The 141173-nt window shown below is 33.9% G+C and overlaps 17 protein-coding genes and 1 pseudogene across 31 annotated transcripts; 11 read left to right on the top strand and 7 right to left on the bottom strand.

The window, feature by feature from the left end:
- Positions 1-1929: 1929 nt before the first annotated feature.
- LOC129299096 (glutamate receptor 2.7-like) lies at positions 1930-5728 on the bottom strand. 2 transcript variants are annotated; one of them, XM_054937540.1, is made up of 5 exons: positions 5410-5728; positions 3557-4893; positions 3158-3470; positions 2664-3070; positions 1930-2552 (listed from the first exon to the last, which is right to left on the bottom strand). In XM_054937540.1, exons 1-5 carry the CDS (start codon positions 5657-5659, stop codon positions 2055-2057), a joined length of 2805 nt encoding a protein of 934 aa, XP_054793515.1. In that variant the 5' UTR covers positions 5660-5728; the 3' UTR covers positions 1930-2054. The 2 variants fall into 2 exon arrangements, with proteins under 2 accessions (XP_054793515.1, XP_054793523.1); XM_054937548.1 differs by having other exon boundaries at positions 3557-4831.
- Positions 5729-11362: 5634 nt separating this feature from the next.
- LOC129302122 (glutamate receptor 2.7-like) lies at positions 11363-15046 on the bottom strand (annotated as a pseudogene).
- Positions 15047-25381: 10335 nt separating this feature from the next.
- Positions 25382-26844, top strand: LOC129303789 (protein GLUTAMINE DUMPER 5-like). The gene has a single exon (XM_054943308.1). It carries the CDS (start codon positions 25854-25856, stop codon positions 26337-26339), a length of 486 nt encoding a protein of 161 aa, XP_054799283.1. The 5' UTR covers positions 25382-25853; the 3' UTR covers positions 26340-26844.
- Positions 26845-35360: 8516 nt separating this feature from the next.
- On the bottom strand, positions 35361-38200 carry LOC129302507 (peroxidase 46-like). Of its 2 annotated transcripts, XM_054941450.1 has the most exons (6): positions 37742-38200; positions 37526-37663; positions 36898-37145; positions 36419-36598; positions 36154-36319; positions 35361-36021 (listed from the first exon to the last, which is right to left on the bottom strand). In XM_054941450.1, the coding sequence occupies exons 3-6, from the start codon at positions 37114-37116 to the stop codon at positions 35606-35608; spliced, it is 981 nt and encodes a 326-aa protein (XP_054797425.1). In that variant the 5' UTR covers positions 37117-37145; positions 37526-37663; positions 37742-38200; the 3' UTR covers positions 35361-35605. The 2 variants fall into 2 exon arrangements, with proteins under 2 accessions (XP_054797425.1, XP_054797424.1); XM_054941449.1 differs by lacking the exon at positions 37742-38200 and having other exon boundaries at positions 35362-36021; positions 36898-37731.
- Positions 38201-38342: 142 nt separating this feature from the next.
- LOC129302506 (protein TIC 55, chloroplastic) lies at positions 38343-40664 on the top strand. The gene is made up of 3 exons (XM_054941448.1): positions 38343-39061; positions 39260-39362; positions 39458-40664. The coding sequence occupies exons 1-3, from the start codon at positions 38643-38645 to the stop codon at positions 40574-40576; spliced, it is 1641 nt and encodes a 546-aa protein (XP_054797423.1). The 5' UTR covers positions 38343-38642; the 3' UTR covers positions 40577-40664.
- Positions 40665-40748: 84 nt separating this feature from the next.
- Positions 40749-43268, bottom strand: LOC129302508 (protein PHOTOSYSTEM I ASSEMBLY 2, chloroplastic). Its single transcript, XM_054941452.1, has 3 exons — positions 42935-43268; positions 41320-41469; positions 40749-41190 (listed from the first exon to the last, which is right to left on the bottom strand). Exons 1-3 carry the CDS (start codon positions 43142-43144, stop codon positions 41104-41106), a joined length of 447 nt encoding a protein of 148 aa, XP_054797427.1. The 5' UTR covers positions 43145-43268; the 3' UTR covers positions 40749-41103.
- A 7229-nt stretch (positions 43269-50497) lies between these two features.
- On the top strand, positions 50498-55103 carry LOC129298458 (probable monogalactosyldiacylglycerol synthase, chloroplastic). Its single transcript, XM_054936881.1, has 8 exons — positions 50498-51341; positions 51449-51621; positions 51748-51909; positions 51993-52134; positions 52735-52959; positions 54158-54220; positions 54298-54372; positions 54657-55103. Exons 1-8 carry the CDS (start codon positions 50823-50825, stop codon positions 54891-54893), a joined length of 1596 nt encoding a protein of 531 aa, XP_054792856.1. The 5' UTR covers positions 50498-50822; the 3' UTR covers positions 54894-55103.
- A 1100-nt stretch (positions 55104-56203) lies between these two features.
- Positions 56204-60331, top strand: LOC129303140 (uncharacterized). The gene is made up of 6 exons (XM_054942235.1): positions 56204-56424; positions 56505-56561; positions 57290-57443; positions 58254-58351; positions 58819-58884; positions 59960-60331. Exons 1-6 carry the CDS (start codon positions 56293-56295, stop codon positions 59996-59998), a joined length of 546 nt encoding a protein of 181 aa, XP_054798210.1. The 5' UTR covers positions 56204-56292; the 3' UTR covers positions 59999-60331.
- Positions 60332-61304: 973 nt separating this feature from the next.
- Positions 61305-61918, top strand: LOC129303141 (probable steroid-binding protein 3). Its single transcript, XM_054942236.1, has one exon. It carries the CDS (start codon positions 61427-61429, stop codon positions 61727-61729), a length of 303 nt encoding a protein of 100 aa, XP_054798211.1. The 5' UTR covers positions 61305-61426; the 3' UTR covers positions 61730-61918.
- Positions 61919-64445: 2527 nt separating this feature from the next.
- LOC129303642 (probable phosphopantothenoylcysteine decarboxylase) lies at positions 64446-67368 on the bottom strand. Of its 5 annotated transcripts, none has more exons than XM_054943088.1 (5): positions 67141-67368; positions 66378-66536; positions 65549-65959; positions 64984-65257; positions 64446-64815 (listed from the first exon to the last, which is right to left on the bottom strand). In XM_054943088.1, exons 3-5 carry the CDS (start codon positions 65891-65893, stop codon positions 64799-64801), a joined length of 636 nt encoding a protein of 211 aa, XP_054799063.1. In that variant the 5' UTR covers positions 65894-65959; positions 66378-66536; positions 67141-67368; the 3' UTR covers positions 64446-64798. The 5 variants fall into 5 exon arrangements, with proteins under 5 accessions (XP_054799063.1, XP_054799065.1, XP_054799066.1 ...); XM_054943090.1 differs by having other exon boundaries at positions 66378-66493; XM_054943091.1 differs by having other exon boundaries at positions 66378-66483.
- Positions 67369-68509: 1141 nt separating this feature from the next.
- Positions 68510-71645, top strand: LOC129303207 (ubiquitin C-terminal hydrolase 22). Its single transcript, XM_054942355.1, is given in 5 exon segments — positions 68510-69576; positions 69973-70091; positions 70468-71153; positions 71155-71195; positions 71197-71645. Coding segments are annotated over 5 exon segments (1677 nt in total). The 5' UTR covers positions 68510-68809; the 3' UTR covers positions 71261-71645.
- A 2209-nt stretch (positions 71646-73854) lies between these two features.
- LOC129298801 (probable folate-biopterin transporter 2) lies at positions 73855-78305 on the top strand. The gene is made up of 5 exons (XM_054937244.1): positions 73855-74819; positions 76349-76608; positions 76697-76792; positions 76871-77041; positions 77574-78305. Exons 1-5 carry the CDS (start codon positions 74450-74452, stop codon positions 78171-78173), a joined length of 1497 nt encoding a protein of 498 aa, XP_054793219.1. The 5' UTR covers positions 73855-74449; the 3' UTR covers positions 78174-78305.
- A 6829-nt stretch (positions 78306-85134) lies between these two features.
- LOC129303898 (uncharacterized) lies at positions 85135-91691 on the top strand. 6 transcript variants are annotated; one of them, XM_054943474.1, is made up of 9 exons: positions 85135-85366; positions 86419-86753; positions 86966-87116; positions 87604-87941; positions 88055-88202; positions 88563-88903; positions 88967-89117; positions 89933-90321; positions 90541-91691. In XM_054943474.1, the coding sequence occupies exons 2-9, from the start codon at positions 86421-86423 to the stop codon at positions 91474-91476; spliced, it is 2787 nt and encodes a 928-aa protein (XP_054799449.1). In that variant the 5' UTR covers positions 85135-85366; positions 86419-86420; the 3' UTR covers positions 91477-91691. The 6 variants fall into 6 exon arrangements, with proteins under 6 accessions (XP_054799449.1, XP_054799448.1, XP_054799446.1 ...); XM_054943473.1 differs by having other exon boundaries at positions 85135-85452; positions 86416-86753; XM_054943471.1 differs by having other exon boundaries at positions 85136-85366; positions 86416-86753.
- A 1227-nt stretch (positions 91692-92918) lies between these two features.
- LOC129301873 (enhancer of rudimentary homolog) lies at positions 92919-97208 on the bottom strand. The gene is made up of 4 exons (XM_054940488.1): positions 97041-97208; positions 96332-96425; positions 93835-93955; positions 92919-93393 (listed from the first exon to the last, which is right to left on the bottom strand). The coding sequence occupies exons 1-4, from the start codon at positions 97041-97043 to the stop codon at positions 93303-93305; spliced, it is 309 nt and encodes a 102-aa protein (XP_054796463.1). The 5' UTR covers positions 97044-97208; the 3' UTR covers positions 92919-93302.
- Positions 97209-104113: 6905 nt separating this feature from the next.
- LOC129302348 (uncharacterized) lies at positions 104114-110878 on the top strand. The gene is made up of 2 exons (XM_054941159.1): positions 104114-105294; positions 110540-110878. The coding sequence occupies exons 1-2, from the start codon at positions 104136-104138 to the stop codon at positions 110572-110574; spliced, it is 1194 nt and encodes a 397-aa protein (XP_054797134.1). The 5' UTR covers positions 104114-104135; the 3' UTR covers positions 110575-110878.
- Positions 110879-121263: 10385 nt separating this feature from the next.
- LOC129302324 (probable protein phosphatase 2C 60) lies at positions 121264-127978 on the top strand. Of its 3 annotated transcripts, none has more exons than XM_054941111.1 (11): positions 121264-121644; positions 122976-123098; positions 124067-124130; positions 124600-124708; positions 125205-125358; positions 125807-125932; positions 126089-126212; positions 126596-126672; positions 126861-126913; positions 127351-127405; positions 127611-127978. In XM_054941111.1, the coding sequence occupies exons 2-11, from the start codon at positions 122982-122984 to the stop codon at positions 127788-127790; spliced, it is 1059 nt and encodes a 352-aa protein (XP_054797086.1). In that variant the 5' UTR covers positions 121264-121644; positions 122976-122981; the 3' UTR covers positions 127791-127978. The 3 variants fall into 3 exon arrangements, with proteins under 3 accessions (XP_054797086.1, XP_054797085.1, XP_054797087.1); XM_054941110.1 differs by having other exon boundaries at positions 121264-121652; XM_054941112.1 differs by lacking the exon at positions 121264-121644 and adding an exon at positions 121786-122069.
- A 152-nt stretch (positions 127979-128130) lies between these two features.
- Positions 128131-130597, top strand: LOC129302326 (kinesin-like protein KIN-7N). 2 transcript variants are annotated; one of them, XM_054941114.1, is made up of 4 exons: positions 128131-129241; positions 129657-129727; positions 129809-129941; positions 130083-130597. In XM_054941114.1, exons 1-4 carry the CDS (start codon positions 129134-129136, stop codon positions 130215-130217), a joined length of 447 nt encoding a protein of 148 aa, XP_054797089.1. In that variant the 5' UTR covers positions 128131-129133; the 3' UTR covers positions 130218-130597. The 2 variants fall into 2 exon arrangements, with proteins under 2 accessions (XP_054797089.1, XP_054797088.1); XM_054941113.1 differs by having other exon boundaries at positions 130080-130597.
- Positions 130598-131321: 724 nt separating this feature from the next.
- Positions 131322-135550, bottom strand: LOC129303067 (pentatricopeptide repeat-containing protein At4g31850, chloroplastic). The gene is made up of 2 exons (XM_054942077.1): positions 131785-135550; positions 131322-131686 (listed from the first exon to the last, which is right to left on the bottom strand). The coding sequence occupies exon 1, from the start codon at positions 135335-135337 to the stop codon at positions 132008-132010; it is 3330 nt and encodes a 1109-aa protein (XP_054798052.1). The 5' UTR covers positions 135338-135550; the 3' UTR covers positions 131322-131686; positions 131785-132007.
- Positions 135551-141173: the final 5623 nt, after the last annotated feature.

Genomic DNA, 141173 nt, shown 5'->3' with positions numbered 1-141173 from the left:
TTATAACGTGTTCTTTTTATTTTAATTGTGGTCTTGGCTCGGATGCTTACACCGACTTTGATTACCTCTCATTATTTTATATATATAGTTATTAGTGGTATTTTCATACTTATTGCACTATATCGGACGAAAGATAAATAAAATACTATATTAATAATTTCATATAGATTCAGAGAATTAATTAAAGTTAGTTAATTGTGAAATTTTTTTATCCTTTCAAACCCTTGATCATTTTTTTAAAATAAAAATCTTTGAAAATTTGATGGCTTCTTTTCCATCATTGCTATCAAATTGGCTCGTGCACCTTAAATTAGTTTATTGCTTGCTGGTAAAAAAAAAAAAAGGTTTATTGCTTATGGAGTGTAATTGGCTGTGACGATGAAATGTATAAATCAAAGAAAAGGTCTTCGACTTTCTTTGCTGCTTTCATTATTAGGGTGCATGTTTTCCTCCTTTTTTGGATTTTCATGGTATCTCTATAATATGAGACTAATCTATTGAGAAATTTGACTGAGTATCGTGAGTTATCCTCTTTTAAATGATACTCTTTATACATTATAAATTAATATTTGTTTTCGTTAACTTGTCATTAATTAAACATTAATTTAGTGGCCTTTATTGTAGGAACATGAGCAGAGAACTTTGACAACCAATATTGTGGCATGTAAAAGTACAACAATTAAATTTTCGGATGGACGGGTGAATAAATTAATGGTGATGAGAACCGTCCCTCACGCCAAGCTAAGTATATTCTTCAATAACAAAGAATCTATTCTTTTCTTTTAAATATGATTTTAGTTACTCTATCAAACATGTCTTTTAAAACATAGGGTAGACGCTAACCTAGTCTTAGGATTTAGTTAGAAGCTCATGTGATGAACTCAAGTTTATTATGGCGATGAAAATACAAATTATATTTGTTTAATGGAAATTCTAAACCTTAAGACAATTTCAACAAGATTAACTCTTGGATTAGATGGGGGAGAAAAAAAATAGAGAGGATAGAAAATTAGGAAGAAAAACTCTCAAATAATAAAATAATTTCACTATTTTTAAAAAATCTTTCTCTTGATTTTCTTTCATTTATATTTTCTTCCCATTTTTTCCTTCCATTCATAGGGAAATTACAACACTATAAATTATAAATAATGAAAATAAAAAACATAGCAAAAGGAATTAGTTCCTTGGTGAGATACTTACATTTTGTTCCTGATCATATTTTATATATGATTGCCTTCACTAGGAGGATATACCATATATGTGAGCAATTATTAAAAAAAAAAAAATTCCACAATCATCCACACCCGTCTCATTGGACACCATAGCAATTGTTCTTCAACTATCTTCTGAGCCCATCTTGCATCTCCAGCTCAAAACTCCTTTTGGTCCGTCCCATATCATTATAGCTTATCCCATCGAATAAGATGATAATGACGTTGCCCATGCTACCAAACCCTGAAATTAAAATGATATATTGAAGCATCGAATTCTCCAGTATTCAACTATTCATGTAAAGGCTCAAGCACCAATTTGAACCATTTATTTTTATAATATTCCACTTTGTAAGCTCTCGTATATACTTCAATAGTATCATAATTCTTTTTTTTTTTTTTGCCAAAATAGTTCATAAACCAAGATCATTTATATAAAAAAAGATATAGATGAAAAAACGATGAATATGCAAATATTATACATGTAACCCCCCCCCCCCCAAAAAAAAAACCCTAACTTGGGACAATTTCACATAGCTCACTCGCACTCCATTCCAAGGCAAAGATAGAACCCTCAACCTTCAGTTTGGTCATATAGCGAAACACGATACTTTAACAGTCACATTCTTTTAGAAATGCAAAATATCTTAATAATTGAAAATAGTCAAACGAAACACTATGCATTTTGATATGAAATAAACAAAATTCTGCCTTGCAGTTAAGTTGACAAATTGTTGCGTCATTTTGAATAAATGAGGTTAATTTCATGAGTTGGACGCAAAGGTCACCTCAGAAGCATATATACAAGTAATGGCAGATACTATATTTCTACATGCACTAAGGTTACTTCCGTGTCTTGTGGCGCAAGGCTACTGGGCTACCCCCACCATAAAACGAGAAGTTTGATTCTGATTGGCTAGATGGACTTGGGGGGCAATTTGTACTTGGAGACGCGCTACAAGTTTCACTTTTATTTCGCATTTCCCTTTTTCTGAAAGTGTGAGCACTCAGATCCCTTTGGTCGAACCTCTTCATCAACTCCCTAATTCGGCTCCACTTTGAAGTACTACTAGCATCATACTGCAACCAGATTTGTCTATGCTGATACGTGAAGTTAATGGCGAAGACAATAAGAACTAGAGCAGAAGCAACCCCTACAATGAGAAATAGTCCCCAGAAGCTTTCAAGTCCTAGACTATTTGATGAAATTGAGGCATCAGAATCTGGACAATTGTTTTTCTTGAACCACGCATTCTCTATGGCCTTCATTTTATCTCCTTGAGTTACATTCAGGATTGCCCTTGAAACGTCAGCCACAAGAGGAGATCCTTTAGGGAACACCTGTAATTTATATTTACAAAGATAGTAGTTGAAGAAGAATGTAGAATTATAATAGAGCAGACACAGAAATGTGAAAGTCCCAAGTCCTAACTGACGACAAAATTAACTTACAAAGGCAAAGCCCCCAGTTTTAAAAGTTGGCTCAACCATGGTATACTTTGAGCAGTAACTTTGAAGAAAGACTTTCACATATGGCACTTCATCGAATGCAGCAGCAATGCCACCATTTTCACTTCCTCTTGCAAACAGTCCGTTACATTCCTCCGTGGAATTATATATTCTAAACTGGTAATCAAGGAAACCCATTTTTTTCAAGATTTCACGCACAAATGAACCTCTCTTGAAACCAACATACATTCTTTTATTTATAAGTAAATTCACGTTTGTTATAGTTGGGCTAAGCTGCTCCACTGTTAGAAGTGCCGTCAGACTGGCAGTGTAGCTTTGAACCAAAATTAGAACCACAAAAACCCATATGATCACCACAAATCTACTCAAGTTGCTCACTACCTTTTCTCCTGTAGCATCATTCAATCCATCTTGTGTTATTTCCACATTGATAAAATCAAAATCATTCACTAAAAGCAAGGAGGGTTAGGACTTACGATGGGCAAAAACCATGGTTGAGAACGAAAAACACAACGAAGTGCCAATCTGGTGCGATGGGGGCCCTCTAAAATGTTCGTTTATTCGATGTTCCAGCACCCACACAACAAACCCAATGAATACAAAGGAACACGCTATTGTCACCCAGAGATCCCAAGTCAATGGCTTTAAGAAGGCCCATGCATTCTTCTTCCTCTTGTCTTTTACAGGAACTACCATTGTTACACCAGATTCAGTGTACGGCAAAGTGAAATCCACATAGTTAGACCTGTTTGCTATAATTGTGACATCCCCCACTACAGCATCAAAGTTCTGCTAATGGGAAATAACTTTTCATCAAAATAAATTTGAAGTAAATATTAAGGAAGAAAAAAAATTATCAAACTCGAATTGATTACCCCAGAATAAACTTGGCTGATCATCTCATTGTATGATCCTGCACTCTCACCATTTGGCTTGGCAAAAGGGATGAATTCATAAGGTAAGGCATAAGGGAGAACTTCCAACACTGCTTTGAACACATCAATGCAGAACCCAGTGGCCTCTATTGCATTAGTGATGGGGTCACGAGTTACTTCCACGAATTCAGGATAACCATTTTTCACTGGCACCCCTATCCTCAACTTCCTCTCATTTGTGGGGATTTCCCATCCCTTTGGAATAGAGTTCGTGTCCCCTGGCCATATAATGGAACCTAGATCCTTACTTGATGTAGAGTACATTTTGGTGTAAGTTGAGTCTACATTTCTGACTATTCCATTTTGTGGGGTCCAAAAACCAATCGTTCTTCCTCCGTTCCCAATCACATTCAATATCTCAAACGTCGAAGCTTGCAATTGCCTGTTAACAACTCTAAAGTCTCCACTGAGGCCTGTAAATCTAGTGTTTGATAAGGCTTCGCGCAGTTTTTCACCACTTTCTGAAACTCCGATCCTTTCCAGATCAGTTGAATTGGCCGAAGCATTGCTCGTAGCAAATCCCAGATTGTTGGTATCGGCCTTCTCGATAGCCATAGCTAATGCTGTGGCCGCATCGTAAGCCCATACTCCAAAGGCATTCAAATCGGTATCGACATGGGTAGGATTGTTTTGCAAGAATCTTCTTTTCCATCGAACTTTAAAATCATCTAACCGCTTTGTTTTAGGAATATAAGTCCTCACCCCCAATACTCCTTGCATCGATTCTATGACCGAGGAATTCAAAGAGCTCAATACATTACCCAAGCCATCTGTTACGATCCAGACATAGCCCTTGCTCATCATTCCGATCTGTCTTGCTATGGAGAAGAGTCGCATGCCTGGATTGGGGATCATGTGCACAACAAAGACTCTGGTTTGCATGGCCATCAGCTTGAAGAGCTCTGCTCTGATAGCTTCATCGGTGGCTGAAGGTGAAAGAGAACTCTGATAAGGGATTCGAACGTAGACTTGTTGAAGAGCATTAGTCAAGAAGGGTATGACCCCCTTCCCATACTCGTTGTCCACGTAAATGGGCACCGCTTCTTTCCACCCAAAAGCTTGTGCGATTGCGCCGATGGCGTTCACCTGAGCTGAATCGATCTGTGCAATTCGAAAAAAATATGAACTTGGAAGGGAAGCAAGAGAAGGACTTGTTGCCGAAAAGGTTATGATGGGAACACGAGCTTTGTCTCCCAGACTGATCAAAAAGTTGGCCTGCATTGACGTGAATGGACCTATTATGGCTTGCACTTTCTCTGATTTTATAAGATCCAGAGCTGTTTATCAAGAAAATCTTCAAATCAGATCAGAAGTAAGTACGTTTGACCTCGCACTTGTTTGCATAACGATAGAAAATTACATGTTTCGAGAAAAAATAATTATGCCGCGATCATTTTGGTTGTGGATCTAAAACTAAATCATCGGATTCTACTCTAGTTTAAAATTTCCTCATTTAACAATTTGTGTTCAATTTCAACCATTCTTGTCCATAAGTATGCGTGTTAAATTTATTTCCTATGGTAACCTATCATGCGGGTAAATCAAACATTCATTCGATGAAAACATCAGATCTTACTAAAGTTATGCAAAAAGATTAGCTAAATAATATGCAATTTATTTCGTTTATAGAATAATTTTCAAACAATAACAGGGCGCTACTCATGAGATTTATGACAAAGAACAAATGACGAAATGTATAAACTTTCGGACCAAGATGATGCTGTGGATAATTCCCAAGCTTCCAGGCCTACATAAACAGGGCACAAGAAAATACAGAGAGAGAAAGAGAGAACCTTGAGAAGCTGCAGAAACAATGTCTGAGTGGGAGTCCCTGAGGAGGAAGACGAGCCTGGTTTTGTAATGAGAATGAGAGTCATAAAAGTCAGAAAGGGACATGTTGATACAGCTCAAGCCCATCTTTGCTGCTGTAGAAGAAAGATCAAGTACTATTCCTACTTTAACTGGTACGCTTTCGTTTGGCTGAGCCATGCTGCTTGGGGAATGACATAAAATCCACATAAACAAGACGATAAGCTTTTTCATCGTCTTGGAATATCAGGCCGCTAGGCAAGCTTATAATTTCTTAATCACGGTGGAGTCAACTTAGAATGGTGCATATTTGTAGTCGTTGCGGGCTCTGAAAAATCAATGAACTCTACATATATGCGTGTGTATTTTTTAACGACGTGTTGTGTCAATGTCAATGCACAATCATCACGCATATGAGGATTGTAACATTTGACCAAGTCATTAATAAACCCCATTCGTTTATTAAGAAATATCAAGCATGTCCTTGATCATCGCGCAGGAATTTTTTATTTTTATTTTTTAGTATTGCGATTATGTTTTCTTTTATCATGATTGGAATATTCTGGAATTAATTTTGAATATGAGTTACTGACCATGAAATTAAAATTCAGAGAATGAGAATGATAGAAGAGAAGCCACCAGCAAGGTTTATAAATGTTTCATTTGCCAACTTGTACCAAACGTAAAGGAAAACAAGATAATAATGATGAACTTTGGATAATTCTAGCAGTCTTCCCGGCGGTGGGCTGAAAAGAGAGTCGAGACTCTTAGGTCACATCAATCTATTATTTGCATATCAGTGGCCCAATCTGTACACGTAAAATTGAGATTAAATAATAGTTTGACTTTTAATATTATACTTTTTTTTATTTAAAAATATAAGGTATTTTTAACAAAATTTCACCTCACAATAAAGTTATTATTACTTTCAAATTAATCCTATCTTTTCATATTTATCTCTATTAAACGCCTTACAATAAATATAAAGCTATTATCAGTATGAGCACTTTTTAAAAAAGGTAATAATTTCATTTCAAAAGACTTAAAAATGTCTTTTTTTAAGCATTCAATTCCTTAAAAAATATTTTATATTTTTAAATAAAGAAAATATATATATATACATATTCTCAAAACAGTTTCTTAAGTTTACCACTGACCAAATCAAAGTCGTGTAATGGTTGGTGCCAAATACAATATATGACAAATGTGGTTTTCAATTAACGCAGGTATAGTTGTTAAACTCTCAAGTTAATTTTATGAGTTTAATATTTTTATATTTTAAATTTATAAAATTATATCAACTCATTTATAAACTTAAATTAAATACAAACTTTGTTAAACTTATGAATTTATTGCTTTTACATTTCTAACTTATACAATTGTGTCAACTAATTTAAAAACTCAAACTAAATACACACTTAGTTAAACTTGTCATTTTTTATTGTTAAATAAGTTAAGTATATACTATAAAAAAGTAAGTTTATAAAAGTTATAGGATTTGAATTAAAGGAAAATACTTGAAACACAAAAGATAATATTTTTTCAAAAATATCAAAAATAAGTTTTTTTATTTTAAAATTTTTATATCTTATATATGATAATTTATCAACATAGATGAATTTAATTTTAATTATTTATATTTTTAATATATTTATATTAAATTATAATTATATTTTAATATATATTTATTAATAGAGATAAATTTTTATAAATTTATAATTTAAATTTATAATATAAATTTATATTTATATTATAAATTTATTTAAATTTATGAGTTTAATAACCTTACAAACAATCAAGGGTAAAATTATACATTATATTAACGAATATGATTCTAGATGAATTAAAAGTGGACAGAGAAAAGATTGCATGAGACAAGACGGGGATGACACGTTATGACCAAAACTTTAAAAAAATAAGGAAGTATATTGTTAAAGAATTTTTAAAATAATTTAATATTTAACAAAAAATTTTAACAGTAAACATTAATAATTAAAAAATAAAGTTATTATTTTTAATAAATATTTAATTTATTTAAGTTCTTGTCAAATATTAATTCTTTTTAGAAATTTTTTAATGATATTCACATCTTAAAATTTACTTGAGTATTTAGATGGAGTGCTGGAATTGTCCACGTCATTCCCTTTTCCATTGCCAGGTTCGAAAGATCTCGGAAACCTAAAAAAAAAAAAAAAGTCAAACATGATTACTAAATTCAGAAAAAGTTAGCTGTATCTTAAAAAAAAAAATAAAGATCAAGATAAATTAATTAAAATAATAAAATTATTTTAAGAATAATTTAGTTTTCAATTTTATTCCTAAATTTAAAAAACATTTATTTAACATATAAAAAGGAATTTTTTACAAATCAAATATTATATTTTTAAAAATTTGTTAAAAAATATTTTTTAAATTATGCATTAAAGATTAAGAAAAACAAAAAAAATAATTTATATAAAAATCAAAAAAATATTTAAAAATATAATTAATAAAAAAATATTTTAAAATATAACTCATTCATTTTGTAATCTTTTCTTTTTTATTATTCTGACTATTGTTCAGTGAAGTCCGAGTTTCATGAACAATTTCGTCGGGCAGGGGGCACAAAGTCATCGTAGTAAATGATAGGGCGACACGTGGAGCACTTGTTCCATTGACAATTTACCCACTTTGTTTTTACTTTGCAAGGAAAAGGTTGTACACTCCGTTAAAAAATATAAAATATTTTTAATTAAAATTTATTTTTAATAAAATAATTATTTATTTTAAATTAATTTTATTTTTTTATATTTATTTTTATTAAATATTTTACAATATATATAAAATTATCTATCAATATGAGCACTTTTTAAAAAAAGATAATAATTACATCTTAAAAAATTAAAAATATTTTATATTTTTAAACATCTAACTTCTCAAAAAATATCTTATATTTTTAAATAAAAAATATAATATAATTTAAAAAATTAATTAATTATGTTAATTGTGTCTAAAAATAATAAAATAAATTATAATATCTTTTATTAATTACATTAATCAAGCTTTTATTAATTATTTTTTATGATTATGAATGATAAAATTATAAAAAGTAATTTAAAAAGATTACAATAAATGTTTATTAAAAATATTATTTTAATTATATTAAATAAAAGTTAAAAGTGATAGTTTTTTTATAAATAAAAAAGAAGCGAGTATATTTTAATTTTATACTTGGATAAAAAAAAATTCACAACAAGATTTTACAATGGGTGAAAAAGGAAACTACTGTTTAATAGACATAACCGGTAACATTTTTACAAATAAGCTGCATTATTATTGTTGAACTTTTTGTTCTGGTTCATAATTTAAAATATTTCTACACCAGTTTATAATTAGAAAATGAAACTTTTTATACTGATTGCTTTTACAATAGATTTAAAATCAATAAAAAAATCATTTTAAACTAATATCAGAAGTCATCTTTTTAGCAATTTTAATGTCACAACATGCATGCATTATGTCTCACAATTTTTTAGCCAGGGAGAATTTTGGTTAAGAAATAAGAAAGAGATTTAGTTTTAAGTGAGTCTAAAAATATTTTAAAATTTTAGGTTAGTTTAGGGGAGAGAGATCAAAAGAATTTTGACAATAAAAAAACTAAAATACCCTTCATGTAAGATGCAACATTACTAATTATTAATTTTTTATTGTACTTATTAATTTAACAATATTATTTGTAAATTACATTCATTTATTAGACAATTAATAATATTAGTTATTAATTTATCAACTTTACTTATTAATTTACTAATATCGATCGTAATTTATAAAATTTGTCAGTAATTTACAATTGATGTCAGAAAATTACAAGACTTATCAGTAATTTATAATTAATATTAGTAAATTAATAAGTAAAGTTAGAAATTTAATAAATAATATTATTATTTATGATTAAAAAATTGATGTCAAGTTTTATATAATTATTGACATGTCAACTCATATAATTTATAACTTATATTTGTAAATTAATAAGTAAAATAAAAAAATTAATAATTGGTGATTTTGTATAACGGGTAAAAGGTATTTTAGTCTTTTCACTGTAAAAATTCTTTTAATTTTTCTCCTGATTAAACTAAAATTTCATAATGTTTTTAGATCCACTTAAAATTAAATTTTTTTTCTGATCCTTAGTTGAAATTTTCCCCTCCAGTTATGTCTGAATTTTTTAATTGGTAATTCACATCACTCTTACTGTCGGATGTTGATTTGAAATCAAAGTGCAAATAGGGTTTTTCAGGTCATAATAATTTGGCTCGGATCATTGTTTGGATGATCTGCTCCTAGGAAGAAAAGAGGGGAGGGAAAGTGAGGCACATGCGCAGAGAGGGAGGGAGAGAGTTAAAGAGACTTTTACTTGTTCTTCAAAATCAAATTTTTGGCATGCAATAATGTAATTGAATTTGGATTTTATGAATTATCTAAATTCACTCACCCAATAAATATCTCAATTACATTAATTAAATTTTATCAATAGCTGAAAATTCTTTTTTTCCCCTTATGAAATAAAAAGTTTTGATCTAAATTCTACCTCATTTCTTGAGATCTAGAAGCACTTTCGCAGCCTTCTCCATCTTCATTGATATTTCCCCTATTTCAAGTTCTATTTCATTTTTCTTCATGAAAATAATTCCATCCTTTTGGAAATGGAGAAAAATTGGCGTTATTTTTCAAATTTAAGGAAAACTAAATTTAATATAAACTTTTTTATTTTTTTAATAAAAACATAGTACACGTGAAAATTTTTAAAAATTAATTATGTGGTGTTGATTTGTAAAATTTTTATTTTTCACCGTCATTTTTTAAAAATATCTCATGAAAAATAAATCAACTAAGGCAGAATCTCAATGTAAACTGACTTTCCAATTTTCATCATATGTTTATTGCTTTCTTTATTTCTTTTAGCATATTGGGTCAAAAGATTTTTAATTAGCTAGTTCAATTAAGATGGGCCTACTTCGGGCTTTCCGCTCAAATTCCTACAAACCACTCCAACGTTGGGCCGTAGGTCGTCTTAAAAGCGGAAAACATCGACTGCTGAGGGTAGGGGGTCTTGGACTCTTGGTCCCATGATTTTCATCTTTTAAGGTGATAGATTATCAAACCTGCCCGAGTGATGGTAAGCATTTGGATTATAACTCACACGGTAGTGGAACCAAATTTTATTATACCTTATTGATAAGTGAGTTATAAGTATATCTATAAGAATTTTTTAAGCTTGAAAATATACCTAATTTAATGAATCTTGAGACTTAACTCATCTAAACGTTTTTTACAAAAAAAAAAAAAAAAACCTTTTATGTCTTCATGTTTTGAGGTTATTAGTCTAAGTTACTTGTTCAAGTTGAATCCGAAAAAAAAGATAACTTTAAAATCTTAGGTTGACAGTTGATAAAGGTGAACAATCTGAGGCTGAAGTTGCTTATTTTAGGATGACACATGACAGATGCTAGCTTCCCTTAGTCTTGGATATTTTGTTAAAGGCTTATCTATGACTAGATCACACGATAAGGAAGCTGCCCTTGCTCCTTCAAAACTCAAAAATAACAGAACTTTGGAGCACTAGATTCTCGAGTCTCACGAGGAAAAAGGTAGGCTCAAGCATCAATACTTGAACATTTTATTTATATGATAATTCACCCAATAAGATCTCACAATTCAATATTATCGTCAATCAAGGTCCTTTAAATTAAACAGAGATAAGGAGAGAAATGATGGGTAAATAATATAATATATATATTCCAATCATGTATATTTGACTTGTTTTGAATATTTGCACAGATGAATACTGTAAAATATCTAATCATTAGTAAAATCAAATGCTTTGGCCAAAAAAGTAAAATCAAATGAAACACCACGGATGCCCATATGAATTACACAACAATTTGTCACGTGGAAGAATTACATATATGTTTGCGTCACTTTTTATAAACTGAGGTTAACTTCATGGTGCAAATTAAAGGTGACCTCCCTCCCAGGATAAACATTACTAGCTAGTTCCAGCAGAAACTATATCATAGCAAGCATTAAGGATATTTATGTCTTGCGGTGCAGGGCTACTCGGGCTAGTCTCACTATGAAATGAGAAGCTCCTCGATCCTAATTCTAATTGACTAGAAGGACTTGAGAGATAGTTTGCAGTTGGAGATGCCTCACATTTACCCATGTCATGTGGCTACAACATCCACTTTTATTTTGCAGTTCCCTTTTCTGGAAGTGCGGGATCTCAGGTCCCTCTGCCCAAATATCCATATCAACTTCTCAACTTGTGTCCACTTTGAAATACTGGAATCATACCGTGACCAGACTTGTCTCTGCTGATACAGGAAGTTAATGGCAAACACTGTAAGAGCTACAGCGCAAGCAATCCCCACAATAAGAAATAATCCCCAAAGCTTTCAGTCCTAAACTATTTGATGAAGTTGAGGCGTTAGACTCTAGACAGTTATTTTTCTTGAACCATGCATTTTCTATGGCCTTCATTTTATCTCTTTGCGTTACATTCAGGATTGCCCTTGAAATGTTAGCCACAAGAGGAGAACCTTTAGGAAATACCTGTAGTTTATATTTAAAAATAGTTGAGTAAGAATGTAGAATTATAATAAAAAATAACACTGAAAATCTAAACACAATACACAACTTACAAAGCCAAAACTCCCTGTTTTGAAAGTTGGATCAACCATGGTACACTTGGAGCAGTAATTTCCAAGAAAGAGTTTCACATATGGAATTTCATCAAACGAGAAGCAATTCCACTTTTTGCGGTTCCTTTTTCAAACAACTCATGGCAACTTTCGGTGGAATTACAAGTTTTCAGCTGATAATCTTGGAAACCCATCTCCTTCAGAAGTCCATATACAAAAGAACCTCCCAAATATCCAACATTCAACCTATTCTTCATAAGTAGATGGACATCTGTCAAAGTTGGGCTGAGCTGCTCCACTGTCAACAGCGACATCAAACTTGCAGTGTAGCTTTGAACCAGAATTAGAACCACAAAAACCCATATGATCACCACAAATCTACTCAAGTTACTCACTACCTTTTCTCCTGTAATACCATTCAATCCATCTTGTGTTATTTTCGCCTTACTAAAATTAAAATCACTCGGCAAAAGCAAGAAGGGTAGGACTTACGATGGGCAAAAACCATGGTTGAGAACAAAAACCACAAGCAGGTACCGATCTGGTGCGATGGAGGCCCTCTGAAATGTTCGTTAATTCGGTGCTCAAGCACCCACACAACAAACCCAACAAATACAAAGTAACAAGGGATTGTCACCCAAAGATCCCAAGTCAACGGCTTTAAGAACACCCACGCATTCTTTTGCCTCTTGTCTTTCACTGGAACTATCATTGTTACGCCAGATTCAGCGTACGGCAAAGTGAAATCCACATAGTTAGACTTGTTTGATGTAATTGTTACATCGCCCACCACGGCATTGAAGTTCTAAAAATAGGAAACAAGTTTTACCATAAAAGTATTTGAAGTAATTTAAGGATGGAGGATATCAAAGTGGAATATATTACCCCAAAATAAACTTGGCTGATCAGCTCATTGTATGATCCTGCACTCTAGCCATTGGGCTTGGCAAAAGGGATAAATTCATAGGGTAAGGCATAAGGAGCACTTCCAGCACCGCCTTAAACGCATCAATGCAGAACCTAGTGACCTCTATTGTATTAGTGATGGGGTCACGAGTTACTTTCATGAATTCAGTACAACCCTTTTTTACTGGAACCCCTTAACTTCCTCTCATTTGTGGGGATTTCCCATCCCTTTGGAATAGAGTTCGTGTCCCCTGGCCGTATAATCGAACCTAGATCCTTACTTGATGTAGAGTACATTTTGGTGTTGGTTGAGTGTAGATTTCCGGCTATTCCGTTTTGTGATGTCCAAAACCCTATTGTTTCCCCCCCATTACCAATTACATTCAATATCTCAAATGTTGAAGCTTGCAATTGCCTGTCAACAACTATGAACTCTCTACTGAGGCCGGTAAATGTAGTGTTAGATGAGGCTGCACGCAGCTTTTCACCACTTTCTGAAACTCCAATCCTTTCCAGATCAGTTGAACTGGCAGAAGTGTCGCTCGTTGCAAATCTGAAATTGTTGGTATCAACCTTCTCAATAGCCATAGCCAATGCTGTGGCAGTATCATAGCCCATACTCCAAAAGCATTCAAATCGGTATCAACAAGGTTATGATTGTCTTGTGGAATCTTCTTTTCCATCAAACTTTAAAATCATTTAACCTCTCAGTTTTGGGAATATGAGCCCTGACGCCCAGTACTCCTTGCATTGATTCTATGACTGAGGAATTCAAGGAGCTTAATGCATTAGCCAAGCCATCTGTTACGATCCAGACATAGCCCTTGCTCGTCATTCCAACCTGTCTTGCTATGGAGAAGAGTCGCGCGGCTGGATTGGGCGTCATGTGTGCAACAAACACTCTGGTTTGCATGGGCATCAGCTTGTAGAGCTCTGCTCTGATATCTTCATCGGTGGCTGAGGGTGAAAGAGAACTCTGATAAGGAATTCGAACGTAGACTTGTTGGAGAGCATTAGTTAAGTAGGGCCTGATCCCCTTCCCGTACTTGTTGTCTACGTAAATGGGCACCGCTTCTTTCCACCCAAAAGCTTGTGCGATAGCACCGATAGCATTCACCTGAGCTGAATCGGTTTGTGCAATTCGAAAAAAAAAAAAATGAACTGGGGAGGGAAGCAAGAGAAGGGCTTGTTGCCGAGAAGGTTATAATGGGAACACGAGCTTTGTCGCCCAGACTTATGAAAAAGTTGGCCTGCATTGACGTGAAAGGACCTATTATGGTTTGCACTTTCTCTGATTTTATGAGATCTATAGCTGTTAATTAGGAAAATTTGAAAATCAGAAGCATGTTGGACAGTGGACTTCTTGCAGAAAGATAGAAAAGCATGAGTTTCAAAAATGATGCAACTTGTCTGGTCAAATTAAATAAGTTTCTTACCGCTGGCGTTGTGGATTTAAAATTATGTCATCTACTTCTGCTATGGATTTGAATTTTCTTATCTAACAGTTTGTGTTTTATTATCTGTTATTATCAACGAATTAGACATGAATGCATGCAAGTGTTTTTTTCCCCCATGTGGAGTCTATATTATGCGTGTGAATCTAACAAACATTCAAGTACCGAAACAATGCAACATTAATTGAGCAACGAGATTTTGGATTAATAATAACAAACGGTGAAATGTAGAAGCTCTCCGACTTTGCCTTAATCTATCGGACATACATAAACAAAGAGCAAGAAAATGTGTGTGTGTGTGTGTGTGTGTGTAGACAGAGAGAGAGAGGACCTTGAGAAGCTGCAGAAATGATGTCTGAGCGGGAATCCCTGACAAGGAAGAAGGGCCTGGTTTTGTAATGAGAATGGGAGTCATAAAAGTCAGAGAGGGATATGTTGATGCAGCTCAACCCCATCTTTGCTGCGGTAGACGAAAGATCAAGTACTATTCCTACTTTTACTGGCACGCTTTCGTTTGTCTGTACCATGCTGCCCAGAGAACAGCATAAAGCCCACATAAACCACACAATAAGCTTCTTCATCGTTTTGGAATGCCAGACTGCTAGCCAGGCAAGCTTTTGGTGATCGTGGTGGAGTTAACCCAGAATGATGCATATTTACAGACGGCGCAGGGTTTGAAAAATTATTGAACTATATTTTCATAAGTTTTAAATGTGGGGCTGGACAAAGAGCCTGCCATTATCTCTGCTCCTATTTGGATATACCTTGTATTATTCCATGCAGAAAACTATTTTCATGCAGTGTGCTCCCTCTGCTCCTATTTTTAGAGTAGATAAAATACTTTTTAATCTATTTATAAGTCATCTTATCAATTAAATTTTCAACATAAGTCCCTTTTTACCTTTTATTAAATATTAGAGAGAGAAAATATAATACTAAAGTATATATATTTAATAGAGATAAAGTTAATATTTTATTAAATTTTAAGGTAGAGTTAATGAGTTTTAATATTTTTTTTAATTTTTTTGAAATAGGAATATATTGTAATAATACTAATATTAATATATCAATATTTAATATGAAATAGGACCTTGTATAATGTGCTCTTACTAAACCACAATTCAGGACATCCTCTAAAATTTGCTTAGTCCAAAATATAAAATATTGAATAATTGTTATAATTATTTTTTAATTATATTCCTACTTTATTTATTACTTTTTTTAAAAAAATGTGTATTAAAATTTTAATTATTATTGTCAAGGTATTTATATAGAGTGTTTAATAAAGATACAATTAAAAAGATACAATTTGTTTAAAAAATTAATATTTTAACTAATATTTTTAAAAATTGTGAATTAGTTGTCAATACTTTATATTTTGGTCCGTGGGGGTAAGAAATATTTAAAGTAATTTTATCGGAAATGGGAATAATTTGTAAATGGGAATGCCAATTAATGCAACCGTGGAATGCAATAATGGCTCACATTTTTTTCCCCGGTAAGATGCATGGGGCACACTATTAGAAAGTCAAACTTCTTTGGATTACTAGGAAATAGATCCTTGATGATCACGCAGAAAAGTTGTGAATATTTTGATAACCTTGTTCTTATTAATTATTATGGTGATTAGAATATTCTTGAATTAATTCTGAATATCTCCCTAATCACGAAATTATAATCAGATAATGAAGCTGATGCAAGGAAAGTGATCAAGGTTCGCAAATGCTGCATTTGCCAGCATGTACCAATAAATTAATAAAAGCCAGATACTTAAACATAATAACGAGTTTTTGTGATCGATGATTGAAGCCTAGTAGTAGTCTTCATGTTCTTGGGCTGAAAAAGAAAGTCATGACTTCTAGATGACGTTACCCCTATTGTCTGCAGTTCTGCATACCAGTGGCTCCCCAATTGATATATAAAATTGAGGTTAAATACTAAGTTGACCTATTTGTATATGTGTGTGTGTATTCTTTAAATGATTTCTTAAGTTTACAGCATTTTCAAAATTGTCGATAATTTCTGAATGATGCAAAAATGGTCTAATATCTGTTTAGCATTGACCAAATCAAGGCTTTCAAATTATTGCATTCAATCATATGACTTGAACATAGAAATAGAGTGCTGTGTACGTGTCCAGTTGTCCACCTTATATTCGATCTCACCTCCGCGCCTCCTCAGACACTGTTGAGGTTCCAAAAATTTCTAAAGAAACATCAGACAATTACTTTAATTGCAGTTTTCTTTTTATATGAAAAAAACAACAATTGATTATTGATTTTATGGTGATTCCCTTATTGATTTACTTTTTTGGGGATAAAATTACCGGTATATTCGTTTACTATTTGAAAATCATTTATTTAGTGATGTGGGTGTGTGCATTAGACAGATACGAATGATGGAAGGTATTATTAATTTGAGATTCGCGTGTTGATTATTGATCAACCACACTAAAGCGGTTCACAATTGATAGGAGTTGGTGCCTAATATACCAGTTTAGAGTTGGAATTAGGCCAAGCCCTTAAGTCTAATTATTTTAAAAAATTTTAATTTTTAAAACTCAAATTTTTATTTAAATAAGATTTTGAAGTCTGACCTTTATTCTCATTTCTACTTCCATTACATGTTCATTGTTTTCGGTTTCATTTCAACATATTGGGCCAGGGATTCCAAGTTAGGTTGTTCATGTGGCGAGTATGTTAAGCAAGCCCTAGTGTCCCACTTTTGATCCAAAATCCAACAACCCTTTCTTTGGGCCACTGGCCGTCTTGGAAGCAACAGACCTCCACTTCCCAGTATTGTGGGCTTTTTACCTCGCCAGGAAAAATAAGTGCTGTGGATTTGGGCTTATCATCCTGATTTTAATTTTTTTAATATAACTATAAAATCTTATTGGAATGAGTTTAATCTTTGTTCTTTTACATCTCGAGGGCATTTGTCCCTACTAGGACTCTACTTGTTTTTAGTCAAAGAAAGATAACTACAACGTTTACCCTCATATTATTTAGATCTATACAACGAGTAAACATTTTTACTCTTCCTGAGCAAAACACGCTAGTTTTTGTTCATTGATTTCCTCTAATCCTTTTATAAATAGGGTTCTAATCTCAAAATCAAACTTTTCAATTTGGCAACCAACGTACTGAAAGGGACGGATAACCACTTAGCTTCCACCAAAAATGAAGGTTGTGAACTTTGTAGCATAGGATAGGATATTCTTAAAGCTTAAAACTGTAGTGTTACGCAAAGCGTACGTATATATGTACATGCATTGTTGTGAGGGCGTATTATTCTTCCAAGTCACTTCTGACAATAACTAAATATTTGCATGGCATCCATCCCAGAGGTAACAGTTTGCTGCGAGCCTTTAATTCTCTCGGAAAGCATGTCAAATATCCTTACACGCAACTCTGTTCATGGCCAAATAATATTTTTATATCACAAACCATTTTTCTCTGCCTAACCCGCGCGTGCATATATTTGCATCAATACTTGTGTCCAGCAGATTCTTGATTCGATATTTGGAGGTTGACACAGGTGACCAAGTTGGAGGCCGAGGTTGCTTTTTTTAGGTTGAAACTGGAATTCATCAAAACACCCATGAGATGCCTAACTAACGCATCTGCAAGTTGGAAACAGTGACACATCACAAGTGTAAGAGACCATGAAAACCTAATAATGTAATAAGAAGCTGCAGGTGTTGGAAATAAAGCAGCGTGTTGTAGAATTTTGAAAAGGATTTGTTCTGATGGTAATGCTTCACCAGCATTAAGTACAGTATGACACAAGCAGAATATATATATCAGATCCTTCAGTTAAGCTTCTTCCTGGATAATAATATACGGATAAGTACATCGGAAATTGAATTGTTTCTACGAGTGAAATAGGTATAAGAGTATACATGCATATATATGAACTTTTCTTTGAAAGTCTTTTTTTTTTCCCCATATTCTAGAGATTTATGGACTCTCCAGAAAAAATTTAATTGAATTTGAAGACATATTTCTAGGAAGTCTTTCTCTTTCTAATGGTTTTTAACATGCTTTATCACAGAGAGAACATTGATTGAAAGGGTGTACAGATGAAGTTATTCTGTCTATATTTTTCCTTCCGGAGTAGTAACTTCAGTGGAGAATATATAAACAGACAAATATATATGGAAGCAGAATATTCTTCTGAAACAGAATATTCTTATTGATTTATCCTACCTATTTTAGTAGATCTGCCTAAAGCATTCAACCACATCGAAGCAAAATTCACGCGGGAACCTGGGGTTATTTTCCTAGCGCGCGCGCTTAAATAAAAGTTATAAAATAAGATTGTTGTATATTGATGAAGCCATACGTCACACACCCACTCAAGTTGAAGATACATGGCATTAGAATTCTCTCCCTCACTTCTCCTGGATTGCAACAAAAGATTCCAACACCAAATCTCTAAACAGTGATTAGATTACTTTGGACGCTAACTTTTCATTATAGCTAAATGAACACAGAACAAGTGCTCTATCCACTTTTGATGCCGTGTGTTTAACTAAAGACCTGTTGGGTTCCAAACACACACCTAATGAATATCTAAACATGGTTATCATAACAACTACTGTATGTTATTAAATGTGGGCCATGATTAAGAACCAAGTGTTTGTGGTTCAAATATTAAACTATACTGCTGATCACCATATCTATTAATGATTGAGGCTATGAATAGGAACAATGGTGCTGACGTCTCACCCATTATTGCGATAATATAATCCTCTTTCTCTTTCAACTTCAAGTGAATAACATTTCCAAAAAGTTGCAGCTAGTGTCTGCACTCTCTCTGAAGTAGATATAGCTTCAACTTTAATGAGTTATATATGAACCACACCATTCAATCATATTGGTGAGAATATATACTTGATATATATAGTTTTCGTATACAAATATCTCTCTATACACACACCTCTTCCCGTGGTAGTATCTAGCTTCAACTTTGATGAATATGAACCACACCACGTCACTCAAAAAGCATGATGAGAATATATATAGTACTTCTTCATCTTAAATTATAAGACACTTTTAAATAAAATTTTACATATCAATAAGTTTCATTAAATACATTTAACAACCTTACTTTTTTAAAATAAAAATATAAACTTTAAAAAATACCCATCATTTAATATATTAAAAAGAAAATGGATGAAAATTAATTATAGAGAGAGAAAGGGTAATATTGAAATTGACATATTTAATGAAATCTTAATCTACTCAGAGTATCTTATATTTTAAGATAGAAAAACTCACTTAAAAGTGTTCTATGATTTGAGATGGAGGAAGTACTATATATGGACATAGTAGCTTTTCAGGCTTCACAGTCAAACTAAGGGCTGGCTGTAGAAGATTTGAGTTGTTAATTGTATATGGGTTTTTGTATAATTAGATTTGATTGTTCCTTTGTCTAGATAATGGAGCATTTTTTGAAGCTAATGCACTGCACCATATTAATTATATGGTTAGTGATTAATGCGTATCATCAAGAGCGCATCACTTTGATAGAATACGATAAAGAATATATATATATATATATGAAGGAGACCGAGTACAAGACATAGAATCTGATGGTTTATCAGTGATAAGTCACTAGCTACGAGTATGGGGAACAAATTAAAGTGACTAGAAAATTCGACGAAATAAAGTTAGAGAGCATTTCAACTCAGGGTGGCCTCAATATAATGGGTAGAGAATATATTTTTACGTAATATAGCAGAAGCATTGAAGCATCAAGGTGGACATTACAAGATGCCAAATGAAAAAGTGGCCCCTATATATACATAGCTCGATCCCAAACTCTTAATTTTTCAGGTTATAAACGAATGAAGAGCAGAAAGAACATGGAATCAAGTATACGTCACACAGGCGATCAAAGTATAGTTAACCACTTTCTTATCCTAATTAAAATCAAAGGATTGAGTTTAATTAATAAGATGTGGTATCTACCTCACATGAAATGAGACACGCATATTTAAAGCTAAAACCAAGTACTTGTTTAAACAGGCATAAGGTGCTTACATGCTGAAAAGACCCAACTACGAACAGCTTGATGAATCATAAGAGAGAGATTAGGTTCTCTAAGGATAAGGATGAGGAAAACAGCACACAGTTTAACGGCGAGAAGGGTACGGCTCAAACCTACAATAATAACAATAATAGCCAAGGAACCAAAGTTCACAGTGGTTAATAATGTAGATATTGGATCCTGCTTATGTCTAGTTATATTTCCGTGCGGAATGAAAAAATTCCAAGAATCCACATTGAATTGAAGTAAATATAATGGGTGGCGTTAGAGTGAATGGTAGAGTCATGGAAAAAGATGTATGGATCCACAAATATTATAAAGAATGAATAATGAAATATATATATATATATATATATATGATTATAAGGGAGAATACAAAGGCAACGGTTACAGGAGGAGTGGTGTTCCAAAATATATCTAGAAATTGAAGAATCAGGAGATGGAACTGGAAAGGGGCGGGTATAGTAGCAATTTATAATTAAGGCAGGCTAATATCATAGCAGATAGCAGGTAAAGCAGAGGCACACAATTGGCGCCACCGCTAGCAATGTAATATACATTAATTGTGCGTCTCTTTGTCGGAGACGATGAAAAGGACCCGCATTAATTCGCTGCTTTTGTTTTGTTTATTGTTAAACTCCTTGAACTGTGGAGTGGGAAAAAATATTGATCAGTTTCTGAAAACCAGATTGATTCTCAACCTGATTGATCAGCATCAAGAGATCGACAAATGGATCCAAAGGATATGGCGGCTATGTACGTGTCATGCCCAAATACAATGGCGCAGCCCCACACTTCACCCTCCACACCAAATTAAAAAATCATAATATTAAGTCCCACATGTAATACTCAAATCATATATAGATCTTATGTATATGTTGCCTCCACCCTGTAGGGAATAACCACCATGATCCCATCCTTGTATCATTGCGACTTCTCTCGTATTTTATTCCCCACTTGTATCACAATCAACGAATATTTACTCACGACGACAAAATTTGATCCATCATTTTAAATTACCTCATAAGTGTGCTTCATTTTCAGATGCGACCTGATTCGACATGCTCAGGAAAAGTGACTGAATTATGATACGGGTGACGTCCCTGAAGGCCTCTAACTTTGCTGGGGTACGGTTAAGGGGGGGTTTTCATAATGTTATGGTTAATTACTAGTGCTGCTTTAGGAAGGCTAGCGTATCATAATGATTGTTATTAAGAAACAGAAAAAGAAAAAGACAGCAGAAGAATATATTTGCAAGTGCCACCACTCAAATGTCCACACTCGACAGGGACAGTGCGTCCTGTTTCATTACAGTGGGAAGAATCCACATGAATTGCTCACTGTAACTTTTATTTCCGAAGAATATCATCCTTTTTCCTCCCATCCAAAACCAAAAAAGGTTGTGTGCATTCCTGAGTATTTCCCAAACAAAAAAAAAAAAGTGTTACTATGTTTTTCTGGATTTCTGGAAAGAATTTCTGCCAAGTGCCAAGTCAAATTTTAACGTTTCTTAAAAATATTTTTATATATTTCCTCTCTCTCGAAGGATTTTTCATTTATATTATTTTATAAATTAAACATATCTTCCATATGGAGTTCTAAAGACAATATCTACATGAAAAAATGACAATAAAATCCTTTTAAAATATATATATATATATATATATATGATAATTTAATCATTTAAAATACCATAATTTTTTTAAAGTTTTTTAAAAAATTTCTATCATTAATAAATTTATATAAATTATTAAATTATTCTTACTGAAAATAAATAATTCACAAGTTTTATTTAAATATTCATAATTTTTTTTTTATATTCCCAACAATGTAATAGCAGATTATAACTTCACATGTTAAATTTTTTATTTGTTATTATATTGTTGTGAATATAAAAAAAGTTATAATATTTAAACGAAACTTGTGAATCATTTATTTTCAACAAGGTAATGTGATAATCTATATAAATTTATTAATGACAGAAATTTTTTAAAAATTTCAAAAAAATTATGATATTTTAAAAGATTAAATTATTATTTATATATTTTAGAGAAATTTTATTATTATTTTTTCTATCTACATATCAAGGCGTGCTGCGTTTCCACATCAGAATAATTTTTAAAAAGTTCCTTTTTTCTCGTGAAACGTAATATTTTATTACACAACAGAGAATATATTATAAATCAGCAAAGTCAAATATATAAAATTGATGATACGAGAACAAGGATCATCGAATTCAACTAGGGCCAGACACAATCACAAACCTAACTCCACACCCAACAAAATAAAACCAAGAGATATGAACATAAACAGAACAGAAAATTAGCAGTAGCCAATTTTATCTCTGGTGTTGCAATCAAAAACAAAATTTCCTTTCGTAAGCAACACCAAAAAGAAATTTAATGGTGATAACCAGAGCCCATACGGGGCCATGCTCTTTGAAATCATTAAATATCACTAACAATGTCACATCGTGCCACTGGTGGTCAGCATTATGAGCCCGTAATAGTCCGCACTCCAGTGAAACTACAAAATAGGAGACACTGCCATGTAATGGATTCACTAAAACAACAATTTCCCCGCACACATATTAATATAATGCCAATATTCACCATCCCCCATTAAGATGAAAAGGAGACGGTCACAAAGGGAGGGTTTTTTTTTTTTTTGGGCCCCTTCAAAAATGACGTGAGATAAAGTATGATTAATCAGTGGGATAATCAGATAGTAGTACTATTAATCCAGTATTATAGAAGGATATTGATCTGGTTCAACAACCAATGACCAACTGAATTTCACGGGCGAGTTTAATGCCAGTTAGTAGAAGTCATTCACATCTCTATACGCCTTCAATTGGACTTATCTTTGTAGTAAAAGGGAACCATATTACTCATTCCTCAGGGACCCGTTGAAGTAAGCTGTGAGAGCGAGCACGTATTGAAATGAATTTAATAACTATCGACTGGCTTTCGTTTTCATATCGGAGCATCAAAGATCCATTGACTTCGCACCACCATTGTGGGTGTGAGTCATCCTGCAATACGTGACACTTCAAGTTTCAAGTGGAAGTGGTAAACTGGTTAGCGAATAGAATAGAATTTGAAGGTGTGATTTTGGAGGATATCATGGATGGGATATTATATGGAAGGGATAATTAAAGGGGATTGAAGATGTGAAAGCACAAAGCAAGCAAGAGTGAAAATAACAGCAAATGGAATTATATCGGGATGTGAATTATTAATGAAACGCAAGCCAAGGAAAGTCACTCCATAAGTGATGAGAAAGACAAGGGATTGTAAGGGGGCAGGACCCGCACGTCAAATTGAGTCATTTGCATCTGAAATCAAATCAGGGAAACAGAAGATGATGAAAGAGGATAAAAGCTAGAATAGCTTTGTTTCCACTTTGCCCACACTAGTTATTCTCCCCCCTTGATCTTTGTAGCATGGTTCCTTTCATTGTGCCATCACCAACTCAGTGCGCTTTCACTGTGCTCCTCCCTTCTCCAATGGATAAGTCTCTATCTATTTTCCCAATCATTTCTAATACTATTCATCATCTCCTAAATAATATATAACCATATATTACATCATCCCCCTCAAGTGTCCTTTTCTACACGCATTGTTGGATAGTGTTAGTGGAGTTTTAGAATATTAACCCTGCCTCTTTCTTGCTCGCGTATCCCATAAAGCAGCATTATCATTTTCTGTATCTCCTTATTTTCTTCTTCCTAGCCATAAATAAAAAAATGATTCCAAATGGCGTCACCCTGTCCCCGTCCAACATTAACATCTTCTCTATTACTCTGATCTCCCTGTCTCTCTAGTCACGGCCATTGACGTTACAAACAAAAGTTTAAAGTAGTAAAATAGGATTGATATTGAACATCAGAAATCAATGGTTTAATTGGATTTGAATTGAAAGTTAAATCAAAGTCGATCATAATAAAATAATATAATTTAAATAAAAAGATATTATTTTTTAAAATGTTCTTCATTTATAATAATAATATATAATAATAATATAATATAATTTTTTTTTATTTTAATCAAGCCACAAGGATAAGCAAAAAAGAAGGCACATGATTCAAGTAAACCAGAAGAGGGTAAGGGCAACCACGTTAATTACTATTACACACAACCTAACAACATTTTTTTTTTTTTAAACATTACAGCGACAAGCCAAGGAGTCTGAGAAAAAGAAAATGATAAAATAAAGCTAGAGGGACTACTGGGTACTAAGCCCATCTTCCTGAAACAATTTTCCACATTTAAAAGGGACGCTAGGTGGTAACTTCAAATCCCTTCTTTTACTCGGTAAGTAACCACTCTCTCTCCAGTGTTTTTGACTTCCTCTCTTTACCCAAGAGGTAACTTTGCTCCCTCCCTTTCTTTTTTTCTTTCCTCATCATTTACTCTCCAGTTTTTCATTCTTCTTCGCATCTCATTCTCTCTTCTTTCTTCAGACGCCATTTCCCCTTTTCCCTCCTCCATCTTCACACTGATCATGAAGAACGTCGACAACAGACGAGAACACTGAGAAGTGAGAATCCAGTGATTAAGGATGATGATAAGAGAAGAGTATATCGAGACTCGAGAGCTCTGAAACAGTGATGAATGAAAATAATGAAGTGAGTCGCAGGGGAAAAGAAGCTATTTAGGCGCAGAGGAAAAGAAGCTATTTAGGACATCCATCTTTTAAGAAAAGCCAATTACTCAACAAATTACACGACTCTATTCTCAAGTCCCTATTTACAATGCCACACAACCCCTTTTGCGTGTTTAATCGGCCTTCGTTCTGCAGCAGCAGAAGAATTACTTTTATTATTTATAAATATTATATGATGTGAAAGAAGTAACTGAAATCATCAGGGGAAGAAAGAATAAATCCCGAAAAGGGGACCCACGCCACGCTTTAAGTCCAATCAGAAACACAAGATTAACACGACCTAACCCACGATCAAACGCAAGGGTTGGTTCCTGTTACTACTGCGAATTCGAGTAACCCTGCCCTGCCTTTTTTCCTTCTTTTCTTCTTTTTCTTCTTTTTTTGCCCAACCCCCTCCCTCCTCTCTTTGAATCAACAATTCCAACAATCGAACGAAGCCGAGTCCCGTGGAAAAAAGCCAAGCACAGGTGCCCCGTGCACCGCACGGGTATCTAATCATCTTCTTCCAAACTTGTTTCTTTCTCGCTCCTTATAAATACCCTGCCCCGCCCCTTCGTTCTTCAACCTCACATTCCCATTTGTCTCCTCTATCTAATCATCTTCCACTTTCTCCTCCCACCTGCACCCATAATTTCCACAGTAAAGGCTACGTACCCAGAAGCTAAAATGAGAACTATTCCCAAATCTTTCAGTCCCTCCAGTAGTTCCCTGGCCCCTGTCGCTTTTTCATTGGGCTCTGCTCAGCGCTCTCCATGGCACTCTCCGGTTCCTTACCTCTTCGGAGGGCTTGCTGCCATGCTGGGTCTCATAGCCTTTGCGCTTTTGATCTTAGCCTGCTCTTACTGGAAACTTTCTAGCTTCTTGCAAAGCGAAGACGGAGACTTGGAGAGCGGCGAAGCCCAGAAACAGAGCGACTCTGCCAACAAGGAAGCCGTCAAGGTTTTTGAGGAGAAGATTCTGGTCATTATGGCCGGAGACGAGAATCCCACATTCTTGGCCACCCCGGTGTGCTCCAAGTCGTCATCTCTCGGAGACCGAATAGGCAAGATTGGGGTCCACGATCACGACAACTCAGAGAAGCTTGGGAAGGAGCCAGAGTGCGACAACCACCAAGGTCACCAAGACGAGCAGCGACAACAAAACCAGCAGTGAAGATGGTCGTGTTTTAGGTAATAGATTTGAGCGCGAGGGAGTCTGAGAAATTGAGAATCACATTTGTCTCTAATTTTTGTGAACATTTTTACTTTCTTCTTCTCTTCGTATCTTGCCCGTATTTTGGATTTTGGGCCATCGACCTTGCTGGTCTTCCACGATTCGGGAAGTGTAAATTTTAGTTGAGAAGAATTAGAAATGAGAACTCACGTTTCATTCAAAGAACGGGCAGATTCCTGTGCGTACTGGAAAATAAATAAGCCGTCACTTATCTTGACATTTTTCCGACGGAGAGACAAAGCCGAGACCTGAAGGGAGGGGAGAGAGAAAGAGAGAAATGTGGATCCACGGGCGCAGGGCGACACGTGAGAGTTATAAACAGGGTAGAAACGGAGCGTGGCAGAGCATAGCTTAGGCGGCTGCGGGAGGCCGCGTCGCTTTTACTGTTGTGTTTGACTGCACTGTCAATTAATGTAGCCAGTAATGTGGATCTGTTAAAGTTCGAGTTCGCTTCTTCTTTTGGAAAATAAAGCCAGGGTTTTGACGTTTATCCTGAAGAGCGAACGAAATAGTGAACACTCTGGATTCTGAATTTCGGAGAGAGCAAAGTCGCTTTGCATAGCATTGCAATCAGCCGTCGTAGAGGATGATCTCTCCCTCAATTTGGACTTGGTGGCTCTATTTAGTATAGATACTAAATACTTATATCATTGAAGTTATTAAAATTTAAATTAATAGTTTAAATAAAATTATTTATTTATTAATTTAAGTTAAATATAAATTTAAAATTATCAATATAAATTTTAATAATTTAAATAATATAAGTATTCAATACTTGTAAAATTTACCTCCTCCTCTGGCACGGGACGGTTTTCCCTATTTACACAAATAAATAAATTAGGCGGCTTTATATCTCGGAACGCTCTCGGGAGGCATTAATAATAAAAAGGAGAAGAAAAACCGCACCAACGATGGTTCCTACAATTCACAATGCGAAAGTACTATATATAGGAGCCTAGCAAAGGCCGAAATTGGAGTGACATTAATGGTAATAAATCCGAAACTACCAGTGTCCAGAGTGGCAGGGCGATGCGATGCGATATAAATAAATAATGCAGGTCGGAGACCGTGAAGAGAAAGTGAGCACATCGCGCTTGCTTCTCTGAAACTCACCCGACCTCAAACCAAGTCAAGTGAACTGCCTTCACCCCATTTTTGGTTGAAAAGCCGCTGCACAAGTTCCAACACATGTCCCCGCAGCCCTATTTAAAAATATTATGGAAATAGACCGAAAGCATGAATCATGACATGTCAGACAACTGAGAGAGAGAGAGAGAGAGGGGGGGGGGGGCTCAACAGTTCAGGCACAACCTCCGGGATATGCTTCCCTCCTGTTGCAGAATTTCCCTCGTTTTACTTTTTGGAATTTACCGCTATTTATCATTTACATAACAAATTTACGAGTAAGCCTGCAAGCATTCCCTCCCCTTGCCTTTTCTTGCCCTCATCCACAGCGTTTCCATCACCCAACTCACGACCACCCTGGAGTTTAACATACATGAATAAGTAATATCCATATATAAATATCTAATCAATATACGTTTGTAATGTCACCCTTCCCTTTTTTGAATTTGGTGTAGTGAAATGGACTAATCCTTCACAGTATAAGGAACCTTTGATTTGAATTCCTTCCAAAAAAAATACATATATTTAATACTTAATCATATCTCAAATATAATTATTATCAATAAAAAATACATGTGTGCAATTAAAAAAAATAATATAATGATTAAAAAAAAAAAGTGTCCAGGGCTCCAAGTAAAGGGAGCCCAATGTCTAAGCTCAATTCGAAGTCCAGCTCCCCCGTAGTCGCCTCGCCGTGACAACACGCTATTTCTGCTCCCTCCCTGGACTGCGTATATTTGGACTTTGGGTGGAGGCCCGACTCTTTAGTCCAAATTCTACAATGGGCCTCTCAGCAGATCCGTGTAGAAAGAAACAATCAATTCCTTTAAAAAAACAAAAGAAAAGAAAAGAAATAATGATTCACTTCTCATGTAGATGCCTTGCTCTCCAAACCAAGGCTTGCAAGGAAGATGGGGGGGGGGTTAGTTGGGGCGAGGGGACCAATGTGAAAAACCTGACCAAGTTGTTGTTTTTTAATAATATAATGTATGGTTCAATTTCGTGCTGGAGACGCATGACTTGGAGAGCAATGCATGTTAATTAAAAAAAAAAAAAAAGGAATGAGTTGTGGTCTATATAAAGCTCTGGGTTTCATTGCCATGCCCCTCGAAGAAGGCCCACTCAAACAACTACCTGATTGTTCTCTCTTGCTCTTTGTATCTTTTTTCTTCGTTTATTAATTATTGACGAAGGGGTGATGGAGGACGATGAAGATATTGGTTGGTTCGCTCGTCGTGCGTAAGAGCAATGCACCATCCACTGCCTTGCCGACATCCCCACTATTTCCGAGTCCTCCTCCTCCATCCCTACCTGGCTTTCCCCTTTTTTTGTGTGGTTATTTTCCTCTCTTTGTTTTTTATCCATTCAAGTTTAGCTTAACTGAGTAGAGGGCAAAAACCAAGATTTGAACACACATCCTTGCAAATTCTGTGTCGCCTTCTTACTGTTTACTCTTTCTTTTATTTCAATGGTTGAGTTATTACATGACAATTATTATTTCAAAATGAAAAATTTTAATAGGTCTGTTGTTATTATTTTGTAATTTAGTCCTCGGTAAATGGAATATTCTTCCATGTAGCTCCGCGCCTTCCTGTTTGATTTGCTGATTCACCCTTTCCCCGTACATAATTGTACTTGAATTGTCCGTTCCCTCGGCGTCATCTTCACTACTTGGGAAGACAGTGACGCTGTTTGAAACTTGAGATGCGCTGGGATCTGGTTGTCATATAGGAGTATTCGACAATCATTGGTGACATGGAATTAATTTTGTCCTTAATTATTAATATGCAGAACTTTTTTTTCTCTTTGCCTTTTTTATTTTACATGGATACCTGCATGTAAATACTTTTATTTTATAAAAAGGTCTTTAAATTATTGTCATTTTAAATAAAAAAAGCAGTAGATCCACAATAAAACTTGACCATACATCTGTGGTCCTCCATCAATTCCTATATATAAAAAGTTTTTCATAATCTTTTTTTATTCTTAAATATAAAAAGATTGTTAGTATATTTTTTAATTAATAGACCATTATACTCTTATTAAATTAGAAAGAAAAAAGATAAGTACTCTCATTAATTTATTTAAAAAATTTTATTTTTTATTTACAATAATTGAAGGAAAAATTAAAATATTATTGTGCTTATAATTAGATATATTAATTTGAGTGATTTAATTAAAAATATTTTATATATAAGGATGGTAAGGATGGAGGAAGTATCTGTGAAAGAATTTGTGATCCAAACGTAAATGAAGTGACCTTTGTTACTCAGAGTCGTGACCATGGTCTGTCGACGCATTCACGGTACATTAATTAGTGGTCCTTCTTCAAACAGTTCGTGTCTTTGTGTTCATAAACCCTTCCGTTTTCTTCGATCCCTAGTCCTCTTCATCATGCATAGCTTCAATTTTCACTTTTGATTGCAGGTATATATATATATATATATATATATGTTCGCCATATAAATCAGCGACAGTGAAACAACCCAACGTAAAAAAGATTCAAAATGGCAAACAGATTGATTTATTGAACATCGAGTATGGTGAGCCTTGTACGAAATGTTCACTGTTGGGGGGATCGTTTCCATAGTCTGCAGGAAATTCTCGTCTGGTAATTGGTCATTCATTCGAGAGCATCATCTACAGCTTGTGATTTTAATTATTATAGCAATTAACGGCATCGCCCACCATTTCATAGCAAAGTTTATGTTGACATTGATCAATTTGTGACTCGATCTGATCATCATATTCTCCAAATCTGTTGTACTACTGTTGATTGCTGATTGAGATAATTATGTTGCTGTTGTCCACTATTATGTTGAATCCCATGAATCTCGTGGTTGGTGAAGGTAATGGAGGATTTTTTAAAATACTCCCTCCCTCTCCCTCCCTCCCTCCCTCCCTCCCTCCCTTAAATTTACTTTCGCTTGTTCCTTTTGAGGCGTGCTTTGGGGATGTAAGCGTGACGTGAGGAGCTTAATTTCAAAATCACGAATACTCCTGTCCGACTTTAATAAATTCATTAATTTTTTATGTCGACAAATATTAATTAATTCAATCCAAAAAGTGGCCAGAAAAGAACATGAATCGAGCACACTTTAGCAGTAAGTTACAATTTTAGCTCATTTCTAGATTTAAAACTATGGTTTTGAATTCAGGCAAAAAAAAAAAAATACAGTTTTGAAAACATTTTATCCCTAATTTTTCCAAACTGCGAATTTAGTTTCTAAAATTTCATTTGGGATAAACTTATTTTTTTTTCATTTTGAAAAATTAATTCTGACTGTTATTGACTTGCCACTTTAAATGGTAAAATTACCCATTTAATATTGATTCTGAAAAAATTATTTAAACATCCTCAGTTTTATCAAGATTAATTTTAAAAAATTATTCAAACATCACATGTTCTAATAATTAATTTTTTTTTTCAATTGAAATTCAAACACACCTATGAGATTGAAGCAGTGTCATGCCAGCTTTCAGAAAACAAGACGAACGTGTTCACGTGAAACTGGCGACAAGCATGTATAAGGTGGACTTTGCAATACAAATATGATAGATCAGTGCTTCTGTCACTGAAGAAAGATAGATGACATGTATCAAACTAAATAAGAGTATAATCTAGAGAGCCATCTATCCCCTGCATTTGGCGTCAATATCCACGTAGATTCAAAGATACCACTGCAACAGTCATTTCGAAGAAGGAATAAAGAAAATAGGGGATATGCTAATTAAATCGAAAACACAGGCAAATTCTTCATTTCCAGGGAGCTGCGAGGATTCGTTCCTAAGAAACATATAAGGCAAGGTGGGGACTAAATATCTGGGAATATGGCTCAGTCATCCTCCAGCTCCACAGTGTCCCACGCCAATACAGGTTGCTTTTTCCGTTGCTCCTCACTAAATTTGTTCTACAAAAATTCCCATTTTATTTATAATTACATATTTTTAAAGTATTTTTTTCCTGTATTTTTAGTTTTTATGTCGATAATAATATAAGTATTTATTTTAACAACTTTACAGGGATTGGTTAAATTTTTGAAAAATTATATATTAAAAAAGTAATAATGAAAATATAAAGGAAATTAAACTCTGATGAAGTTTGACGAACAGCTGACGCTGGTTCGTTAACGCCTCCAAGAATACTTGGACTTTGGCTTTGGAGGCCCAGCTCCTTGGTCCATATTCGACACAGGGCCTCTCGACCAATCTGTGAATAAACAAACACCATAATTCCTTGGGGAAAGAAAGAGAGACAAGACCGCAATTCTTTATTTTAATAGTAAAACATGACTGCAGATCTCTACTTCTGCTGTTTCCGATGACGCACCCTTTTTTTTAGGGACGTTGTGCAGAGAGAACAGCTGGGATTACAATCCCCTGTTTCCTTTTTAAGTTTTTAATGTAATTTGGGCTTGGCCCTCTGTCGTTCCAAAAGAAAAAAAATATGTGTGTGTGTGTGTGTGTGTGTGTGGCTTGCTCTCCAAAGAAAAAATTTATCCGTTGTTGATGGTGTAGTTGCAGCAGGTGGTATGAAAGCAGGATTTGGAGGAGTTCTGAAAGACCATACTGGGCATTGGATAGTTGGTTTCTCTCACAATTTGAGCATTTGTAACGCCTCATGAAGTGGATGAGTGGGTTGTTTTGAAAGGTCTCTGATTTGCCTAGGACTTTGGATTTAAACAAATACTTGTGGAATCCGATTGCAAGAATCTAGTGGACCAATTGACTAGAGACAACAACAATGACACGAGTAGCTTGGTATTCGTTGACCTACTGAATATGCTCATATGGAAATGGAAGATTTGAGTTCGGTATGCTCCAAGAGAATGAAATCAAGTAGCTAATAGATTAGCTAAAGAGGTATCAACTATTCCTCTTTGTTTGAGGTTCCCCCGGTGTTTATAAGGGACCTTATTTCTTTTGGTTGTATGTAATCTCAAACCCCTTTTTCGTAATATAATTTCTACCTAGGCTTAGCCCATCTCTTGTATGAGTTTTTTTCATTTTTTTTCAGGGCCAAATGTGAAAAACATGACCAACTTGTTCATTTTATAATGTATGTTAGTCGCGATGCATGTAGCGAACATATATAGGGCAACGCCTTTTTTCTTGTTAAAATTACGGTAGTAAAAAAAGAACGGAGTTACATGATCTATTCTTCATACATTAAATCTCATTAATTCAGCCTTTAAATTTAGTAAGTTTTTACTTTTGCATTTAATAAAGACAAAAAAAAAGTATTTTTAATAATTTTTAACATTAAATAAAGATAAAAAGGTAAAAATGAGTATTTAAAATAGTGAAATGTTCAATAAATAAAATTAAAATTAATTTCTCCTTTTCTTATAAATAAGATCAAAATTAACTAAAGGAATATCATTGCTAAGGCCATAGAGGACAATGAAGGTATTGGACTTGGCTTTGCTTTCCCACAAAGCCGCTTCTCCACAGCTCCACTGTACCTTGGGGGAGATTTGGATTGGCAATTGAATGTTTTAATTTTTATTTTAAATTTATTAAAAAATAAATTTTCTAAAATTTTTTACCAAATTTTTGAATAGTAATTTGGATAGTAAATTTTTTTATAAATTTTATAAATTGATTATTCAGATATATTTTGAATAATGCATATTTAATATTATTTTTTTATAAATTTTAATTTTGAAAATACAGATTTAGGCTATTCAAATTATTAATAAGATTTATTAAATTTTTTAATAATTTATATAAATATTTTATTTTAATAAATATAACATAAAATTAAAAATTAAATTTTTAAATTTAAATGGTCTGAATTTCACAGTAGGGGAGCCGCGGCCCCAACTGCCTTTGCCAACTTTTCACAGTTTTTGAGTCCTCTTTCTCATCTGCCATTCTTTTCTAATGTTACAGGCCTCGTTTTTGTCTTTTTATTCCCCCTTCTCCCTCTCTTTTCCTTGTATTTGTGTACACAATTCTTGTTTAAGTGAATTAAATCACAAAAATCTGCCAGGGTCATACCAGCTTTATTGCTAAACACCCAATTATTTACTGATATTAGAAGCAAGATTATGAGTCACTTTCTTATTAAGTGAACTAATTCTTGTCAGTTTTGTTTTTTTCTTTCTCTTGGTTGAGTTATTATTAGTTGATAATTTTGATTGAGAATTTGTTTCATTGTTCCAAGGGAAGATTTAAATGAATTTTTTGATAGGATTGTTGTTACTGGCTTTTTTGATGTAGTGCTTGACAAGTGGAACATTCTTCCTTTTAGCTCAACAAAAAATTATCAAGACCTTCTTATTTTGCTCCATTCTCAGGATGTCAACTTCACCAACTTCCGGCAATGGAATTAATTTTGTTCTAACACATTGAATTCATTTTTTGAAAAAAAAAAAAATTCTCCTCCACCTCCTCCTCTTCTCATAGATGAATTCATTTTTTCCATGAAGTGATCATATTTTCAATTTTATAAAATTCGAATGGACACATAACATGAGTCGTATGCCAATAACATAATCAAACGCTCCTGTTTACAAAAAACAAAAATGTTTTGATATTCTCCAGGGCTATTTTTTTGGGAGAAAAAAAGGTCGTGGAATTTATTTTAGAAAAAGGAGTTTAAATTTTTTTTAAAGATATATATATATATATATATATATTTAAAAGCAGTTGATCTGGGGGAAAAAAAAACTTAACCAAGCATTTTCTGGGTCTCTGGTATTAACGAATTTCTGAGCAGAATGGCGAGCGAGCATTACTCATCGTCGCGACCATGGTTCGTCGACGCGGTTACCTTCACACTGCTTCTTCTAATAGCACTTCATGTCTTTGCATTGGTACCCCTCAGTTTTCTTCCATCCCTAACCCTCCCCTACCTTATTTCATTCATCATGTGTATAGTTGCATGGCTATAATTTTCCTCCCTCATTTTGATTGCAGGTGTATTCGCTTTATAAATTAGCGAGCGTGAAGCAACCCCAAAGAAAAAAGATTCAATGATCCACAGATTGATTCATTGGTCGTCAAGTTTGGCGAACCTTGCAAATTGCTCTTGCAGGAAATTTTTACTCGGAATGGTTCATTGGAGAGGATCGTTTCCATTGTCTGCAGGAAATTTTTATTCGGTCATTCATGTGAGAGGATCGCTTCGTAAGTCCTCGGAACACCCTGTAATAAACTCGTGGTTTTGTTGTGCATCACTTATCATTTCAAGCAATGTTGTATCAACATTGATCAGTTTGTGACTCTGATGATCATATGAAGGGAAGGTTGTCAATTCTCCGAATCTGTTGATAACTAATTGAATTTTCTGTAGCTGTTCTCTTTTGTGATAAATTCCACGAATCTCCTGTGTGGTTGGTAGATGTAATGATTGAGAGGAATTCTCTCTCTCTCTCAGGAGTGCTTGGGGCATGCAAGCGCACCATGAGGTGCTTTAGAATATATGGAACTGGAATTCGAATCGCCAATTTTTTACTTTGATATATTAATACATTCGACTCGAAAGTGACCGGAAAGATATGAATTGATTGCACTTTATCAGTCAGGTTGTTATGATTTTAGCTCTTCGAGATGGAACCAGTGTCCAGCTTTATGTCAGCTTTCAAAAAAGAAAGACGAATGTGTCCTTGCAAAACTGACGACAAACGTGTGTTAGGTGGATTGTGAGAATACCAGCATGATTACTGTGTCGGGTATACAGATCAGTGCTTTCTTATATATATGGAAAGAAGAAAACTGTCACCGAAGAAAGAGAGATCAAATGAGTATTTTTTTGGATAGCCATCCCCTGCTTTTGGCGCACAATGGTGACATAATTGTCTTGTTCCTCAACAAAATGTTCACTAAGACGTCCATGTAAGTTCAAAAAATATTCCAGTGACAATCATGTCAAATTCCACAGGCCTTCAGCCTCACTCGGTCCCTCTTATTTTTCTTTCAAAAGACAAAAAAAATGTAAGGATTGTTTTAGAGCTGACGAGCGTTATTCTAGTTCCCGTTATTTCATAAACTGTGAGTGTCTAACATGCCAGACAAACTGCAATGAAAAACATCCCACACTAACTAACAAAGAATGCACAAAACAATTCATCAACTTATGCATTAGTTGCTCCACAAGAACGTCGAATCTCACCCTCTTCATCTGTCTTCACTCCAACAGTGGTCAGCTTCAGGTATGATTGGCTCCATTTCTCAAAGAAAAGATCCTGGTCATTTGCCAAATCTTCTACTAATTTTCTTGTTTGATTATCCCTCAGCAGAACAGAATCCGACTGGAACAGACCCTTGCGAGCCAGTAGATTCCGGTAATACTGGTTGTCAAACACCATAGATGTTTCAGGATCATTGTTAACTGTTACAGATGGGTTTGCATTTGCTCCACACTCTTTCATCAGTTCATTTGCATAACTACTGTCCAGGTCATTGTCAACGAGCCTAAGCCTCCCCTTCGAGTCTTCTTGGAACCTCCCCCTAAATGAGCTGCAATGAGCTGATCCTATGGTATGAGCCCCTGCAAAACTCACCGTTAATGAACTTTCCATTAATCGCAGCTAAATTTAACAATATTTACATGCACACACACATATATAAACCAATGCAATGTCAATAATCAGAGGAAGGGGAAGAGATTAATAGTGATAACCTGAAAGGATGACAAGGTCATCGAGGGACAATCCTTTGGAGGAGAAGAGGCTAATCATCTCATCTATTGTAAAACTGGTGTCAACAATGTTGGGTCTGACATTGGAAACTAATGAAACCATCCCATCTCTCCTGCCTGTAGGAATCTGAACTACGGGTCCACCAGCCTGTTCTCGAGTTCCATACGAGGAATCACTTGTACCAGAACTGTACTTACTGAATATTAACATTTAACAGCATTGCAGTGAGGGAAAAAGAGAACTTACAGCTTCAACAGCATCCCTAGCTGCCAGAGCAATTATGTCAGCACAAGAAACGGTTGCTGGACAAAAAATCTCAAGCACTCTTTTAGCTGAATCTATCACTGAAAAACCTCCCACTGACCTGTTCGCTGGATCACTCTGCTCGGTATTGTTCCCTTGTAGCATCAAAGATGCATCACATCCCTGCATATCATGAACCAATGATTTACACTGAGGAAGGGTTGGTCGCTACTACAAGGCATGATTGAGTTGAGAAACCAACCCATAGTGCACAATCTTGAATCCCTCACTATTGCATGTAACCCTGAGGTTATCTCAGCTTCAAATCCATTTGAGTATTACTAATATTTTCATTTTTTTTTTCTTTTGTAATTAAATCGAAACAAACGGGGGCAATTTCTTTATTTCAAAATAGCTGCGAGGAATCATCGTTAACAAACTTAACACATGCGGTTTTAAGAGAATGGAGTAGAAGCACTAACCTCCACGAAGCAATCATGGAAAACCAAGCGAAGGAGTTTCCCCGGAATGGAAGGATCGTCGGAGGAGAAAGAACGGACAGTGTTTCTTACAATGAACTCTGCAGAAGGGCATGAAGCTGCATAGAAGTTGAAAGAGAGGTTGCCTGAAACGGATGCTGCAACGGACAAGCTAAAAAGAATGAAAACTGCCGTGGGAAAAACTATTGCCCTCGTCTCCATTAAGTTTTGTCGTTCTTAGATTTGAGGCACTGCATTTGCATAGAGCATAGAGTCTCTTGTTATTTGATTATAAGGAGAAAGATAAAACAAAAGAGAAGGTGGCCATGAAACCGTGTGTATTAAAAGCTACATTTATGTGGTTCGGTGATGTCAGGAGGTAGATGCAATTTCCCTCTAGCCTGTCAGTGTTTAACTCTTTTAACAAGCATTTAAGTTCCTTGTTCCCAACTCTATCAGTACTACTACTATTTTCGTTCATTTGCTTGGTTTTAATATTTGGCGTGTTGTTAAAATGCGTTTTCGGGACCCACTCTAAACCATAGAAGCCTCCCCCATTTATATTCCATAATCACCGAGAAAGATAAATATTGAAATGCAGTAAAAAGTAGTTAGGCAAAAAGAGAAGCACCTGATCTGTCATAAGATTATATATGCAGTAGAGCCATGTGATAACTATGACTAGATAATATTGGTGTTCTTAGTTAGTCCAGAAAAATGGGGCAAGTGGAATGTATGTTAGGTGTGGGAGCAAAAATCTGCGAGCCAACTGAAATGAAACGCAAAGAAAATAAGGAAAACCCGTCCAGTACAGAATAAGTGAAGCGAAGAGCAGTAAATTTCATACACAGAACAAGGTCGCTGAGTCTGACGGCAGAGCTGTAGAAAATGATGGCAGTCGCCACACTTTAGAGTTCCCCTGTATTCAGCTGGTGATAATACAACTTGCAAGTAAGGGTGGGGTGGGTTCTGAAAAATCATTACCAAAAAAACTTAAGGAGGAAATAGATTCTCTCAGTTCATTTATGAAAATTGAATGGGTGACTCTGATAGAAGAAGAGAAGAGACAGATTAAAACTATAAATAGTAAAAAGAAGTGCATGCACTTGGTCAAGCGGTCAACCCCATCGACATGTTACGCATTGCGGCATTTTAATTTGACATTTAAAGTAAATTTTGATGGTCGACTCTAGGATATTATTCAGCATATTTTTACTCTCTTCCGGTTTTATTTTTTCGACGAATTTTTTAGGCGAGTTCAATTTAATTCTTAAATTGAACTAATCATCTATTGAAATTCATCGTCAATTTTAAAACGCGACATCCTCAATGTCGCTTTCATTTTCTTATCGACCAAATTCGTATACTCTGATTGCTGGCAGTAAAATTGTATAATCCAGCCACGGTGGCTTTCACCAAGATCTCGAAACAGGATCAATAATGCTTGGAGAAATTGTGCAGTGCACGCCAATCAACTCTAAAATCGAAGTATTTGGGAGGGGGGAAAAAAAGACTCTGAAATCAAAGTATTCATATTAGGGGGAGTGATCGTTGCAGGTCTCGGATTGTGTGGTCAGGAATTGCACAAGTTTCCGCCGAATAGCAACCACCTCTTGATGTCAAAATCACGCTCTTCCGCTCTTCCTCTTCCGTTCAGTCACGACACCTAACCAATTTCTTTACTCTTACTAGCACCCAGCAATTTATCTCCTTCATCTTTCTTCTTCAGCTTCCGAACCTAGTTAATCATGGCTCTGGTGAATCCGTTTCAAACTTCTCTGGTTTTTCGTCTTTCCTATCCGCCATCCAAGCAAAATTCACCACCGGTACTTCTTTGCTCTCTCTCGTCACAACCCTTCAAACCATTATCAGCGAGAGGGAAGCATGCAAGGTGTGGCGCCATCGCGGATGTTAAAGCTGTTCCTTCGCTTGGTCACAACGATGAGGAAGATCACAAGGTTCTTGTGGGACCTTCCGGTGACGAAGAGCTCAGAGGTGATCGGGCCGTTGCGGATTACGACTGGACAGAAGAATGGTACCCCCTGTACCTTACTCAGAATGTGCCCGACGATGCGCCCCTGGGTCTCAAAGTGTTTGATAAGCAGCTTGTGTTGTTCAAGGACGGGAATGGCGAGCTTCACTGTTACGAAGATCGCTGCCCTCACAGGTCACTGCGTAATCAAAATAATAAAACTGAAAGATTCATGCATCAACTATCTAGCCATTGAAGCTTCCCAATTTTGTTAATTCCCTATATTGATTCAAGAATTTTTAGAGACTAAATTAGGTTGATTACTTAGCAATTGAAATTAGATGGAATTCCAGGGTTACTGACCTGAGGACCTTACTTGTTGTTCTAATTCAGGTTAGCGAAGCTATCTGAGGGCCAATTGGTTGATGGAAGGCTTGAATGCCTATACCATGGTTGGCAATTCGAAGGCGAAGGGAAATGTGTGAAGATACCTCAGGTCTGTTTCACTCATCTTCAATGCTCATATTTTTTTTTTGTCGTTGCTTCTGAGATTGATGGGATAAAGTTTTACTAACTAACATGGTTTTACAGCTTCCAGCTGATGCCAAGATCCCTCGTTCAGCTTGTGTTAAAAAATACGAGGTGAGGGACTCTCAAGGAGTCGCCTGGGTGTGGATGTCTCGAAAGACTTCTCCAAATGTTGATAAACTACCATGGTTTGAGAACTTTGCTAGGCCAGGGTTTCAAGATGTGTCAACAACTCACGAACTCCCTTATGATCACTCCATACTTCTTGAAAACCTGATGGATCCTGCTCATATCCCTATCTCACATGATAGAACAGACTGGACTGCCAAAAGAGAGGATGCGCAGCCGCTGCGTTTTGAGGTAACTGAACGGACTGAAAGAGGATTTGCAGGTTGGTGGGGCAGAGAGAAAGATGGGTCTATGCCTAACTTTTTACGGTTTGAAGCTCCGTGTGTTCTCCAAAATAACCGGGAAATTGTCGGCAAAAATGGTGAAAAGCACTACTTCACAGGTCTCTTCCTCTGTACGCCAACAGGGCAAGGTAAATCCTTGCTCACAGTAAGGTTTGGAGGAACTAAAAGATCCCCACTAATAAAACTGTTCCCCAAATGGTACTTCCATCAGAATGCAAGCAAGGTGTTTGAGCAAGACATGGGATTCTTATCATCTCAAAATGAAATTCTATTGAAAGAAAAAGTTCCAACAAAGGAACTATACCTTAATCTGAAATCTTCAGACACATGGGTTGCCGAATACAGGAAGTGGATGGACAGGGCAGGACATGGGATGCCATATCATTTTGGCTACAGCACCATTTCATTGCCAAAGGAGCCCGCCGTGGTTGAACACGCCCCTGCCGGACTTGTTGCCGGGCTCTCAGCTTCTTCCCCTGCTAAGGGAGGCAATGGAAGCATGCATGCTCCAAACTTGGCTAATAGATATTTCAGGCATGTAATACATTGCAAAGGGTGCAGAAGTGTTGTGAAAGCTTTCCAGACTTGGAAAAGTGGACTTTCGGCTGTGGCTATTGCCTTGGTTGCGTTTGCAATCCTGGCAACTGGGAGACAGTGGAAGGCCCTTCTGTTGGTATTGGCATCCATATGCTCAGTAGGAGTCTACGCATGTTCAACCGCCATAGCAATGAATACTACGAATTTCATCAGGACACACAGGAGACTCTGATAGATTAAATGTTACAAATTCTCTTATTGCACTTCTATACATCTCACATTTAGCAGTTTGTTGAAATATATTGTTGCTTGCCACCCTATCTTTAACTAGTGTATTTACACCTAACTAAAAGAAAGGATGACAAGTAATTCCTTCCTAAAAGAAGATTCAAACGCCGGAAGGATTATTCAGAAAAAAGTTATGAATTTGCAAATGTTTATTCAAGTTCCCTTGAGCATTTACATACTGAAAGAAAATCTCTCGTACAACTGGCTCCAACAACGCTCTTTCATGTTGAATTTTGCCAACCAATGCAATTCCGGACGTTAACAAAATGAACTAGAAGTAGACTAATTGACTGCTTCAAGAAGCATGACAGCCTTACATAAGCTGAACAAAGTTCGCTTACTAAGTAGTACACCGTTAAAGCCGCAGCGTTGTCGTCAGTAGGCCATAAAATCCAGAAGAAAAAGTTTAGCACGTGTATGAGGCATTAACTTTTCAACTTCACAGCCGTATTCCATTATTTCTGAGTATTATTAGTTCTGCTCTTTGGGAGCAGGAGGTTCTTCCAACCATCTTGCACGAAAGCCTGTGCCTTGACAATCAGAGCAGCACGTTGATCCCTGAACGACAGACAGTATACATGACAAATCATTCCAAAATGGGTATGTAAAGCATGTAAAAAGTGAAAACAATATTAAGCAGGGCAGTTGTGTTGGGTAATTGGCATCAATCCTTCATCACAGAGGTACCTTTCCAGAGCAAATAATACAGCTTGTGTTTTTGGATGGAACTTCACAAAGCATGTTATCACCAAGAATAAAAAACCCAGTACCACCACACCATTTGCATTCAATGTGTCCTTTTGAGTCGCAAGATGAACACTCAATTGGCCTTGGTTGCTGCATGCAAAATAAATATTGTAAAAATCAAGGACCACCATAGAGATAAGAAAGTGTTCAGACTGCTCCGGACGGTAGATCTCCACAGAGCAACAAAAGCAATCAGTCAGACATCAAGTACAATCAAGATTTGATTCGATTTATTTGTTCTCAGCGCAGCTTTTAAAGTCGGCTTCTAATTAAGTTGGACGATGAAAAACCATCTTATCGTTAAAATATATATATATATATATACATATATATTTCCCTTTGTACCGCAGTGACTATGTGAGGCTTAAATTTGCAATTGCATTGACTGAAGCCACCATAAGGCTCAAAAATACATGAGTAAAAGATGTTGTCATTTTATGCTAATTTCTTTCAGTGGGTTTTCATTTCTAGTAGAACCTTCATTTTTCAAATAAAAATTACAGGTGATTTTAGATCCGATTCATAGTCCTACTTAATGAAACCTGTAAAGTATGCCCTCTGTTTCAATACCATCGTTGTTACAGGGTTTTCATCTTGTTTCAAAACTAATGTCATTTTAAAATTCCAGTGCTCGGTTTGTTGTTTTTATCCAACTATGCTCTCATTCAACTGCCTATAATTATGTCTCATTCTATCTCTAAACTATCACATAAAATAAGGGTATTTTAATCCGCGTGGCGTAATATCTTACATTAATAAATAATTTTTAATATACGTGCAAGCCGAAGGGAGTAAAACTTGTACAACATAGTCCAGGGTAGAAAATAAAACAAGCAGAGAAAGCTATGATCATGATCACCCAAAAGTCCAAAACCACGCATTCAACATCCCCCCCTCCCTCCCCCCGATTTTGACTGTCCAGGCAAATCCAGCACATTAAACAATCAAACTTGCAGATTATCTTTAGATAACGTCAAACTCCAATTCCCAAAGAGGGTGCATATTACCATGTGCACATGATAGACACGGACAAACTTTCTTAATGCTTTTAGGTTACAATTTTAGATAAAATAAAGTCATCATCCAGAAGACATGAAATCTACTAGAGAAGTAAAGAACGGAAATAATGCAAGTGGGTTTTGCAAAGTCCAGTTTCAGTCCGGTACATTTGTATCGTATATCTTGAGGCACATAATTTTCCTCACCATATGCTCATCTGCTCAATTTCTTCGCAGAATTCCCGTACTATTCAATTGTGCAAAAGAGAATGACAAAAACATGACAAATATTCGGAAACAGCAAAAAGGCCTACTTCCCCGGGTAGTGAGGAGAAAAATTGAACCATATTGATGAGGTTTATTCTTCATTTAATGATCCACATACATATACCTGACGCTAAGCGTGTACGTAATTGCTAGCATACCCAAACTTGGGATTCTCAAAATGCTCTAGTATTTTCGGAGTGCCAACTTCAGTAACATATTACCAGCAGGTAAAGTTCAAAAACTTAAAAACTCAACCAAAACACACAGGCTGATAGAAGGAGAAAGGTAACCTGAGAGATCAACCAGGCTGTTTCCATGCGCTTAATGAAATCGGAGGAGGAGTCCACCATAAACGCACAGATGCCGGAATTCCTAATGGTGCGGGACCTTGAGTTAGCGGTTACAATAGGAATCGGCAATTTTGCCGTGAATAGGAAGCTTTTGCCGGCCAGAGTCGCCGGAATGAGCGAAGACCCACTACAACATACACAGCTCATCATTTCTTGTTCACCAGCGGAGAGCGAGGGATGGGTAACAGGAGTAGGTAGTATGTTAAGCCAATCGAAGTCTTCTCGTCGTGCAAGGAGCAACAGGAACGCAGCCACTATAAATATAAATGTTATAAAAATATGGGCTTCGTTAGGAAAAGACGTAAATATCAGGCGATATTTTTTCTCGTGATAAAAGGAAAACTAAACGTCCGTCCAGTCCCATTGATGAATGGAAATATTGCGAAGGGAAAACTAAAGTGTACTTTTAGTATTAATATTTTATATAACTTTAATCCTCAATTTTATAAAATATATTTGTAATTTTTTTAATTTTAATCTCATTAATTTTATTAATAAAAATTTTTATATTAAAGTTTTAAATATTAATAGAATATCATTAAATATTAATATATCAAATTTATTTTTTAGATAATAATGATTATCTTAAAAAATCAATCATTTGAATTAACAATTTCCATTAAAAAATTAACAGTTAGATAATTATGAAGATATTTTATATAATTAATAATTAATTAAAATTTTACACAAATTTAGAAGAATGACGCTTTAAAAAAAAGGTACAGGAAAATCAGGGCGAATTTCCAGCTGTCAACAAGTGGAGTAAAGCTGCGTGTTGTTTAATGTTGTAGGATTGGAATTGGGAGGGACCAAGGTTCACCCTCAGCCCTCAACCCTCAACCTCGGCTAAGGAGGATTAGGGTTTATTTAAAATTATTTTTATTTTATTATTTTAAAAATTAATATTTTGTAAAAGATATTTTAAAAATAAAAAAATAACAACAATATGTGTTCTTTTTATTTTTTATTTTTCAGAACACTTCAAAGATTTTTTCTTTTTTTATTTTTTTAAAATAATATTTTATTTTTTTAAAAAATCTCTTTAAAAACACATTATTAAATATATATTTTTAATTTTTTATTTTAAAGAATAGAAAGAAATTATTTTCATAACGAGTTGACAAACAAGTCCTTGCTTTCTTGGATTAACTATGTTTTGCATAAATTACAATATACAAATTAAAGTTAAGTTATAAATAAGCTATTTTAATGAGATTTAAATTTAGATATTTTTATGAAAAATATCATTTTAATAAACTGAAATTTGTTTAGACTAAGGGCTAAAACATACTTTTAATTCTTTAACTTTACATAAAATTTAATTTTAATTTTTTAATTTTATAAAATACTTTTTCAATCCTTTAACCTTAACATAATTAATTTCATTACGAACAAAAGTTTCATTAAAACTTTAAATATTGACAAAAAATTTTGAAATGTTAACATATTAAATTTTTTTAAATAATAATAATTGGCACAAAAATAATTTCTTGAACTAATAATGTTAAAATTAAAATACTACAAAAATATTTCATAAAATTAAGAGATTAAGTTAAAACTTTATATTAAATTAAAAGATTAAAATTATACTTTAACCTAATTAAAAAGCAAGTTTGGATATATAGTAGCTAAGAAAGATGTGGGCTATTACAGAAAACGAGCTAAAAAGGACATGAGTTTCGTGTCTCTTACACGCGAAGTTTGATAAATTTAAGAAAATATTAAAATTTAAATTATAGTTACAAAAAGATTGATGTAAAAAAATTTAAATATTAAAAAACTTAATTAGATCTATTTGAAGAATGCATATACATATTACAGATGATAAAAATGTCAAATTTATAAATATATAATAAAAATATCATTTTTAAAAAGAAAATGTAAAAGAATAAATAGATTATTCAATAAATTTAAATGTTATTAACGGTTAGATTTCAACATACTGATATAAAAGATTCAAAATCTAACTTTTAGCCTAATCATAGTTAGAAAAAAAACGCCCATATGTCAATTACTTTTATCCAAACATTTTTTTTTATCCCTAACTAGCTTTTAAGCCTATAAGTTATGGTTTAAGCTAACTAGATGGAATTTCAAACAAGCATTTAAGTTTTCTTTTATCAAAAAGACAATGAAAGTCCTCAAAAATTCTCTAAAAAAATCAAATATTTGTATTTTATTCCATTTTATTTGAGTTAAATTTTTATAATTTTATCTCTAGCTATCTTGATTCATAGTGATTAACATTACTAATAAAAAATATTTTTCAAAACAAAAACACTTTTTAAAATTTATAAAAATTTCTGATTTAAAATTTTTCAAGGAAAAAGGAGAAAATAAAACTTGATTTCACACAATTTTCCATTTTTTATGAAAATTCTATCAATATAGAAATTATTTATGACGCATGACTTGAATATTTTGTCTAACTATGACCTTCAACATAAGTAAATTAGAGAATGTGATATTGATTTATTTTTCAGTTTTGCATTTTAGTTTTTTCATAAATTTTTTTAAAAGGGTATCATTGCATATATTAAAAATAGAAGCTTTTTCTTTTCAAATATGTTCGTTTGGATGTAAATTAATTTTAAGTTATAAAAATTGTGTAGTTAATTCTAAAGTTATATAAGCGTTTAATGAAAATATAAAAATGCTTAAATTTTATTTTTAAAAGGAAAGAAATTCAAGAATCTTAATTTTTAATGATTAACCAGCCTAACATATCAAAATATAATAGCTCAATTTAACTAAAGTAAATTGCAAGGATTTATTTGAAAATTAAATAAAATTATAAAAAGCTATAAAATATTTTCAAATGAAAGGAGGGAGAGAAAGGGAGTGGGAAAGCAAGAACACCTCATTCTCTATCTTGAATGTGATATTTTTTGCTAGCATAGCAGAATTATTTTATACTTAGGATATTAAAAAATATAAAGTATTTTTTGAGAAGTTAAATGTTAAAAAATATAAAGCATTTTTAGTTTTTTAAGTGCAATCATTATCTTTTTTAAAAAAATACTTTTATTAATAATAACTTTATATTTATTAAAAAGTAGGTAACTACTTTATTATGGGATGAGAACCGATTAAAAATACTTTATATTTTTGAATGGAGGAAATATCTAATATCCACATGCATGTTAAATCTGAATATTGTTTGAGTCTTATAAAATTAAAATTTTCAAAATATTTTTTATCTATAAAATTCGAGTCCTTGTGTTATTTAAGGAGGAGAGCAAAAGATATAAGGGTTTGAATAGGAGTAAGTAATGTTCGAACGGGTAAATGGAGCAAGAGAAGACACAAAATTGTAAGAACTGAAATGAAAAATAATAAATAAAAATTAAAGCACCAATATAGGACTTTAATGGAAGCAGCAGCAACCACGAAATAGTTTGATAAGAACTCAAGATAACACACAGGAAATAATGAGAAGAAACCGAGCTGGGAAAGCTGACGCTGAGCACGAATGAAAGAATAAAGGTAAAAGAAGAAGAGGATAAAATGGTAAAAATGTCCTAATATTTTTCACGGACGTCTGACATTTTAAATTTTTATAAAATATTTTTGCACTAAAAGTTTAAAAAACAGAACATTTTCACCCTATTGTCACAAACTTTGATTATTAAATCAAAATTTGATCAAGAATATTTTTTATATTTTTCCTCATTTCCTTTTCATTTAGTTAGGGGTGTATTGAGATGGGACTTTGCAAGACGGGATGAGAAAAGGCTTCAAGATTGAATGGGATACGGAAGTATCATCGGGACGTTCAGTCCTAAATATTATATATATTATTTTTTATTTTAAAAATATACATTAAATATATTAATTATATTAATATAATTTATACTTATATTAATTATATCAATTATAATTTTAATACTTACAATTCTTATATAAAACTAAAGTTTTTTACATTAAAAGTTTAACGATATAGAGTAAACATAGCAATATCTTTTTTTATAATATATTAATTATATTAATATACTTTATTCTTATGTCGATCTATTTAATAACTTTTATTTATATCATATTTTTTATTTTATTTTTAAAAGAGTAATTAACTTAGCACATCTCAACTAAATTAGAAGAACAATGATTTGATATTGTGTCTAGCTTGCTTGTTGTTGTTGCTTTTATAACTTAAAAATTACTTGTAATTGCTATTATAATGTGTAATTGTAATTAATATAATTTAATAATTAATTTTAAATTATTGTAATTTATGTATTTGTATTGTTTTGATTTTAAACTTAATAAATCATATGATTTAAAATTTTAATAAATATTATTATCTAATTTTTTTTAACATTATCTGATTTATCGATATGGCAGGACATCTCGATCTTGTCTCGGTCTCATCCCAATTCCTAACAGAATGGGACAGGACACAGAATAAAAATTTAATCCCGATATTTTTTTGGGATAGGACACGAGACAGTGGTGTTATGGTCTCGTCCCGTCCCGCAAACACCCTTATGTTTAGTCTTTAATTTCATTCTCCAATAAATTCTTTAATTTTTTTTCAAACAAATAAAAATGAAGACAAAAAAACATGAAAGTAAAGGAGGATAAAATTATAAAATATCTTGATCAAACTTCAATAAATAATTAATTTTTACAATTTTTAACGATGAAGCGAAAATATCCTGTTTTTGAAATTTTTGAAACAAAAATGCTTTAAAAAAATTTAGAATGTTAAGCGTCTGAAAGAAACAATTTAAGATATTTTAGCCATTTAATCCAAAAAGAATGTATGAACAAAATCATGAAATGAGATATCTCTAGTGGAATTGGGTCGGCGGTGGTTCAACGTATGAGATAGTTAAACTTTTCTTCTTATTTTGCAATCAGTTTTTTTTTTTATTTTTTTTCCGTCAACTTAAAACTTTTTCAAACACAAATGTAAACTCATTTAAATTCTTATAAATAAATGGATTTTTTATTGTAAATGATTAAAAAAAATTGTTACTCACACACGTTATGTTGTTAATTTTATTTAATTGACTTGTAAATTTTTTCAAACACAAATATAAAACGATGTAAAATATTGAGAATACATTATTTTCTTGTTGCAAAAATAACTGAACTTTTGTTATTATTTTCGAATCTTTTGTTAACAATCTTATTGATTAACTTGTAAATTTTTTAGAAAAAACATAACAATCAATCCTTATAATTTGATTGTGTTTTGGTATAAATCCAAACTTTTTTTTTTGTTCAGAGTTGTTATAGTTTTCTTAGTCTTCAATGCCAGTTCCTTTTATTTTTTTAATATATTCATAAAGGCCACACTACCAATGTTAAATATGTTTACATGTCAATTAGGATGTAAAAGTGTCAAAACGTTTATGAGGTGCCATGCTGAATCAGCAAAACTGGAGAAAAAAAAAGGGGGAAAAATGATTAAGCAGCAAAAGAACTTGCGCATAATTTAAAAAAAAAAAAAAAGGGTATCGCACATGGCACTGTAGCACCATAGTTAGTAACCTGGTATTGTTAATAACATGTCCGCATATGTAACAATGTTAGCGTCACATGATAATCCCCCTTGACATATTTAAAAACAAAGAGACTAATGTTGTGCATAAGAAAAACTTAAAAGACCCAAGACAACAGAAGAAATTACAATGACTTGTACTAAAATACGATCAAAATACATGGACTAATAATAGTGTTTCCTAATTTGTTAAGTATGAGTGTAGTCGTGAATAAACATATTTTTATTGTAAATAACGGACCTTCTGTTATCAATTTTTTTTATTAACGTGCAATAATAAAATTCTCACTTATTAAAGGCATAGACCTGCAGAGTAGTTTCGCGATTCATGGTATAATGTGAAGATGTTCATTAAGGGACCTTGCATGCAATCCTCATTTTTATATATTTTTAATGATTTTTTTTTTTTTTATCTTAATCAGAATCCAGCCTCAAACACGCCGAGTAGGAAAAGCAGAGACTCACGCCACTATTATATTTATATCCCTCCACAAGACCGCGTGTGTGTGATGAGCCAACGAAATTTGGTCGCATGCAAATCACATGCATGCCGTCCAACGCTCCAAGCTCAGTGCAACATGGGGTATTTACTATACTATTTAGGATTAGGAGCACCATAGGCACGTGATTTAGTTGGTCGGAAAATGGGACAACACATGGCTTGACCTATTCATTGTCCCCGGAATTCTATCGTCAATTCTCTATGATGCACGCTCATCAAGTCTTTCCACTTCCGCGCCACCTTGTGTCTCCTTTTTCCTTCTCCTTAATCTTGTTTTTCTTGACCTACCTTTTCTTTGATCAATTGTTTGAATTTGGCTTGTGTTATATTCTAATCCCTTGCCGCTTGACCTCCCTAATTTTCCAAAAATTATGCATGCACGCATTTTCACATACAGGATCAAATCACCTGAAGTTGGGATTTGTGAATTTGAGTGAAATTTTCTTTGATTTTTTAAATTATTTTTATTCATTTTATTATTTTCTATAAAATATAAAATCTTCCCTCTCTTTCTTAAAAAAAGAAAATTTGACACAAATTTACCAATTACAACTTTAAAGGATTTAAATCCCCTGCATGCATATACAGACACAAAAAAATTATTATTAACATGATAGGATGGCATCATTTGAAGTTTCAACCATAAACCGAATGGTTCAGTTACTAATGTCTTGGCAATTTGCCTTGTCAATCACACTATTTTTGAGTCATAACAAATATTATATTTTTTTTTACATATATTTAATATAGGAAGTCTAAAATTTAGTCAAAATTAAAGCAAATGGCATGTGGACATGAATTATAAACAATATAACTTAAATTTTTTTTTGTGCAAAGCATGATATATATATTCTACTGTTGAAAATTAAAAAATAATTGCTATACATGTAATTATAAAAGTAATAAAAATGCATACAACTTATTCCTTCACTCTTGTATGTCAATCACTTTTTAAAAATATAATTTAATCTACTTTATAAGTTATAAGCTAACGTAATTGTTTTATTTTAAATTAAAATTTTTAAATTATACTTAAAAAATAAGAGAAAGAAAACAAAAAAAAATATCATATTATTGTTTATCTTTTACTTTTTATTTAAAGATTATATTTAAAATTTCACTTAACTTTATTTTTTATATTTTTATTATATTAATATTAATAAAAATAGTTTATGAATAAAATTGAAGGAATATTCAGTAACATTTATAAGAACATCGGAACACGGCATAATATTTATACTTAATTAATTTTTTTAAGAAAAACTTTCATCTCACAAGGCTGGGCTTTGGCCGCTCGGGGCACCACATGTTTTTAAACCCCCACCTAGAGGAGAGAGAGATGTCTCAGGGTCCAGTTTTTGACCAACCTCCGAGAAGACTCTGATGTGTCAGTCACTTATAGGTCCACCTGATATTGTGGGGGAAGTGTAGCGGCCCCCACAACAAATTCGCGGCTGCTGGTCGGTGTCGAAGCAAAACCCAATCCAATTAACGGAGCAAACCCCTCTCGGCTCTGCCTCCACAAGCTTGGCCGTTTCCCAGTATATTATGTTGGAAGCCCCGAATCTCCTTTCCTCTCCGTCCAAACTCTCCTCCAAGGATTCAACTTTCTTTATTTGCTTCAGCGAAACACTCCCCGTATTTTTCATTCAATCTCTCATTCGTAATTCCTTTTTCATTTCCTGACTCAACTTTTTATCCACTGACGCTTAATGTACTTGCTTGCTCCATTTTGGGGAAAATCTTCCTGTTATTTGATTATACTGCTCACAATGAGTTAAGGTATATTTTTCATTCACCTCCTCAGAGACGAAACAGTCATGCATCAACCTTCAACTGTGACGCAAGAACCCAGTTTAGTTCTTGATTTTGTTTCTCAATTTGGAAGATTTGCGTTTGATTCGAGATATCAAAGCTCGGGGTCAGATATCCGTGCTTCATCTTTAGCAAATTTCTTGTCCTTCAATAGCGTAAGGGGTGCAGTTAACGGAAGAAAGCAAAGGCCGGTTGCTTCACTTCGGTTAGGAGGTAGAGGAAGTTTTAATTTTCGCAAAACATTCAATGACTTCAACAGAGCTGTTAGGTTTCATTGCGAGAAAATCCCAATCGGGTTTGCTTCGCTTCGAATTGATTCGGGTGATAATGGTTCCGGGGATAATAATGGCCTGAGAGAAGATGGGTGTGGTGTCTTGGAGGATGATAGATCACCATTGAATGGGGCAGAGGCTGAGAACCCGAAAAAGGTTCTAATTTTGATGAGTGACACCGGTGGGGGCCATCGAGCTTCTGCAGAAGCCATCAAGGCGGCTTTTCATGAAGAATTTGGCGATGATTACCAGGTAGTTTGTTTGATTGCTTGTTTGCGTTTCTTTATTGTATGTGTGGGTGTATTTAATGTATATGTGCTTCTTGTATATTATCTTCTTAATCAGGAGTTCATTTACAGGTGTTTGTTACTGATTTATGGTCTGATCATACGCCTTGGCCATTCAATCAACTTCCTCGGAGCTACAGTTTTTTGGTAAAACACGGGCCACTCTGGAAAATGACGTACTATGGAACTGCCCCACGTGTAGTGCATCAGTCTAACTTTGCTGCAACTTCAACATTCATAGCGCGGTGAGACTCTGCTTCCCTTTCAATAACAATTTTTGGTTTATTCTTTGTCTGGCTACTTCAATGTAAATAGAGCACCTTAATGCTGAATTTACATAACAATGATGATTCCCCTATCATCTTTTACAGCGAGGTTGCCAAAGGGCTAATGAAATATCAGCCAGATATTATAATCAGTGTACATCCGCTGATGCAACATGTTCCACTTCGTATATTGAGGGCAAAGGGTCTTTTAAAGAAGATTGTTTTTACCACAGTTGTCACAGATTTAAGCACGTGCCACCCTACATGGTCAGTTCTGCTGATTTCATATATTTGTTCAAGCACTACATGAATAGTTTGGTTGACGTCTTATTCATTGTATCTTGCTTCAGGTTTCATAAGCTCGTGACAAGATGCTATTGCCCGTCAACAGAAGTTGCAAAAAGAGCGCAGAGGGCTGGGCTCCAGCCATCTCAAATAAAGATTTATGGTCTACCTGTACGGCCTTCCTTTGTCAAGCCTGTTCGTCCAAAGGTTTGTTATGCTCTTATAGCTATATATCAATTTGGATGGCTGGTTCGTTTACAAGACTTGAGTTGGGGATCAATCTTTTGTTATATAGTATTGTGTACATTTTCCTGAACTAACCTTCATTTGATTGTCAAATGGATTGAGATGGGATGCCAGAATCATGCTGTTATAGTAATGAGTCATATAATTGAAGTTGCATTTGGCTTTAGAATTTTCTGGTCAGCTCAATTTCACCCAAGGCAATTGTTCAAAGGGATAAAACTATATTACTACAGCCTATACAGAAGGCCAATAATTTCTAGTAGTCTGCTGTACACACAATTCCTGATGATTGAAGCTACTTTGATGCATAAGCTGGCTTATATTTTGCCTAGTTAAAAATGTCTAGGTCAAGACAGTATATTCATTATCTTTCTTTTTAGCTCAACCTAAATAATCTTTTTCCTACATATGTTTTATTGTTGTGCAAACTCAATTCAACTACATTTCTATAGAACTGTGAACTCCTTTGAATATGCAGTCACAAGAATAGCTAATAGTTGCAATGTGGTTGTTAAATCGGGTCTCCCTAACCATCCTTAGCTCCTTTAATGCATGCTGCAGGGTGAACTAAGGAGGGAATTAGGCATGGATGAGGACCTGCCTGCTGTACTATTAATGGGAGGAGGAGAAGGCATGGGCCCTATTGAGGCTACTGCTCGGGCTCTTGGAGAATTGTTGTACGATGAGAATCTTGGGGGCCCGCTAGGTCAAATTCTTGTGATTTGTGGTCGCAACAAGAAGCTTGCTAACAAATTGCTCTCAATTAATTGGAAGGTTCCTGTGCAGGTATTGGTTCCTTTACAATCTTTCCTAAGCTTGCTTCTACTTTGTTAATCCCATGAATATTTGTGTCCATATGCTCATGCTTGCACTCTCTTCCTGCATCTCCCCTTGCTGGGTTTGTTTCTGCACAACACATGCTTAAAGATTTATTTGTCACCTATTTAATGTATGGTGAATGGTGATTTCAACTAATGTCTGTAAGTTAAATTTGCATAACATTATTCTTTGAAAGGAAAAACATTTTCTTGTACACATATAGGTGTATAATGATCTATCCTTACTGGGCAGATTTTTCGTTTTTCCTAAACATCACGTATTCTAGTTAGTATTTTTGAGGTTTTATTGGAATACAGGAACTAATAATGATTTTGTAAATTACGTGCATATGTCTGACATTTTCCTGGGGGAGAATATGTGTAGGGAAATGGAAGATATGTTAATGAAACTTTTAGTCTTTTAAGTTTGTTTCAGTTATTGATTTGGTCCTAAAGTTTAACCTTTATCAATCAAGTCTCTAAAATTTTAGAACTATACACAATTAGTTGTCATAGTTTTAAGGGGAAATAAAACCATAAGAACTAATTAAGTATGGCTATGAAACTTTATTGTAAAGATTAATCTTCAGAGACCAAATTGATAATTGAAATAAACTTGAGTGACTATAAGTTTTATTATCCAAAAAGTAATATTTAGGTAAGAAATGGCTTTTGCACGTCTAAAGAAAAAAAATAATTAAGAAAATATAGTTATTATTAAGTAAAAATTGCAGAGGTATAATAAATATTACATAACTTGATTGTGTACGAAGGAGTGCTTGGTCGACTAACTACTGGAAGAAAAATTCTTGTGAAGGATTCTGTTTTTTTTTTTTTTTGGCCAAGAGATTCCATATGTATTTTATCAAGGACTTGTCCAATTGACCCCGATTGGTCAGAGGCTTTTGGTTCTTTGATCATTGCCTTTTGCATTCAGCATGTATAATGTTCCAAAGTCACTCAGCTTAATCCGTGTTATTAATCTGCTTCAAATATAATTTTGTCTCCCCACATCTGGGTTTAAGGACTTCCAAGTCAATTTTCTGTCTGTAAATTGATGCTTTAGGTTGGTGGCATTTGATAAACGCAGCAAATATTCTATATGCATGTTGGTGTCCAAAGAAGCTGCTGATTTTCTTATCTTGTAAATATTTACCCCTGTTTAGGTCAAAGGATTTGTCACTAAAATGGAGGAATGCATGGGAGCTTGTGATTGCATCATTACAAAGGTAATGAGAATGACTCGTTTTTTCCTACTTCAATTTGACACAGCAAATAATTTTCATATATTTTCCCGCTTCTGCAGGCAGGACCAGGGACAATTGCAGAGGCCATGATTCGAGGCCTTCCCATAATTTTGAATGACTACATTGCTGGGCAGGTATTTTGCTTCTCAATATGTTTCATTAACCTTGGGAGTGCCTCAACTGTGTCAATTAGCCGAGCTGTAAATTTGAGTCCAAGTTTTGAAACTTCACTAGCTATTACTAGTGTAAGGACAAAACACAAAGTCCACATATTTGGTAAAGAGGATATATGTGGCTGCTGTCTACTGTAACGTAATTGACTGTAGTTTGGTAACGTACAGAACTAAATAGTGAGTCCACACTATTTGGCATGAAAGAACCAGAAACAGTAGTTGAGTGTAGTTTGGTTTGATTACAGGAAGCTGGGAACGTGCCCTATGTTGTTGAAAATGGATGTGGGAAGTTCTCCAAATCACCAAAGGAAATAGCAAATATAGTTTCTGAATGGTTTGGTCCAAAAGCTGATGAGCTGAAGTTGATGTCACAGAATGCACTGAGGCTAGCGAGACCAGATGCTGTGTTCAAAATCGTTCACGACCTGCACGAGCTTGTCAGACAAAGAAGTTTCCTGCCTCAGTACTCTTGTACAGCTTAACATTACAGTTAGGCTATTATTATCATTATTATTGTTTTTAAACTAGTTTTCTGGAAAGGAGATGTATAAGGCGGAGAAAATGCAGGATTACTCACTGGTCAAAATGCGTGTGTTTTCCTCCGCCATTGGCATGTATTGTTCGGGATTCTTGTTGCAAAATAATGCAGTTTTGGCTGTCTTCAACATGCCATTCTTTTGTTCTCTCATAAATTCAGCTCATCAGAGGCTTGCCTCACTATTCATCTATTATGAAGCATGGGGACGCTGACCCAGCAGTATCCTCTCCTCACACAAGTCTCTCTCCCCCACAACATACGAGATCTTGTAGAAGTGTTTTATCATTGTTATTTGCTTTTCAAGAATATCTTCAGTGGCTAGTTCTGTTTAGACTTAAGAGTTCGTCACCGCCTTTCTCATAAATTTTGTTCAGACTTCCTTTGACATTTCATATATTGTTCAATTGTTTGAACTAGTGTATTTGATCCAACGAAGATATTTTACTTGTTTTGATCCAAACTGGATAAGATAAACAGGAAGCATGAGAAGATTTTTAGCTTGAGAGCATGTTTTTTAATCAAAGGATAATTTGTGATTGTAGTCACGTTCCATAGTCACATGTCAAACTAAGTCTAGCATGTATGTGTACAAAGGAAGAGTGTTGATTTGTGTTGTCAGTTTATCTTCTCAAATGTCAAGGAGAAAAATACATTAAAAAAGTTTATTTTTGGAACATAGTTGGCTTGAATATCTTTTTAAAAATAGAAAGTGACGAGTGACATACGAAGGCTCCCTATCAGTGAATCCAAGGTATTTTCAACTGCCATAGTATATTATTTGCTTATAAATATTATTTTTCATATGAATGTATGAGATATATAAACTATAAAATGATAAGGTTTTTTTGTAAATTATACTTTTTCGTATAATTTTAAAAGTATTTCAGTATTATAAATTATAAGGTAACTTCCTAAAAATAAGATTTAGTTAATCATACTTTAAAGAATTGAAATGATTTTAATTTAATGATTAAATGTGTCAAATTAAAATTATATTAAATGAATAACATTTTTAGAATTTTACATTTTTATTTTAAAATAAGTTTATACAGTGCTATTGTTGAGATTTATTTAGTATGTATAATTTTATGTTAAAATTTTTTTATAGTTTGAAATGGAAGGGCAGTCTGAAACTGAAAAAACTACAATCACAGTTTGTAAATGACACATATATTAGATTAATATTGATATTTATTTATCTACATTGATATTCATGGGATTAACATTGTCGTCTAATTTTCATATTTATCTTTGCCATTCATGCTAAGGATTTAGGAAAATTGCGTGAAAAGCGTAGTCCGAGACGGCGAGGCTTGTTCCTGCAGTTCTGAGCAAATCTACTGATGGAGAAGGGAAAGGGAGTGATGGGAGGCGGGGGACGACGATGGGCCGTTGACTTCACCGACAGTTCTACTTCTCATTCTTCTCGTGACGTTCCGGATCCTCCCGGTTTCTCCCGTGCTTCCATAGACCAGGTTTTGTTCCTATCCCCCGGTGTTCTGACGCTGGATTCAAATTGATTTTCGGCTTACCTCTCTTTTCTTCTTCTTAATAGGATGATTCCTCCTTGAGTCGTCAAAAGAAGGACGCAGAATCCAACTGGAAAGCCCAGGTGCCATTATTTTTTGAACTTGTTTCAGTTTGGAATCATCATAATCTCTCGATTAAACTGTGTTTTATGAATCGAGTTTCCTTAATTTTTTGCATCGACGTTTGAGCAACTTTGTAAGTCAATAATTCTAAACTGCATACATCGTTAGTTTTGGTGTGCCTTTTTTTTTTTTTTGATGTGTTTAATATTCGGTCTAAGGTTATCTTATTTACTGTAGTTTTGAAGTCTATTTTCCTTTAAGGTGTTGTTGAGCATGTGTAGTAAAACAGTTGTGCTTTTTGTTCATCATCCACAAACTCTCTTCTTCGAAGATTTTATTGATTTGGGATCATGATGGTGCAAGCGTAATTACATACGTGACGAGGCATACTACTTCAGGCCTCCTTTAATTTGGTAATACTTTTGTAAAATGTTGGGCTAGTTTTATAGAGGAATGCTTATTGAAGTAATAAAATTGAGCAGACATTATGGAGAGTGTTTTAGCTTCATCCATAAAGTGTAATAATGTTTATATTTGCAGTGAAAAAAAAAAAAAGATTAGATTATGGAACTCATCAAAGCAAAGACAAAATAGATGCAAAATTTATGCCCCTCCCTTGAGAGACTATTTGGTCCCTGACGCCAATTTTCATTCATATTTCATACTTGTCGGCTATGCATGTATTGTTAGTCCTATATTCTGAATTGATAGCAGTCTGAAGTTCAGATCTTCAATATTTTCCTAACAGAAAGCTTGGGAAGTGGCACAAGCCCCATTTAAGAACTTATTGATGATGGGTTTCATGATGTGGATGGCTGGTAACACGGTTCACTTGTTTAGCATTGGTATCACTTTTTCAGCTCTTTGGCAACCAATAAGCGCATTACAAGGGGTTGGAAAGAGTAAGATGTTTTACTTTGTGCCCAAAAAATTTATAGAATGATAAGCCTCTATGACTTTGTCTTTAAATTGCTTTTTGTTTATGGTTTAAGTTTCAAATGTATATTCAATGGTTATAAATTAAATGCCACCTATTTAATATAAGGATTGATATTTGAGATACAAGAGTAGTTGTTATGTGACTCACAGTCAGTGTGAATATCTGATTCTGAGTTTCTGTTGTTCATGCCCCATGATATCACTATTTTGCTGTTGCAGTGTTGTGCATATTGCTAATTATGTGCAGAAATTTGCACTCAAGTTGCCATTGTCAATATCATCTCCATTGAGATTGAAAGTGTTTGCAGGCTAAGAATGGTTGTTGCTGAATTTTAGAGTTGTTGCATACTGCTAGTCGGTCAAGTTATTTATAAATCTACTGATGATTGAAACCATGTTGATTTTAGTATAATTGACCGTAGAGACCCCACTTCCATGCACCGGTGATAGATGATAGGAAATCGAGTGGATATTTTATTGATGCTCTAATGCCAGATCAACTTATGATCTGTTCCATCCCTTTAAACTTTATATTTCTGATCCTGCTTCTTGGACTTTTGGGACTTGCCATGTTACAGTGTGAAGTGGTGAGTCCAAACCCCATTATTGTTTTATTTTCATTAACTTTAGTTTAGTTGACTGTTTTGCTGTATTGACTAGCATTTCTGCTCCCAATTTGTAGCCTTCTAATGGTTTGTGATTTATGCTTTCTATGAAACATCTGCTGGATTAGCTTGTTTTGAGCTTATTGATGATATCTATAATTGATGCAGTTTTTGAGCCATACAAAGACAGTAAAGTGGATCTTCTTGGGCCTAAGTTGCTCTTCATAGCCCTTAATTTGGGGGGCTTGGCTCTTGGTGTTTGGAAGGTAATATATGTAGACTTGTTGTCCCTTAAAGTTTTCATCCCCTTCCTAGTAATTTTTTGGAGAAGCTGTATATAATCTTCTTAATCTCTAGCGTAAGCACCACTTTCGTTGACATCCCTCTAGAGTCTAGAGCATTGCAAAAATAGAAAAGTTTCTTCTAAAAGCAACGCGACTATCACATGATACTTTATGTTCCCATCTTCCTTTTGAACTTCCTCCCTTGCTTAAGATATGATGGGATAGTCACTTGGCTTTTAGAGGTTTCTTTTAACTCATATGTAATATCTTCCCTTTTTGTTATAGTGTAACTGCATAAAGAGATAAAATTTATATTTTAATGTTTGTGCACCAAAATAGTTCTTAGGCTACATTTCAAGGGGATTATATTTAGCTCTTTACCTAACTTTTCAGCGTGTTGTGTCTCAATGTTTTCTTCATGCAAATGATGTCAATATCTTGTTGTGCAGCTCAACACTCTAGGCCTTCTTCCTACACATGCATCAGACTGGGTCTCATCCTTACCACCTGCTCAGGTCAGATTTTCATGTTCACAAAGAATGTTAATTGTCTATCTCTTCTATTGAACTGATTTGAAAATACTTGTAGACCAAAACTTAAACCCTAAAAGTTAGAACCATTACGTTGCTGTCTCAAAAGCATTTGGGGGATGGGTAATTTAAATATTCTTTTCTTTAGATTGGGCTCAATTCCTTACCCTTCTAAATTTCAATTGATAAAGACATATTTTATTTTTCCTCTTGATAAGTTAGAGTGAACATGTTATCAAATTGTCAGCAAAATAATGAATTTTAGTGGGATGCTAGGATAAAGATGATGTTAAAGTTATGGCACCTATCTGAAGGTTCCTGTTGAGTTTCGGGTTATAATTATATTGTTTTACATCCATATATCTTGGGAAGATATAATCATGTTTCTCAATCATTTATCCCATGGTAAAACCAATTTGAAGTACTGAATTATCGCAAGGACGTCATCGGTGTTCTTGCTGTATGTTGCTTTTATCCATCCACAATCATCATAATTGAGAAATCCTCATAGATGCCTTGATATGGAGTAAGAGCAACCATCAAGGCTCCTTTTCATATCTTGCTAGCGTGTTTCAAAATAGGCATCCTGGTCAACCCGAGGCTGTGAAAGTTACCAGAGTATAATTAGGGTATTGCTTTGTGTAAGTAATCCTATGTTGAGATGAAATATATGAACAGGACATAAAGCTTACAAGACATGTTATACTTTTAACATGAGATTAGAATATGTATTTTTTGGACAATGAATTTTTTTAAATGACTAGGTGCAATGTAGCTAGGTCTAGTTGTTAGGTAGAGTAGAGACTGATACGTGCTTTTGCGTTTACTATGTCGCCTTTATAGATCATAGATATGGTTTGCTTTCTAATTTGTGGCAGATGGGCGATGTTGAATATATAACATTAACCGGTTACCCGCTCACCAACTTTCTCTTTTATTTTATTTTTTTCATTTAAGGACTGCATTAATGGTCCTATCATTTTCGTGACTTCTATGCTGTGAATATACCTTGCAGTTGCTTGTTTTTCTATTCTAACCCTGCTTTTGCTTTCATGATCAGGAGGTGGAGTATTCAGGAGGGGGTGTTAGTTTGGGTTGATTTGGATCTCGTGTTAAGTACGGTACTGTCTTTAAAGGGAATTTGATTAAAAGCATGATCAGAAGTCAGTGCTTATTGGTCCATTTGGCGTATTCTAATGGGCGATATGGACCATGAGACAGATTACTCCTGGTCTAGAAACAATATAACCAATTCTTGCTGTCCCCAAGACTTAACTGGTTTTGTATCCAACTGGAAGAGCTCTCGGTAACTCGCAGTTTAGTTTTGTTTTTGTTTTTTGTTTTTTATTTAAAGACGTTACCGGTGATGATTAGTGCCTTGCGGGTTATATTGTTTCATTATATCAAGAAACGTGAGTTATTCCGAAGTTAATTAACCATTCACTTAACTGTATGCCAACAATTGGCCGGGAAAAACAGGTTGTTTGCAGCAAGCATGCTTGATGAGGCGGTGCATGGCCTTCGGTTAGACATAAAATACTTTGACCATTCTCTTTTCTTTCATTAAAAAAAAAAAGATGAGCAAGTTAAAACGGTTCAACATTGAAATTGTTTTCAAGTCACGATTGCGCTCCTAGTCCTATCACGTCGGAAATGTTCGATCTTGTATTTATATTTGATTTCAATGCTTCGAAGGATTTTTTTTTCCTGTGGTTTGCTATGAACTAGGGAGAATGAGATTCCTAGCCAAGTAAAGTTGGGGGTAAACAACTCACATCCACATGAGTTTTTTCGTGGAGAACTTTAATTTTATTTAGTAATGGATCAAAATAGAGATTTCAAACAGTGTCAAGTCTTAACAACCTCGCGTATTCATTTTTTTTATTTTTTTGATGGAATATAATTTTGAATTAATTTGAATAGACAATTTGAACTTGAAGATTTTAAAAATTCTATTATAGTTTGAGATGTTTCAGGCATGAGCTCAGATAAAGTTCTTTTTCCTCAGCTCTGAAGCAAAGATAGTAACAATTTGTCCATGCCTAAACTAGAATTATATCTCCTTGTCTAGTAGCAAGTACTGGACATGAATAAAATATGCACATAGTAAAAATGATCTCCTCGTTGCGGTCCCTCGAGAGTCACTTTCATGTTAAAGTAAAATTTTATTGATGATAATTAATAATTTTGAAGAGTAGGCATTAAGTTCTCATTTTATTAAATTTAGGCGTTTAAGTGAATTTGTTTAAAAATCAATTAATTAACAAAGCAAAAGGTGGGGTTCTAACCGTTTGGGTTGGGCTTGTGAGGAGACACAGAATGGATTTGAAGTGAAATGAGATGACCTGAAGGATTGAACCAAAAAATAAATAAAAAGTAAAACAAATAAAAAGGGAAGAATGCTTGGTAAGCTGAAAACCAGACCATAAAAATCAGCTGAGTGTGGAGGTTGATTGTTGTCTTCCACCTCTGACCTTGCTCTTTCATCTCTCCGCTCCTCTTCCCTCATCAGCGCTGCTATACCTCAATGGACCTGACCCCTCAGCAGCTTAGCCAGTACAACGGCTCCGACCCATCTAAACCTATTTACGTCGCTGTCAAGGGCCGTGTCTTCGACGTCAGTGCTGGCAAATCCTTCTATGGCCCCGGCGGCCCTTACGCCATGTTCGCTGGCAAGGATGCCAGCCGCGCTTTGGCCAAGATGAGCAAAAACGACGAGGATGTCTTGCCCTCCCTCGATGGTCTCTCCGAGAAGGAGATCGGCGTTCTCAACGATTGGGAAAAGAAGTTCGAGGCTAAGTACCCTGTTGTTGGCCGTGTTTCCTTTTAATTCCCCGCCTCCGCATTTATTGTCATCTATGATTGTATCTTTATGTTTATTGTGCTCGTAGCCGTGTGAATTGGGGTTCTCTTGCTTCTGATTATCTGACTATTGTTCAAATCGGACTCTGTTTCTGCTCTTGAATGTAAGTACAATCGCTTATCAGTGCAATAATAAAACTCCATCTGGGTTATTCCACCGTGAGGAAAAAGGGGGGGTGTTTCTGTGCTATTTTGATGCTCATTGCGAGATGCTGATGGAAGAGTGAATTTTGAATTCGTTCGTAAAACCCGATTAGGGCATCCTGCGCTTGTGAGATTTAATTAAGATGCAGGAACGGGTTCAATACTAATATGCTCAAAACTATTCAATTATTAGGTTTCTTGTATCTGTACATCGTCTATCATGACGAAAAATGTGGTGCCTGGACGCACCGGAGAGATGAATGAACGGACGTGGAGAGGTGGTCAATTCAGAGATTCTCTTTCTCCACGCAGTTTCTATTCAATGGTCAAATGGCTGATCGATCAACAAAATTTCTGCTGACACTTTAGCTTTGAATCGCGATTAGACGATAAGGATGAGCGCAAGAGCGCCTCGCTAGATGCTCAAAAACTCTCACCCATGCTACATGGAGCCGCTATTTTGTTAGTCTAGCCCGTCCGACTTGCTTCAAAAATGGTAGGGCTTTAGATTTTTATTTTTTAAATTTTGGACTTATTCAACTCTCCAAATAAGCCTGAAAAAGTCAGGCTAAGTCGAAATCCAATAGGATTTTCTTAAGTATTCAAATTTTTTTTATTAATAAAATAAAATTAATATTTACTTTAGCTTTCACTTAATTAAGTAGATATGGCATGGGTGATAGTGATTTGGATCTTTTAAATATTATTTTAAGATTCGTTTTTTTAGATGTGTATGAAAAAGTATCATTTAATAGAGGATAATTTTTTAAATGATGTTTAGATTTTTCAAAAAATTAATCTTATGACTATTAATTATGGGTGTCTTAGGTAGCCGGAAAAAAAAAAAAACTTTCACTTATACTCCATATTTTCTTTCAATGTCTTAGCTTGAACATTTTGCACTCGTAAATAAAATTTTTAATATTTTAATAATTCTTTGTTTTATTTGACCAAAAAAGTAATTGTTTGTTTTAAATAATTTTTTAAATATAAGAAAAATAAACACAAGAGGCTATTTTTTGTGTTTTCATTTTTTTTTATTACTCACGTTTTCAAGCAATTATGTTGGAGGCACAATCAAATATTAAATGTTAGCATTTTTTTTAATAAAATTTTAATTTTAGTTCATCATGTTACGAGGGATCAGTTCTTTTTGCTAAATCTAACTTTATTGAGTTGTGTGTTTTCATTTTCTTTTTTCAATGCTTGATCTCAAAAAAAAGTGCATTGTAGTGTCATGTTGCTTGAAAAATCTTAATTTTTTAATTTAAAAATTTAAATTAGTTAAAAATAAAATAATTATTTAATAATAACTACAAAAGCCCTAAATGTTATAAGCTTCTTTTTATACACATATATATAAGTATTTTAAACCCAATTCAAATTGAGTCCAATGCAAATAAATCCACTTCACGCGAACTGCGGGTTCTACTATTATCCAAGGACAATGGCTCGTTAAGGATTTGACGTTGTTTTTACCTTTTTTTTTTTTTTGACTTTTATCCCTGCTGCAAATCAAATTCTAAACATAGGTCTGAATGCTCAATCTCAATGTCGTTTTCTCTGACGCAAATCGAAATCAAACGCGCGCTTTTTGCATTTAGATTTTACATGAAAGTTTACTCTCTATATGAGACAGCTGAATGAAAAAACATTGCAATGTACTCCCTTCCCTCTCTCTGTTTTTTGCTTGGTTTTGTTAACATAAAGTTCCATTTCCACTCCAAAAAAAAAAAAAATTGTACTCCCTCCTGCCCACCTTGTTATTATAAGATGTTGGAGATATTATTTTATGGAGATTAAAAAAGCCATTATATTATTTTAATTTGTTAAAAAGATTCCGATTTTTTGATTCTATTCTAATAAATTAAAGGGATATAATTATTTCCTGTTTTTGTAAAATATTTTAGAATTGGAATTATTCTTTATTTTTATCTTCCAAGTCCGATAGCGGCATCAACGGCAACTGCCCACGAAATTACAGCAATAAATAACAAGTAGTTCAGTGTCATGTCAGACGGAAAATGAAGGCACCACCTGTTCCCACATGAACTAGCCGGATGGTTTGGGAGTAAATATCAAAGTACAGCATCCATTTTGATGTAAAAAATAAAGGGGAATGACTGCCTTTAAAAAAAACAAATAAATAATAAATATGTTTTTTTTGCAATTTTTTTTAAATGAGTTATACATATCAACTTAAATAATTACAAATTTAAGAATCTTATTTATAAATAAAACATTTCAATTTTAAATGAAACTTTTAATTTACAATTGAAATTTTTATTTGTAATTGTTTAAATCAATATTTGTAGCTTATTTTTGAATTTTTTTTAAATTTAATTATCATTGATTTAATTTTTTAAGTTTAAATGTCCATTTCTTATCAGAATAAAAATAATGATGATGATGAAAGCAGCATATCAGACTAGAAGGATATCTGAAGCGCTGCCTTCAACTTCGTTGCAGAATTTAGACAAAATTCCACAATGAAGTTGAAGGCAGCAGGAATGATTAAAGGGCATCAGCAATTACCGTCATGGACTCATGGTTTAACTTTATTTGGTCCCCCAACTTGTATTCAGCTTTTACAGATATAATCCACACAACCAAGAACTTTAGAAATCCATACACTTACATTTTTATGATCATCCGCAAGACTGTCAAGTAATCCTCTTACTTTACCCTTTTATGATCATCTGCAAGACAGTTAACTGATTTGAATTCATTCCTATGGACATGTTTGCTAAGATTTTGTCAAATGGTAATTGTCAAATGTTGCTGAGAGTGGTGTGTATAAAATGTGTAAACGCCTACAACGGTGATTGAAAAGGTTTACGATCAAGTAGCAGCACTGCGGCAGACCACCGAACCGCACCATTGCCTATACCTGCTACCTGCGATAGACACCTGCAATAGATAGAGTAATACACAACAATAACGATCATTCTGAAAATAGATGAATCATGATCACTAAAAAGATAAAATGATGATAAAAGAATTAAGAGATTAAATTAATAGGTCCTACCAAAGCATCTTTAATTCTACAGTGTCACTATCGCTAAATATCATCATTACCTTGATGAGCCTTTGACTCAAAGAAGAGTCTTACAGTTGCAAAAATGGTAGAAGTTTCAGCCATTGCGCCGTTCCCATAATTCCCACATGCCAACCTCTTCGGAACAGGTGGAATGAGATTAATGCCAAGTTCATCAATGGCCATGATATGTCGCTCGGTGAAAGGATTAGTCCACATTAAACTGTTCATGGCTGGTGCAACAAAGACGGGTTTGCTGTAATCCCATGCTCTTACAATACATGTCAGTAGATTGTCACACAATCCTCCGGCAATCTACAACAGCAGTTGTTAAGGTTAAAAGATTAAGGGACAGAAAAGTGGCAGTTTTTACTTAGTAATTGAATGTGCACACAGCGATTACAAAATATCATGTGAACTCGAAAAACAAACATATACATTCATGAATAGGAACCAACATAGCATCCTGCAATTGGTCAATTTTAGCCTAAGGCAGGTCAGCTTGTTTAACGTGCAAAAACTATAGAGACCAATAATTATGTGATCCTTTTTGGATTTTTTACAATGTAGAGACACAAATTTGACAAGATTTCCTTGTCTGATTACCTTGCCTAGAGTATTTGCTGATAATGGAGCAATGACCATGACATCAGCCCATCGACCTAGCTCAATGTGAAGCACAGGATCACCTAGTTTATTCCAATTATACCATTCATCCTCATCCGTATATAAGATCACATCCTTGGGAATCGCTGTTCTATCAATGAAATGCAAAGATGCTCTTGTGGCAACTCCTTTCACTTCTCCCCATTCTGAAAAACAATGAGAGAGATTTGCAAACTTTATAGCTGCAACACTTCCACTTGCAGCAAGAAGGATCCGAGGCTTCCTTAAGCCACCAGCATTTACTAGAACAGACCCTCCTGAATTCAGAGGCTCTGAAGAGGCCATCAAACAGATTTCAATCGATTCTTCAGTATTTAGGATCAAAAACAGGAGTGTCAGCTTTCGTTAGACCTTCAACCAAGAGGGTGGAATCCCGTTAGAGGGTAAAATAAAATGAAGTTAGCTGAAAGCTTGCGGTACTTGAAATACTGAATGCACAAGTATAAATTCCTAGGATATACAGAACTCTGAAGACAAGATATTGCCGTCCCACACCAAGAATTTGTTAGGATATATTTCAAGGGGACAATATCAATATCCACCTCAGTGCAACATATCAAATTCCCGTATTCACAGGTTCATACATACTTAGAATAAGAGCTTCAATTATCACATTCACTGTTAGGTATATCCAGAACATGAAACCCCAGGAATTTCGGAGCTGTGGGCATCAGGAGTGCAGTGAGGTGGATACTATGTTTTTATGACGTCAACCAGATAAGAAAATCAATATATGACAAATATACAAATGAAGGCAAAAAAAATCCACCTTCGTTTCTCCAAAAATGCTAAAAGTAGTCCATTTGTCAAGAATAATGCAAAATACCAGCATCATTGACTGATTCATCCACGTATAGAGCAAAAGCTTTAATCATCTGACATTGACTGCTATGTTAAACATGAACATAAACCACCAGGAATTACAGACCTAAGATCATGATGACAAAGAGAATCGCTAAGCAAATGGAGAGCATATATACAGGAAACACCACTTCAAGATTAAGGTAGGAAAACCCACCCACGTGCAATCATAGTCACAGCTTCACAAATGACAATAATGCAAACACAAGCATATTTGTCAGGAACAATGGAACATTGTTTTGTAAAGAAAAAAGAATATTACGTATTAGAGAATTTTCCCCAGGGTTACTCCTATTAATTGGGAATTTTGAAACAAACGTTCATGCTCTCTAGGGATTTTATCAAACAAAAGGACAGCATTTATCCTCTTTACGTCAAGACTAGATAATGTCAGTGTAACAATGTCCTGAACCATGGCACTAATTACAAGTTCTAGCAGAGGATGGAGAGGAGGAAAAGAAGAAAAATGTCGCACCGAACTGAATGAAACCAACTATTCTGAAAGATCTACCAAGAATCGCCCAAGACACAGATTAAATTCGCAGTTGAAGTGATATGCGAGTCAAGATCATGTGTGATAACGCGATCATTCCTTACGAACTTAAACGGACAACTATAGGAAAAAAAGTGATACAAAAGAGGACTCTCGTTAAAAAGAGAAGCGATCTCACCATCCGAGTTTATCTGGTACTCTTTTGCTAGTATGGTCTACTACTCAAATCTAAGAATTTCGCCCACAATTGAAACAACTTAAGAACAAGCTCTTCAGAGAAAATGCAGAAGCACCAACAAATCGCAGCTCGAGACTTGAGAGGTTTAAATGACAAATTGGCGCTTTCAACTTCAAGAGTCGCCGCTGAGATTGCCATGAAAAAGAAACGATTTGTCTCCCCACAAATTCTCCGGAACATTTCCTATTCCAATAATTGGGCCTATATACCAAACAGCTCATATTATACAGAGAAGAGGCCCAATAACTCGCCTGATGTCGAAGACCAAGAAAAATAAAATAACAGCTAATCACCGACTACGATCTACGGCGGTAATTAAATTACAGCGTTTCAGATTTCATTTTCTCCAGAACTTCTGTTCCGTCTTCAGGAAATTTGTACACGACCAGTATATCAGTAAAATTGCACACCACCCACTGCTTTAACCTTAAATGAAAAATATCAAATTATATTTTCTCCATTCCATTCATATATTCATATATTCGAAAAGAATATAAGATAAGAAAATATAAATATAACATTCACATTTCTTAATAAATTCACTTGTGGCGTGAATACTGAATGCAGAAAATTCGAGGAAATGCCCGTAGTAATCCTTCAATTTCAGTTTAAAGGTGAAGACATTATTATACAGGATATATTTTTAATTTATAATAAGTTATAATTTTATACTCTTTTTATCACCAATTTATAATTTTATACTTTAAGATAATCAATTAATATAATTATAGAAATTCAAACAACAATGTAAAAATGGTTAGGAAAAAACCACATTGTAAAAATGCACATTAATAATTAAACATCATCAATAAAAATTATAAAATACATGTCTAGTTTATGCTTTACTATATGCTACTATTATGGGTCATTTTAATTGCTTCGTGCATTTAAAAAAAAATTAATGCTTTTATATTAAAAAAAACTCATATATTTACTCTTATATATTAAATGTATTTGTATCAAATTATATCAAAATATGTGAATCTTTTATATATATTTTTTTATAATAATTTTTTGTTGTTGATTAAATTAATACATTAAGATTCATATATCATAATTTAATTGAATATAAATATATTAAATATATAAAATTAAGTATATAAATTTTTTTCTTTATATTATTAAAAAAGGATATATTTTTTATTCTTAATCTTAATTTTAAATTATAATATAATTACTCTATGAGGTATTTTTTATTTTGAATTAAAAATTATTTTTAAAAAAATTCGCACGAACGAGGGAGTATGTCATACGAGTCGGTTCCTTTTTATTTTTTTGGTTTTCTCCTTTTCTCTTTTTGACAGAACGATGGAAGATTAAAAAGCCTAGAACCTGTTCGTCGATGTTGGATCTCCTCTCCAGAGTCTGATGGTCAGATAAAGCGTGAAGTTTGGGTGTTTCATCTCCTTCGTCAAGAAAACGACCAATAACTAATCTAAATCGATTTCCTTTGACCTTTCATTTCTTGGATACAGTGTCAAATAATTTCTTGTGTTAGTTATTCGCTTTCTTTTTTTGATCATATCGCTGAAAGATACCCAAATACCGTCCGTTTCTGCGATAATTATATTCCTATTATCCGTTTTTAGCATTCGATTAAGCTCCATCTATGTTCCAAACAAACCCTACTACATACGCAAATCCAGAATCTTGCCAGCATCTTGCTGATCATAAGCTCAAACACGGCTTAAATGGCTACAAAGCCATCCAGAAGTTCCTCGTTACCTCCCCAGCTGGAAAGTGTAGCGTCAAGAAACCCAATACGAAGATACCTAGGTGCGATAACTGTAATGGCTATGAAGGTAGACTCTATATTTGTTTGATTTGCTCTTCAGTCGCTTGTCTGGATCATATACTCACGCATCCCCAATCCGAGCTTGGCCATAGCATGTTCATAGACATTGCAAGGGCAGAGCTCTATTGTGCACCATGCCGTGATCAAATGTATGATCCTGATTTCGATCAACTTGTGATGTTTAAGCACTTAGTGGGTATGCCAAACAGTGATTATGGAAATGAAAGTATTGGACAAAGATTGACCAAAAGGAGGAGATTGGCTTCAGGCATTGGACCATTGGATCTGAAGAAATCTAAATGTGGCGTTCCTATGAGCGATCGGAGGGATAAATCTTGTTATCCGCTGGGTTTGAGGGGATTGAATAATTTGGGAAGCACTTGCTTCATGAATTCGGTGTTGCAGGCATTGCTTCATGCTCCTCCTTTCAGCAATTATATACTGAGTGGTGGGCATCGTCCTGAATCTTGTCAGAAAATAGCCACCGACCGGCTATGTTTGCTTTGTGATGTTCATGCGATGTTTTCAGCCATGTTTTCGGGCGATCGAACTCCATATAGCCCCGCTCAGTTTCTCTACAGGTCTGCAACTGTTCTGTCTTTGACCTCGTTAATTTCAGCCAATTTCGTGGCTGGATAGGCTTTAATGTCATAAATATAATGGTTGACACATATTTATCAGTCGGATCTATTCTGCTTCAGTTTTCGTGGGACATTATTTGCTCGCTGTTGCTTTTAAATCCTCCCGATAAAAACTGCTTCATTAGTCAAGCTTTTTAAGGGTCGACCTGATGCTTTTTCGTACCATAAGTTTGAGGTTGATTATTTTCTTTCATATAGCTAGCTGCAAATTTTTGGAAGCATCTTCAATTCAAAACTAAAACATGATTGTCTTTGGATGTGTCATGTTGCTTTGATGCTCAAAAAGCTCATTTTTCCTGTCCTGTAGTTGCTGAAACGTTTTGTTTTTGTTTCAAGCTGGTGGCAGCATTCAGAAAATTTTGCAAGTTATGAACAGCAGGATGCCCATGAGTTTTTCATTTCGATTTTGGATATGATTCATCAGAGAGAGGGCAAAACAACAAACAAGAGCAGAGGTACTTATATTCTGATATTAGATGTTTACCTGCGTATTCGTTCTCTCACATGCTTGATTTTAGAATGGAATATTCGGTTCTTCGTGTCTCCAATGTGTAATAAACATATATGATCTGCGGCTGGGGGATTCAGTCTGGGCATGCACTGATTGTAGGATTGTTGGGGTATCTCATGTTAGAATAGCCGGGAGAAAATATAATTGTGAAAGGTGATTGTATATACACTTTTTCAGCCAAGTTTGAAAATACTTTTGTGTGAAGGACTTTGAGTACTGAAAATAATGTTACCACTAAATAAGAAAATGATTAGTCTTGTCAGCATCTCTTGGTTATTATGTTTTGCCCCAATTGATGGTGCCGGCTATTGTTTCCGCAGATAATGCAGATTGCCAATGTATTGCACATCGGGTGTTCTCTGGGTTGTTGAGATCTGATGTTACCTGTATGGTCTGTGGATTCACCTCAACAACCTATGACCCTTGTCTGGATATTTCACTTGACTTGGATAATGTCAGCCGCTCTTTAGCAGAAAAGGGTACGAAGCTTACCAAAAGGAATGATGATAGCAGTATGTCAACACTCCAGGGCTGCCTAGATTTGTTCACAAGGCCAGAGAAGTTGGGTTCTGACCAGAAATTTTACTGTCAGAACTGTCAGGAAAAGCAGGACTCGTTGAAGCAAATGTCCATAAGAAAGCTTCCGCTGGTTCTTTGCTTTCACGTGAAGCGGTTTCAACACTCCTTTGTCCAAAGAATTACAAGGAAAGTAGATCGCTACATGCACTATCCATTTTCTTTAGACATGACCCCGTACTTGTCATCTTCAATCATGAGAAGTAGATTTGGCAATAGGATTTTTGCTTTTGGAGGTGAAGACTCTGATGCTTTGTCTCAGTTTGAGGTTTTCGCAGTGGTCACCCATTCAGGGACGCTTGAATCTGGTCATTATGTTTCTTATGTACGTTTGAGAGAGCAATGGTACAAATGTGATGATGCTTGGATAATTGAGGTCGAGGAGGCTGTGGTCAGAGCTTCCCAGTGTTACATGATATTCTATATGCAGAAAAACGCTTTACAATAAGGCATATGAGGATTTGAGCCAGCTCCAATGTCCCTGGAAGAGACATATTTGTTCCCAAGGGAATGTGTCTTCATCGATGGCCAGCTTGATGCTTACTGAGAGCAGAATTGTTTTCTGTATGATTGCCCGTTGGGTAGGACTATCAGTCTATCACGATTCAATGCTAGCAACAGCTGTATTAGGAACATGCATCGTCAGACTGACAAAAAGTTGGTCATGGAAATCAGATCCCTGGTTGCTAATTTGACTGTGATGGAATATTTTTTCCGAGGTTATTTCGTCATATTGACAAAAAGATCCGTGAGAGAGGGAGAGTGAAGCATGTAACTTCCAATATGCTTACTCAAATTCTTTGAATGCAGGTTACTCGTGTACAAAATGACTCGTTGCATCTGATTTTTATGAACATTGTTCGCTCCACATAAAAGTGGGGAGGAGGAAAGAAAACTGACAGCAAAATATTGATTTGAGTAATTGTCTCTATTCTCTCTAAACTTTCTAAATCACACTCAATTGTCTCCTTTTCCTTGTTTCTTTCTTCTCTCTCTGCTTTGTTCCTTAAAAAAAAAAAAAAGTTAAACTTCACGATGGTTTGATATTTTGTAAAAGCTTTGTTGAAATATTAAAATTGAAGTAAATAAATATAGATAATTAAAATTTGAAATTTTGTGGAGATAAAAAAAAATGAGAGAAGTTGAGAAAAGTCAAGTTGATATGGAATTGCAGCGTTATGTAACATATGTTTACCTTTTAATTTTAAGGATGTGCTTGGTTGGATGGGAGGAGGGAAGGGAAAATTTTAAAGAGGAGGAGAGCTCCCCTTTTTTTTCCCTTTTCCTCCTCCTCTCCCCACCCTTTGAACTAAATAGACCCTAAGTAAAATTGGGTAAGAATAGCATATGATCCAACTTATTTCACCACTTCTGAAATTTAATCTAGGATTGAGAAGTAGGGAGCTGAGTGACTTTTTTTTTTTTTTGTTCATGGGTATTCTCCAATTATAAACTAGTAAGATCAATATTACTTTTATTTTCTGTAGTTTGCTTGGCTGATGACAACTTGTATGTCCTATAATAATTAAAGATGGCCTAATTGATTCAGAACTCAAGTCAAGAATCTTTGTGATTAAATAATATAAAACCAGAGATTCTTTGTTAATTATACATGTGCGATGTTGTCTGAACTGAGTCTGCTCGAGCGCTTATTATAACACTTACACGTGCCTAAAGGACAACATGAACATCTGCATCAATAGAATTTTGGTGAGGAAGGTCAGATTTATAATATTAAACATGTAATTAAAAACTATAGCGGATAGCCAAGTTAGTTGAAGCGCCTGTGCAAATTGCCACTTTATTTAATTCATCTGATTTAATTTATTTTAGCGTGCTAATTGGAGATCTTGTTGGATTAAATACCCCTGCCCGTAATCTAATAACGTCGGCACTGCAAGCTATAGATAAACTATAAATCGTAATTTTTATCCCAGGAAAAAAACCTGCAACTCTGGTTTTTTTTTTCTTCCAGTTTTTTCATTCATTTAACACTTATAATTTGCTACCACCAAAAAGAATGTAATTTAAAAAGTAAGTACCACTTTAGCACACGGGTAAGCAGATGTGAACATGATCCTTTTTGTTGTTGTTGTTGTTGTTGTCTGTTGACATGTTTTCTAAATGGTGGATAACATCACCACTAACTTGATCGACTATAAATGAGTTTAAACATCGAGTTTTAAGAACGATTTAATTGTGAACATTCTGAGTCACTCAAGACTAAGCCAGGTGGAAAGGGCAAGATTAAAAGCCTGTGACCCGGACCACTGTCAAGCACGGTTCCGTCCAAATAACTGAGGGACTTGTTGTGACAGGCCGGGTCGGGTTGTGTCTTTACAAGGAAATCTCCTCTGGAGTTGGGCGACCTGATTCATTAAGAAGCTTCCTTCGTTGGCGTTACAATGGGCTCGCAGTTTCTTACTTTGTCTTTACCCTGGCTGGATTACTTAGTTTCACCCCAAAAGAGGAAGAGGAATAAAATAAATTCAGACAGTGACCCCGTTTAAACTCTTCGTACATGATTTTAAAAAGTTGCAAACATTGAATTTTTAATAAATTTAATTATTTTTGTATAAGTAAAATCTATTCTTTAAATCCAAAATTAAGAAAAATCTGAATTTTTTTTTTGGCCAAAAGAAAAATCTGAATTAGAACGATCAACAGGATTAGATCAGATGACACCATATTCCTATTTGCCATTCGTATGTGTACGCGCGTGACGCACACCGGATATAGCTGTAAACATTGGAGACGGAATAGCATACAAGCTGGTTGGCCCAAAAAAAAAAAAACAAAAGAAATAGCATACAAGTTTGTACGAAGCATCCACGTGCTCATCTCTGATTGGATGAAATCTGTGCACTTCGCACTCCAAGAACTTTTGCATTGACCCTTCGATCTCCGTTTTCAGACATAGTAGCCCTTTCTCTCTCTTGGTGTGACTATAGAGCCAACAACATCTTACCCACCGGGTCCCACACTTCCCCTACACCAATCCCCTTAAGACTTAAAACTCTCCTTATCTCGTAGTATAGTTTATCTTTTTCCTCCTCTTTTATTACCACTTTCACAGCTTCGAGTATTACAAATTTGCTACAAAAATATATTATACATTATAAACCTTTAAAGTAAAACCTGACCTTCCATGTATAGTTTGATGCAGAAATTGGTTTTTTTCACTGAAGAGTTCAAGAATAGCTGGTTTAGATATTGTAATTGTAAATCCAGGGTAATTTGCGGCAGTGGCAATTGATGAAGTCTCCGGTTTGATTAGTCAAACATGAGAAATCACGCTGCAGAAGCCACTGGGTAACCATTTTACCACCATTGGATGCAATGCGGAGTTTACAGTAGATTGCTTGCAGATTCACGGTCAGGGGGTTTCAAAACGGTAACAAAATTAATCTCAAATCATCAAAGGCGGTTCATTCATACATTGTCATACTGAATCTCCCCTCTCCTTTTTTTTTTTTCTCTTCCTATGTTCCCCTCGTTTTTTCATTTTCTTCTCCTGCTCCCTGTGGGTCAACGTTTTCTTTTCGAGATCTCTTCATCTCTTTGAGGCACAGTGATTGAAGACTGAAGCCATTATGGTAGGATTCCAGACCTGGAGGGCTCGTGTTTGAGGAAAATATGAAGTAGAAAAATACGCCTTCTCTGAGGATTTTCCTGAATTGGGTTTCGATTCTTTGTTGCGTCCTTCCCTCCACCAGAAGTTTGAAGATGCAGGAGGATGAAAATCTTGAAGATCCTTCCGGTGAAGAAGCTGGGGAAGAGGATGGACACAGGAGGGGGGTTTGTGAGTGTGTCTGCATCCCCGTGCATTGGTTTAAAATGCTTTCGAGGGAATTGCATTGGAGTTTTGTATTCGGTGTCGTCGTTGTGTATGGAATAAGTCAGGGACTAGGTGGAGCTCTCTCGATCGTTGGAACAAAGTACTATATGAAAGATGTTCAGAAGGTCCAGCCATCTGAAGCACAGGTTTATGCCGGAATCACATCCATTCCTTGGATTGTCAAGCCTCTTTGGGGTCTTCTCACTGATGTTCTCCCAATTTTTGGATACCGCAGGCGACCTTACTTCGTATTTGCTGGTATATATATTATAGATTATGCACGTCTTCTCTCATTTTGCAATGTTCCTGAATCTTAGATCTCAGGATAATAGATTAGTCCATGCTTATAAGGGAATTTTAGATTATTTGCTTATTATTTTGTTGGAGCTGCACTTCTCTACTAGATATTTGCTTAAAACATTATCAGTTTAAATGAAATTTATTAAAGTTAATCTGAGGCTGGTAGGCTAAAAGTGGCAATGTTGGGGGCATAGAATTACTATTGGGATCGTTGACGATAGGCAATAGAGCAGTAACGGATGCAACGACAAGGCAAGTTGCATTCCGATTCGGTGGAAAAGGAAATAGATATATAACGTGGCGTTTTCAGTGGTTTTCTTTTCATTTATAGATTAGCTAATTAATGAATTGGGACAATAGCAATAATATCACAATTTCAGGTCTGGCATAACTGAAAGCAGGGGCAAAATGGGATAATGTCTCTCAGTTGGATCACTGATGGAGTTCTATATCGGTGTAGCCGCAAGTAATTCATTTCGATGGTACCTAATAGTGTGGTTCTTTTCTCTTACATGTCCATTTCTTAAGATCGTGTTTCCCTCGCTTGCTTAGGTCTCCTTTAGTCGCAACTCAGAAACTTTGTGCTTCCTTAGACATCATGGAACATGTGTCCGGATGCTTGATATGGGATTCTGTCACATGGTATACTCTATGCTGTCGTGTAATGCAGCTTCAATTCATAAGCACCTTATTAAGGGAGCTACTGATGACCTTAGGTCCAAGGGCATACTCTTCTCTTAAAGAACTAAGTGGGAAAACTGGGTGCATTTGTGTAAGAAGCTTACTTGTACACTCGGACCCGTTTCCTATCTTCAATTCATTATGAGCATTTTTTAAATTGAGACTTGCCTGGAGAATTGTAGGGAAACCGTCTGAAGCACTTGCTTCCATCTGCTTTTTTGTGTTTTAAAATTAAATTAACTAACTACTCCCTCTATTTCTATTTATAAGAGAAACTAATGCTTTTTGCTTGTTTTTTTATATAAACAAAATCATATATTTCAATAAGCATTTATTAAGCATTTTTTAAATTACCCTTCATAATTTATATCAATAAAAAATAATTAATACATGCTTATGTTGATTAACATAAAGCATTTTAATTCAATTTTTTTGTTTTCAGACATAATTACTATGGTTAACTAATTTTCTTAAACTGTGTGATAAGTTTTTTTCTTTTATATATAGAAACAGAGGGATTACTTGTGTATTTGATATCTTTAATCGAGAATTGAGCCTTATAGGCTTGTAGCTCTTATGAAGATAAATGCACAGTGTTATAAAGAAAGAATGTGTATAGGAACTACTCTTTAGACAGCATTCAAAGGCTTATTATCAGAACAATGTAAGCACGTCTGCGCTATTAAGTGTCTTATTGATTATTTGACAAATTAATAATGCCTCCAAGAATGGCTCGAGTAACATAGAAACTGCTTCATTTGAGACAATATAGTCTGTCTTACAGCTCCTCTGTTTGGATCCTGCAGGTTGCTTAGGGGTGATCTCTATGCTCCTGTTATCTTTGCACAAGAACCTGCATCTTGTTTTGGCTCTTTTGTCATTGACAGCTGGAAGTGCTGGGGCGGCTATAGCTGATGTTACAATTGATGCCTGTGTGGCACAGAATAGTATCTCTCATCCTTCTCTTGCTCCTGACATGCAAAGCTTATGTGCCTTCAGCTCTTCTATTGGCGCACTATTGGGATTCTCCATCAGTGGCATCTTTGTTCACCTTATAGGCCCTATGGTTCGCCTTTCGAAACTGATCTTTATCTTTTTTCAATATTCTCTGCGCTGAGTTGTATCTAAGCTGAAAATCTTTTCCTCTCTTGCAGGGAGTGTTTGGTTTGATGACAATCCCAGCAGGACTAGTTGTTTCGGTTGGATTTGTACTTGATGAGCCTCGTATTCCCGACTTTGCATACCGACAGGTATAATCAATGCTTGTTATTTCTGTATTCATAATACATGCGTAAGTTGATGTTTGATCTTCCATGTATCGTGTTTAGGTCAACCAAAAGTTTGTTGATGCTGGAAAATCTATGTGGACAACATTAAAGAGTGAAGATGTATGGAGGCCTTGTTTATACATGTATTTATCTTTTGCTTTGAGCTTAAATATCTACGAAGGAATGTTCTATTGGTACACGGACTCAAAGGATGGACCATCTTTCTCTCAGGTATTTTGTTGCGCGGAGATTCATGTTATGGTTAGGATATATTTTTATGTAGATGGGAAGTGTCATGGTTTCATGGTTTCTCCAAGGTGACTATGACATATTGGCGTCCAATCTAATGTCTACTGTTGTCATGACCAGCGCCTGTGAAGCTGAGATGCATATTCCTATCCCAGAGGACCATGGGATTCATTTTTATATTAAACGTAATTGGTTCCCTAAGAAGAGAACAGAATGTAAGAAGAAAAAATTGTCACAGGTTATTTCTCCAATTGATCAAAAGATCCATATCCTTAACCAATACCTTTTTTCTATCTGATTTGGGCAAAATAATGCAGATTGCTGATGTTAATCTCGTAGGGTAACTGAGATCTTGAATCTTTGTCATTCTAAGTCATTTGTGCCTCTGCTTTGGTATGATTAGAGTATCCGTGTCTCTTGTAGTGTTAGAGTTGTTATTCTTGGAACCTTGTTCCGTATGAGACTTCATTGCATGAAATGTCACTAACCTTTGCTGTTCACCTTGCTTATACAGGAGACTGTTGGTTTTATGTATTCAATTGGTTCTGCGGGCTCCCTACTCGGCGCAATACTATACCAATATGCTCTGAAGGATTATGCATTTCGAGACCTGCTCTTCTGGACTCAGCTGTTTTATGGTTTGTCAGGCATGTTAGATTTGATTCTGATCTTGCGGTTGAACTTGAAATTCGGCATACCGGATTATTTCTTCGTCATCATTGTTGAAAGTGTAGCTCAAATGACTTATAGACTCAAGTGGATGCCTATGCTTGTGCTCAGCTCAAAGCTTTGTCCCTCAGGAATTGAAGGCACATTCTTTGCTCTGCTTATGTCAATTGATAATGCCGGGCTTCTCTCATCCTCATGGGGAGGAGGTTTCTTACTCCACATTCTCAAGATTACACGAACACGGTTTGATAATCTCTGGTTAGCTACTTTGATCCGTAACATATTGAGAATTACTCCTCTTTGCCTGCTATTTTTGGTACCAAGGGCTGATCCCAACTCGTCCATTCTTCCTAGTGAAAGCTCAAGTACAAAAGAGCATCTTGAAACTTCAGAACCCGAGAATATTGAATTGGTCTCCCTCGTAAACAGCGTTGATGGCAGGTAGCCATGCATAGAACATTCTGAATTTTTGTATACATGAAAACTAGCAAGCATATTATTGCTTGATAGTTGATATTATGCAGGGATGTGGAATGAAATTGAGGAAAGCTGTAGAGTGGTGCTTTTGATGTGTGTTTCTTCCGTTTCCCTCTTAATTATGTTACGTCTCATATCCAACATCCCAAGCAACATAATTCAGTTTGTCAAAGAGTAAAAATAGAAGAGGCCTAAGCCGTATATGGACTTGCGTCTCAATCTCATATCCAACATTGATCTTAACCTTTAGATCAATGTTTGACTGGTTAGGAATTAACGTTTTATATAATTTAATTTTTTTTTTGTTTCTTAATTACAGTCTTAAATCTTGAATTGTAGTTTAGATCAAATTTGTTGTGTTTTAAAGTTATTTATTTATTATAATTTCACATTGTAATAATAATTTTTGAAATACTAAATACTAACAATTCAAAATTTAATTTAAGGATTGAGATGTAAAGTGGAGAGAAAATAAATGGGAAGAATATAGAAGTTGAGTCTTGCATTTATGTGTCAAGGATGAGGAATTATCATATAAATATTTTGAATTTGCCTAATAGCTTATCTTGATCATAATCTTTTTCTCACTGAATTGTAAAGACAAGAGTTTGTGGATCGATTATTGCGTTAAGCTCATACGTGCGTGTCTAAATATAAAACAATATAAAAGAAGTCAACCAAAATTAGGGTTGCTACTGGTCAAGTTGGGCTAGGCACCATCCTTGCTAGTGCTCTGCCTTGATGTGCAATTCGGGCAAGTTTAGTGTCTGAATAATCAGGCTGGGTTTGGTCAAACTCAAAAGGATTATTTTAAAATTAAAAAAATTAAATGATCCTAAAAAAATAAAAAATACTTTTATCTTTCAATTTTTAACATTATTATCATTTAAGATATTTTTTTATAAAAGTAACATCAAGATCAAAAGAAATTATTTTTAAAATTTAGGAAGAGGCTAAAAAATTTGAAATGATAAGAAATGTCCATAGAGATTATAAAAATAATATAATACACAATAAAGCTCAAAAAAGATAATACTATGAGTAATTATTTAAAAAAAATAAAAGTTTTATATTTCAAGTATGGCAGAAAAGGATTTGACCCCTATTCGGTGTATGGGCCATACACCGGACAAATTGAATGCTTAGAGTAGGATACGCCTTACCAAACTCAGATCGTTTTTCTCTACTCCGTGAAAAGGCTACCATTAATTGGATACGGTCATTGCGCGCCTTTGAATGAAGGTACTAAAAAAGAAATATCACAATTTGGATAAAGAAATTTGTTAAAAACAACCAGCAACTTGGACAGGTTTTTCTTAGGACCATGGTACTTTAAAGAAAGCAGGCAGACTGATGAAAAATTAAATATGAAGAATGATTCCTGAAAATGGAAGATCGTATGCAAAATATGGAATAAGGATTGCAGATTTGCTGCGTTGTGACAAGTTCAAAAAGTTTGCAAGTTCGTCTACAAAAGCAATTGAAGATGATTGGAAGTCATGAAAAAACAATGGCAAGAAGTGGAAAATCATCTGCCAGAACATGGAAGAGTGATTATTCCAATAGAGTAAAATGTAGTGGCATGTACTTACATAGAATAATGTAATCTGGAGATTCATTAATATAGAACTAAGCATGCCCAAAGAAATTCTCATCCAAAAGTCTCTGTCGAAGAAATTAGTACAGTGATAACGTCTGTGAAATTGAAAATGAATTTAAATGTAGATTGAAGTTGTTGGTCGATCAATGAGATGCATTGTGGAAGTCTCTTCCCTAGTCGGGGTCAATGAGAGCTGGAATTTGTCCAAACGCACCGTATATATTTTGGAGATCGGTAAACTAGAATCAGGTTCCTATATATTTTTCATCAAGGAATCAGTCTTTAGAGTTTTGGTCAATTTTAATACAAATTTTTTATTTTTTATTATTACCAAATATCATTCTTATATCAGCAACACATCATTCTCAAGAATTTTGATTAAAGTTGACTGTAATTTTTAAAATTAATTCTTAATTAATAAATCATGAGAACCAGCGCTAAGTCAACCAAAATTGCAGAGACCAACAATTATGTTTACCCTGAAAATAATATGCCAGGTGGGAGTTCAATGAAAAATTACGCGCGTGTCCGTGTGTGAGAAAAATTGCTCAAAAATTCACTATCTTACACCTGATTGACGCACGGAATCATCGTCAATAACTTCAGTCTCTTTCGCACCAGGGAGTTTCAGTTTCATATCAATCGTCAAAATTTTCAATTCAAGCCATGTCACTTGCATTTGTTGATTGAAATTCTTAAAATGCAAAATAAAATAAAATGGGTTCAAAATAAACAGGAAATAAATCATATCATACTATATTATAACATTTTCATCTCATGATTTTTGAAGGCTCACTGTAAAAATCAGTGCGTGGTTATCAACCTCGGCAGCACTCACACACACACACACACACACACACAATTGATCCCATCTTGTTGAATCGGTAGATCAAAATTGTTCGGATGCATGTCAAATCCAACGAAAATGACGCCATTTTGGGGGATGCCAAAGTCAATTATGGTGTCGCATAGTATTGGAATGAGAGACGAGTCGTTTTCCAAATTGCCATTATCCCTAGATTCCGTGAGTTGCACGGATTTGGGATAAGAAAATTACAAGAAATAATATAAATAACATTATTTACAGAATTTCAATTTAAATAATAGTATTGTATCGTTAAAAAAAAAAAAATTTATTTACACATATTTTTAATTTTAAAATTTAAAATTAGAGTCTATCATTTATATTACACAAATGATATACTTATTTCAACTTAACCAAATCCGTTAGAATATTTTACAATTGAAATAATTTCCTTTTAAAAGTTAACGCTTATATATTCATCAGGTTTACATCAAACTTAATGGAAAAACTGCAACCTTTTTACTTACAAAAACAAATCCTAAAAAAACAAAAACATGAAAATAAATATTAATTTTTAGAATCTCTAATGGAGCCTTGTAGAAATTTCCTTCTGGTAGTTCATCAACATCGGTGGCAGTGTTGATGGCGTGAAGCTTTGGATTCTATTCCCAGTGCTTCCATCATTATGGCCATTCATTGATTATTCGTTAGAATCCTCTTGCTCTCATTTTCTTATTCCAAAACTTGTTGGATGTTCCCACAATCTAAGAAAAGAAAACATTAGTTAGCTATATATCAAATTAAGGTAATCATGAATTCACTTGCTTGCACCCATCATCCTTTTTATGAACATTTACAAAAATCCCAAAAACATGTAAGGATTTAAAAAGTGGTATAAGTAAACTTACAACGCATTTTCAATAACTTGCTATTTTAAAAATTCCTACACAAAGAATTATTAGAAAGAATAATAAATAATGGTTATGATAATATATCAAGATATATGGCCTCTTTAAAGCCATATTATCAGAAGAATACTATGTGATAGCTGAACTAAAATTGACATAACCCGATTGGGTGAAGGGAATACATCTTTGATTTTTGCTGCTTCATTGCAAACAGTATCTGAAACAATTTAGCATGCTATTATTGATTCCATGAAGAACAAAACATCTATATATGCACCTATATAATTCGAAACAAATGAATTGTGAAACTTGAAACAAATGAACACCTCCATCAAGAATTTAACTGCAACATCATGTCATTTAGTGTTGACGCTTATATAACGATATTCTCCATGGTGATAGACCCAATGAAAGGAAACTCATGCCAAGGGCTATCATTCAAGCATAGCAAATTCAAGCTCTCTCGTGCTTCAGGAATTATGTGGATGAATCAAATGTCCTCTCCTTGACATTGCTTGAAAAGAGGAGCAAAACTCCTCCAACTTGACCACCCAGCTCTCGACCATCAACTGGGCCACATGAGATTGAGAGATGTAAAAATATTCTTGTATTAGAAACATAAACTCTCTAGCAAAACTTGATGGCATGGAAAACAGCATGGATTAATGCTTCTGTGATAGATGACTCAAAAAATTTGAAATAGAATTTAATTTAATACTCTCATCCCGTAAAAAGATAAAAATTAATTAAAATATATGAAAAATTAAATTAAATTCTATTAACCACTAAAAAAATCATTCATATCAACCAATGAAATAATAATAATAATAATAGACTAAAATCTAACCAATCAAATCAATTTTACAAAAGTTAATTGAGCCAATAGAAAAGGATAATTAACATCATACCAAAGTAGGCTAACTAATGAAAGAAGAGATTGTTGGCCAATCACCTTCACTCTACAAGTTTTGTAGATATATATTAATTGATGATGATTGATGATTGATTGATTGATTGATTGATATTGATTTAAATGAGAACTTTGATTTGATGAAGGTTAATTTCAAAATGTTGTAATTTTTTTTTTTTACATTTAACTAACTTAAATTACTGTTCTTGATTTCTGAAAAGTAGTTTACATTCATTCAACTAAAAAGTCTCTTAATCAATATATATTAACAAATTTTGTAGAAGTCTTCTGACTGGCCAAAAACTCTCCCATATTATTGATCAATTATCTTTAATATAATTTTAATTCTCTTCTACTGTTGGCTCGACCAAACATCAAATTTTATATATCCACCGTAAATTCATTTCCTTCCTCTGTTTTTTTGCACGGGAGCATTAACTCCCACCGTATGCTTGTCTCAGTTTATGTCTGCTTCCCTTTCCTATGTCTATTCTTCTTTCATTCCAGTCTGGGGTTATTTTCAAGGCTCCATGGTTATTGGCTTGCCCGTTCGTTGCTCTTTCCCCATCCATCTTCGTGTCTCTCGATATGTTCAAGAAATATCAGGCCTCTCCTGACGCTTCAGCTTCAGTGCAAAGCAAGAAAGTGAGCAAGTGAGACATATATATGTTCATTCTTGTTCTTCACGCTGCATAACCCTAGCAGTGAACGAAAATCTTAATCTTTCTTATTCTGCTTCAATATTATGTGGCCTTCTTTCTTCAGTTCCTGCCTTGATTGAATGCAGCGAAAGAAAATCTGTATTTTGGAATCTCTCTCACAAGTAAAAATCGTGTAAATTATCTGTTATAAGAAGGTAATCTTTCTTTTCTTTCTTCTCTTTTTGAGATAAATTATCTGTTTGGGGTCCATAAGAGCTATAAGCTAAGTTGGCAAAGAGATTTAACGATCAACTGAAGTCTTTCTTTCAGATACTCTCATCGTCTATTCTTCTTTTTGCTATCAGTTCAGAGCATTACACGCCTTGGATAATTGGCTTCATTTCAAAGGTTTATCATGTTATTAGTTGCATTTGATTTTGTGTTGGATCCTGTATCTCTATCATAATTTGGTTGAACTTGGATAGATTAAAAATGTGCTTATTCCTACTGACGTTATATGTATCAACTTTGCCATTCATGTCATTCCTTCTTGATGAAATGCTCGTATTCAAGTAATCTTATTTCACGCAAGAAAATGTTTAAGCAATTCTAGGCTAGAACCTACAAAATCATTTTTCTAATATCAATTTCAATACTAACCAGTAAAAATTAAGTCTCAATTACTTTGAATATTGAAAAAGATTACATTCTAAATATTTAAATTTTTAATTATCTTATTGAAACTTACAAAATCATTTTTTAATATTCCACTATTAAATTCGTAATTAATTTTTCAATTAAAAGTCTCTCGTGCTTCTTGAGAAATTAAATCCATTCAAGATTTAAGATTGATTCTCTCAAAAGTTGTGTGTTTGCATGTGGTTGACAAAGAATATTTTATGTGCAATTATCAAATTAATTACATTTAATCATGCAGTAAAATTATTTTTTTGTTTTCTTATTCCGAACACTTGATAAATTAGAATTATGCTCTTTATTGCTTGCATCCATTTATGAAAGGCCCCAGATTTTTTTACTCTGAACTATTTCCTTCCAAGTATAATTATTCTTCCTTTTAATTCTTCCCCATTTGATTGTGTACTTGAATCATGTAAGATAGAGATGGGATTCAATAAGTATAACTTTGTTAAAGATATCAATGACTCCACTAAGACATGGTGTATTGTTGTGAGAGTTGAATAAAAATTTTCGTGTTATGCATTCTTTGTGAAAATAATTCATTGCCAAAATATATTATCTAACCAACCTCCTTATTTGATTTTTATTAAAAGCCCGTTCTTTTCTCTACCCAATCATGTATAATGAAATCATCAAAGATTTAATATTTTTAAGCTCTATCTATATAGACTCGACAAACAAAGATGACATGTGCATAAATAAAATATTTAAAAAAAGAAAAACAATTGAATAGAGAAACACACAAAAAATTAACGATATCATATGTATCCATATCAATGATATTAATCATATTTATTTAAAATTCCTTAATTTCAGCCTGTGCAACATATGAAAAACTATCTAGTTATAAAATAAATTTTTTTATGAAATATGGAAAAATTATTGCTCATGTACTTTCTAAACAAATATTTTTAATTTACATTTACAATTTTTTTAAAGTGATACAACCCAAATGTCAATGGAAAATGAAAAATACCAATTAAGGATCGTTGAAAAAAAATTATATCAATTAAGAATTACTTATTATCAAAACTTAAATGAATAAATATCCATTTGGGTTAATTTTTTTATCAATAAATATTCATTTAAATTTTAATAATAACTTATTTTAAATTAACGATAATTTATTTAAATTTGAACAACAACTAATCCTTGACTATTATAAATTTTTTTAATGATCATTTGTTACTATTTTTTCATGAAAAATTTGAACCCTGAATTTGCGAGAGCAGCGTTGCTGTTAGAATATTAGTAATTTTTTAATTTTATTTTAAATTTATGCAAATTGATCTTTGAGTAAATTTTGTTTTTTGAGAGAGAGAGAGAGAGAGAGAGAGAGAGAGAGAGCGCCCACCCATTAAAATAAGTCATTCATTCCATTCAAATCCGTAGACCTACGTATAAAATAATGGCACCTCGTACACGGCTGCACTGACTCACCGTAACGATACTGTCTAATGTCTATCGACCGGGGGGCCAATTCTACGCTCGCTAGCAAACATCGAAGGTTGTGTCTGTAACCAAACACCGGATTAGGGTTAACTTATCAACATCCCAAAAGCATTTTGGGCGCCAATCAGCCTCCATATAAGCTTCTGGTAAAGCCTCCCGACTTTTCACCTTCTCTTTAAAAGCACGAAAGTCTTAATCTCGTTCTTCGCTGCTTCTACATTGCTCTTTCATGGTAATGGGTCACACCGCTACATGTATCACATGGATATGATTCAACATTTCAGGATTGAAACTGATAGATTTCTCCGTATCTCGCATTATTGTTGGCACTGAAAATCTGAAATTGTATAATCGAATAAACTGGATGCTTGAAATTGATAACGTCGAGATGCTGCGAATTTGGGTTTTATGAAATGCTTACTTGAATTAATAATAATATCAGGTTTTATCATACTGAATTTGCTTGTTGCGGTTGTCTCTTTTGAAAATTTGGAACATGTTGCTTGATGGCAGAGATTTTACGGTCGGAGTATGGGTTGATGACACTTCAAAAAATTTACATTCGATGGCCAGTTGATTCCCCCATCACTGTGCTTTATTGCTTTAAGTATGGATTTCCTTTTTGTCCATATTTCTGGTTGAGAGTTAATCCAACCCCCCCCCCCCAAAAAAAAAAAAAACAAAGAAAGAAAGAAATTAGCTTTTGGCCCCCTCATGTTAAGTTTATCCTAATGATTTGAAATAGACATCAAATGGGTATTATATTGTTTAGCAAGATACAGTATTGTTTTTCATATTTGACAATTCCTTTTTGCTCTTAGTAATTCATATGAACTTACTTTTTACTGAAGGAATTCTCGCCTGGATATAGAAGAGTAAAATGAAGTGTTAGAAAATGTCTCCTTTCGGGCATGATCTAATTTCTAGTGACATTAGCGTTACCATGATTACCATCTATCTGGAAAAAATTCAAAGCATGCCCTGTTATGCATAACTATAAAGTGGTCATCTCAATTGTAACTGCACCAGCACGTCAGGAAACTTTATGTAGAATTAGGTTAGCCTTGGTATGACTGTACTAGTCATTTTTGTTCAGCTATAATTTATTTAACAAATGCAATCGTTTGTATAAACTCAAAGATGGTATATGCCCTTCCTTGTGCACTCCTAATATACTTGTTTTCCATGTTCTAAGGAGTAATGGGTAGCCAAACTGCTATGAGCAATGACCGGTCAAGGATGAATTGGACTCCATTAATGGAACGCTATTTTCTTGATCTAATGCTAGAGCATTTGCACAGAGGGAATAGAGTTGGCCACACTTTCAACAAGCAGGCTTGGAATGACATGCTTACAATGTTCAATACTAAATTTAGCTCTCAATGTGACAAGGATGTTTTGAAAAGCCGTTATGCAACATTGTGGAAGCAATTCAATGATGTAAAAAATCTTCTTTGTCACATTGGATTTTCTTGGGATGCCTCTCGTCAAATGGTTACAGCCAATGATTTTGCTTGGGATGCTTACATCAAGGTGCACTGCTTTATTAATGTAATTGATTATATATTGAAAAAGTATACAATAACAGTATTTAAGTAATGATATTTTAAAATCTTAATAAATGATAGAGCATAATAGCGTCATATAATTCATGTAGCCGACCCCACCTAGTGGGATAAGGCTTGTTGTTGTTGTTGTTGATTATATATTGAAAAAAGTATACAATAATAGTGAATAACCTACAGGTTCATCCTGATGCACGATTCTACAGAACAAAGTCGGTGCAGAACTTTGACGATTTGTGTGTAATTTATGGCTCCACAATTGCTGATGGAAGATATAGTCTATCAAGCCATGATGCAAGCTTGGTTGATGAAGTGCAAAGTTTACAAGTGGGTGAGTGCTGCTTTCTGTCTCCATTTTCATCCTATATGGACAGGATATTCATTGCCATGGCAGATAAATTAATGTCTAAAATCTTCCTCAGCATAATTATTTTAATGCTCTTATTGTAGTTACTATTTGTCTTCCTATCCTTTCATTATGAATGAAAATGGGTTGGATACAAGCTTCATTATGTTGCTGGGAAGAAATCATAAACTGATTTTCTAATTCATAATTCATTATCTACTTTCAGTTTTACTTGTAGATAAGATGACAGATTTTGGGATATTAATGTAGCAAATTAGAAACGTTACTTTTTTGTTAGTCTAAGAAAGCTATTTGTTATTTGACAAATGAAACTAACTTGCTCAAATAGTTTTTTTTTTTTTAAATAAACGAAAGCTATGCAATTTAAAACTTTTGGCTCTTAAAGTGACTTTGCAAGAAAAAATATTTATCCTGTAGTATCCTTATTTGATTGTTAATCCTTTCGTTATAGGTGATGAAATCAGAAGCACTGCCCAATTCAGTAATGAGCATCCAAGATTAGACTGGACTGCTGCCATGGACCAGTTCTTTATAGAGCTTTTGCTTGACCAGTTGGGCAGGGGCAATAAGGTTGATAATTCATTTAGTAAGAAAGCTTGGACAGATATGCTTGCGATGTTTAATACAAAATTTGGGTCTCAGCATGGTAAAAGGTTTTTAAGGCAACGATACAGGAAGTTGTTGAAATATTACTGTGATATAACAGTTTTTCTAAAGGAAGGATTTTCATGGGATGGAAAACAACAAATGCTAGCAGCTGATGATAGTGTATGGAATGCTTATGTCAAGGTATATGATCTCGAAAATCCTTCATGTGTGGTTTGGAAAGGGTTTTTATGTAGGAATGTATGAACGTACTTAATGCAAGTTTTCTGGTGCTGATGGACTTAAAACTCTTGTAGGCCCATCCGCATGCACGAGCTTATAGAATGAAAACTTTGCCAGACTATCATGATTTGGAATTAATATTCAGAAGTGAATCTGATGATGTCATGAGTGATTTGCATCAGGAGAAAAACCTTCAAGATGTCATATCAGAGATAAATGCTGGTCAGTGACAGCCTAAAACTTTCTTTTTGCTAGTCCAAGTATTGTGTTTGAAAGATTTACAACTTGCTCCATAATGGTCATTACAAACTCACGGGCAACCAATAAGTGCGCTTGTTTGTTATTTTATGGCTTCCATAATCCTTATGATCAATTTAATCTGAATCTTTTTTTACATGAAAAGATTATCTTCATTGTCCTTGTAATGAAGTCGTGATTTTTCTATCTTGTGACACAAATGAGGATAGTGCTTATTGGCTTTCCTGTAAACTGTGATGTAATTGATAGTGTTATAATTCATATTTAATGTTCTTAGATAATTGGAGAACAATAGTTCTGCTATGACTTTGCCTTTTTCTGAAGGTGATGGAAGAGGAAACCAAAACACCAATGGCACAGATCGTACAAGAACATATTGGACGCCTCCAATGGATCGATGCCTCATCGACTTGTTGTTAGAGCAGGTGAAAAAAGGAAATAAATTGGGGCAGACATTCATTACCCAGGCTTGGAATGACATGGTTACTTCTTTTAACAGAAGATTCAAATGTTATCGTGACAAAGATGTTTTGAAGAATCGTTTCAAACATTTGAGGAGGCAGTACAAAGACATAGACAAGCTTCTTCAGCAGGATGGGTTTTCATGGGATGACACCCGAGAAATGGTTGCTGCAGAGGATTCTGTTTGGGATGCTTATACAAAGGTGAACTATTCTACACTAATAAAGTGTCTCAGTTGTTTTGTAACTAACATACAATTGCTGCAGGTACACCCTGAAGCTCGATCACTTAGAGTTAAAACCTTGCCGGGCTTCCGCAAATTGGGTGTTATACTTGGGGAGGAATGTAGTGATAAAAGATACAGCCTTTTGGCATCCATTGCAGACCCTAGTGGTGAATTACCGACATTGATAACAGGTATGTTTTTCATGTGACTTCTGATTGCAAGGCAATTTCTTGGGCAACTTGTGCTGGTAGATTGAGTGGTAATTGGACAATATAGTATAGTAGTATTGTTTTGTTGCCTTCTAGGCTGCTGCTTAAGGATGGAAGGCGTTGTTTATGTCAGCAACCATATTTATTATCTCTGGGAAAGTTTTTCCAGACAGATCTTCACCTAAATTTTGACGGAACTGATTATTGGACAAGTTGGATTTTAAAACCAATGCAATATCTTATTTTGGGATTATATAGGAACTTCTCTATATAAGGAGGCTGGGTGCCACAAAAGACATCTGCATTCTCCCGTATGTAGCAGATTCTGTGTTGAGTTGTGAATTATGCCTTGAACTTTGTTCAGAACTTAGTGCTCCCTCTTTCCATGATTATTTTTAACTGCTTTTGCACGGGATGTCCTAAAATTAGTGCTATATAACAAAACTTTGGCATTGTAAGTTTTTTGGTTTCTTTTGTTGTCTTTTCCAATTGCAAAATTGAGGAAATAAAAAATTCTGAAATCATTAACCCATGAAAGTAGTGTGTTGGTAATTATGTGTAAATAGAAATGCTTTTGTATTAATATCAATTCTCTTCACTCAAACACATAATTTGCGCTTCTAAATTAAGATTCTTACTGGACAAAGTTAGTAAGTTGACATCATTGTCTACGATATTTAATATATTGAAAAAAAAAATTATAGGCATTCATTACTGTCCAATCGGATCCTGTGCCACTAATTCCTAATAATACTTTCAAAATGTCAAATTGGGTTAATTTGATTGGCATTCATTAGGGTTAGTTGACGTTATGCATACTCATGGATATTTACAATTCAAAGGTGAAGAGAAGAATGGCAGTTTTCCCCGTGTTTATGATGCTGCTTCTATAATAGAGTGGACTGAGTCAATGGAATGCTGTTTCTTTGACCTCATGATTGAGCAAGTAAATCAGGGGAATAGAGTTGGAAATAAATTCAATCAACAAGCTTGGACTCATATGATTAAAGCATTCAGCACTAAATTGGGAATCCAATCTGATAAGCAGTTTCTAGAAGATCAATATTTCTGCTTAATGAAACAGCATAGTGACATCAGCAGTCTTCTCAATCACGATGGATTTGCGTGGGATGAAACACTACAGATGGTAGTTGCTGAAAATGATGTCTGGGAAGCCTACATCAAGGTATTTTCTTTCGTCCATCGACACTGCTCTCTGCTTGATATATTTTGGCTGTTGTCTATGATATATTGCCTCCTGTTAGTGCTCTGAGCGCTTCTTGACTTCTTTTCCATAATTGGAGATGTCTGCTTGCATGACAAGACTACGTGAGGACTTATTTTGTAAGTCTACTGTTGCTCACAATCTTATTTACTCCAACCTGTTAATGTTTGGTGTTTGTAGGACCACCCAGATGCCATCTCATATAGAAACCGGTTTTTGGATCTATACCCTGACTTGTGCAAAATTTTTGGAAATAAAGAATCAGGTGCAAGAGTCAGTACTCCGGGTGGGATCCAGTGGATGGAAGCAGGCAATATTACTATTGAAATAGATATGGATGGAACATGTGGAAATTTGATTCTAACTGACAACAGTGAAATATCATGCCACGATACGGAGCGGCTGAGAGGAAAGGATGTGAATAGAGCTTCTGGAAATTCTGTTGTGATGAGCAACGCTGAAATAATAGAGGAAGATAACCAAAGGCCGAACGAGTTGGATCTGGATGGGCCATCAGTAAATTTGGCTGTGACTGGAAACACTGAAATATCAGACCGAGATATAGAAAGACCAGAAGAGATTGATATGGATGGAACATCTGGAAATTTAGTTATCACTGCCAATGCTTCAATGTCGGGCCCAGATTTTGAAAGTCCTGGGAAATTAGGAATGGATGGACCATGTGGATATGACATCGTGACTGGAAACACAGACGCATCAAGCCCACATAAAAGAATGTTGGCGAAATTTAATGTGGGCAAAACCTCTAAAAAATTAATTGTGACTGGCAGCACGGAAATAAAAGATTGTGGTAAAAGAAGACGAGGTGAAGGTTTATCTGACTCCAGACCTCGAGACAAGAAACCAAAAAAAGACCAGAGAATACGAAAAGCTTTATCTGAGATGGCAAATGCGGTCAAAAAACTCATGAATGAGAAAGATGATAGATCTTTTCAAAATGCTCTAAGTGCACTCCAAGCTATGCCGGACATAGATGAGGAGCTAGTAATGGATGCTTGTGATCTGTTGGAAGATGAGAGAAAGGCGAAGACCTTTTTAGCCTTGGATACTTCCTTGCGAAAGAAGTGGCTGCTGAGAAAGCTGCGTTCTCAATAGCGGCCTACAATGCTTGTCCAATAGCCATTTTTTGAAGGTTTCGAACTAGATTGTACTTCTTGTTGAGGGTTACTCATAGTCATTGAAGCATGATTTTGTACATTGCAACATGAAGCTCATATATTTTATTTTTTTGGGACAAAAAAATGTTTGAAGGTATTGAAGTAGGTCGAGTTTTTTAATGGGGCTTGAAGCTAATAATTACTGTTAGCGCAGCTAATTGGTCTATAAACCGCAGGAAGCTTTGATGTTGGAAGTGCCAACACAAATAAAAGATTACGGAGACCATGCGGCACCTAGCCACCAACTAACGCTGGGAAGTGATCAAAATCTGTGCATAAAGATTGTTTCTTTCACCCAATCCAGACATCTTTTATAATTTTTGCCTAAAAGATATGCCTCAAAATCATAAAGAATCTGCCATCACCAAACTAGACAAGTCCTTGCCTTGAGCAATGTGTTTCAAAACTGTTATGTAAGGTTTGGATTAATGGATTTTAAATTTAAATTTAAAATCTTACATTTTAATAAAATTTATGTATTTAATTTTTTTTTATTTTGATAGTTTAAACAGTTTTAAATGAAAAAAATGATGAGTTAAAATTTCAAGCGAAAACAAAAAATTAAAACTGACAAGTTTACTTGTATTTTTAATTGATAAGACAAAAACGAGAAATAAGAAATGATATGAAAGTCATATAGTAAAAACACAAGAAGAATAAGATATTTAAAATAATTAAAATTTTAAATAATTAAAATAAACAAAATTTTAAATTACAAGAGATTTATAATAGAAAAATAAACTTAAATTTAAATCAAATTCTAATATACAAATTTGTGTATATAAATAAGAAATTTGGTCTAAACTCAAATTCTCACTAATCCAAACGCGCCATAAAATTATTTGAATCTCAGCATATACACAGAATGTGGATTTGTTTTATATATATTTTTGTCAATATATTTTAGTTTATTTTGTTGATTGAAATATCATTTGTTAGCTTAAATACACAAACATATATTACACACGTAACCAAAAAAAAAAAAACTATAACCTATTCTAATGACGGGCATATATTATAAAGATAAAGCTTATTCTGAAGTGTATATTTTAATTAAAAATACACAACGAAGCCTGCGTAACTGGAAAAAACGAATGAGGTGATAAGCCCTACCCCTATAGCAATGTCTAAAATTGCAATCAAATAAATCTCACTGGATGCCGTATTTAAGGAAAGGCAATTTCATTATGATACCAATAGCACATATCGCTGCACAATGGCAAAATTCTCTCATTGAATTAGTCTAATGATATAGTTTAAACATCTGTGGCCAAAAAAGGATATAATTTAAACATCAAAACGCATTTACTTAGCAGACAATTTTGCAACCTGAATCTAGTTTTCATCCAAAAAAAAAAAAAAATACACAAGCGATGCACATGGAATAATTGTCACATGCACTTGCTATCCGGCCAGCCAAATCACATCGGCTACACGCGTATGGCATATCAAGACCTGGAATGTCCTGTGCAACATAATTCATCAGCGTATACAACCCAGAATTCAAATAAGGCCAAGTTTTCTAAATATAGTGCTGAGGATAAGGATACAGAAAACCAAGCCGATAGCTGTTACTTAGTCTGACACTTCATCTGCACCTATTATTCGTATTCGTATTGAATTGAAAATGTGTGCTAAAAGCAAGTAACGCTTTCGTGCTACGCAGCATACCCATCACATCTATAGCCCCACATTGACACTTAAATGATTCCCTTTACATTAAGATTGCCAGCAATTAGAGGTCCGAGGTACTTCATACATCAATCAATGTGCCAATTTCTTCAAATGTTGAAAGGTCTTTTGCTTAATCCACTGCCTATCATAAGGCAGGTATGCCTGGACTGAATGATCATAACTGCACGTAGAAGCCAACATTAATATCAGTCACTGCCAAAAACAATACGTGAAGAAACCGATCTAATACAAAACGTTAAACCTCGAATATGCACGACTTGAGTTAAGCTATTACATCAGGCTATTTCGTTTGTCATCCCCCCCCCCTCTTCAAGAAGCGAAACAGATATAGCGGAGTTAGCATGTAACACAGCAATTTAGTCATCCATTATGTTCTTGTTCTTACAGACCCCTTTTAAGATTTAAAAAAAAAAACTGATAGGGTGAATGGGGCTTTGATGATTATGTTTACGCATATACCATGTGAATGCAATGTGTGATGTGGGGGAGGAGGAGGGACGGGTGCAATGAGATGTAATCTGTTCATCTGTTGTTTGTGTGTGGGGTGTTGTGTTCAGAAGGGGGGAGGAACAGAGAGAGAGAGAGAGAGAGAGAGAGATACACTAGAGCACTCATGTCCGCAAGACCGTCTATGAAGTTGTAGAGATCAGCGATATCATATGAGAGATTTCTGATGGCGGGATTTAACTCCTTAAGCTTCCTTTCATATAAAGCACAGATACCTGAATAACAAGAACAGTCATTAGCTTTAAAATTGGTAGATTCCCAGGTCCAGTGCTGTTACATCTTTTTCATCAAAAATAGAGTGCATGTATGAAGCCAAACGTCAGTTATAAACTGAACACTCATTCTTGCAGTGATAGAAATAAACGCCTGTGCTTAATTGTGTATGATAACGTATAGCAGTTCAATAAAAATGTGAAAAGGACGTGACTGGGAATAAAGGAAAACTTATTTTAGGCGTATGAAGCAGAACATTCTAGTTTAGATAATTTTATGTAGTTTCTGACTTTATAATGTCTGACTTCTACTTTGGCCAAAAAAAAAAATGTCTGACTTCTATTTGTATTTCCTGTCTTTCCGAACTTTGGTACTTTCTCTTTTTATATTTTTCGGCTCCCTGTAAATAGCCCAAAAGTATTGTAAGTTGTCAGAATCGAATTGGAGATCAATTACTTGCCTCAATTGCTTTTTCTCCCCCAAGTTCCTTCCTCCCTCTTCCTCATTCCTCTCCCTCACTCTTCCCCCTTTTTATTGTTGTTCTATATCAGGATGCAACCTTCAAATGAAAGACATAAAGGGGACACTTTGAGGGCTAAAATATGCACAAAGGTCTAATTACCTATATTGAGATATAAGAAGCTTTTTTTTTTTTTAAACCATAAATTGATTTGGTATAATGGACTGGGTCTAAGCAGATTAGCATAGGTGACTGAGCAATATGGAACCAACAGTGGCAGCAGTTCATTATTATTGTGAAACCAATTTTGGACATCAAAAGTTAAGTGCAAGACTACTGTTATGTACACTAAAGAACAGATAAAAGTATAAAACAATTATTTAATTATTGACCAACCATGACGTCAATAACTTAGTCCTTCAAATACATGACACATTGTGTTGTACGGCGCACAGTCCTTCAAATACTTGACACGTTGTGTTGTATGGCACATTTTTTAAACACACATAACAGGCCAATTTCTCTGTATAGGAATGGGATAAGAACTGAAGATCAAGTTCCAACCCAACACAACTCTTAAGAAGGGTCTGAAATTCTAAATTATTAAACCATGCAATCTTAGGATAATTTTGTTCCTTGCAGCCCCAAATGAAGACTGGATTGATTATACTAGCCAGCCCTGGAATTAATCATTACCAAGCCACAGTTAAAAACTAAAAAATGATAAGGACAAACCAAGGGAAACATAGAGAACCAACCATATGACAAACCCCAAAAGCCTTTGTAAAGAAAGGGGGGAGGCAATAGAAAGAATCTCTTTTGATGACCAGTAGGAATATGATATTAAATTTTCATTTATTTAATACATGTCTGAAAGAAGCATTATATAATTAATGCAGTGACCATTGTTTGCAGACATCCAGACCAACCCAAATATCCAGCATAGGATATGGTTAATTATGTTCTCTTCCACCTATAGTCTCAAAACATAGCTCCATAGGTTGATCAAGAAAATAGCGAAGTTGAATAGGCAAGCACAAATTTTTGTTCTTAAAAAAAACCCTTGGCATAGGAACTCAAGCAACCACCCAACTTTTCTTTCAAAGTATGAAGCACCACATGATCCAAATTAACAGAATCACAACCCAAAAGTATAGAAGTGTTCATCAAGATATTGATACAGAAGTGTTCAGTAGAAGCACATCATAGCCTGTAGGCTATTCATGAATCATATCTCCATTGTCTAAGCCTAGTGATATAAACAACAGTCTACGGAGATATCACTTCTCCCATTTCCCTCATAAATAGAGAAACATATTAACACTTCAAAAACTGAAATCTTTCTTGACATGCTGCCATGCCCAACAAATATGATGTGATTAAGATAACCTCCGCCACATATTAAGAACATTATTTGGTCCAATATTTATGCATGCTATTATGTTCTTCTCTCCATTCTATATAACATTACTTCTTATTATCAAATTACAACAGGGGAAAAATTGAGATTTATAATCCAACATCATTTTGAGCAAAATATCAAAAATCATCTTACAGCTAATTATTTGATACAAGAGAAACTATAATCCATAAAACAACACAATTTAATATAATAAAGCCTTTCTCCCATTTAAATTGCCATTTTTATTTGTAGATGTATGTTGATATTCACGATGTTATGAAATTTATGCTGCTTCCCAACTAAATGATAGTTTTGACAAAAAGCCAAATTTTCAAGGTCATGAAATATTCTAATTTTATATATCAATTATCAAAGAGAACATGACAGATATATATTTTTATGTAACATTATCAAATAGCTTGAGAAAAGGAAGACGAAGCAGAGATACAGGCAACAAATATGGTTATGAGGATAAAAGGATTCCCACAGCAAGTTATACCCACATGTAAGACATACCATCCATTGCCTGGCTTATTGACTCATAATCCATAAATGTTCTAGTTGCCCTGTTCTGAGAAGTCTGCATTAAAATAATTGTGTGGCGATGGGCCTAAATAAGTTGTCAAAAAACAAAAATATGGTCAGTAAATGGGTAAGTTACAAACATGAAATTAATTCTTTAATGACAGATGAAAAGTTGAAAAAGCATCATATGTCGACATTTGCCAGCTTACTCAACTTTTTTTTCCCCAACATGTTTAAAGTCGAAGGAAAACTTTTCAATGCCGACGGACCTAAATCTTAGCATACTGGAAAGAAAGGCTAGATGTCGCCAACAACATGAAGATGGAAATCGATTAATAATGCGATCTAAACAACACATGGGAACAGAATAGGGCACAGCTGCACTCGTGACTTTATCTTAGCTTAGAAGGAACGGATTTAAGTCAGACGGAGCCACTGGTACAGTTGTGACAACAAATGTTGCATAAGAAGCATTGCCCTGAAGTCCTAAGAACCATCCCACTCTCTCAATAGCCAATACAATCACTGGCTGACCAGACCATACCTTCCCGAGTCCCCAAAAAGAAAAACCTAGCTACCATTCTTCGCCATATTTTTCTCAGAAATCAAACTAGGGATTTACACAGCCCCAGTTTATTTCTTAATTGCGAAATTGTTGGGTAAATCAGACAATAATGGCATGAGGTGATGAAAATTTTACCATGAGAAAAGGAGGGTGATCGGTGGCAGTCGACGGAGAGAGTGTAGGAGCAAGCTGATGGCGTCGTTCGTTGGAGCTACGCAAGGTACCAATGAGGCGACCTGAGGAGCGGACTCGAATTCGTGGAGAGCCACTGGAGTAGCGACAGATAAGCACAGGCGGCTATGTGAAATTGGAATGCTTGAGAAAATTGGCTCCGCTTTTGACCAAAAAATAAAGAAAATTGGCTCCTCTTTTGACCAAAAAATAAGGAAAATTTTCTCTGCTAATATTAAGCATTAGCAGCTGTCAAATTTTACTCCACCGTGGTTGTCAAAGAAAAGTTATAGCTCATTTATTTAAAATTAAAAAATAAATAATTTTTAGATAATTTAAAAATTTAATAAAAATATTTTATATTTTTAGATATTTTAAAATTTTATTTTATAAATATTTTATAAAAAAATAGATCTTGTTTTATATTTGGTTGCAATAAAAAAATAATTATTAATTAGTTATTCTTAAATTTTATGGTATTTTTCTTAATTTTTATTTTATAAAATAATTTATTATTATATTATTTAAAATTGTATGATATCTTCATATATCTCACCTCTTTAAAACTATCTCTCTTATCTGTCATGTTAGATTATTTTTAAAAGCTATTCAAAATAATTTTTTAAAATAATCATAAATTTACTTTTTTTAATTCTGATTATTTTTAAAAATTTAAACAAATATCTTGAAACAAAATAATTTTTCATAAAATAAGTTAAAATAAATAGGCTCTTATTCCTGATATCATTGTACGAAACAAATTGATTTTGGAGTTAACCATCATTTACCTTTTTTATAAATTAATCATTTCAATTTTTTGGTAAAATAAATCGTTTAGTTTATTACTATTTATTCACGCAACACATTTTTGGAAATTCTCTTAGGAAAAATTGTCATGGGTTACTCTACAATGTTTTTTTAATGCTTGACGAATAAGTCATTAAAAAGATTAAGAATAATTTTTGTATACAAGTCCTTAGGGTGCAAAAGCATTATATTCAGAAAAAAATTATGGTTTTTTGTAGACTCCACATTTCCGAATATGAATTGAATTTTTTCCTTACAGTTTTATTATGGTCTTGCATTCAAAAAATAAATAAATAAATAAAAATAATACTTACATAAAAAGTCGATGAACTGTAAGAAACTAAATGTGTTTCCGTCTGATTGGCTTTATAATAAACATGATCAATGGCCTTGCGCCACAAGTGGCACCACTCCCATCCTGCACTATGCACGGCCTGGGTTCGAGCCCAGAGTAGCCCCGTGTGTGTGTCTGTGTGAGTTTCCTTCCCTGAGGAAGGAGTTGGGGGAAAAAAAACTTTGTAATAAATATGAAAATTAGCAATGTAAAAAACTGACACTCTCTGGAGACTTCGTACAGAGTATGGGTCTATCTTAATTTTTATTTATCTAGACAGTTCGCTATCCACGTTTCTTGTAGAATATTATAATATAATTTTTTTACTTTTCATATGTGATTTGTTTTTTTTTTTATTTAACCACCGAATTCGCTTGCATGAAGCAGCTCATACAACAGGGTACAAGGGCAACATTTTAACAATACCGAGACACTTCAGTGTTGATATTGCTTTGAACATGACTATCTCGAATCGGAGGATACTCATGGTTAATCGAAAAATATTAAACACTTGATTTTGGAACAAACCAGAGAAGGTAATCTGGAATTAAGAAAACACATTTGTGAATAACAAACCAAAGCATTCTAAAATTGTCATTAGAGATCGTCATTAAAGATGATTATGGGATCTAGAATCCTGACATCATCGTCCCATTTAGTTATTAAAAATGATATGAATAAAATAAATTAAAAAATTAAAAATAAAAATAAATTAAATTACTATTCCTCTTATAATAAATATAATAAAATTTAATATTACATACTAAAAATCATCATACTTTTTAAAAATATCATAAATCATAACTCTCTATCTCATAAACTGAATTATCATTTTCCCTTAATCAATATGATTCATTTATTCTCCTGCACAGATTGATCATATTATCTTTATTTTTTCTTTTTTTCAATTTGTTCCATTCTTTTTTTTTTCTTTTTTAGAAACCAAACTAGACCTAAAATCTTGTGCAAACCCACCGGCCTTTTCTAACCTTATTTGACCATGCTTGCCATATCCATTTCATTCAAAATAGTTGATAAAGGACAAGGTGGAGCCTGAGCAATGAAGTGTAACCGTTGGCTCAATTTTCATGGAAGGGGTCAAAGTTTTGCAACCTTTAAGATTGTGCCAAGATACTAGAGAAACATGTCCTCAAAAGTATGTATTGAATTAAATGATTAAGCAAGTTCTTAAAGTCCTTTATCGCAAATTTTTAAAAAAGTTGACTACATGAAGAAACAATAGAGAGCGTGTTGTGCTAAGTGTAAAGCTTAATGATATTACTTAGCAAAATGAGTACATCTGGGTGCTTCATGAAAATAGAGAAGAAAATATAAATACAAAACTAAATTAGGAAGTCAAGCTTGCATGGAAAAAGTAGCTTACTCTGGGCAGGATTGGGTGATGCAGGGTTACAATTAGCATTTTACGTTAGGAAAGTCTCGTGTAAGTTTGACAAAACGTCAGAAGACTTTCAATCATGCACTCATTATTTATTTATAAAAAATAAAAAAATTGCAACAACATGCTCCTTTTCAATTCAAATTTGATACCACCAGGAGCAAGTAACTGTTCACACCTTTGAATTTCGTGGGCATGCCTCCTTGTGTACGATGTTGAGTATAAGTGCACCGACAAACGTGGGAGGTGAGTAAAGTGAGTGTGACTCCATTAATGACTTTCTAAACTCGTTGTTCCACTTAAGCACATAGGGTTGGATCGCTATTGGGCCACTTTCTGGTTGAATTGGGCTTTAGTGAATTATCTCCCTCAGCCAGTAAATAGCAAGCAAGAAATTTGTTGAATCTTTTATTCAATTTATTCGAAATTTATACAAAATATCTTGTTATAATTAATTAATTAATGTGCATTTTTTCTTCTTGAGTTTTTCAATGGCAGAAAATAAGATAAACAGATACAATGTTTGGAATTGTGATATGGTACGTGTAGAAATGTTCCAAACAAAAGAAAACAAATATTTTCAATAACTTTGTCAATTCTTTTTCTTTTAAAGATATAGATTTTAATGATACTTTTATAAATGGTATGTTTATGTTTGCGAAAATTTTATATATATATATATATATATATATTTTACCCAAAGGCACTTGGTGTAATTGGTTGAGAGAGTTGAATTAACTTATTTTAAAATTTTGAGTTAAAGTTCTAATATATGCAATCATATTAAATAAATACTCCTTCCAAATAATAATATAAAGCATCTTCTAAAATCTCTTGGTCCAAAATATAAAATATTGAATAATTTTTATAATTACTTTTTTAACTATATCCCTATTTCATTTATTACTTTTTAAAAAAACATGCATTAAAACTTTAATTACTATTATCAAAGCTCTTATATAAGGTATTTAATGAGAGTATAAATGAAAATATATGTAAATTTTTAAGAATTTAAATTTTCGGTTAATATTATTTACAAATCATGAATTAGTTAAATATAATTTATATTATAATTTGAAAGGAATATGTCAAAGGCCTCCACAAGATACAGCTTCTGTTAATAATAAGGATCCCAAATAATAAATACAGTTTCTGTTGATAATAAGGATCCCAAATAATAAGAGTTTAGATTAGTCTCGGAAGAGGTGATAATATTTTGTGGTTCCGTGACATTGAATGACGGGATAAAAAAAGAAATATAACTTTTTTTCCGTCATTATAATTCTCCTTTCTTCTCTCTTTGATTGCACTGCTCCAGTAATCCTTCTCTTTTATAAATTGGTTTTCCATGCGCTATGCGCCTCTGCCTGCGATGGCAAATCTTTGTAGCCCATTCCTCCACGTCGTCCTCTTCGAGTAATGTTATCTCTAGAAATTTGTCGAGTTTTTGGTCCTCTTTTTATACCGGAAGCTTTTCGTCTTTGAACTTTGAAGCTTGGAATGCCATCCTTCTTCAGCTCAATACTTTCCTAGCTCACTTTTTACTGTAACATACTTCATTATTTAACGTGTATCTTGCTAAACGTAAAATTCACTTTATTCTTTTTTTTTATAAAATTAAACCACCTGGTGTTACGCATGCACACAATCAGGAGTGAAGGGGAGGGAACCGACAAGGTCATAGTCCCCTAATTTTTTTTAATTTTTTTAATGAAATATAGAAATTATATATTTTCAACTTCCATGAGTTAGTATATTATAGAAATTATAAAACACTTGATAGAATTTTATTTCAATTTTATGTGTAGTCTTTTACATATGTATAAAGCAACTATTTCAATGGTTTGAAGATGTAGTTGTTATAAGATTTACTTATTTTCAATGAGATAATATTATGTATGCTCTTAAAGTATTGATATTATTTTATTTTGCCTTCATTTTATATTTAATAAAAGAAATTATGAAGATTATTATTAAAAAAATTTGTTAAGGATTGAAACAAAAATCCCAAAACATATTGAATGCTATGTGCTTGATATCTATCATAGAATCTGTAACATCCTGATTTTTATATAATAAAGAAATTGTGGAATTTAGGTTTTGAGAAAAAAAATGATAATAATAGGAATTTATATTATTTGAGGTTATTTAGAAATAATATTATGATTAGGTATTTAATTATGAATTTAAAAATTTAAATTTAAAATCACATAAGCAATATTTAGTTAAGATATAATACATAAATAATTTTTTTTATGTGTGTGTTAAAAAAAAAAAGAGAAGGTAGAAGGAACAAAAAAAAGGGGGGGTGGAAGGTTGTTGTTTCTAAGTCCCACATTGGTTAGATGAGGGAAGAGAAGAGGTGCCTTCATGTATAAAAAGGAGGGGGTGTGTGCATTAGGAAGCATGAGAGGCTAAGATGCAATTTAGAGAAAATTGCAACTTTGGGCCCAAAGGTTTGAATAATTAAATTCAAACCTATAGTTTTTTTTTAATATAATTTTGGGACTCACAATCCCATTTTTATATTATTTTTCTCTCTTCCTCTCACGTTGCTCGGCGTTTTCTCGCAAGGGGGAATTATTTTCTTTTTTCTTCAGGTATGTTCTAACTTTCCTGTTTAGATTAGCATTTAAAAATTTATTTAATTACAAAATTAATTTTATAGTTATTTTCTAAATAATATTAGCTTTCTAGTGATATGATTATTTTGTAGGATAGAGTAAATATTTTGATTAGGATTTTTCTATAGGATAGTTAATCTGATGATATGATGGATTAAAAATATAGGTTAAAATTCTTAGGGATATAGTAAATATTATAGAATATTTTCTTAAGGTTGAAACTCATGTTTAAGAATTTTTGAGTTAAAATCTAGATCTATATGGTTGAATTTATGTGGAATCTGAGATGTAGGGATAAATCTATGATTATTAAATATTTATTTAAGTATGAATAGGTATTTTTGAGGTTATAGAAAGGTGATTTGAGGCTTCAGGATAATTCTAAAATTTTTAATTTATTTTTAGATGAATTTTTAGAATGTAGAAGGATGAAATTGCGATACTAGAAGTGAATTGAGGATAAAAAAAAATAGTTCATTAGGGTACGAGAATTTTAGAAAAGAATTTGGGAAGTTAAATAAGGCATAAATCTTAAATTAGTGTTAATATGGACTATAGATTTAAGACTTTCTAACTCTTTAAATTAGAGTTATTTATTTTAATGTAAAATTAATATATAGTATTGTGAAATAATTATGTAGATTATATTGACAAAGATAGTGGTGAAAAAGGAGTTGTGAAGGGGAACTTGTTATTCAAGACACAAGGTAACCATTATTAATGTGTTGTGATGAGTGTGTTTGTGAATGGTTATGTGTTGTTTTGTTGTTTGGAAAAATTATGAATTATTGAAAATAAATACTGTATATACTTGTTTGAAATTATTGCCAAGTGGGTTAAAAATTTATTTTTGTTTATCATGATGAGATATTATTGTTCGGATATATTCCTGTTTGGATATTTGAATGATGCATGACTTGTCAGGGTATTTTAATGTATGGTGTTAATGGGAATTTCTGTTCGGTTAATTATTACCACGTGGTAAGCCCTCATTGGACCCAATGAGTGGCGTGTCGCTTGGTCCAACTCACCTTTGGCCGGGTGATTTGGCGTCCGAGCATGGTGAAAGGAGGATATAAGGTGCAGTCATGCAATTAAATACTTGTTCGGTTTGTTTGAAAATATTGTTCGGTTAAATGTTTTGTGTGCCCACTTAGCAATCGCATGATTAGTTACATCCGCATGCATCATTACATATTAATTTTTGGTTACTGAGACTTTTAAGTCTCATTCCCCGTGGTTAATATTTTTACAGGAGCGAATCCGGCCGAGAAAGCACCAGAGGTGTAATTATGGTGTATGAGACACCATCTTTTACGTTGCCTCTTATTTTGGATTATACAATGTATCTTGTGCCAACTTAGGACATATCTTGTCTATGGAGCATGTAAACTCTAATCCTTTTTATTAAATGCATTTATATGTCCAAGAGGATTATGTCTGTCCCTTTTGATTCATGACCTAATTTAAATAACATGCTATGAGGATCATGTCTGTCCCTCATGGTTCTAATTGCTTTTTGAGATATTTTAAGACCTGTGGTACATTGTCTTGGATGTATCATGGTAGAAATTTTTCTACCATGATAAGGGTATGATAAGGGTTCAATGAAAAAAAAAAAATGATTTCTTGAATTAATAACTTGCGAAAAATTGGTTTGTAAATTTGAGGGTGTTACATATTGGTATCAGAGCATATAGTCGGTTGGCAATATACATTGTTATGGTGCTTCTCATTGTATGGCCATGATATAGCTAGGCTAATTTTATTATTTATATCTTGTATCCTTTAGGAGGGGAGAGAAAATGCCTGTTACTCGTGGTAACTCAGGATTCCAACATGAGCACCTGCCACCGCCACTGCCAAATGAGGAGCCTGACTTGGCGGAATTAAGAATGCTTGTAAAAACATTAACAGACAAGGTTCAAGGATACGAACAAGAGTTGACGGAGCTAAAGAGGCAAAAGGTAACTGAAAATGGAGATAGGGCTCATGTTGAGAGTCATGTGGGGGAAGGCAGTTCCTCACATCCTGCCACTCTGAGAGATCATGAGTCTAGAAGGAAAGAAATTAGGCAGGAGGAACAGAGAGCCCCACCGACCATTACTGATGTGTGGGAAACTGTTAGGAAGTTTAACCCTCCTACGTTTGATGGTAACCTTAAACCATCCGTGGTAGAGGAATGGGTGAAGAGACTCGAATCCATCTTTCGAGTAGTCACATGCACCAGCAATCAAAAAGTACAAGTAGCATTAGTGCTCCTAGTGAAAGGAGCAAGAGATTGGTGGGAGACAGCAGGGCCCAGGGATGATTCTACACTCACCTGGGAGGAATTCAAGGAAAAATTATTTAGGCATTACTTTCCATCAGAGTTAAGGTCTGAGAAGGAAGCGGAATTCCATGCCTTTAAGCAAGGGAACCTCGATGAGGACACATTCATTGCTAAGTTTCAGGAGTTATCTAGATACTCCACGTACCTGCAGTATAGGGATGATTCCGAATGGAAGGCTAAGCGCTTATTGGAGAAGGCTAGACCAGAATTGAGGGAACAATTGGCTCATCTAGATATCCGAGATTATGATGAAATGTGCATAAAACTACAAGTAGTAGCTCGCAGTAAGAAGGAGGTTGAGAGAGAGAAGAGGGGTTATTCATATAGTAGACCCCCAACCTACCCTCGACCCACCGGAGGCATTATGAAGAAAAACCATCAGGGTTCGAGTAGCTCATGGAACCAAGGAAGGCAGAAGGGTCCATTTCAAAGGGGCCAAGGACAGAGGAGCTATCATAGTAGTTATTACGGGTCACAGAGGAGCCCAACAGTATCTACCCCTGCCCCGAGTACAGCGAGCTCTCAACAGTGCACTAAATGCGGGCGTCGTCATTTCGGACAGTGCTGGGTCTGTTACATTTGTGGGAAACCCGGTCACATTGCAAAGTTTTGTGGGGACAACCAGGGCTCAAATATGAAGAACCCTTCCCAACATCCTACTGTCTCTGGTCGTGTGTTTGCTCTTACTCAGGACACCATGAACTCCCCAGATGCCATTAGAGGTAACATCAAAATCCTTCATCATGATATTGTTGCACTATTTGATTCGGGTGCTACACACTCTTTTATTTCTGAAACTTGTGTAAAGAACCTTGATTTGCCTGTGTGTATTTTACCGTTTGATATGAATGTGTCTACTCCTGCGGGAGAATCTGTGAGGACCGCTAAGGCATGCCTTAACCTAGTAGTCGAGTTTAAAAATAGGAAAACAACTATGGACTTAATTATCCTACCACTGAGAGGTATGGATGTAATTGTGGGAATGAATTGGATGGCTGCAAATGGTGCTATCCTAGATTGTAGAGAGAGGAGTGTGTCTTTATCTTCTTTGTCGGTGACCCCAGTCGAGACTCAAGATCATGTTTTCTTGTCGGCGGCGCAAGTTGATAGATGTATGAAGAAGGGTTGCCAGGCCTACATGGTTTTCTTCTCTATCCAAGCTGAGATTGATGAAGGCGTGAAGAATATCCCAATTGTCAAAGAATTTGCGGATGTATTTCCAGACGAAGTCTCCGGTTTACCCCCAAAGCGCGAGGTAGAGTTCTCAATTGAATTGGTACCCGGTACAGGGCCAATTTCTAAGGCTCCTTATCGGATGTCCCCTTCAGAGTTAGCGGAACTGAAAAGGCAAATCGAAGAGCTACTTGAGAAGGGTTTCATCAGACCGAGTGTTTCACCTTGGGGATCTCCAGTCCTTTTTGTAAAGAAGAAGGACGGAAGCCTCCGATTGTGCATTGATTATAGACAATTGAACAAAGTAACCATCAAGAACAAATATCCACTTCCGAGAATCGATGATTTGCTGGATCAGCTTGTGGGATCCGCAGTTTTCTCAAAGATTGACTTAAGGTCAGGGTACCACCAATTGAGAGTGAGAGCAGAGGATATACCTAAGACAGCATTTCGGACGAGATATGGGCATTATGAATTCATGGTGATGCCGTTTGGACTTACGAATGCTCCTGCGGTATTCATGGATTACATGAATAGGATCTTTCGACCCTATTTAGATAAGTTTGTAGTAGTGTTTATTGATGACATTCTTATTTATTCAAAGGATGAGGAGGCTCATGGTGAACATTTAAGAATCGTCTTGCAAGTTTTGAGGGAACATAAGCTTTATGCCAAATTAAGCAAGTGTGAATTTTGGCTCCAAGAAGTAAAGTTTTTGGGCCATGTTGTGTCCAGAGATGGAGTTGCGGTGGATCCTAGCAAGATTGATGCAGTGATGAAGTGGGAACAGCCAAAATCTGTTACAGAGATACGAAGCTTTTTAGGTCTAGCAGGTTATTATCGTCGCTTTATTAAGGGATTTTCGCAAATTGCGATGCCCTTAACTAAGCTAACTAAGAAGGATGCCCCATTTATTTGGACTGACAAATGTGAAGCTGCTTTCCAAGAATTGAAAAAGAGGTTAACCACTACTCCAGTATTGACTATTCCTGACCCTGTGGTGCCGTACACTCTGTACACTGATGCTTCTTTAAAGGGTTTAGGATGTGTTTTGATGCAAAATGACCGAGTGGTTGCCTATTCCTCCAGACAGTTGAGACCACACGAGGAAAATTACCCTACTCATGATTTGGAGTTAGCTGCAGTTGTGTTTGCTCTAAAGATATGGAGACACTACTTGTATGGATCTAAGTTTCAAATCTTCAGTGACCATAAGAGCCTGAAGTATTTATTTGATCAAAAAGAGCTTAATATGAGGCAGCGACGATGGATGGAATTTCTAAAGGATTATGACTTTGAATTACATTACCATCCGGGTAAGGCTAACGTGGTAGCTGATGCCTTAAGTAGAAAGACTATTCATGCTGCACATTTGATGGTTCATGAATATCATTTATGGAACAGTTTTCATGATGTTCCAGTAGATGTGATTGAACATCAAATGGCCGCACTCCAGGTAGCAGACTTTGAGAGCAAATTCTGGGAAGATCTCAGAGTCTCACAGCAAAGTGATGACTACTTAAGGAATATAAGGAAGGAGATAGTGGTAGGTAAGGCCCCAAATTTTACCATCTCTGAGGACACAGTGATGAAGTATAAAGGTAGAGTTTGTGTACCTAATGATCCAAGATTGAGGAATATCCTTTTAGAAGAAGCTCATAGGAGCAAATATACAATTCATCCCGGTATAACTAAAATGTACCATGATTTGAAGCGAGGTTGGTGGTGGCCAGGAATGAAGAAAGATGTAACTGAATTTGTTTCTAGATGTTTAACGTGTCAGAAGATAAAGATAGAACATCAGAAGCCAGCTGGAACACTGCAACCGTTAGATATTCCAAAGTGGAAATGGGATGATATTTCTATGGATTTCATCACTGGACTGCCAAGAACACCCTCGAGTAAGGATGCTATTTGGGTGATAGTAGACCGACTCACCAAATCAGCTCACTTTTTGGCGATCAAGTTTACCTCTACATTAGAGAAATTTGCTGAGATATACATTAAGGAGATAGTTAGACTTCATGGTATACCCTCTAGAATTGTGTCAGATCGTGACCCAAGGTTCACTTCAAACTTTTGGGGTGCGCTACAGAAGGCTATGGGTACCAGACTGAGTTTTAGCACCGCATACCACCCCCAAACAGATGGACAAACAGAGAGGACGATCCAGACTTTGGAGGACATGTTGAGAGCTTGTGCCATTGAACTACCAGGTAGTTGGGATAATCATTTGCCATTAGCTGAATTTGCTTATAATAACAGCTATCATTCTAGTATTGGGATGGCGCCTTATGAGGCCTTGTATGGAAGGAAGTGTAGATCGCCTTTATGTTGGACAGAATTAAGTGAGAGGAGTATCATTGGTCCAGAAATTGTAGAGCAAACCACCCAGAAGATTGCAATGATTAAGCAAAAATTGCTAACCGCTCAGAGCCGACAGAAGAGCTATGCTGATAAGAGGAGACGGCCGTTAGAGTTTGAAGTAGGAGATCATGTATTTTTGAAGGTTTCTCCAGTGACAGGCATTGGTAGATCCATTAAGGCAAAGAAATTGACACCTAGATTTATGGGCCCGTATGAGATCTTGGAGCGAATTGGATCTACTGCATATAGAGTTGCATTACCTCCACAGATTGCAGGTATCCATAATGTGTTCCACGTATCACAGTTGAAGAAGTACAACCCGGATCCCTCCCATGTTATTGAACCTGAAGAAGTAGAATTGAGGGAGAATTTGACCTTTAGATCCGAACCGGAGCGAATTGAGGACTTTAAGGACAAACAACTACGCAATAAGACCATCCGACTCGTGAAGGTGATTTGGAAGGGTGGAGCCCTAGGTGATGCTACTTGGGAGACCGAGGAGAGTATGAGGCGAGATTATCCACATTTATTTGCTTAGGTACATAGTTTCTAAGCTTATCTATTAAATTTTGAGGACAAAATTTCTAAAAGGAGGGGAGAATTGTAACATCCTGATTTTTATATAATAAAGAAATTGTGGAATTTAGGTTTTGAGAAAAAAAATGATAATAATAGGAATTTATATTATTTGAGGTTATTTAGAAATAATATTATGATTAGGTATTTAATTATGAATTTAAAAATTTAAATTTAAAATCACATAAGCAATATTTAGTTAAGATATAATACATAAATAATTTTTTTTATGTGTGTGTTAAAAAAAAAAGAGAAGGTAGAAGGAACAAAAAAAAGGGGGGGTGGAAGGTTGTTGTTTCTAAGTCCCACATTGGTTAGATGAGGGAAGAGAAGAGGTGCCTTCATGTATAAAAAGGAGGGGGTGTGTGCATTAGGAAGCATGAGAGGCTAAGATGCAATTTAGAGAAAATTGCAACTTTGGGCCCAAAGGTTTGAATAATTAAATTCAAACCTATAGTTTTTTTTTAATATAATTTTGGGACTCACAATCCCATTTTTATATTATTTTTCTCTCTTCCTCTCACGTTGCTCGGCGTTTTCTCGCAAGGGGGATTATTTTCTTTTTTCTTCAGGTATGTTCTAACTTTCCTGTTTAGATTAGCATTTAAAAATTTATTTAATTACAAAATTAATTTTATAGTTATTTTCTAAATAATATTAGCTTTCTAGTGATATGATTATTTTGTAGGATAGAGTAAATATTTTGATTAGGATTTTTCTATAGGATAGTTAATCTGATGATATGATGGATTAAAAATATAGGTTAAAATTCTTAGGGATATAGTAAATATTATAGAATATTTTCTTAAGGTTGAAACTCATGTTTAAGAATTTTTGAGTTAAAATCTAGATCTATATGGTTGAATTTATGTGGAATCTGAGATGTAGGGATAAATCTATGATTATTAAATATTTATTTAAGTATGAATAGGTATTTTTGAGGTTATAGAAAGGTGATTTGAGGCTTCAGGATAATTCTAAAATTTTTAATTTATTTTTAGATGAATTTTTAGAATGTAGAAGGATGAAATTGCGATACTAGAAGTGAATTGAGGATAAAAAAAAATAGTTCATTAGGGTACGAGAATTTTAGAAAAGAATTTGGGAAGTTAAATAAGGCATAAATCTTAAATTAGTGTTAATATGGACTATAGATTTAAGACTTTCTAACTCTTTAAATTAGAGTTATTTATTTTAATGTAAAATTAATATATAGTATTGTGAAATAATTATGTAGATTATATTGACAAAGATAGTGGTGAAAAAGGAGTTGTGAAGGGGAACTTGTTATTCAAGACACAAGGTAACCATTATTAATGTGTTGTGATGAGTGTGTTTGTGAATGGTTATGTGTTGTTTTGTTGTTTGGAAAAATTATGAATTATTGAAAATAAATACTGTATATACTTGTTTGAAATTATTGCCAAGTGGGTTAAAAATTTATTTTTGTTTATCATGATGAGATATTATTGTTCGGATATATTCCTGTTTGGATATTTGAATGATGCATGACTTGTCAGGGTATTTTAATGTATGGTGTTAATGGGAATTTCTGTTCGGTTAATTATTACCACGTGGTAAGCCCTCATTGGACCCAATGAGTGGCGTGTCGCTTGGTCCAACTCACCTTTGGCCGGGTGATTTGGCGTCCGAGCATGGTGAAAGGAGGATATAAGGTGCAGTCATGCAATTAAATACTTGTTCGGTTTGTTTGAAAATATTGTTCGGTTAAATGTTTTGTGTGCCCACTTAGCAATCGCATGATTAGTTACATCCGCATGCATCATTACATATTAATTTTTGGTTACTGAGACTTTTAAGTCTCATTCCCCGTGGTTAATATTTTTACAGGAGCGAATCCGGCCGAGAAAGCACCAGAGGTGTAATTATGGTGTATGAGACACCATCTTTTACGTTGCCTCTTATTTTGGATTATACAATGTATCTTGTGCCAACTTAGGACATATCTTGTCTATGGAGCATGTAAACTCTAATCCTTTTTATTAAATGCATTTATATGTCCAAGAGGATTATGTCTGTCCCTTTTGATTCATGACCTAATTTAAATAACATGCTATGAGGATCATGTCTGTCCCTCATGGTTCTAATTGCTTTTTGAGATATTTTAAGACCTGTGGTACATTGTCTTGGATGTATCATGGTAGAAATTTTTCTACCATGATAAGGGTATGATAAGGGTTCAATGAAAAAAAAAAAATGATTTCTTGAATTAATAACTTGCGAAAAATTGGTTTGTAAATTTGAGGGTGTTACAGAATCACTTATCCAAAAGTTAAGATGTTTGGTAAAAATATTTTTCTAGAAAAAAATTACCTTTTTAAATAATCAAACTATTAAAATTTATGATATGAATGATTTTTTATTATGATATAATTCAATCTCATTGATATACAAATTTTGACAATTGAACATTATTAATGTATTGATATATTTATTTATTATGATTATCAATTGAAATAATTAAACAGTAAATTTAATAAACAAGTAATAGAGTTTATTATGTTGAACAAAACCTTAGATTTCAATTATGTATGTAAATTATTTAATGTTTATAAGGATGATAAAATTTTTATCAATTTAGTAATAATTTATATTGAAAAGAAAATTGCTAAAATAAATATTTTAGACATAATAACTAATAATTTTTATATCATGAAAATTTGATCAACAAGACTTAATATATATATATATATATATATATTGTTATGTAAGCATAAAATTGAATATAAATATGTATATTGAAATATTTATATTATGCCGGTGACATATGTATATATAACTTTTTTTAAATTATTACACATATTTTGTCATCTCGGCTTCTCTTAATAAAATTCTTTAACTCCACCCTTTCGCACAGTGCCGATGAAGCATTCATGATTAATGAATTTCCCTCAAATTTGAAACTTCTACTTCATAGACATGTTTAATTTAACGACGTTGAGCGAAAGCATAAGCAACATTTCTTAATTTTCAATGATGATTTCACTCAAACAAGTTAATTCCTAAGCGAAGAGTACAAACATTGTGCTTTTTGATAAATGGTTAGAGATAATCACATTTAAGGACTTCTCCGAAAAAAAAAAGAGAGAAGAATGTGCAGATAATGACTAACGCAAGTTATTATTCAGAAAGAAAAGCGCATGTTACCATTTTCGTCTCAGTTATTGCCTGCGAATGGTTCTCCTGAATGGTCTTTAGATGTAATTTTTTCTAATGGTTAATTTATATCATTATTAAAATTTTGGATGGTACGTGTTGTTTCCAGCTTTTAGTTATCTTTAAACAATTTTTACATATCTCCATGCAAATTGCAAATGCACGGATATGAAATTAATTTTAATAAGGGGAATAAAATAGTTCAAATTAAATATTCTCCTTTTCAAGAGCCTAAAATATATATATTTTTTAATCTGATTGAATGAAGGTATTCAAAATCGAGATAATACTAAAAAGTAAATAAAATAAAGAAGCAAGGCTAAGATTACCGCTTATTAATTATCGTAAAGCAGACTTGGCTCAACTATCAACAGGCTTCCGAGAGTGGAGACTTGTTTCAACTCGATCCAAGAGGTTATTGGTTGGTTGAGTGTGAGTGAAAAACAAAAGTCAAACTTTTTCCAGTATTAACAAAATACCATATTGTTTACCAAAAAAAAAAACTTCACTTATTTAAAAAATAATTAGACTCCTCACGAAGCTGAAAGGTGAAATAAACAATTAGTTTTGAACTTTTTGAAAGCTGTAATTATTAGTGTTTTTGAATTTGATTCATCAGAGAGATACACCTGATGTACCCATTGGATGGGTATAAAAGGGGGTTAAGGGATACAAAAAATTAAGGAATTTTTTTATTTTGTTTTATTTTTTATTTTTAAAACTATCTTCCAAACTATTTTTTATAATTTTTTTAAAACAAAAAATATGTTTGATTAGGTTAAATTAAAAATTGGTCCATAGTAGTGGTCATTGTGATTTATAGCATTGACCTAGGATGGTGGTTATCCATAATTAAAGGGTATTTTATATTTTATATTAATCAAATATAATGTGTTTTTTAAATAAAAAAAATTTATAAGATGTTTGCATTTAAAAAAAAGAGAATAATTTTAAAAATATTTAAATTTAAAACCCTTACTGGTTACTAAAACAAGTTTTTATTCTTTATTTTAAAAAATATAAAAAATTAAAAATAAAAATCAAATATGTCCTGAGTCGTTTTTCTGTTTATAGACTAAAATCAAACCCTGAGAAAATATAAGCGTTTTTAGAACTCAAATTGTATTATTAGAATCTGGAAAGAGTTACGGCACGCTGTTACCCGCCGCCTTGATTCACCACGTCCATCATAATTAAGAATGGAGAAATTAGAAAGAGGAATCTAATACTATTAAAATTTATTTAAAAATATTGTAAAAATGAAAATTAAGATAAAGGACTAAAGTAAGCGTAATTAATTATTATAACCATAGCATAAATTGCGCCAGCCTTAAAATTAACATAAGGTACTGCCCAAGTTATAAAAGTACCATTTTGAAAATAAATTTCGTAGCTTTCAATTTCACACCCAAAAATAAAATGCAGTATTAAATTTAATTAAAACAGTATAATTTAAAAATATTTAATTTTAAATAATTGAATCATTATAATTATTTTAAAATCTTTACTTTTAAAAATTAAATTAATATGATTTTATAAAGTCTTTACTTTTGAAATAATTATTCAATTTGCCAAAAATGCGGTGTCTCGATATCTGAACTCGTGGATTTTTAAAGTAGATGAGATTATTAACTTGTTGCAGTTCTCGGATATTAATTTAGCTTTGTGTTTGTTTGTTGTTTTTCATCTCTGTTACAAAAAAAAAAAAATCCCACAGATGATATGTTTTTGTTTAGAAAATGTCGAATATAATGCGTGAGGTGTGGTTAGAAAATGATTAGGGATAATATAATATCTTTAAAATAATATTTTGATATCTGATCCTTCTAGATAATAATCATTTTTAATACCTTCTTAAATGAATATTATTTTTTCAAGGTCGTTCGTTATAATTTCCCCAGCTGTGATCCCTTGACAATATTTGGCATTCTGGGTATGAGCGTTCAATTTGTATCCATTTTAATTAATTCAATTTAATCTCAATCATATTGGGATGAATTTTATTTTGACCTAAAAGCAATCCGGGTAGAAGTTTGTGAGACAAGAAGATAAAGGGTTTTAAGATGGGATGGGACAGGATATGAAATTGCCTCTAGGACAATCTTATTCCATCCTAGATGTTATATAGATATATATTATTTTTAATATTAATAATTTTAACGACACAGTAAGTATATAGGGTAATGTCTTTTTTTATAATATATTAATTATATTAATATAATTTATTCTTATATCTACCTATTTAATAATTTTTATTTATATTGTATTTTTTGCTTTATTTTTGAAAAATCACTGACTTAACATATTTTAATTAAAGAAAAATAATAATAATTTGATATTATGTTGGACTTGTCTATTGTTGTTGCTCTTGTAACCTAAATATTATTTGCAATTGTTATCGTAATGCATTATGTTTCATATATAATTGACTTTAAGCTCTACATTTGTAATTGTAATTGATGTAATTCAATAATTGTTGTAATTCACATACTTGTGCTGTTTAGGTTTTAAATTTAATAAGTTATGTAATTTAAAATTTTAATTAATGAATGTTATTATTAAAGCTTTTCTTCTATGCTATTTGTTTTATCGTGACGGTGAGACTTGCTAGTTCCATCCCATTTTCTAATAAGATGGGACAACTTTCAAGATAGAATCTAGAGCTCAAGCTTATACTTGTCATCGAGGTAAAAAAAAAAGGCAGTGGATGCTTGTTCTTATCAAGTAGACCTATTGTTATTTGGGATTATACATAGAGAAAATGACTGAAAAATATTTTTGAAATATCTAAATAATAGTCAAGTGTAGTAAAATGTAGTGCTTGTTTGACAACTTGTTTTGAAAAGAATTTTTTTGTTCTTAAAAAAAAATTTGATAACTTATTTTTAAAAAGTATTTTAAAGAATAAAAAATTAAATATTATTTTGGAGCATAAAAAAACAGAAACATTTTGTAGTTGTTTTGAGATTATTGTTCTAAAAAAAAATTTATTATTTTTTTATTTTCGAACATGTTCTACAAAATATCAATTCTTTAAATAATAAAATTAAACAATTTCAAATAGATTGTTAGTAATTATTTTCCAACTTTTAGGGGGCGGGCTTGTATGTTAATTAATTTTAATGTAAAAGTACTATTTTACCTCTCTAAAAAAATTTCAACGAATGCATTCTTCCTGTTCTTCTCTCTTGATATTCTTCCTTTTCTTCTTTGCAGGTGAGATAAAAATTTACAACCACCAATACAAAAACAAAGCGCGTGGAATATTTTCAAAGCAATGCTTGAGGCCGCACCTAAACCTCTCTTTGGTTTTCATGTCACCATTGTCGTCGATAGGACGTGTATTCGAGGACTAGAGCACGAGAGCCCCTGGCTCCTCATAGTCTCGTCTTGAAAAATCATTTTGTGCCAACCTGATTTTTTTTCTTGCAATTGAGACGCCGCATTGGATTGAAGACTTAGGAAAGTGAAATCTCTAACCAAAATTCATACACTCGGTCATGGATGATGAATTGCTTGAGTTGCAAAGACAATTGGAGACTGGAGTTCACACAGCAGGCAAATTCGAATATTCGATCATCGAAGTGAAATGACATTGAATTGGTTTAGAAATTAGAGGAGCTTCGTATCATTGATTTCGACCTTCTTCACACTGTTTCTAGCAAAGAACACGTCACTCCTGTACACTCTGTTACCTTTCACCGTCACTTTGCATCCATGGAGTTTGTTGGGAGGAATCCAATGAAGGGAATTTTGTTTGTCTTCCATAATTAACTCCATTTTAGTATTTTACTATTTTTGATCGGTGGAAAAACAAAATGCTGAAAAGATATAGCACTTTATCTGTCTTGCCTTCAGGCTTGCCGATTCACGATTAAATTTTAGGACAAAGTTATAAATTTGATCATAAATTATTTTTTTAAGAACATTAAGTAGCTTATATTATGAAGTGATGTAAAATAATTTTTTAACTTTTAAAAATGAAGCATTTAGTGCCTATCATTGATTTCATTCAATGGACATTAACTTTTTAGGTGGGGTTCATAAAATTTTGACTAAAAAATTATACACAGCACTCCATCTTAGCATAGGGTAAAGGTACAAGTTCAGCAACAAATTTTTTTTCAATGAGCAATGGGTAGCCTCCACTATTAAGTGGTGCAAAAAAATTATCAATTATAAAAAAAATAAATCATCCAACACATTTTTGTCAATTTTGATTAAACATCTTTATTTTTATACTTATGGAATCCATAATATATCAATCTCTTAGATTTTCTTGCATTCGCTCTTGTTCTTAATATCAACTCATGAAAAAGAGGCTCGGAGTTTTTATTTGAAGATACTTGCAAGGACAACACTAATGAAGTAGAAGATGAAGGAGAAAAAGACAATATTTTGTTTGAATTTATGTGGCAATTCAAGTGAAATAGTAATTTAAATTGTGATGTTATTGCATATGGCAAATAGCTTGATTCAGTTGCTTCATTTTTTATAAAAATAATTTTTGGCTAAGTTTGTGATGTTGCTACAAGTGCAATAATAATTTGTCACATTGTCGTGAGTATATAGTCAAATTTTTTCATGAACGTGAAATTTTTGTTGATAGTTTTCGAGCTACAAGGCTGTCTTGCTGGTTTTAAGTTTGGAAAACTCAATTTATATAGCAATACTATAATTAAAAACCAGATAAGAGAATACTTCATCCTATACACTTAATATATTCATATTCAATCAAACTATGATATGTGAATTTTAATGTATTGATGATATTAATATCAAAAATTTATTATAGAATGAATGAAAATAAATAATTTATAAAAACATCCATTTATCTTAATTTTATTAAATAAAATATATTATCAAATATATAAGATTAGGCATATAAATTCTTTTATAAAAAAAACCCAATTGGATTGGTATATGTTTAAAAGGCACTATCAATAATAATTTGATCTAGTGGAAGAAACTAATTCTTTAAATACAATGACCTGTGGTCCAAATTCTTATTCAAATATATGTTTTTATTTAATGTCTGAAAATACCTTAAATATTATTATCTCTAAGGCCCGTTTGGATATCTTTTTAAAATCAATTATAGGTTTAAAATCATGAATTTAAAAAATTTTATCTAAACATCTTCATTTTTTTAAATTTCATTTGGAACAAGCTAAAATTTATTTCATTTTAAAAAATCAATTCTGAATATCATTATCTCATCATTTTTAATAGTAGAATTATCTACTTAAAATTGATTGTGAAAAAATTATCCAAACATAATTAATTTTATTATAACCAATTTTTAAAATTTATCAAAACATCATCACATTTTAATAATTAATTTTTTTAATTGAAATATAAACACACCCTAATGAAAGAACAAATGAAAATATACACATGTGGGAAAGCAGCAATTATTATTTGTATTTTTGTGGGGCCAGCGAAGTTTGAAAATCGTGAAGCATGGGGCGAAATCTTTAGAAAACAAATACTAGCATTAAAATCAGAGACGAATGCTACACCAAAAAAAAAAAAAAATTGGAGATGAATGATGAATCACAAAAGATATTGTCAAAATTCCGAAATCTCATTAGGGCTAAATAAATCGTACAGTAGATAGAGATCTCCTATCCGCGTTGTTGGCGTGGTGGCCGAAAGTTCATGTTGACTTGTCTCCCACTAAAAGAATCAGGAAAAAATTACATTTAAATCTTACATAAAAAATTAATTATTATAAAATTTATTAATAATTGAATTAAAAAAATTCACAACACAATTAATTATCAATTTTCTTAATTCAATTATCACTACACTTTATAATAATTAATTTTTTTATTTAAAACTTTAATATAATTCTTTCAAGAATCAAAGGATACACCTAAGGCTAATATTGGAGCGTCCCTCCACCACCACATCTTTTGCTTTCAATGGTTTTTTTATTTGACAGAGCTTTTATTGGTTTTAATGCGAGAGAAATAAATAATATTGGATATAGTTGATAGAACGATTAAAAAAATTATATAATATTCTATCTTTTAAATAAAGCAGGATTTTTTGGCCAAAAAAATCAAACAGGATTTTGAAAAGATGCCACGCTATATTGTGCATGCAACTTGCAACTTTATTTATCCACATTTACCGCCCTTGCTAAAAATTAGGCGTGTGCTGTGGTATTGTTAAAGTCATCAAACAGGCATTTATTTTATTTTATTATTATATCCCTTTCGTGGCGAGCAAATGCGCGCATATCCATCAACTATAATTAAGAATGTTCCGTCCTAAAAAATACTTATGTCCCGTCCTAAAAAATAATTAAGAATAATTTTTTTTTCATGTGTTTCATTCTAATACTCCACTATAATTTTGACGAGCCCCAAATCCAAACTTAATTTTGTGTTAACCAAAAAACTATTTTCTTAAGTGTTTTAGGAGAATTTGAACCTATAAAATAGTAAAAATTAGTTCTTCCTTTATAATTTATGTGAATATGATTCTTTTTAAAAAATGTTGAATATAAATTATTTTTTAAAAAATGTTGAATATAAAGCTAATATTAGTATATCAGTACATCAAAATATCACATAATAAAATTTAATTCAGTTACATTATTAAAAAGTTATAAAATTGTGATTTTTTTGGGGCTAAACATAGAATTGTGTTTCAGTTTTAAAACTCAAGTGTATTTGCATGAAAAATCATGTATGCTTTTTCAGAATAGGAGTACCTTTTCTCATCGCTATAGGCAGTTTTTGTTTATTAGCTAAAATTATAATTTGAATTAGTACTATAGTAGCTAGAACTAGAAGACACATATACAGGCCAAAAAAGCATAATTTTGTTAATAGAGTAATAGATAATGTTCTCTAAATTTAATTTATCATGTGTATTAGGGATACTCTTTCCATTCATCATCACAAGACACTTTTAACCTAATCATATTTTCTTAAGTTTTTAAAATTACATATTCTTTTTATATTTATCTATATTTAATAGGGTGTTTTAATTAATAAATTTATTAATTACACCCTTAATTAAGATATTTTTAAAAATATCATTAATTGAACTTTAAATATTTAAAATAGTTTATATTTTTTAACATCTTACTTCACATAAAAAATATCTTATATTTTCAGATGGAAGGAGTAATTTTTAATTGCAACCACTTGCTTAATAAATGATAACTCAGCACTCCAAACTCACAGGTCACAAGTTGGCATTAAAAAAAAAAAGGTTAATGTATAAATTTATCTTTAAGGTTTTCATACAGGGGCATCTAGTATTTTTAAATTTTGTTACGTACAATATTATCCTAACATTTTTCAATTTAATACAATTTTGCCAAATCGTTCAGGTTTGACCGTGTTTACAGTATATTAACTTTGATTGTTATGTGCAGTGTTGATAGCTGCCTAGATGGAACGTTAAAAAATTTAAAATTTAAAAAAGAAACAGATCCAACGTGTTCATTTTCATGCATTGAAAAAAGAGAGAAAAGAAACCCATTGTCTTCCTTTTCTTCTCCGTTTCATTTTCCATGAAAAATCCAGAAGCCATAATTGAAACACTGAAGCGCTCAATCATCACCGTTTGACCTTCTTCTCCGTCAAGCTTCCAGGTAGAAGAGGAGGACGAGCCCACAAACCCACAGCCAGGGAGAAATTGTACGCTAAAAGGGATGATAAGAAGATGCTGGGTGGGTTTTTGAAGAGAAAGAAGAACAAGATGGGTTTTTCACGAACTCTTTCTGATTTTATAGGTTTGATGGGTTTCTGGGTTAGCAACAATGGGTTTCTCGTTATGAGTCCTCGAGCATTATGGATTTGTACGCTATTCGATTTCTAGGTTCAATGGTTTGGCAGGCTCAGATTTGTTCAACGATTTTGTCCTCGTCATCAATGATTCGTTGTCAATTTTGCTTTCGGATCCTTTCCCTGCCATGATTTTGTTCAACGACTTGTTCACTGAGAGCATCATCCTAGACCCATATTGAGTTTATTGATTTCGAATCCTTTCCCTGCCATGTTTTTGTTCAACGATTTGTTCACTGAGAGCATCATTCTATACCCATATTGACTTTGTTGACTTCGAATCCTTCCTTGCCATGGTTTTGTTCAATGATTTTTGGTTTTTGTTTTTTTCGTTCTGGGATCTATTGATTTTATTGTTTGGTTTTAATGATTTTGACTACAATCCCTAGAATCCCAAACTTGGCTGCAGAATCACTTGCCCATGGGAAGAAGAATACAGCAATGAGGTAGTCTGTGTGGTGTTGCAGCAAGAGTTGTTCGAAAGGCTTCAAAAGCATACCCGTTGCTTTGAAGAAGTTGGGAATTAAAGCTATGGAAGGGATTGAGCCAACATGCTCGTAGCTTTCTCTAATAGACATATAGGGACGACATTCTTCAGTTAAAGAAACAAAGCAAACATTCATCTCTATAATAATAATAATAAAAAAAGCCTCGTTTGGATTTTCAATCAGAAGACGAGTGGATAAAAATTTAAAAACACGATGAAAAATTCAACATGGACTTTCTCACGGTTAGAGAAAAAAACTAAAACTTCGTATTAAAATCAAACAAAGAAATCCAGAACAACACTATAAAAGAAACTTGAAGAGTCACAAACAGAGATAATTTCAAGCCTTCCAAAATCTGTTTAGATCCAAGAACCGTAACCCCTACATGCTTGCAGCCTTTTGGTCTTCAGATTTTTGATCGCTTATGCATGGAACGTGAGGTGGTAGCTCAAGATAGCATAAAATGGTCAGAATTTCAAAGTTAACAGCAATCAAAGATAATGGCATGGTGATATTGTACCAAAATGAGAAATAAGGTGATATTGTGCCAGAAAACATTTAAGTATGTAAGACACGCTTGAATGAAAACTTCGAAGGCAAATTTATATCTCAACCCTAAAAAAAAAAAAAAAAAACCTAAGAATGGGGATATTTTATGAATCAAAATTTTCTAAAATTCACTCTATATATTTTTTGGATGTGTGAGTTTTAAACCGTTGAACATATAAAATGACGATAAATGTGTTAGATTTTAATTTATTAGCTGCGATATAAACGTAGGACAATATAATTGTATAATATATATGTAAAACAAAAAATTAAAAGTATTTGATATCAAATAGCATAACAGTATTAAAAGTCACTTAAATAAAATACATGGTTTTATTTGTTATATGTAATATATAATAAGATTGTGAAAGTTGTTTGGGCTTTGCCCCTTTGGCTATAAAAAAACAAGATTGTCGGATGTCGAACGTTGATTTAATCGTCAAATATTTTTAAATTTAGAAAATTTTAGAGGGTAAATCCTATAGAATTTTGATCCGAATTTGTCTAACCCCAGCGAATAAAAGCTTCGAAGACAAAAATAACGGACAAGATCATGATTCATGAACGGGATGAGAACAAAGTCGGAAGGAGCGGGATAGAGGGAGTCAAGGCATGAGAGCATCGTCGTCTGCCACGAGCACTCACCCGGAAATTCACGAAGTCCAATCCCAGTCCCTTTTTCTGCGCAGTCCTCTCTTTTTCTTAGTAGCGCTTGGCGTTTTGTTTCCCCTTTCATTCTATCTTTTTTTCCCCCTTTTTATCCAAAGCCGTCGTTTTCTCTAGCTCCTTACTGTCTATCATTCACTTCCCCCCTCTCTTCTCCAAGAAAAAAATATCTTCCTAAATTGCTCAGAGTTACTTCTGAAGTCGCCTTCATTTTCTTTCGCTGTCACTTTGGTGCTGATCTCCGACTCCGCGGAAGAGGCCACGCCGGTTAAGTGGCTACGCTCTGAATTATGGATTATTCTTATGAGTTGTAATATTTCTTTTCGTTTTGTTTTTGTACCCCTCCCAGTTTAATTCATTAAAGGGTTGGATTATCATCTGGGTTTTCCTTGATTTTACCTTTTGTGGCTCTGATTGATCTGGATTACTATTTTTTTTTTTTGCGTTTTTTTCCCTTCCCTAGTGGGTTACGTTTTTTTCTCATCCAAAACCAGAAGTGGCATCCGCTATCACTTCAGGGTCTCGGATTTTATACTGCAAGTCAATTGATGTTTTAGTGTGAAGCGATGCACCGCAGCTTCGCGTGCTTGAAGCTTCTGTTAACTTCCATAACTATAATCTTCGAACCGAAAGTCTTAAAACTCGCGGGTTTTGTCTAGGAATTCCGACTATATTTTGATTTTTGAAATCAAGGTAATCATCTGATGCGAAAAATGGCTCTGTAATGTTCTGGCTGACGCTTCGCTGAATGAAGATATGATTTCGCTAATCTGGTTAAAAAAATCATTACCTCATGTTTGGAGTTTGAATCAGTATCCATGATTGTATTTTGTACATGTTTTTTGTTCCGTAACGTTGATCGTCCCTGTGTCGTCTATTGCGATCTTAGGGATTTGTCGTCCCTAACCCTACAGCATATACCACAGTCCTTATAGTATACTAAGACTTCCAAGTTATCTAAAATTTCCTCCAAATATGGTTTTTTCTGGGTAAAACATTTTCCCTTTAACACAAAGTACATGTTATATTAACGAAATTTATGGTTTTTTGTTTCCTTTTTGTATGTACTATGGTATGATGCTCGCTTTTTGCTCCTTGAGTGTGCCTGCCTATCCTCTAGTTGCTGCTTGGACCCTCGCTTGATCATGTATCTTTTAACATTAGCTCTCGCCTGTACTCCTCAGCCATCCGCTTCTGTAATAGGATGAGAACACCTTATGCATTTATCTGGTCTTGTTATCTAATCTTTATATGCTTTCAAATATTTTCCATTTAAAACTGATAATCACTTATTGCTGAAGTTCTAATTGAGTTTTTTTTTTTTAATATCATTTTCTCACCATTCAGATATTCCTTGCATTTACCCTTGACATCTCCCATACAGGTTGCTTGATCGATATCACCATCACATTATGATTCATTAAAGAGAAAAATTTTGATTTGCCTGTTGGATTCTAATTTTCTCTGCTCCATGTAGCATTTACAGTCATAAGGCATGCTTTTAAATGAAATTGAGATTTTATTTTCTATTACTTGTTTCAGTGCAAGTTCTTATCTATTCTTCTGTTCACAGTGAAGTGTTTTTCCCTTTTAATTCAGATAGAAATGGGAATATATCTTAGCAGTCCCAAAACTGAGAAGTTTTCTGAAGATGGTGAGAACAACTATCTTAGATATGGTTTATCATCCATGCAAGGTTGGCGTGCAACAATGGAAGATGCTGTGAGTATTCTATAACTTGAATAATTGTTTGGTTATGAACCTGAATCCTGTGAAGTGAATATCTTTGCCTGATCAATGTCCCATATCATAACTGGTAAGAAGTTACCTTGGGAGATGTAGTAAAAGTAGGCTAGGCTGTATAAGGTGTGAACCAACATAAATTCTGAAGTCTGAACTCTGTTTGACACTTTTTTTCAGATTGCTTTCATTTGTTTGTCTAGTTGCAATGCAAGGAGATAAAGTTTGTTACCCAATACTCCTTTCTCTTTCCCATTAGCCTTCCAAAGTTTTAAAGTACTGGTATGTATACATTGACTAGCAGATAATTTCATTAGTAATGGGGTTTACGGCTCAGCTTGTCCCTCTTAAGAAGTTCAGCATATAGCTAGGTTTTATGGAAATGCTTTTCAGATTTGGTTGTTGATAGAGTACAATAATGTCATGCAACCTATGTAGTCAATCCCATTTAGTGGGATAAGACTTGTTATTGTTGTTTTGTTTGTTTGGAAAATAGACAGGAGGAACTTGCTTCCTCTAATATAATAATTGGTTGTATGGTTTTTTTTTTTTTTTTTTTTTTGGGCTTCTACACCTCAATTTTGCTAGAAGCAAGTACATACATACATACATATGCGCGCGCGCACATGATCTTTTCCAACTCTGTCACACAAATGTAGCTACAAGGTTCCCTTAATATTAAGCTCTTTGTCTACTAGGGATTGTCTTCAGCTTTATCTGATAATTTATCAAATGGCCTTCAACTATTTAGTTTATGGCATAATTGGGTTTTACTTGCTTTTATGGGCAATAGTTTTTCGGTCCAATGAATTGTTATTTCTGGAGAAATGAATTACTATACTGCTCTTTTTGGAATTTGGACTTGGTTAACTGAATTCTGTTAGATTTTGATTGCTTTTAAGTTAAAACCATTAATATACTGTTGGTTTTTCTCTTCTCTCTTCTGCTAGCATGCTGCTTATCCAGATCTTGATGCGTCCACTTCGTTTTTTGGTGTTTATGATGGTCATGGAGGTAAGATTTGAAGTGGTTTCTCTACTTGAGTTGATAGGAGAGTGCCAGTTTTAATATCTTGTTAATGGCGTCTTCTCCCCATGTTACAGTAATATTTTTTTGTCCTTTTCTTTTTCATTTCCCTTTTGGAGAAGATCTCTCCCACCTCTCTAAGATACAGAAAATTAAAAGCAGAAATTCTTTTCCAAGCTCTCTGACTATTTAAAAAAGTGATCACGCTTCTGGATTATGTTCCCCTTCCCCTTGAATAGGTAGCTGCTTTTTCCTTGTCCTTTTAAGACCATTCTCTTGTGAGCAATATGAGGTCCTTGTTTGTCAAATCTTGTTTACTTAAGTTTTACTCATAGAATGTGTAGAGTTTACTACCAAATTCTCTGGTTCGTACCTGGGAAAGAAAGGGAGGGTGACTGCTGTTTATTTTGCAGTTGATGCTGTTGTACGGATGCTCACTTATTCCTAAACTTTTCAGGTAAGGTGGTTGCTAAGTTTTGTGCTAAGTATCTTCACCAACAGGTGCTCAAAAGTGAAGCATATACAGCTGGAGATATAGGAACCTCTCTTCAGAAAGCTTTTTTCAGGTCAGATGAAAAAACACGGTCCCTTTTTTTAATGACTTAACTGGTGGTTCCAGTGTTCTTTATTCCACAAGTTCATCACTGAGGCATATTTCATGCTACTGTGTTGTTTAGTCTTGGTCATACCATTCAAACTTTTGTGTTGAACGAAAATTTCACTTCCTAGTTCTTCTAGAAAATGTCATTTCAATACACAAAGACGTGAGGGTTTCTTTGGTCTCAATCCGCAAGTCCTATGGATTTGTTCCAATCACTTGAGTGAGTGAAGTAATGATGATGATGTAATTAGCATTTTGTAATGCCAAGTTGTGAGTTGCTGGTTATGATGTAGGTATTAAGTGTGACAACATCAACTCTCCTCCCGCCCTTTTTCCTAAAACAGAAAGCCAAAAGAAAACTGTTCATAAGTTCATCGCCAACACTTTCTATGTATTTCCCACTGCTCTGGGCGTGAAAACATTGGGAAAAAAGTTTAAACTGTTATGCTATTATTATACAGAATGGATGAGATGATGCGTGGTCAGAGGGGATGGAGGGAATTAGCTGTCTTAGGTGATAAGATAAACAAGTTTACTGGGATGATAGAAGGATTGATTTGGTCTCCACGAAGCAGTGATGGTACTGACCAGGTTGATGATTGGGCCTTTGAGGAGGTGTGTATGAGATTTTGAAGAGTGACGCCTTCAAGTTTTCTTTTCAGCACCATCACTTTAGTTTTTTTTTATTAATTATAAATTGTTTTTTAAGTTAATAAATTTTTGGGATAGTATAACTTTTAGTCCCTAAACTTTCTTTTAATTATTGATTTAATCCTTGAACTTTAGCTTAGTATAACTCAGTCCTTGTAATTTATTGAGTTAGGAAATTATAGGATTGAGTTGTATCAAGTCAAGAAAATGGAAAGACTGAATTGTTTTGAGTCAAAGTTTAAGGACTGAGTTGATAATTAGGAACAAATTCAAGGATCAAAAGCTATATTTTTCCTAAATTTTTTCTATGAACTGGTTTTTTGCATCTCAAGTAAATTTATATTTTTTCTGTATTTCTCCTTTTGTTTTTATTTTTTTAATACTCTGATTTGAACGTATTTGTTATTACTAGGGACCTCATTCTGATTTTGCTGGACCTACTTCAGGAAGCACTGCCTGTGTTGCAGTAATTAGAAACAACCTACTTCTTGTTGCAAATGCTGGGGATTCAAGATGTGTGATATCTAGGAAGGGTCAGGTAACTTTACAATGGAAATTCTTCATTTGTATCAGAAAAAATTATAGTCGCTGCTTTCATGGAAATATCCATGTGCAAGTACAGATAAATATCTATGCTGTCATTTGTGTTGGCGACTTGGTGGGATGACTATCATACTTTGGGCTACAACTACAGGCATATAATTTATCTAGAGACCACAAACCTGATCTTGAGATTGAGAAGGAAAGAATCTTAAAAGCTGGCGGTTTTATTCATGCGGGGCGAGTTAATGGCAGTTTAAATCTTGCAAGAGCTATAGGTAATTACCTATGGACATTGGACTTTTTGAAGATTATATTCCCTTTCTTTTTCATTTTCTTGTAGCCTGGTCCTTTGTATCTGTAAGTCGTGGAGATATGAAAATTTTGGACATGATAAATAAGCACCTAAACTGATAGGCATTTTTCTTCTTTTCTTGATTACTTTGTTTGGATTTATGTTGGTTGTTTTTTAGGTCAAAGGAGGTTCTTTTCCATGGAGATCTTTTTAAATCCACATTAATGAAGATTTCTAATTCGTATGGATACATGTTATATGCTTGCTTGTGTGTCTTGTACATGGTTATCTAAGTGAGAAGATAGATTATTTTTTCGTAGGCTGGTGGATTGTTCTACAATCTTAATTGGTGCCCATTTACTGCAGGTGACATGGAATTTAAACAGAATAAATTTCTGCCCGCTGATAAACAAATTGTGACTGCCAATCCTGATATAAACACTGTAAGTTTGTTTCTGCTAACTTCCTAATTTATGTAGAGATCTGTAGCAAACTTGTTCTCCCCTTATGGTAGAATCGGCAAAGAAATGATTGGTTCTGACTCACTGTCACTGTTACGTGTTCAAGTACCTGACTTTTGATATCCATCTGTCATGATTGATACATTGTTTTGCTGTGAACATTTTTATAGGTGGAGCTTTGTGATGAAGATGAGTTTCTAGTGCTAGCATGTGACGGAATATGGTATGCTTCTTAATGTCTTATGCTTTTGTATGCTGGCTTTTATTGGATATTTATGATGTAGTTTTGTAGGGTATGACAGATGTTTATATTTTTTTCAAAATTTCATACCCAGTGGGATTTTCATTTTAAGACCGGTGAGGAAAATGAATTGATGATACTAGGATGGGAGAAGTTTCTTGTTTCTTGCCCAAGATATGGATGGTTTTGCTAATACCAACGCGGTGTGTGATCTTGTGAATTGCAAGATGCAACTCATGCCCTTACATGCTGCCTGCCTGCCTTTACTAGTTTTGTTTATTACTTATCATTTGTCTACATAGCATTCATATGATTTCTGGATTTGGCTTTGGACAAATCCATATTATACTTCGCCTGCAATGAGTCTCTTGATTAAATCCAAGAATTTTTGTGACGGGATCCATTTCTAATTATTTCAGGGATTGCTTATCCAGCCAGCAATTGGTAGATTATGTGCATGAACAGTTGCTGTCGGTAAGTTTGAATGTTCTTCTTAGCAAGGATTCTGCTTAATTTAACTAGGCGCCACCATTCTTTTCCAGAGATTGTGAGATTTTATTATGTGTGTCTGATTGAGACGTGATGGTAGTAACTTAGGTGAAGATTCGATTGACAGACACCTTATTCTAATGAGATAATTGATAATTGATTATTGACATGATATTATCTAATTATGCAGGAAACGAAACTCTCAACCGTATGTGAGAGAGTACTTGATCGGTGTTTGGCACCATCAACTGTTGGAGGCGAGGGATGTGATAACATGACAATGATCCTGGTGCAATTCAAGAAACCCACCCGGTCCACTGAAGTAGCAGCAGAGCAATCCACTTCAAACGAACAAATTGAATCAATCTGAACCAAAACCAAAGAAAAGCCAAATTTAATGGGCCTTTTGGGTGCAGCTGTTCATAAGGGTTATATATACACTGTGGACCACTGGTTTGAATATGTCCGGATGGTCATGGTCCTTTTTTCAGCTACCTTTACCTTTACCTACAATATTCTGAATCATAAGAAAAATATTGCTTTATTTCGCCCTTTCAACTGCCTTCTTTCCTCTAAATCGCAGATTGTCGTTAGAGAGGACGGCTTAGGGAAGCCCCTCCACCCAATTTAGCTATCAGTGGACACGGTCCTTCATGTGCAACTTAGACTAGCCACGAGTTGGTTTTTGTCTACCTGTTTATTGTGTCCCACTGGCAGTGCTAGCCCAGGCAAAATTCGAAATTTTGACGCCAACAATCTGTTGGGAATTAAATTGAAAGCTATATAATAAAAATTTAATTTTTTTTAGTTCTCTAATTTTAACATTGCTAATCTCATGAATGAAAAATTTTGACTATACAATTTTAAATGCTGATATAATTATTTTTATATTTTAAAAGCTTGGAAGCAAACAATTAAATCTTTTGGGGGAATTTAGGTTCAAAGTCATCACATCGTGTTGTTTTCCTTTGGGCGATAGTTTTCAACTCAGAGAGAAGAATTACTTTCCATTTTCGAATAAAAATCAACGAAGTCAGTCCCGATTACGATAATCCCTAATTTTCCGGGGGTAATTTTGGGATTCGTGACTCTCTTTTGGAAGTGCGGAAGCAGGCGTCCCGGAATTACATGAGGGTATTCTCGTAATTTCATGCCTCCATTTGCGACTCGCAATGAGCAGCTACAAAAGGGTCATCACTCATCACCATTCCTATTCGCGAAAGGTTACAGCTGCAAGCCCATGAACGATCAATCTGCTGCCTTTTCTGCGTTTCAAGGCTTTCAAGTCAGACAGATGGATAGATATCTATCCCTTTCTCTTTCCAGTGCTCTTTCTCTCTCTAACTGGCCCCGCTGGACTATAATTTCCCTTATGGAGAAAAACAAAATAGTTTTAAAACAACGCGACGATACATTGAAGGCAAAGCTCCATGCGTATGTCGTCTTCTATTCTCCTCCAACCACACCTCCCCTTCACAAAACACAATCCTTTACTTCCCTCATTTGTTATTTCTTCTGTCTTTTTCGGGCTCTGTTTTCACATGCATATACAGAATCCTTCTTCCTCTAATTCCCTCCAAATACTCATAATTGACTTTACCCTTCCGGAAAAAAACGAGGTTTTATATTATTCCTGTGATTACTATTGGAAATCTTCCCCTTCGACCCTGCTCTTTTGCTCCTTCCGTTCAAAATTCAAAATTCAAGGTTAAGATGAAAGGGGGTTTTGTCAATTCTCATCAATTTTATGGCTCCCTTAATGATTCGAAGGTTAAGCGCAAATACCTTTGCTTGTTGGAAGACTTTCTGGAGTTGCAGAAGGTTAGAGTTCCATTTTAATTGCTTTAATTATACTTTCGATTTTCGTAGTATGTGTTCTATGCCGTAGTTTGTCTCGCGGCTTACATTATGCTTTTTGATTCTAGAAGTCCTCATTTTTAATCCCAAAGTAATGCCACTGAAGCGAAATAATTTCGAGGTGGAAATGAATCTTTTTATGTCTGAAAATGTTTGCATCGTTACTCTGGAGGAAGGTTCTAAAAAGTTCCTGTTTTATACTTTTTGTTACTCCATTATTGTTGCCTACAGATTTTTATGACTCTTATCTAGAAATATTTGAAGGCTTGGTAAACCGTGGAAATATTTGAAGGTTTGAAGTGGGAAGAATATATTTAGGTTTGGTTGAGCTTTTGTCTTCTCCAGTTTGCATTGATTACCAGTTACAACAACGTGACAGGAATTTATTTCAAAGAAAAAGAAATTGCAAGCTCACGAGCAGAAGAGAGAAATACTTGTAGAAGAAGTTAGGTATGAAACACGACGAGTTCTTTTGCGGTTACTGTATCTATTAGTTTCTGTATAAATTGTGACTCTGCATTCTGCTCTCAGGTTCTTGAGGCAACGATGTAATTATCTAACCAAGATACAGTTAAGCAAAGTTGGATCAGAACTCTCTGTTGATCAAAATGTTGATGCCCTTGATGTGCTCATTAGGAAGGATCTAAATTACATTGTCCATGAGGTATTGAATTTCCTGGAAAATCCAACTTCTGCTTTCAAATTTGAAGAAACAACCGAGCTGAGGGATTTTGGACTTTGAAAACTAGAATGATTAGGATTTTGTTTCCATTCACTTCCTTTAACACAGTCAATCATTTAGCAGGAAGGAACAGGGAGGGAGGAGCTGGCGTGGATGAAATCATGCATAAAAAAGAAGCTGCACAATTGCTTAACCAATGACAATAAAGGTGGAAAGAAGAAAATATCGTGGGAAGAAAAGGTCTCTTTGAAAGTCTGAATTCCTTTATTTTCAGCGAATGGAGGAGCAACGCTTTGTTTGGTCGATGACGAACATGCCATTTGTTTCATGTTGCTTAGTTTCTGACTTCCCTTATACCTGCAAGTCTCCGAAATCGGAGTTGGAAAATTTTTTCCCAGTAAATGTTGATTTTTGGAAACAAGATAGCTGGTTTAGGATTCCGAAGCAATATTTAGTTGAAGAAATGCAATGTGTAACTGTAGAGTGATTTATTTAACCTTCAAGTACACTTGCTAGAAATCTGTTCCTGATTTGGTTTATCAGTGCTTTTTGTTCAGAGATAGAGATATAGTTAGTTTGTTGAGCACTATTTTTATTAGAATAATAAATAATTCCATGGGCCTTTCGCAAATCTGTTATGGGAGGGAATCCTACTTTTATTGATTTGAATTAGATTAGATTGCATGAAGTTAGAGGAATGAGCAGCAATGTTCATAATTAATGAATAGTGTATTGAAGTTTGTTTTATCTATTAATACTGATATTGATGATTTCATATTTCATTATTTGATATGGAACCATCGACCAATGCAAAGGTATTTTAGCAATCGTTTTGCTCATTTTCATTTTTTTAAAAATATTATTTAGTAATGACTAGACATATGTTTTAGGTATTGAATAGAGATTGAAAAATAAGTCATACCACTGTTCATGACTAACGAATATTGAATTGTTTGTATTAAAATATTTATAAATATTATTTGGTAACAACTAGACATGTTTTGAATGGAGATTGAAAAATAAGTCATTCCAGTGTTCATAACTAACGAATATTGAATTGTTTGTATTAAAATATTTACAACTATATGATTTACAAATATATAATTGGAGGGGACACGTAATTTTTTTTTATTTAAATTAAAAAGGCAGGTACCAATAGCTTAAAGTTGTAAGTGGGATAGAATTCACAATCTTTCACTTAGAGAAAAGCTTGTATGTTACTAAGCTACTAGTGAGGGGAATCATATTTTTAATAATTTAAATTTAATGTAAATCTTGTGCATTATATAGAGTACGAGGAATAAAATAAATCCTTTTTTCCCCTTATTCGCCCAGTGCAAAGAACTCAAGTAGATGCCACACTTAAGAAATTTCGATACGTGGATGATGGAAATATTTCGAATAATATTCTGTTTACACAGAAAATGCAAACTTATATTTCATCATCTCTGAAGCTTGTAATATTGCCATTCAACTCACCAATTCTCTAATACATTCTATTTGGCAATTTCGAATAGCGTATACAAATTGTTCATCTAAAGTACACACAAGGAAGGGCAGCAATCTTTAGCAAAGAACTTAAGGCTGTACTTATTTGGTCAGTATGAATAACTACAACTTTTTCACAAACTGTATCGATTTGAGTCTTCATGTGATGGTATCTCGCGACAGCTTGTTCCTCCTCCAAGTATCTAAGATGAAGGTGTACATTGATTGGGAGCGTAGGCCTGCAATCACCAAAAGTACTGTTTCAATAGAAACAACTGCAAACTTGTATTCTGTCTCGGAAGGTGTAAAATATATTCTGCAAGGGTTGAATACTCACAGTTCAATTTGATTGACAGGTGCTGTAAATTGTTGAGGCGTTGCCAGACTTAAAGTAATATACATATAGTCCTCGAGATTGTTGAGGCCAGAAGTTATAATGCCTGGAGTAAACCAGTTACAAGCTACTTGAATGCAATATCATTCAAATGATATTGGGCCGTAGTTACCCCAGATGACCCCATCAAATAGACACATAACAAATGACTCCACCTGATAAAAAGTCAGCATTGATTAGGAAGCTGAGCAAATGTTCCCGAGTTGGGGCTGCATCCCCCAACCATCATCTTTTTGTACACTGAAAAGGCTCGGTCTGAATTGCCCGACATACTATATCCTCGAATGAGAGCATTATAAGTGAAGACATTAGGCTCAAGACCCGCCTGTAGTAGTTCTTCATACATCATTCCCGCTTGGTCCACCATACCAGCTATCCCGAGATTAAGAATCAGTGAATTGTAAGTGTAAAGATCAGGAGTAATGCCCCTACTTTTCATTTCATTGAAAAGAGAAAGAGCATCCTCCAACCTACGTGATCTTCCAAGACCATTGATGATAAGATTGTAAGAAACCGAGTCAGGATCAAGGCCAGTTAGCTTTAGTTCCTCAAAGTAGTGCAGAGCATCATCAGTTCTACCTACCTTGCAGAGGCACTCTGCAAGAATAGTATAAGACTTCAAATCGGGCCTTATTCCTTCTTTAACCATCCTTCTGAACAAATCACAAGCTGTTTCAATTTTACCTGCTTTCCCAAATCCATTAATGAGAATATTGTAAATTGCACAGTTTGGCTCGCATTGGTAGTCAGACATATCCTCGAAGAGTTGCAATGCTTCCTCCAACCTTCCAGCCTTCAGAAGACCATCTATAAGAGGGCCATATGTACAAGGAGTGGGAGAGAAATCAGCACTTACAAGATCGTAGTATAGATCTAACGCTTTGTTTAAGCTGTTAGATTTCACAAGGGCGGAAATGATAATATTATGGGTTATTGCATTAGGTTTGCATCCCCTAGAAAGCATCTCCTTGTACAGCTCAAAAAGTTCATCAATCTTCCTAGATTTCCCAAGTGCATCAAGCAACAAGTTGTAGGTAAAAATATCTGGGCCACAACCAATATTTTTCATCTCGGCATAAAGATCCCAGGCTTGTTCATTGATATTACATCCCAAAAGCCCATCCATCAAGCAATTACATGTCTCCAAGGTTGGGTGAATTCCCAAGGTTTTTGTGAATTTATCAAATAAATTTTGAGCATCCATGGCCTTGTTTTGCTTGCACAGTACTCTGATTAGTGGTAAAACTATAGAGTCATTTTGGCAAATCGAATTGCGTGCTAATTTTTCAGCAAATAAAATGGCTTGTTCTAATTTGGTTTGAATTAGAATACCATCCATTAATTCCTCCCAGAATTGTTTGCCTGTCTGTAAACAAACCTTGTGCTTGAATTCCTCAACAATCTTAACAGCATCGTCAACCCTCCTAAGCCTCAAAACACCAGGAAGGAGGGTGCATAAAGTTACTTGGTCAGGGTAGAGAAATTTCTTCATCTGATGGTAAAACCAGAATGCACCATCAGTTCTATCTTCTTTGATCAGACCATAGATGATGGTGTTATAAGTCAGAACATCAGGAATGCAATTCACCGTTGTCATTTTATATAGCATCTTCAAGGCCAAATCAACTGCATCATTCTTGCAAAGACAATCTAGGAGTGTGTTAAAAGTTACTATGTTTGGGGGACATCCACATTCTGTCATACTCTCAAACAATTCAAGTGCCTTTTGAAGCTTCCCTTCTTTCCCCAATCCAGCAAGTAAAGTGTTGTATGTCACAACTGTGGGAGCAAGCTTCATATCCTTCATTCTCCCAAACATTTCCCATGCCTCATCAACCCGATCAGCCTTGTAAAGTGTGTCAATTAAAGAATTGACTATAATTACATCAGGCTCACACCCATTGCCCATCATCTCAACCAGAAGCTTTAAGGCTTCATCTATTTGCCCCACTTTGCTATAGCACTTCATCAACATATTATATGTTACTGAATCTGGAGCAAGCCCACAATTTTGAATCTCATTGAATATTTCTTTTGCTTCTCTAATCCTACCCACTTCAGCAAGACTATATAAAGAAGCATTACAGGCTACTATACTTGGCACAATTCCTCTACTTTTCATTTTCTCATAGGTATCAAGAGCTTTTCCAGGATCACCAGACTTTCCATAATGGTCAATGAAAAGAACATATGTATAGGCTGTAGGTTCAACACCCCAACATTTCATATTGTTGAAAAGCTCCATTGCCTCATCCAACCTTCTCAACCGCAGAAGTCCAGAGATCAGTGTGTTGTAAGTATGAAGATTTGGAAAAATTCCCTTAGTGCTCATGACATCTAACATAGCAAAAGCCTGTTCAACATTCCCAGATTTGCATAAAGCTTCAATAAGTATGGTGTAAGTAACCACGTCAGGAGCATAACCATCAGCTTCCATCTCGCTCCAGAGCTTTTTCACTGCATCCAAGTCACCACAGTCACTGAGCTTATCCATTAAGGTAGTGTAGGTTATTCGATCAGGCTTGTGACTGCTGGTTCTCATCTTAGTATATAACTCCTTGGCTCTGTCAAGTTTGCCTGCAGCACAAAGTGCATCAATTAGAACAGTGTAAGTAACAACATCTGGTCCACATCCATCATCTTCCATTTTCTTCAAAATCCCATAGGCATCATCAATTTTCCCAGCTCTCCCAAGCACTCTGATACATATAGTATATGTATAAATATTTGGCCTCAAACCCAACGTTTCCATCTCCTCCAATAGACCCATTACGGTTCCAGTATCCCTTCTCTTCCCCAAGGCTACCATTAGCGCTGAGTAGGTCTTCATGCTAGGCTTTATTTTTTCCGTGACCATTCTTCTGTAAACCTCCAAAGCCTCTCGACAAGAACCAGATTGGAGCAGTAGATGGATCAGTCCGTTATATGAATATGCATTCAAGACAAACCCAGCTTTCCTCATTTTTCCAAGTGCAAATGGGGCTTGTCGAATCCCACCTTTGACGGAAAGAGCTTTGAAAATGATCAAGTATGTATTCAAATTTCTCTTGATAATCTGCTTTTGCATCAAATCGAAGACAACAGCCATATCTCCGATCCTCCTGTGAACCCTTAAGAACTCAAGCATGTAATTGCATGCTTCGGTCGTATGCACAAAATTCGGCAACTGGGCAACTGACTTAAAGTAGGAAAGAGCAAAATTAGGTTCCGACATTGACTTGAGGACGCTCATAACTTCTTCGGATGACACTTTGTCTCTTCTCTTCTCATTCACCATAACCACCTCATGTGAACAACTCGCTCCAATGCCCACTTGCTTTGCTCCATGTTTCTTCCCCTTCATCGTAGAACCATGGGGTAAAATCTTCGTATTTACAAGATTCCCCCGTCTTGACCACGCATTATAGTTTAAAACGTAGATACTACCATCCGTCAAGGCACAATCATAGGATATACTACTACGACACATGCTTGAGCAGAGGACTAAGACTGCCATGGAAACGCATTAATAATTATAATAGTAGACAAAGGAACGGACTCAGGCGAATGAATTTTGGAAAGCACGAAGAAAGCCCGCTTATTTAATGGTGAATAACAGCTCAAGCTAGTAACCAGAAGTAGAACAGAGAAGACAATCATGCGCTAACCTGGGCGTAAAAGAGAGAGGCAACACAGACATGGTTGCTGAAGTGCGAACCAATAAGCTGCGGATAAACATTGACATAATCGTCCGCGAAGCATTGGCTTCCACAAGCATTTTACATTTTCGAAAAATTTGCCCCGACCTCTAAATTTTTTTTAATTTTAAATAATTATTTATTTTTCATTATTTTAATTTAATTATAACTTAATCTTTAAATTTTAATTTTTTATAATTTTAATCATATTATAAAAAAAATTTTAAACTTTAACTTAGTAATTCAGCTTCAGTAATTCAGTTGAATTATTTAAAATATTTATTTTTATATTTTAAAAATAAAATTTTAAAAATTAAAAATTATGTTGACATTTAAAAAATTTTAAAATATTAAAAATTTTAATTTAATAAGGATTATAAATATTTAATTTTTTTAAATTTTATTTTTAAAATATAGCGATTAGTATTTTACATGATTAAAACTATGGAAATTGAGTTGTATCAAATTAAATTATAATTTAATCAAAATTTTAAAGACTAAATTAGAATAAGTTAAAGTTTAAAAATTGAGTTATAATCATATTTAGAAATTAAATAATTAATCTTTTCTCTTATTTTCACTTGAGACTTTTGATCTTTTTCACCTTTGATTTGTAATGATAATAATACCTCTCAAGGGATATCATAACAGAGATAATGAGTACTCCCTCCATTTAAAAATGTAAAATATTTTTTGAAAAGCTAGATGTTAAAAAATATAAGATATTTTAGTCTTTTGAGATGTAATCATTACCTTTTTTTAAAAGTGCCTATATTAATAGTGACTTTATATTTATTATAGGGTGTTTAATAGACATAAATATGAAAAGATATGGTTAGTTTAAAAGTAAGTAATTACTTTATTGAGAGTAAAATTCAATTAAAAATACTTTATATTTTTTAAAGGAAGGAGTGTGAATTAGGTGTTTGCGGCTAAAATTAAAAAATGAAAAGGAATAAGGATAAGATATTGGGAAAATGATAATTAGGGCCCGTAAGAACATTAATGATAATTATAGATCTCGAATTATTAAAATCTCAATAACAAACATGGTATTTACTTGAAATTAAAAAATAAGAATAATCAATTGAGAAATCTACTAAATACATTTGAGATTATCTATAATGTCGGTTAAAAATTTACAAAAATCAATTATAAATTTTAATTTTTTTACTGCTAATATACTAATAAACCACTTAAAAGTCAAGTAAATATACTTGAAATTATTTATAATGTTAATTAAAAATTTATGAGAGTTAGTTATAAATTGCAAGCCAATCATTTATAATTTTTTACTATCAATATATAAATAAATTATTTAAAAAATTTATTAAATATACTTAAGATTATTTATAAAGTTAGACAAGAAGTTGTAAAAGTAGTTGTGAATGATAAGCCAATCACTTATAACTTGCTATTATTTGGGAAATCAATAAAAAATAGTTAAAAATATTTATAACATTAATTAAGAATTTATTAAAGTTTATTGTGATTCTTAAGCCAATCAATAAAAATAATTTATTGCAAGTAAGAATCATAATCTATTATTGAAATTTTGATAACTTATGGTATGAAATTATCATTAATGTTCATGCAAGATCCTAATTGTCATTTTCCATAAGGGGTGTGTGTGCGTATTAGTTTTTTGATACTTTAAAGTTTGAATCATTGACTCATCCCACTGGACCTTTTGTTTCACTTGTAGAATACACTTGGTTTTTTTTATTTTGCCAACCAATATACTTCGTTTTGAATCTATTTAGAATGTAAAGAAAATATATTTAGTTTTATAAAATTTTATCGTGAATTTTAATATAGATATTGATTGATACTGAGTGGCAGATTAATTGATATGATAATATATTGATTATTTCATTGGCAAAAAAAAATACTGATAAGTGATTGCTTCCGATATTTATATTCTTTTTTTTTGGTGGCTTGGTTTAATATGTATTGAAAATATATCTTTTTATTTAACTAAAAATTAAAAGAATAAAGTCAATTTTACAGGCTCATTAGGTTGTCTAAAATAAATAAATGTTATCAATTCAAATGATATATAACAACCTTTGCTGATTTTATTGGCCACAAGGAAAAATATCACTTTCCTATATTTCAAATCGTATCGTATTCTGTATATAAACATATCTGGGCCAAACGCCAATGTATGCACGTACAAGAGAAAGAGAGCGAATTGCTTTTATTTTTGAAAAAAATTCTATTTAAGACTCCTTGACTACATTTAATAAAAACAAATGCACATTAAATTCTGAAAATTCACTTCAAATTAAGGGTATTGGAGTGAAATTAAAATATAAAGTAAAATTATCTCATCATCCCTCATTTCTTCTAATTTTCTACTGAAGTTGTTCATTTTTTATAAGAAGTTATTAATTGACTTACATGAGTTATTTATACCATTACTCAATCTTGATTTTATTTCAAGTGATATAATTATGATAAAACAAGTTGTTCATTTCTTTACATTGAGTTATTCATTAACTTATAAGAGTTGTTTATGTCATTATTGAATCTTAATTTTATTTCAAGTGTTGTAATCAAAGTAAAATGAGTTGTTCATTGCCCATGTTGAAATTGTTCATTTTCCTACATGAAGTTATTGATTATCCCATAGAAGTTGTTTGTGCCATTAATAAATCTTGATTTTATTCTAAGTGTTGTAATCATGGTAAAACAAATTGTTCATTGCTCACACTTAAGTTGTTCATTTTCCTACGTGAAGTTGTTGATTGCCTCACAGGAGTTGTTTATACCATTGTTGAACATTAATTTTGTTATAAGTGTTGTAATTGTAACATTCAGATTTTTAATTCCTAGATTGTAAAGACAAATCAAGGTTAATCAAATAAAAAATGAGTCTTAAATGCTAGAGGATAGCTAATTGATCGATTGAATATAATTATAGCTTTGGACTAGGTCCAGAAAAGTTTTGGGCCGCCTATATCCAAATTGGAGAGCAAAAATGGATTGGGCTTCATCGTGGCATTTGCCACAGCGGAGGCACTATGCACTGTGGTGGATTGTCAAAAATTTTGAATATTAACTCATGTTTATAAGCTACGAAACAAAAAGAGGAAGGGAGAAATTGAGAAAGGGTGACGGAAGGAGCATTAGGTTTGTCAAGGCACAAACTCTTTGACATTTTGGAGGTAACTAAAGCTTGTTTTCATTTAGATATATCTTCCTTACTATTTTGCCTTCTCTCTACATGTATTTAGAGTAAGATTTGGGGTTATAAGATAGAAATTTTCAAACCCAAGGTTATAGGTCCAAACCCATTAGTTTAAATAGGATCAATGAGAGTTTTTTATGTGTTATACACGTATTGTATGAGTTTTTATAAGGTTATGAGTTTGGGTCTAGGGTTTTAGATGAATCCTAGACACTTTGATGGCTATTTTGAATTATTGGATGTCATGTTTGTGGTAATTTAAATTAATGAAAGTTAAATAAAGTTAATGAAAGTTAATAAATTCATTGGATGAGAGATTAAACTTGTGGCCGAGAAGTTGAGTATTAAAGTAGAAAAATTTAGATGTTGAAGTGTTGATTTTGATTATTATTAATGATGGGTGTTCTTTATTATTATAGACTAACCTTGTGAAGCACCAAAAAGCTTGAGTCTAGCTCAGAAGCAAGTGATAATTAAAGGTAATCTTTGAGTCCTTAAAAGTTTGAAGTAATTTAGGAAAATCTATTTCACGTTATAGCTTGTTAAGTAGTCGTAGATGTTTGTGAAATTAAAATTATGTTTATATTGTTACAACTCTATGAAATTATATATTTTCATTTTGAAAATATGCAAGTGGGACCTTGTATAGTAATGGGAAATGATGATTTAAGTGTTTTAAATTTAGCAATTCTTGATGAACATGAGTATTGTAACATTCTAAAAAAATTTCCTTGATTAATTAAGCTAATGAAAAGTAAATGTGTAAATTTAAGATAAATGGGTTTGAGGGTATTTAAAAATGGCTATTAGGTTTGGCTTTAACCTTTGGATTTGTTCACAAGTGAATTAAGTTGCTTGAGCTCAAATTATAGAGAAAAATTAGATTTTGGCCCACTTGCATTATGCTACAGTATAAAGATTTATGTTGCAGCATAATTTTCAGAACTAATCTTTTAAAAAATGCAAAAATAGTTTAAAAATATAGGGAAACACTAGAAAACAGAGAGGGGGTGATAAAGAGAGTATTTCCTTTGCCAAACATTAACTTTTGAGCATTTTGGATGTGATTAGAGCTTGATTTCATCCAAGTATGCCTTCTTTATCTCTTTTTCTTCTCTCTACAAGTTTTGAAAGTAAGATTTGAGGTTGAGAGATAGTGATTTTTGGACCTAAGGCCATGGATCTAAATCCATTAGTCTAAATGAAACTAATGAGAGTTGTTTGAATTATCTAAGTCTAGATATAATAGTTTTATGCATCTATGAGAATTAGCTCTCAATTATGAACGAAGTTGTGCGTTTAAGTGCCATTAGCGATGAAAGTTAGGATTATTGGAAACCATTATTAGTGGTAGATGGATTTAATAAAGTTAGCTAGAGAAAATGAGAGTTAGTAAACCTAATGATGTTATTAAAATCAAGAGTTGAGATTTTTGAATAATTAAAGTATTGAAATTTGAGAGTTGAAAGTGAGTAATTTGTAACATTAATGATGATTCTAGATTGTTGGATGATATATTAGTAATTATTTAAGTTGTTAAGAGCTAAATAAAGTTAATGAGAATTAACAAACTTATTGGACGTGAAGTTGATCTTGTAGTTGAGAATTTTGGTTATTAAAGTATAAAATTAGATGTTGGAAGTTGAGATTTTGATGATTATTAGTTATAAATGTTAATGTTAAGTTGTAGACTAGCCTCATAAAGTACTAATAAGTTTGAATTTGGCTTGAAAAAGCAAGTTGTAATTGAGGGATAACCTATAACCTCTCAAAAGTATGAGTTAATCAGCAAAATTTAGTTTGTATATTTGTGTATTTAATTAATTATTATTGAAAAGTTTTGATTGATAGGCATGTGATATTTGTAAAACTAAGTTTTAATGCAAATGATAGCAAAGTGACAAATTTTATATGATATGTGTAAATGTGGTTGAACTGATAAAAATGATGTATCAATGCGCGCGTATGCACGTGTGTATAAGAGTGCGTGCGTATGTGTGTATCTTGAGTTGTTGGGTAAGTATGATAAGATGAAAATTGTGAACTGAGATATTGCATGAATGTGATTGTGTTTAGAAAAATGTTGAACATGTTACGATGAAAATAATGTCAATGATTTGTATATTATTGATGAATAAGAATATGTATTTTATGTGTTGTATAGTTATGCATGGCATGATCACATGAGGGGGAGTTCACCTATAGGGAGAGGAGTTGATATTGTAAATCCAAGTGGCATTGACGGCTTATCGTTAGAATCAAAAGTTAGCCCGATTGCCAATCGTTGGAATCAGGCAGTAGCCATTGGCTCGTTGTTGTTAAGGGATTGTCCTACTCATTTTTCGAGAGACTCAAACCTAATTAGTTTCACAGATTTATGAGGAGGCTAGATTAGAGGCAAGACACCATATTGTTGTTAGTATTAGGAGAAACCATATCTCACAAGTGAGTGCGATAGCCTT

The sequence above is a fragment of the Prosopis cineraria genome, unplaced genomic scaffold (assembly GCF_029017545.1).
Source record: "Prosopis cineraria cultivar Desert tree isolate PC_DT_omini unplaced genomic scaffold, ASM2901754v1 PC2, whole genome shotgun sequence".
In the NCBI taxonomy this organism is placed as follows: domain Eukaryota; kingdom Viridiplantae; phylum Streptophyta; class Magnoliopsida; order Fabales; family Fabaceae; genus Prosopis; species Prosopis cineraria.
Note: the sequence above shows the minus strand (reverse complement) of the source record. Positions and strands in the feature narration are given on the sequence as shown.

Bases quoted from the DNA above. Each gene is read 5' to 3' on its own strand.
- LOC129299096 (XM_054937540.1), bottom strand. From the start codon at position 5,659: ATGAAAAAGCTTATCGTCTTGTTTATGTGGATTTTATGTCATTCCCCA. The intron at 3,071-3,157 runs GTAAGTCCTAAC...ATGATGCTACAG, and splicing joins AACCATGGTTTTTGCCCATC to GAGAAAAGGTAGTGAGCAAC. The intron at 2,553-2,663 runs GTAAGTTAATTT...TATAAATTACAG, and splicing joins AAACTGGGGGCTTTGCCTTT to GTGTTCCCTAAAGGATCTCC.
- LOC129303789 (XM_054943308.1), top strand. From the start codon at position 25,854: ATGAGAACTATTCCCAAATCTTTCAGTCCCTCCAGTAGTTCCCTGGCC.
- LOC129302507 (XM_054941450.1), bottom strand. From the start codon at position 37,116: ATGGAGACGAGGGCAATAGTTTTTCCCACGGCAGTTTTCATTCTTTTT. The intron at 36,599-36,897 runs GTTAGTGCTTCT...CATGATATGCAG, and splicing joins TCCATGATTGCTTCGTGGAG to GGATGTGATGCATCTTTGAT. The intron at 36,320-36,418 runs GTAAGTTCTCTT...ACTCGAGAACAG, and splicing joins CTAGGGATGCTGTTGAAGCT to GCTGGTGGACCCGTAGTTCA.
- LOC129302506 (XM_054941448.1), top strand. From the start codon at position 38,643: ATGGCTCTGGTGAATCCGTTTCAAACTTCTCTGGTTTTTCGTCTTTCC. The intron at 39,062-39,259 runs GTCACTGCGTAA...GTTCTAATTCAG, and splicing joins GAAGATCGCTGCCCTCACAG to GTTAGCGAAGCTATCTGAGG. The intron at 39,363-39,457 runs GTCTGTTTCACT...ATGGTTTTACAG, and splicing joins AATGTGTGAAGATACCTCAG to CTTCCAGCTGATGCCAAGAT.
- LOC129302508 (XM_054941452.1), bottom strand. From the start codon at position 43,144: ATGATGAGCTGTGTATGTTGTAGTGGGTCTTCGCTCATTCCGGCGACT. The intron at 41,470-42,934 runs GTTACCTTTCTC...TTTTGCATGCAG, and splicing joins CAGCCTGGTTGATCTCTCAG to CAACCAAGGCCAATTGAGTG. The intron at 41,191-41,319 runs GTACCTCTGTGA...TCTGTCGTTCAG, and splicing joins GTATTATTTGCTCTGGAAAG to GGATCAACGTGCTGCTCTGA.
- LOC129298458 (XM_054936881.1), top strand. From the start codon at position 50,823: ATGCATCAACCTTCAACTGTGACGCAAGAACCCAGTTTAGTTCTTGAT. The intron at 51,910-51,992 runs GTCAGTTCTGCT...ATCTTGCTTCAG, and splicing joins AGCACGTGCCACCCTACATG to GTTTCATAAGCTCGTGACAA. The intron at 52,135-52,734 runs GTTTGTTATGCT...TGCATGCTGCAG, and splicing joins TCAAGCCTGTTCGTCCAAAG to GGTGAACTAAGGAGGGAATT.
- LOC129303140 (XM_054942235.1), top strand. From the start codon at position 56,293: ATGGAGAAGGGAAAGGGAGTGATGGGAGGCGGGGGACGACGATGGGCC. The intron at 56,425-56,504 runs GTTTTGTTCCTA...TCTTCTTAATAG, and splicing joins CCCGTGCTTCCATAGACCAG to GATGATTCCTCCTTGAGTCG. The intron at 56,562-57,289 runs GTGCCATTATTT...TTTTCCTAACAG, and splicing joins AATCCAACTGGAAAGCCCAG to AAAGCTTGGGAAGTGGCACA.
- LOC129303141 (XM_054942236.1), top strand. From the start codon at position 61,427: ATGGACCTGACCCCTCAGCAGCTTAGCCAGTACAACGGCTCCGACCCA.
- LOC129303642 (XM_054943087.1), bottom strand. From the start codon at position 65,893: ATGGCCTCTTCAGAGCCTCTGAATTCAGGAGGGTCTGTTCTAGTAAAT. The intron at 65,258-65,548 runs GTAATCAGACAA...CTGCTGTTGTAG, and splicing joins CAGCAAATACTCTAGGCAAG to ATTGCCGGAGGATTGTGTGA.
- LOC129298801 (XM_054937244.1), top strand. From the start codon at position 74,450: ATGCAGGAGGATGAAAATCTTGAAGATCCTTCCGGTGAAGAAGCTGGG. The intron at 76,609-76,696 runs GTTCGCCTTTCG...CCTCTCTTGCAG, and splicing joins TTCACCTTATAGGCCCTATG to GGAGTGTTTGGTTTGATGAC. The intron at 77,042-77,573 runs GTATTTTGTTGC...TTGCTTATACAG, and splicing joins ATGGACCATCTTTCTCTCAG to GAGACTGTTGGTTTTATGTA.
- LOC129303898 (XM_054943474.1), top strand. From the start codon at position 86,421: ATGGGTAGCCAAACTGCTATGAGCAATGACCGGTCAAGGATGAATTGG. The intron at 87,942-88,054 runs GTATATGATCTC...AAACTCTTGTAG, and splicing joins TATGGAATGCTTATGTCAAG to GCCCATCCGCATGCACGAGC. The intron at 90,322-90,540 runs GTATTTTCTTTC...TGGTGTTTGTAG, and splicing joins TCTGGGAAGCCTACATCAAG to GACCACCCAGATGCCATCTC.
- LOC129301873 (XM_054940488.1), bottom strand. The intron at 93,956-96,331 runs GTATGTCTTACA...CTTGTTATTCAG, and splicing joins AATAAGCCAGGCAATGGATG to GTATCTGTGCTTTATATGAA. The intron at 93,394-93,834 runs GTATCTCTCTCT...TTCTACGTGCAG, and splicing joins GCGGACATGAGTGCTCTAGT to TTATGATCATTCAGTCCAGG.
- LOC129302348 (XM_054941159.1), top strand. From the start codon at position 104,136: ATGCTTGTAAAAACATTAACAGACAAGGTTCAAGGATACGAACAAGAG. The intron at 105,295-110,539 runs GTAACATCAAAA...ATATTTTTACAG, and splicing joins CTCCCCAGATGCCATTAGAG to GAGCGAATCCGGCCGAGAAA.
- LOC129302324 (XM_054941111.1), top strand. From the start codon at position 122,982: ATGGGAATATATCTTAGCAGTCCCAAAACTGAGAAGTTTTCTGAAGAT. The intron at 123,099-124,066 runs GTGAGTATTCTA...CTCTTCTGCTAG, and splicing joins GTGCAACAATGGAAGATGCT to CATGCTGCTTATCCAGATCT. The intron at 125,359-125,806 runs GTGTGTATGAGA...TGTTATTACTAG, and splicing joins ATGATTGGGCCTTTGAGGAG to GGACCTCATTCTGATTTTGC.
- LOC129302326 (XM_054941113.1), top strand. From the start codon at position 129,134: ATGAAAGGGGGTTTTGTCAATTCTCATCAATTTTATGGCTCCCTTAAT. The intron at 129,728-129,808 runs GTATGAAACACG...TTCTGCTCTCAG, and splicing joins ATACTTGTAGAAGAAGTTAG to GTTCTTGAGGCAACGATGTA. The intron at 129,942-130,079 runs GTATTGAATTTC...TCAATCATTTAG, and splicing joins TAAATTACATTGTCCATGAG to CAGGAAGGAACAGGGAGGGA.
- LOC129303067 (XM_054942077.1), bottom strand. From the start codon at position 135,337: ATGGCAGTCTTAGTCCTCTGCTCAAGCATGTGTCGTAGTAGTATATCC.